Raw genomic sequence first — 133,780 nt, forward strand, 5'->3', positions numbered from 1 at the left:
ATTTTGCTATGATGGGCTTTCTCGATTATCGCTCATCAAAATGGGTCTAACAGCATGGCATGGAATCTTCCTTAGGATCTTCATCTAAGTTCTACCTGATCAAAGAGAAGATCAGCATTCAGATCTACCCTGGCAGCCCCTGTCCTGCACCAGGGCACCTGGTTGAAGGATGAGGGGCTGAAATCCCACCCTGCTCCAGCCATCAGGTGAGACCCCTGCTCTGCTCTGCCGGCTGCATCCCAGAGGAAGGTATGCTTTCCCTAACTTGCATTTTGGCCATGGGAGGCCCTGAGTTTTCCTTGATCCTCTCCCTCCCAGAGATTGCAAAGTCTAGCATTCATCTCCTCACCTCCAACGTTATAGATGTTTTAAGAGGATATGCCCATGGCGAAGGTGAATTCAGTTTGAAGATACGCTTCCTGTTCAGTGAGGAAGGAAGCATAAAAGAAGGAGGGACAGAAAGAAAGGAGAAGGATAAAAGGAATGGAGATGAGGTCACCTTCCTGCCTATTCAATTGTGGTTTCATCGTCCTTCCTTGGACACAGCTGCAAAGGGGTAAAAAATCAATTTTTTTTCTATTACTTCACGGTGAGGAAGGAGAAAACCTATTTGTAAATTGAATTAAACCCAATAATAGCATGTCTGTGTATTTGTTGAGAACTAGAAAAATTAGCTAGCGATACAACTACGTAATCCGGCAATGTAACTAGAAATCAACACTCTTCCATTTCAAAGCTTATCTGAGACATTTTTCTTCTTCTTTTTTAAAGAAACACCCATGGCTAAATGTCACTAAGACTCTTCGGCGTGCCAACACATCAACACCTCAGTAAGGACTCTGAAAAGGAAGGGACTCCAAAGCCCCATCTGGGAAGAACATACTTCCAGATTTTTGCCTTTGCTGCTTGTGCATCTCAGTCCATCAATAATGACTGGGTATGAACTAGAATGCTCTAAGAGACGGTTTCTTCCCAAGTTGCAATCTGTGGTGCTGACTGTGGAAGAAATTCCCCGTGTCTGTGTAGGCTAGATCTTGTTCACAGAGACCCTAACCCATCCCCGGAGTACCGGATCAGCAGGCTACTGCAGTGAGGGTCCTGAAACTTCATTAACAGTCTGCCCTCTAGTGGGACAACACAGTATTTCAAATAACTAGGAATAGAAAAGACTTTTTTCTTCTCTGTCAGAGGGCAAAAGAATTCAAGTTTTCCAGATAGTGCAAAGTGAGGCGTTTTTCCCTAAGACAGCTTCCAGAGCTGAATTAAGCAAGGCTCACAATGATAGGTCCCCAGGGCAGAGTTAAAGACAGGTGGTGCTGTGGTGGAGACAGAGGTCTTTCTTCTCACATCTTTGTGAGAACGCTTCAGGGTTCTTCTTGGGCAATAGCATTCCGTTCCCTGCTCTCTCATCATAAAAATAGGACCCACTCTAAGAGCAACCAGCCTATCAGGAACGTTAAAATAACAGGCTTTTCCATAATTTTTGGCAAATCATTAACACAGAGGAGCCTTTCAAAAGGGTCATGTTGAATTTTTTGTTTTTAAAGGCAGAGATGCACAATTTTTTTTTTTAAAGGCCAAGTCTTTGTGGCTGTTAATTTTAAGAAGAGAATCCATTTTATGATGGTGGCTGGATGTTGGTAAGGCAGAAGATGATCTTGAGATCTGTTGTCTGGACATTGCTTCTATCTTTTAAAAACCTTCAGAATTTGGCTTGCTTCAGTTTATCAATATGGTAGCACAGTTTCAGCGCGGGGCCCAGCTTCAGACCCAAGTATTTCATGATCATATCACTCTTCAGCAACAAGAGAGCATTGCCATCAATCTCCTGGCAGAACAGGATCAGAAAAAAGAAAATCCAGAAGGTGGTCAGAATAATAGAACAGTGGCTCTGGTTAACATGTGGTCAGGGGATGAGGCGAGGGAATATGGATTTACTCATATATATATCTCTGAGTCCCAAGGCAATATCTTCTTTAAAAAATAAATTAAAGCAAATACTATGTGTTCCTCTTCCCATAATGTCCCTGAGGTCATATGATACATCGGATCTTTCATATTCCTGCTCCCCCTACTGAAGGAACCGGACATAACTCCAGTTATGTTCCCGATATCCCCCACATGATATTTATCTCTTTATCTGCTCTAGGACCAAAGAAGCAAAAAATTTACAATGGACTTAATGTTTGTGTCCCCATCCAAATTCAAATGTTGAAATCCTACCCTCCCATATGACAGTATTTGGAGGTGGGGACTTTGGGAGGTAATTAGGTCATGAAGGTGGAGGCCTCATGAATGGGGTTAGTGTCCTTATACAACAAGATGGCAGTCTGCAACCCAGAAGAGGATTCTCACCCTGATCCCAGACTTCCAGTCTCCAGAGCTGAGAAATAACATCACTCTTGTTCATAAGCCAGCCAGTCTATGGTACTTTGTTATAGCAGCTTGACTGGATTAAGACAAAGTGTCACCTGTTAGACCCTGAAACTAGCAGTTACTTTTCCATTTCAGGTGCCGGTACGAGGCCCTGACTGCCTTCCATCACCCTAATCTCTTCTATCTTTTCTTGGTAAGCCCACTGACCTTGAGCTGATTACCAAATTGCTCATTACATTTGATGAGGGATTTCAGGTGTCTGGCCCTATCAATAATTTGAGGTGGCAGACAACTAAATAATGCACCTACTTCATCCCAGGATTCAGCACAAAGAACTACTAAGGGAATGCCAACCCCTCGTGGTCGTGGTATTGTTCCGATTTGTCTCTGAAAATGGTAACCTTCCAGAATGCGTGTAGAATTCATGAAACTTCTAAGGCTGGGTTTCCTCATTCACCTATCCTGTCATTTTCAGGTCACAAGAGACAAAGGGTAGAAAGTGTGGGTGCTCAGGTTGGGAGAAGAGGCAGTTACAGGACTCATATAACCATGCAAGGCTCACCAGCCCTTGTTCTGCGTCTATGCAGCCGGTATTGATGGAACACCTACTCTGTCACTCACTCTCTGTGTCGTTGGCAAAATGGAAGAAGAGTGGGCAGATCTCAACGATGGGCCTAATATTCTCTCTTTACCCCATCTCCTAGACTTCCACCATCCCCTACCACTCTGAAGGAGAGCCAGACTCCTCCTACCCAGATCTGTCTTAACATAACCCAGTCTATGGTCCCTGCTCTCAAGGCCCCATTGTCCAGCGATGGTAAATATATCCCTAATGAGCGCCTGGGTGGCTCAGTCAGTTAAGTGTCTGGCTCTTGGTTTTGGCTCAGGTCATGGTCCATGTGGAGTTTGAGCCCCATATCAGGCTCCATGCTGACAGTGTGGAGACTTCTTGGGATTCTCTCTCTCCCTCTCTCTCTGCCCCTCACCCACTCATGCCGTCTCTGTCTTTCTCAAAGTAAATAAATAAACTTAAATAAATACATATATATATATATATATACATATATATATATATATATATCCCTAATGAAATGTGAGTGTTGGGTTAGAGCAGAAGTCTCCCCAGATCTGAGAGTATGGTTTCTATGACAGAATCACCAAACAAAAGTGAGAGACAAGAAGGAGAATATCATGGTAAATGTGGCCAGCCAGAATAATGTTCCCTCTCTTCCCCCCTAGATGTTTACGTCCTACTCCCCTAACCTGTGAGTATGTGAGGTTACCTGGCAAGGGGGAATTAAGGCTACTGATGAGCTGGATTTAAAATGGGGGTGGGGGGGAAGGGTATCCTGGATTACTGGGTGGGAGAGACAGCATCATCGCAAGGATCCTTACAAACGGAAGAAGAAATCAGAAGACAGAACTAGAGTCGGCAGCCTGGGCAGGACTCGCCTGATGTTGTTGGACTTGAGGATGAGGGCAGAGGCCTACAGGCCAAGAAATGAGGGTGGGTCCAGATGCTGGGAAAGGCAAGGAAACCAATTCTCCCTAGAGCTTCCAGAAAGGAATGTCAGCCCTGCAGACGCCTTGATCTCAGCCCGCCAAGACCCGTCAGACTCCTGACCCACTGAACTGTAAGATAATAAATCTGCGTTGTTCTAAACTAGATGTTTGTTGTAATTGGTTCTAGCAGCAATAAAAAACTGACATAGTAAGCCTGGCAGATGAAGTATTAATTACTTTTTTTTTATTTACCATATTTATAATATTTCAGAATCTCTTAAATATATATTCTAGAATCTCCCTTCTAAGAATACCTGCTACCTGAAGGCTAACTATAAGCCAGGTGCCGTGCTGAACACCTTACATGCATTTTCTCATTGAACCCTCAAAGCAGCTTAGACTATTAGGCACGGTTACAGTTTGCCCGGCATATTGTAGGTGTGCTATAAGTGTCTGTTGAATGTGCAGACAGACGGATGGATGGGCAGGAAAACAGGCACTCCTAATAACAGCCGAAATGAGGGAACAGATGGGACAAATACCCCTTCTTAAAAACAAAACGAAGTGAGAAGCCTGTGGTTCCATCTGGCCTCCCTTGAGTGGTGGCCCAAGGCTTAGTTGAGACCAGTCCCCCTCTGCAGCCTGCAGCTCCCTGAACCTCGCCCTTCCTCCATGCTCCCTCCACCCCCGCCTCCGTCCCCCTCCCAGGCCAGGCCTACCATGTGCATGCAAGTACTCACGTGCTTTCTAAAGAGTTCCACGTGAGGCCCCAGAGCCTGCGGGTCAGCGTCTTTCACAAACCAGACCACATCCTCCACAGTCCAGGTGGAGGGGTTCCTGCTCCGGGGCCGCCTGGCATCCTGTCCGTCTGGGGAAGGGCTTGAGGCTGGACGGGTGAGCACACACAAGGAGAATATTAGACACCGGGATGATGGCCTCAGTGCCTACCTGGTGCTGCCTGCCCCCACCTGGCTCTTAGTCCAAGGCTGTGGCCTGAGTGACCTCCTGTGACAGAGAAAGGCTGGGAGAGACAGTCTGCAGCACGGGGAGGCCACTTCTGGAGGCAGACCCTCCCATCCCTGCAAACGACCTCCGCTCTCCCACGGAGTAAAGCGTTAGAAAATGGATCTCCTTCAACAGGCTGTGCTTCTGGTCCATGTTAGTTTTAAAAAAACCCTCCTGCTCAGTTCTGTCTCAGTGAGCCCTGGACCTCCTTAGCCGGGTGACCAGAGAAGGCTTGCTAAGCTGAACGTCCAAACTGGCCCCTACAGTGCTAGGAGGCCAGAAAGAATTCAGATCCTTTCTGCCTCCCCTGGTTACACCGAGACATAAAGACTAGGAGAACCGAGGTGCATTTTGGTCCTCGTTCTGAGTCTCTGCCGCCAGTGCCGGGAATCCCTCTGTGAGAGGCGCCTCTTCTCTGCATGTGCAGAAAGGAGACATCCTCTCACTGCCCCAGGCACAGAGTTCCTCCATGGCCCCCTGCTCTTCAGAGGACTTGCCCCAGTCTCCCCTACTAGCATGAGAGTTCCTTGACAGCAAAGGGTCCAATCCTGTGCCTGGTCCCGAGCTGGTCCTTGATACGTGATTATTGTATGACCTGCACCATTCCTTAAATGCATCCCCAACATGGCAGAGTAAAAGGTACAAGACAAGTAAAGGAGGAAAAAAGTAACGAATCGAATGCCTGGCCATATCTAGAGGTTGACTTTTTTCATATGTCCCAAACTAACTCCTCTTTCTCCAGCACCAGGTTCTCCTCCTATCCGTCGGGTTTCTGAAACCACAGTGATGTCTCTACTTCTACCTCTCCTTCTACTGCCCCTTATTAGCTCCCCACATTTAATTATTCTTAAGCTCTTAGGAAGATGCCTCTCACACTGGATTCTCCCTCCCACCCTGCTGCCCCTATCGGAGATCCTCTTACCCAAACCCCTGCGATGGGTTCCATGGGTATCCTTGCCCTGGGCTCTCTTCCTTCTGGGCAAAACTGTCTACTGCCTCAATGCTTTCTGTAGACCCAACCCTGTCTGTGCCCCTTGCCTATGTACTGACTCCAGAGTCCATACTCTAGCTCAAGGTCAAGGACTCTCTTATAATAACATCTTTCCTTCTGAGACAGAGGGGAAGCGCTTTTGTGCCAGAGAGACCTAGGAACAAACCCTGGAGCCACCCACTGCTACCAATTTGACCATGACTCAGCTCATTAGCTGTAAAATGGCAACACTGTCCTTTAGGAAGGGCAAGTGTCAGACTGAAATGGGATTAGGCCTAAGCCCTAGGGCTACCATGCATCAGGCACTCCACAGAGGGGAGACACCCTGCCTGCCTCCACTGCCCTCCTGCACACTCCCATCCGGGCACACTGACAGAATGTCTCCCTAGCTTCCCTTCTCCATCTTTAGCCAGGGCTTTTGGCTTTTCTCTAGAAGCACATACCCTCCCTCCTTTCCACAGAAGCTCCACCAGCCATCAAAACCCAGGCAGACCCCTTCATGGGCAGCATTTCTGTGTCCTGCCATCTGGACATCACATTCCTCTGCCTTTAACCCCCACATCTTTGTTCTCAAGACGCTTTCCACATTCCACCTTATACTGCAGTTACGCGTGTCTATAACCTCCAGTTAGATTTAAATTTCTCGAGGACAATCATTTTCATCTCCCCCCATCCCATCCCATTCATTCCACAAACATCTACTGAGCATCTCTTCTGTACCAGGTCCTGGGCAAAGTGTCTGGTGAAAAACAGGATCCTCTCATTACGGGGTTTATGATCATTGACTCCTCCACAATTCTAAGTAAATGTGTTTGCAAATATGGGCTCAGGAGGTGTAAAATGAATCAATATATTTTGTAGGAACAGTATAGATAACTCACATAAAGGACTTGAGGAGGTAATCCTTAATCCTATTTTCAGGCCCAAAGAAAGTGGAGGCTCTGAACAATGAAGCAGCCTCCCTACAGAATAATTCTATGTGAAAAGTTCAGAAGCCTTCACTTCCACTTCCCCCTTTCAGTCTCGGGGCGCAGTGGTTCTCTGCTCTCTCTTTCTGGCTCCTCTTTTTAACATGCTCGAAAAGTGCACAGCTCTCCATTAGTGCTGAGCAAAGTACAACATCACATTTCCGAGTGTGCCCTAAAACCATAATGGTTCAGTTGAGAACTGGATTTGCTTTGAGATTTTCCCTGCCTTTTCCTTGCCGGACCTGGGAGTGTCCCCTAACATGGGTTGGCACAGGGCATTTTGCCGGGAAACTATTAGTGCACCCCGGAGCCGTCTGAACGCGGATGCATGCTTGTTCGAGATGATTTCACTGCATTTAAAGACATCTGCACTCAACATGGGGACGAGGAATCACAGAAATCATATTCGCCCTCGATCCTGCTCCATCGGTGCTTCGGTGGTAATCAGGGTGATAAAAGATGCTCTGATTACAAAGGCTGCAAGCCTTTGGTGCCAAGAATGATTTTAGAGTGATCAGAGCAGAGGTCAAATCAAGTTTCCTGTATCTGACAGGAAGGAAGAATACCAGAGCAATTCATAGCATCATCCCTGGGAGCCCAAGCTCCTTGAGCAAGGTCAGGGCACAACTTTCCTAGTGGTCACAGTCAGGGGTTGAGCAAGAGGGGCGGGATCATCTTGGCTGAGGAGGCTCTCCAGGTGATGGCTGTGGAAGGAGGCGGCCCAGTTGGAGAGTGGCCCCGGTGCTTGCTGTGGGCATTTTTCACCTTTCCAGGATGAAATGGCACCAGCCGGGCCTGGCTCGGGAGCCTCTCTGAGGGGGTCTCTTAGTCATACAAGACAGAGAGCAGCAGGAAGCCTGCCACACCTTGGGAATTGCTCAAGATCCAAAGCACATAAACTGTCTCTAGAAGGAAGAGAAATGGAACTTTCCAGTGGCAGGTTTGTAAAGCCTTTGCAGTGGTCTGTACTCACAAAGATAATAAATACGCTACCCCCCCCTCCAGTGGCTGTGAAGGTGTCAGGAAGACAGATGGATCCGGCCTGACACAGCCAGGCCAGGCGGATGTGATTGGACAGCAGGAAGACATGATGGATGTGAAAAGAATCTCGTTCCTAAGGGACCAGGGCATGCAAAGTGCTCGCCAAACGCCTTTATGGGAAGGCAGGATTCTCCATGTCAGACAACTTTGTGTATGTCATGTCCCTTCACTAGAGCTGCCAGATTCGGTGAAGAGTGAAACCCAGTTGTGAATGGATGTGTAGGTGAAGGAGGTGGGGGTTGTTTCTAAAGCTGATCTCGCGTGCACCAGGAATAAATGCCTACGAATCAGTGTTTAAAGCAAGCCCGGGCATTTTCACGGCACAGGGACTTGCACGGCTGTCTTTGAATCTCTGTGTCTCATACCTGCCCACAACCACATGCATAATTTCCTTTTGCTCATTCATAATTCAAAGAAAACTTTTGAGCTAACAATAGAGTCATATGGAGGAAGGGAAGGAGCAATGAGCCGGGAGTCAAAATCCCTACCACCCACCAGCCGTGTGAGTGTCTTTGTACTTCTCAGGTGTGAAATAAGGGAGTTGGGAAGAATCTCTAAGGTTCCTCTGCCTCTGATATGGTTGTGGTTTGTCCCGCACAACACCCGGGGAGTCACCTTCTTGTGTATCAGAAAGTCTTATCAGTGTGTCCATGAGCAATGCACACTGAGTAGAGTACCAACGGCCAAGCTTGTAGCCCTTCCTGGCCCAAATCATTCTCCGTGGGCTTTAGTTTCTTCATCTTGCTGCTCAAGAGTATCGTAAGAATCAAGTATGTGGCTTTGGGCTGGAGCCTGATAAAGAACATCTTGAAGGGAAGCCCATCGGTGTCCAAAAGGGACCTCTCAGTGTCCTTCCTCAGGTTTCTCTGAGTCCCCTTGGCCCTCTCGGCATCTCTAGCGCTGGATCTGGGTTGGAGGGGATGGGGGTGAAAGCCAGGGAAGGATAGATCTGTTCTCAGCTCCTCCTAGTGACCTGGTCCCTGTAGAAGGCACCCTTCCTAGAAACAAGGCCATGAGGAGTGTGGGAGGTGCCCAGCCTAGCCCACAATCTGGGTAGCATCAGGTAGTTTAAAACAGTGTTGTGTTTCATTATTTCTATGGTAAGAATTTTCAAGACTGTATGAGGCGAGAGAGATAGGAGACAGAAGAGCACCTGACCAATCCTCAAATTTTAATCAGATTTTTCTTTTATTCTTTCAAGACCAGTTGACATGCTGCATGAGAAGAGAGGATGCCCTGAGAGACAGGAGAGACCAAAGGCCTAAAATGAGGCCACAATGGGCTGGATCCTTCTCTACCACCACAGACATGCGACCTCTGGGCAAGCAATCTGACCGCTGCCAGGAAGCTTCCAGCCACTCCTCCCCACGGTCCTTCCCTAGCCAGCTCCTGCTTCCCTGTCCAGCTGGCTCCACTGTCACTTCTCCGGGAAGCTTTTCCCACCTCCCTGGAGCAGGCTCAGTGACCCCTCCCTAGCTGATCCTCCCATAGCATCATATTTTTCCTTGGAGGGATAGTCACTGTTGTAATGAAGTTTGTGCAATATTGTTAACGTCTGCCTCTGTGGAATTGCACACTGTCAGAGAGCAGGGCCCACATGTGTCTTGCTCACAGCTCCATCCTTAGACTTGGGACGAGCCCCTGGCATAGTGTGCTCAGTAAGTATCTGCTGGCTGAGATGGAGCAAAAGCTGTCTGAGACTTAGTTGCCTTGCCTGTCAAACACCTACCATGTTGAGAGGATTAAATGGGATGATGTGAAGCATTAACCAGTAAGAATTAATCAAAAGGTAGTTACTATGCTTCCTATTATTATGATGTGTCATTCCATAATGGCCAGTAGGTTTGTCTTGCTAAAGTCCATGGCCATCAGCTTACCTCCCTGTTCAGAAATGTCTGGTTCCCACAGATGAAAGCTCAGTCTGCTCGAAGTGGACCCCAAATCTCCCAGGGTGATTTCCCTCAGCATCTCTGCTCAAACTCTCTTCTTTCCCTGGAATCAATAAGCCCTTGCCACACTTTTGCTCACGTCAACCCCTCCACATAGAGCGCTGTCCCTATTCTCATTTTCTGATTGGATGGTCTCTCTGTCCATCACCCAACACCTTACCCTATGGAAGCTTTACTTTCTTCTTTATTTTCATTCTTTCTTGATTCTGAAACTTGGACCTAATTGTGGTTGGGACTTTTACAGCATGTCCTATTTAATGCAAAAGTTAGGAAGCTTTTGTTATCTGAAAACTTTATAGCTCTTGATGCTTGCATGTTGGGTGGGAGAAGATGTTTATATGTTGGATGGGGAAGAGCTCTCAAATTTTTACCTGAGTATCAGCAAAAACCAAGGAAATGTGTCCTGTGAATACATCCCCTCAGAATCCACTGGCAGGGGCTATAGGTATGATCTATCAAGACAGCAGGGGGCAGGGGGAGTACTCACAAGAGAAGGCTGAGAAATTTGTCATGTCATCCATATCTACCCTCCTGCCTGCAGCCTCATGCAGTTCTCTGGATTCTGTGATTTTAAACCATTTTGATTAGCACCACAGGGGAAAATCATTTTTTAGGTCCCCTCCAGGGTTTATGACTTAGGTCAAACCCTCCTAAAGAGGTATGGTCTCTTCCAACCAAATACTTACACTTGGGAAGCAATTCCAGAGCAATCCTGAGCAATTCCCAGGGTGGAGGGCAAACTTAATAACCCTCCAGAGTGCCCACAGCAAGCACCCAGACTGGCAGTTAAGTGACAAATGGGTAAGGAAGCCAATGGTTTCCTCTCCTACTTTAATATACTGCCATTCGATTCAGCACAGTTTATCTCCATGGGTTCCAGATATGTTTAGCTGCACGGACTTTGAGCAAAGCATACATAGAACCCCGCTCTGCAAATGTGAAGAGGCCCTGGTTAAAGAGGGCAGGGTGTTGGGAGTCCTGTCTGCTCCCATCCCCTCTTCCCTATCCCCTAGAGCTTCGAAGGGACCCCCTGAAGCCTACTGAAAGTCTGGAAATCCCTGGGGTAATTTTGAAAGACACAGGCTTTGGAGCCAGTTAAAGTGAAATCCTGACTCAACACTTGAATGACCTTATCTTGATCTTCACTTTCTTTATCTGTACCTTGTATATAATAATATCTACTATAACAATATGTACATATTATAATAAATCATAAAATACAACTTGCAAGAAGTCATAAATAATGTATGGAAAGTGTCTGGCTCTTGGTAGGTGCTCAATAAATAGTTATTTAGTATGTGCCTCAAGCAAGCAGGCTCCTATTCTGGGGCTATGGAGGATTTTGATATGAGCAAGGGACCTCACAAAGCTGAGGGTCTGGTTCCTACTGTGGGACAGGGAAGAGAAAGTCCTAGAGATGAGAGAACAAAGTGCTACAGAAGGAATCAGAAGGAACAAACATTTCTAATTGGGAGGTGTGGCTGAGACTCTCGGTCACCTACTCAATATCTTTTTTTTTTTTGCACTTCTTCCTTTATAATGGAAATCCTGATTTCCAGCTGGGATCGTGGTTTCTTAGAACAAAATCATATTTCCCAGTTTCCTTTGCAGCTGGTAGCCATGTGACTAAGTTCTGGCCAATGAGATGGAAGCAGCAGTGGAAATCTCTCTCAGAGATGCTGGCACTGCCCTCCTACATCTTGATGCTAGAGTGGACATAGCTGGCTGGCTTTCTGGTATCTGTTTCCATTTAGCACACTGGTTAAAGGAATCTTTGGAGCATTCGAGTTAATGTGCCTACAAAGGGTGAATAATTTTCTTTTTTCTTCAGTATACTAAAGAGGCTCAATAATGAACTTCTACCATTACATTTTGCAGCTAAAATGAGGAAGCTAGGTGGGTGAGTGTGTGATTTTTGAACTTCCCAAAGCCCCAAAGCGTCCAGCTAATTATGGACAACTCTGATTTTCAGGGCATCAAAGTTCTCACTAATATTTCTAAGTAGTGAAAGAGGCAATCCGTATTCAGGGTACAGTTAGTGTTTTGCTTGGAGAGGAAGGTAACAGGCACTGGTGGGCTCCATCTCTCTGATTTTACCCAAGATCCTAAGAGGCAAAGCTCTGAGTGAGTGGGGATCTCCTGGGGGGTTAACCAGAGCTCTAACAGAGAGGGTTCTCTCAGAGTTGGTTCCCAGGGAGCGTCTGGACCACCCCTCAGGCAGACCCCCTCAGACAGCTAACTGGAGAACAAAGGGCTGGGGAGGAGGCGAAAATGAAGGACAAGAGAGTTGTTGAGGGAGTGATAGATAGGGCATCCCAGGGTGGGAGGGAAGCTACCTTGAGATCCCTTTGAAGGATCTAAGATTCCCCTCATCCAGGGGTACCAGATAGACTGGGATGGAGCAGACAATTCTTCAGGTAGTGATAGAAGTTCTTTTCATCCTTTTATTGCTCAAATCCTACACTTACGACATCGGGCCTGATACTCCACCAACTTGACCAGAAGACAGGGTAAATATCTCCTTTTTAAAAAATGGCAACACTCTTAGAATTATGAGTCAACTCAATCAGGCGATGACCTGCAATCACCCTGAGCAAATGGGAACTGGGTTGAGGAGAAGAGGTTGACAGGAAGAGACAGCTAAAAGGCAGAGGGGCACCAAGAGGAGTGTTTTGACAACCAGGGGCAACATGAGGACACTGGCATCATGGTAGGGGACACAGAGATAATGAATGTTTATTGAACTACTACATGCCGGGTGCTACAAAAACTCTGGGGATAAGCCTAGGAAATAAACGCTGCCCCTCATTTACTTTAAGATGTTGATTTGTGCCAAATCTTGTTCTCTTCTTTCGTTCTTAAAAATCAGGTAGAACAATGTCTCTCTCCTTTGGAAAATGGGCTCTGCCCACTCAAATCTTCTGCATGGCTGATGGCTTATGTGACAATGTTGGGAAGTAGTCTGCAGGGTGCCTCTACATTTGGCAAGACCCCCGTGGCTGAGGGATTCTGTACTCTGCTCCTCAGAACTGCCCTCTGCTCAAGGCGTTCCTGCCTGCCTTTCTATCTATCCTCAGCCAGGAGAGGCTTGTGTGAGATGTGGGAGGTCTTTGAGGGGAAAAATGGAGGATGTTGGATCATACAAACTAGCTCATCACTGTGGCTTCTCAGGGCTACTGGTTGAGAGATCCAAGGCTCCGAACAAAAATGTGACTTGTCAAAGAAGACGGTCAACCCATTGGGAGGCTCCAGAGGGGCAAGATGAAGACTCCCTAACTCCTCAGCCTGGGGCCTCCTCTCCTCAGCAGCTTTCAGGTGCAGAGCTGCTGGGCTGTGATTGGGTGAGAGATGTGTTCACGTGATCTGTGACAGCTAATCTTTATCGAGCTTTTACCATGTCCTCGGTCTGACACTAAATACACGTGTGAACTTATTTAATCCTCCCAACAAACCTATGAGATAGATGCTGTTGTTATCATTCTAATTTTACAGGTGAGGAAACTGAGGCGCCGAGAAACCCAGACTTGCAAAAGGTCATACAGTCAGGAAGTGGTAGGTCCATGATTCTAGCCCAGTGCATCTGGCTCCATATTCCATGGATTATCCACTATGCTTTACAGCCTTTGTTCATTAATGAAATACTGAAGCTTGAAAATGATTGAAAAAAACAATGGATACCAAGCTATCCCTAGAATGAGAGCACTTTCATGCATTGCATCCCAACAAGGTATCACAAGGTAGTATAACCAGCATTAAGGAAATGTTGTTTAACTCTGGTTCTGCCCATGTATTTGTGTCCTACAAATGTCACCCACTATGCAAGAAAAGATGCTTTATTGACATCTAGTTCTTCTTTTTCCTGGCACAGAGATGATCTACATCTCTCAGATTCCCTTAGAGTTAAGTGTGGCATAATGGCCAGTTCTTGCCAATGAAATGTGAGTGGAAATGACGTGCATCATTCTCAAGCTCTAGGGAAGAGTATGTGCCTTCCTCACTCTTTCCCTTTCTACCCAGTAGGTGTTTGGGGCATGGAGGCCATAGGGGATAGCAGGGCCACAAAATGGACAAAGTCTGAGCCCCTGAATCGGGATGCATCCACGACCTAAGAACACCCACCTTGGACTCTTGAACAAAAAAATAAAATAAATTTCTATTGCATTTGAGCCACTGTACATTTTGGAATCTACTTACTCCTACAGCCTTGCCTGTTCTTATATACTATTTTCTTTACTTATGGTCAAAAGTTGAAGTTAGCTGCCTTTAAGAACAACAAAAATTCTTGAAAGGGCTTCCAATTTTCCAGTGTTCCATATTCAGATAGCATTGTTCCCCCTGAAGCCACCCCCTTCCCCCTACATGCAGTTATCCCAGAGCAAGGGCATAGGAGGTTAAGTCATGGGGAAGCCAGAGCATGCATTACATTACCACATCTGTTTCCTTCAAGAGGGGTCCCGTTTCTCTTGGGGCTGGAGCCTGGGGGCCTCAGCCCAGGTGTCAAGGGGCCTCCAGAGGACATGGGGCTGGAGCGGGGACCACTGGCAGTGGTGGCCAAGACTCCCCCAAGGTGGCCATCTCCAGAGTTCTGTCTCTTGCAGTACAGCGAGGAAGAGGTGGGCAAGGAGCCCCTGTGGCTAAAGGTGGAGGCGGAGGGGTCCATGCTGTAGCGGTTCATGCCCACAGGGTTCGCCAGGCACTCCTCAGTGGTGACTGTTTTTACTAAGCAAGAAGGCAGGACAGAGAAGCAGAGATCAGAAAGCAAGTCCAGGGGCTACCTGACAATCTTGGCAAACATTTCCTCAGTGGCATGGGTGCCGCTACCTGTAGGAATGAGAGATGAGGAGGAATGCACCCCATATCATAATCCCAAATAGTTCACCTCTCAGCAGATTGAGACACTTGTCTCACCAACAAAGCATATCCCAAAGAACAGATGGGAGATGTGCCCCTTCCGTGTTCAGAAGAAAAAGGGATTAATTTAGTTATTGGTGATTTGGAAGTAAAATTCAAAGGTGTTTCTCCTTCCATGGTGTTGCCTCTCCAGCAGTCGCTACTAGCTTGTCTGATTCTCCCTGCACTCTTTTCTCTTGCCCACTAACACTGCTAGCCTCACTTGGCCCAGGATGCTTTGGAGAAATCAAGCAAGAGTTACAATGCCCTTGAGTTAGGAGAATCACTTTGGCCTGGGTGGTGACACAGGGGCAATGGTGCTTCCCCCTCCACCCCCCCCCCCCCAATTTTAGTCTCAATGCACAGAAGGGTACTGTCCTTCCTCCAAAGCTAACAAGCTGGGGACACAAATGCTGATCTTATTGGCCCCACGGTCCTCCCCATAACCTGCATTTGAGAGATAAAGAGCCAATCAAAAGTGCAGGGGGAGTAAAGCTGCTGAAGAGTCAGCCAACCTCATCATCAGCTCCCCTTTGCTCAAGTAAATCACAATTTTCTATACTTTTAAAGCTTGAACTCCCTGTTGAACTCTGTGAGCTATACCTATGGCCAAATGGTGTGGGGTGTTTTGTTTTATTTTTAAGGAGAAAGTTCAGGAGGATTATGGGAATAGAAAGAAAAAGAAAAATATTCTAGGAATTCCTTGTCTTTAGTCCCTCCAGTCCCAGACAAGATCACATGTGCCTGGTCCCATCAGTAATCATCTTTATACCACATATGGTCAAAACAGATCTTGACATGCACAAAGAAAATTGTTAGAGTAACAAAAACCAGTGGATCCTCCAAGGTTGGCAATGGGGTAACACATTTGAGGCCACAAGACCCAGATGTTTTCTTCATTATGGATTCCTCCCATAATGTAGATAATGAAAGATTAAGACTTGATTTTATTAGGGCAACTAGCAATTCTTATATGTTGGAAAATATATGGATCTTGTCTGGAAGTAAAAGTCATTGCATATGGGATGTCGCTAAAGCAGTGCTTAAAGCAAAATTTATAGCTGTAAATAATTACATTAAAAAGAAGAAAGATCTCAAATTAATAACCTAATCTTTCATGATAAGATGCTAGGGAAAAAAAGAGCAAACTATACCTAACTAAGCAGAAGGAAAGAAATAAAGATTAAAGCAGAAATAAGTAAAGACTAAAAAAACAACAGAGAAAATCAATGCATCCAAAGCTGGCTCTTCGAAACAATAACAAAATTGAAAAACTTTAGCTAGACTGGGCAAGGAAAAAAGAAGATTCAAATGATCAGAAACAGAAATGAAAGAGGTGACATAACTACCAATCTTACAGAAATAAATGGATCATTAAGGAATACTATGGACAATCATATGCCAATACATTAGATAGAAGAAGAATGTAGACAGAAGAAATGGACAAATTACCAAAAATGACTCAAAAAAAAAAAAAATAGACAATCTGAGTAAACCTGTAACAAGTAGACAGAATGAATCAGTAATCAAAACTACTCACAAAGAAATCCCAGGCCCAGATGGTTTCATGAGTGGATCCTACCAAGCATTTAAAGAAAAATTAAAACCAATTCTTTACAAACTCTTCCAAAAGATAGAAGAGGAATGTTATGGACTAAAGTGTGTCCTCTAAAATTCATATGTTGAAGTCCTAACTCCCAAAGTGACTACATACAAGAAGGTAGTAAAGGTTAAGTGAGGTCTTAAGGGTAGGACCTTAATTTGACAACACATGCTCACTAGCTCTCTCTCACTCTCTCTCTCTCTCTCCCTCTCCCTCTCCTCCCACCTGCCCCCCCCCCCAGCAACATACATGCACAGAGAAGAGGCCATGCGAGGACACAGCAAGACAGTGGCTGTTCACAAATCAGGAAGAGCGCTCTCAACAGAAACCACCCCTGACAGCACATTGATCTCACTCGTCTAGCCTCTAGAACTCTGAGAAAATAAATTCTATTGTTAAATCAACTAGACTGTGGTATTCTGTTGTGGCGATCAAGCAAACTAATACAAGGAAGGAATACTTCCCAACTCATTCTATAAGGCCACTATTAACCTGATACCAAATCCAGACAAAGACATTCCAAGAATAGAAAATTATAGAATAATATCTCTTATGAATATGGATACAAAAATCCTCAACAAAATGCTAGCAAATCAAATCCTATAACATATAGTATAACTTATACACTGTGACCAAGTAGGATTTATCCCAGGAAAGCAAGATTGTTTTAACAGTTAAAAATCAGTTAATGTAATATACCATATAAATAGAATAAAAAAACAAAGATAGTACAATGATCTCAATAGATTTGACAAAATCCATTGTCTTTTCCTGATAAAAACACTCAACATACTAGGAATAGAAGGGAACTTCCTCAACTGGAGAGATAGCATCTACAAAAACCCTATAGCTAACATCATAGTTAATGGTGGAAGACTAGATGCTTCTCTTCCTAAGATCAAGAAAAAGACAAGGATGCTTATTCTCACCACTTCTATTCAACATTTTACTGGAAGTTCCAGCCAACCCAATCAGGTAAGAAAAAGAAAGAAAAAGCACCTAGATGGGAAGGAAGAAATACAACTATCTCTTGTATGTAGAAAATCCTAAAGAATCCATTAAAACATTATTGGAACTACTAAACGAGTTTAGCAAGGTTGCAGGATACAAGATCAATATGCAAATACCAATTGTGTTTCAGATTAAACAATCTGAAAATGAAGTTAAGAAAACAATTCATTTATAATAACATTAAATGAATAAAATATGGGGAAATAAGTTTAATAAAAGAAGTGTAAAACTGAAAACTATAAAATACTGTTGACAGAAAGTAAAGAAGATCTAAACAAACAGGGGAAAATCCCATGTTCGTGAATCAGAAGACTGAATATTGTTAAGATGGCAATAATCCTTAAACTGACCTATAGAGTCAATGTAATTCTTGTCAATATCTCAGCTGACTTCTTTGTAGAAACTGACAAGCTGTTTCTAAAATTCATACAATTTTCGAGGGACCAAGATTAACCAAAACAATCATGAGAAAAGGACAAAATGGAGCATTCACACTTTCCAATTTCAAAATTGACTACAGAGCAATGATAGTAAAGACAGTGTGATGCTGGAATATGAGTAGGCATGTAGATCAATGGAATTGAGTTGAGAGTTCAAAAATAAACCAATGTATGTTCAACTGATTCCCCACAAGGGTGTCAAAATCATTTAGTGGGGAAAGAAAAACCTTTTCAACAAACTGGTGTTGGAACAACCGGATATCCACATGCAAAACAATGAAATTGGACCCTTACTTCATACCATATACAAAAAAATCAACTCAATATTGGCCAAAGACTTAAATGTAAGAGCAAGAATTTATAAAACTCTTAGAAGGAAACATAAGAATAAATCTTCATGACCTTGAGTTTGGCAAGGCATTATTACATTTGACACCAAAAGCGTGATCAACAAAAGAAAACAATACACAAATTGGACTTTATTAAAATTTCAAACTTCTGTGCTTTGAAAGATACCATTAAAAAAAAAGTGAAAAGATAACCCACGGAATGGGAGAAAATACTTGCCAATCATATATCTCATCAGGGACTTGTTTCCAGAGTAACTCAATAATAAAAAGACAGCCTAATTTAAAGGTGGGCAAAGGACTTGAATAGACTTTTCTCCAAAGAAGATATACAAATGGCTAATAAACACATGAAACATGTTCCCCATCATTAGCCATTGGGAAATGCAAATCAAACCCACAAAGAACTATAACTTCACACTCACTAGAATGGTTACAATAAAAAAGTCAGATAAAGACAAATGTTGATGCTGTAGAGAAAGTGGAATCCTCATACACTGTTTGTGGGAAGAGGAAAACTAACACTTATTGTGCACCCACTATGGGCCAGCACCATTCTAAGCCAGTAAGGAGTAAGGCTGCCATTATAGTCCCCTTTTTGGAATGTTCTCATTATCTGAGATACCAATCCTTTTGGTATCTTTGATTTGGTATCTGAGATACCAATCTTTTTGGTATCCTTTGATCCCTAGTGGCAGGTGCTTTGGTATATGTGAGGAAGCTACTCATAGTGTCTGGCATACAGAAGGCACTCCATAAATATTTATTGAGTACACATTTGGGTGCTGTTAGCAGTGAGGCAGCCGTTGCATAGAACATACATTACAATTCATGTAAATAAATGACAACCAATGATAAAAAAAAGATGTAACTAAAATGTTTATTTTGTTTATTAAATATTTTAAATCCAAATTAAATATGTCTACATAGTTCTGATAGTGTAAGGCAGAGAATGCGGATAATTCTCCAATCTGCACTATAGCTGGAAAATAGAGATGCAGATGAAAGATTGTTCTCCTATGACAACGTGCAGAAATGGGGAACACGGGAACATGGACTTTATTGGTTTAAAAACTGCTGACGACCATGGGTGAGATCAAAGGTAATAAAAAGTCAGTTTCTGGGCTGGGATCCAAATGAATTCATCAAAAAGTAAAACCGACTTGAGAGACCATCAAGCCATGGCCTTCTACCCAGCAAAGGATACACCAGTGATTCCAGAGGCAGCGGGTGAACAGCCATGGAGACAGGTCCGCAAGCCCCCCATGGGGGCTCTGCATCGCCTGGAGCTCCCAGGAAGCCTGGGAGCGAACAACACGTACAGGTGCACACACCAGGGTGCCGTTCAGAATTGATGAGACACAGCTGCTCAAACCTGGTTCAAACAGCCTTTTCCTCACCTTTATAAATAGGGGTGCTGACACTTACATCACGCCAAAGCATAAAGATGACTGATATAATGAAGGCCGTCATTATTTACCTACAGGACTGAAAAGGGCCTGCAGAGAGCAACCAGCCCAGCATCTCCCCAAGTGTTAGATGTGTCTCACTGGTGGGACAGGGGATGATATCAGGTGTGACTTTGGTGTGTTCGTTTCCTAAAGCTGCGGAAATTACCATAAACTTGGTGGCCTAAAACAGCAGAAAGGTATTCTCTTGTAGTTCTGAATGCTAGAAGCATGAAATCACAGTGTCGGCAGAGCCATGTTCTTTCTTAAGGCTCAAAGGTAGGATCCTTCCTTGCCTCTATCTCGTTGCTTGTGTAGCCAACAATCCTTCATGATAGACACATGGCTCTAATCCGCCTCCATTGTCACATGGCATCTTCCCTGTGCATCTGTGTCTGCGTCCAAATGTCTTAGAAAGACATCAGTCACTGGATTAGGGTCCATAATTCAGTATGACCTGGTCTGGATTACATCTGCAAAAACCTTATTTCTAAAGAAAGTCCCAGAGCACCTGGGTGGCTCAGTCTGTTAGGTGTCTGACTTCGGCTCAGGTCGTGATCTCATGGTTCATGAGTTTGAGCCCCACATTGGGCTCTGTGCTGACAGCCCAGAGCCTGGAGCCTGTTTCAGATTCTGTGTCTCCCCCCCACCCCCCCGCCCCTCTCTGACTGGCACTATCTCTCTCTCAAAAATAAATGAACATTAAAAAAAATGTTTTTAAAGAAAGTGCCATTCACAGGCACTGGAAGTTAGGACTTGAACATGTATCTTTTTGGAAGACACAACAGATGAACATTATTTTTTATAGTCATGTATTTTAGTGTACAGCAATAAAAAAATTTAATTAGCCCATTGAACTATGATTTCACTGACACAATATCATTGCTTGAGGTTACTAACAGCTAAAGTTAAAAGAAATGAACCTGTTAAAGGAATCTCTTGAGTGAACACTTCTACAGTTGTCATATGGTTGTACAAAAATTGTGAAGGTGGTGTATTAACACTGGAATGCACTGAGTTAGTTAGTCCAACCTCTCTTTTCAAGCTGGGTGGTAAATAAGGAAAATAAATGAGCCTCTTATTTAAAAGCTTCCTGCAAGAGATTTTACAATCTCCCTCAGAGTGAGGTCATTGTACGACAAATCTCATTGGCTAAAATTTCTTCCTTACATCTAACCCCAATTTCTCTTGCTTTAGTTTGCAACGCTGTGGATGGAACTAGAATGTATTATGCTAAGCAAAATAAGTCAGTCAGAGAAAGATAAATATCATATGATTTCACTCATATGTGGAATTTAAGAAACCAAACAGATGAACATGGAAGAAGGGAAGGAAAAATAAGATAAAAACAGAAAGGGAGGAAACCATGAGGGACTCTTAAATGCAGAGAACAAATGAGGGTTGCTGAAGGCATGTTGGGTGGGGGGCATGGGCTAAATGGGCGTTGGGCATTAAGGAGGTCAGTCGTTGGGATGAGCACTGGGTGTTATACGGAAGCGATGAATCACTAAATTCTATTCCTGAAATCATTATTACACTATACATTAACTAACTTGGATTTAAATAAAATTTTTAAAAATGGGGGAAAAAAGATGGCTGCCAGATCCCAGCCTTTATAACTCTCAACAATAGCCAAATTATGGAAAGAGCCTAAATGTCCATCAACTGATGAATGGATAAAGAAATTGTGGTTTATATACACAATGGAATACTACGTGGCAATGAGAAAGAATGAAATATAGCCCTTTGTGGCAACATGGATGGAACTGGAGAGTGTTATGCTAAGTGAAATAAGCCATACAGAGAAAGACAGATACCATATGTTTTCGCTCTTATGTGGATCCTGAGAAACTTAACAGGAACCCATTGGGGAGGGGAAGAAAAAAAAAAAAAAAAAGAGAGGTTAGAGTGGGAGAGAGCCAAAGCATAAGAGACTCTTAAAAAATGAGAACAAACTGAGGGCTGATGGGGGGTGGGAGGGAGGGGAGGGTGGGTGATGGGTATTGAGGAGGGCACCTTTTGGGATGAGCACCAGGTGTTGTATGGAAACCAATTTGACAATAAATTTCATATATTCAAAAAAAAAGATACTAGCCTTTATACTATTCAAAACTACAAAGTCATCAACATACAGGTAGATGAATTATAGGTATGCAGAACTTTTAGTAGCTTAAGAATTTCATAGTGTGACACATGGACTGTTACCTAAAACCACTATTTAAAGTTCCTAAGAAGAAGGACCAAACCCATACTTGAGGAGAGAAGTGCACTTCTCAAGCAGTTTGGTGGCTGACTGGTGAGTGAACACCAGATGGGGCCAGCAGTCCTGAGATTGTCAGGCACGAGTGCCCTGCGCGGTTCCAACTCCTGTACAAACTCGCAGCAAACCACAGGGCTGACGGGGTTAAGACGTTCGTGGTCTTTCTCTCCCTGATTTTTAGAAAATCACTTCTCATGTGAAATGAGCTTGTCACCCTGGCACCTCTCATTAAACAGGAGGATCCAACCCGGCCTCTGTTTAAGGCCATTTAATCTCTGTGGAGAATCTGAGCTCAGCAGAGTGAGGCAAATGAGAGGCGTCTCTTGTACTTTTCTTTATAACCTCCCTGCCTCTATCCAGGAGACAAAGGATGCCGCCTGTAAAATCACTAAAACTTTCCTCCAGAGAAAGGAACAATCTGCTCTTGTACTATCACATGAGCAAGCTTAAATAGAAAGCAAATGCACCGATGGCACAAAGAGGCTACCACATTTTCAGGGTTTAAAGTCTTAGGAATTTTCAGGAGAGCCTGGTGTTCCTTTTTCACCATTGCCAAACTGTTGGAGAACTACGTTTTCCCCCAGCCTCTGTACATGCAGCCTGCCCACCAGGGAGGCCAAAGAACACTCTAGAAGAGTTCCAACCCACTCAAGCCTCCAGGGATACCCACTTGCTTCTGAATCTGAGCTGTGTCTAAACCTCCCCTTTTGGGAAACAAACTTTAGGGTCAGGAGTGCGTGGACATCTCCCACCCCCCTCACCTCTGCAGAGGCTTCCAGGTCGCCCACCCAGTGCAACCCACTCCTGTTGCAGTCCTGGAGGGTCAGGCAAGAGCACCTAGGATGTAGAGAACATCCAAAGAGAAGCAGGAAGAGACAGAGGGACAGGAAGAAGAAAGCCGATAGAGAGCGAGAGAAAGAGAAAGTCCCAAAGCAGTGAGAGTTGCACAGAGAGGAAAAGAGGGCCCACGTGTCTAAAAGTACAGACCCTTCTGGAGTTTTAGTTCAGGCTGGTGTTGACCCTTTGTCATTTGGGACACAAGACCTAACTGCTCCCAGTTAAGTGAACTTGGACTGTTTATTTTATTAAAACACTTAAACTGGCACTTTACTTGGAGTTTCCAACCAAATGAAGCCCTGAAAAGCATCAATACCACCATCTGCAGAATATTTCTCAAATAATACCTAATCATGCCATAATAACCCCCAAATTCCAGAGTCTTAGAAACTATTCACTTTCATTACAAACAGTTGTCCCCACCCGCTCTCTCACATGTGTGTGCGCGCGCACACACACGCACACTCACCCTCCACTCCCCACCCTATTTCCCCACATCAGGCATAACTCCCCAGTTAAAGGGACAGCTGCACACAGTGATCCTTTTCTATAATCATCACCGCCACCTTCCCCCGCCCCGACCGGCAGCCACCGCCTTTCTCCAGGATCGATTGCCAGCCGGCCTGCCCCGTCCAGCAGGCCGCACAACCCTGCCCAGGCTGGCAAGAAAGTCAAACCACTGGGTCAGTGTCCAGAGCGCTCCATGTGTGAACAGCTTGGCTCGGCTGCTTGAAGAGAAGGGAGCTCCGCAGATCCCAGCTCTGAAACCCAGATCAGAAAAGGAAGCTGCACCATGGCCCCCATATGCTGCCATTGGAAAAGCTGGGGGATCACTATTACCCGGCGCTTAACCAGGTGCCACCACCTAGAGAGCACAGCCAGTGAACTCTGGAATGCAGAGAAAGACATGCAAGGAGAGAAGCCGAAAGAGGAAGGGGGCAAAAGGGAGAAGACCCCCGGAAACAGTAGCAGGTCCCCAGCAGAGCTGCACCCTGCTGAGAGCCCCAACAGGGGGCCATTGTTTCCTACCTCAGGTGCTGACGGTGTCTGCCACCAGGCAGCCTCAGCCTCACTCCTCTCCAGCACCACGGGCACCCAGCACTGCTCCGGGAGGCAGAGAGGACTTCTAAGGACTTCTAGGTGGTGGCAGAAACCAGCAGATTTCCTCTCTGCCCTCGGGCTGCCTTTCTCTGAGGCTCGAGTGGAGGTTTGCAGACTTTCTTTTCTCAGCCTCAGTCCCGCCCTTGTTCTTGCTCAGATAAGCTCATCACGTTTTCCCTCAGGGCCCTCTGTGGCCTCCTGTCCCAGCCTTCCCGGTTCAAAGGGCACCAGGCCACACCACCTACGAGGCTTAGCATTTCATTCGCTTCAATTAAATTTTCCATTAACTTGGGCTCTGGCCAGTATAGATTTTTCCCTTTAAGCTTGCCTCTAAGTTCAGATCACTCAGCCCTCAGAATCAACCTTATGACTCCCCTCTGGTCCATTTAAGCACATTTATATTTTTTCTCCCCTAATGAGATGCACAGAAACCAACCATAATTTTAATGCCTGACACCTGAACTGTAGTCCTCTCAAATGTTTCTGGTTTGCCTAAGACTTTGTGCTAAGCCTCTGGGTTGATTTCCTCCTGTGGAAATTTTGCCCAAAGGCAATTTTGCCCAACGCTAGCCATTTGGGATAATGAATGCTCTTCCAGTCTTAAGAGGAAAGCAGGTTCTATAATCACTCTCTATATGGTCTTGCACATTTGCCCTGCCTCTACCCGAAGTTCTTGTGGGAACTCCTAAGAGGTGAGGGAGGGTGATGAGAGGGGGACACCTTCCACAGTCATGTTCTTTTTCCTCAACAGCCACACACTTTCTGGTCTTTCTAGAACTTCAAGGAAATTAAAAGGGGTCCTCAATCAGGAAAACGTTGGAGTCACCAGAATAGAGGACATCTCCGAAGCTTTGGTTCTAAATGTATATCCTGACTTTTAGGAGGGCTCATGATACTTTGCATTCCTCATGCTGGTATAAAGCAAGCTGCCATGTTGTGAGATGCTCTGTGGAGAGGCCTATATGGCAAGAAACCAACAACTCATAGGAAACTGAATCCTGCCAACAGCCACACGAATAAGCTAGGAAGTGGATCCTTTCCTAGTTCGGGATGTAGGCCGGTATGAGACCCAGAGCCAGGGGACCCAGTTAAGCTGCCCCTGAACTGCTGACTCACAGAAACTGAGATAATAAATGTTATTTGAAGCCACTAACTTTTGGGGGTAATTTGTCACTAGCAATAGATAACTAATACACATGAGAAAAGGCCATTTGTTTCATTTCCCTTGACTCTGCATATCCAGGTTGGAAATTATAATTATTAATTCAGTAGCAGCTAGGATGTATCTGCTATAGAATACCTATTCAATTCTCTGCAAGGAAGTTTATGGGATTTTTTTAGCAAAGGGTTTGTATTGCTTGTGTATGAGACCCAGAAACTACCCACTAATAGGAGAGAGTTCATAAAGTTTACCTTTATATAACAACTTAATTGGAACACTCATTCATTTAACAATAAGTATTGAATACTTATCTTGTGCTTCCTCAGTATCTACAGGTCTCAGAAGAGAACCTAAGCCTTGCAATGCAAAGAGAGTCACTAAATCACTGAACATTGAAAAAAATCTATTTTAAATTCTACAAAACCCAGGCCTTTCTCGAGAGGTTGTATTTTTCCCTTTTAGTTCAATGTTTGTTGTTGTCTGTTTGTTTGTTTGTGTTTGAGATTTTATTTTTTTAAGTAATCTCTACACCCAACATGGGGCTTGAACTTACAACCCTGAGATCAAGAGTCACACACTCTACCAACTGAGCCAACCCAGCGCCCCTAAGTAAATGCTTTAAAATATGTACAGATATTATAAATTAATGAATGATATAACTAGAAACACAATAAATAACTTTTCCTACATGAACTCATATTATACCCAGGGGCAGAACTAAAGTTAGGAATCCCACTCTGGCAAATGTTCCCCCTTTCATGCTGTAGGAGCTGTGGCTGGGCTTCTCCCAGACCTGTCCATCTGAAAATACAGGAAAGGCCTTTGTATTTGCCGTAGACCTTAGGGACATTCCTCTTTTACCCTTTCCATCAAAACTTTCTCAGAGGATTCTTAACACATGAGCTTGATACTGATCCTTTGTTCTCCTCCCAAATGACCCTCTTTCCAACACTTGGCTTGAGAACAGGACAGCTCATTTTGTTCACACGATCCCTGGCTGTAGCAGGGTGAGCACAGCTCTGAGATATTCCAGTCACTGGCCTACACTGGGAGACAAGCGGCTGCAGGGGGATCTGGAGTAACACTTCTTCCTTCTTTTTTTTTTTTTCTCCACCATTCCACATATTATTTAAAATACCAGGTCAAACGATGCCAAATGTGTGGTGGAACAGACCACTGTGTGTGGGTTTTGTGAAATGAAAGAGCTCTCCCAGAGTCTGGAATGATGGGCTCTGCCTGTCCTGGGGATGTCACCTAGCAAGGGTGTACCCAGAGCACAAGGACAAGGATGAAACACTCCTTGGGGCCAAGACAGGAAATCCAGAAGGAGAAAAGAGAATTGATCTTCTTGGAGTACAGCTTCTGCCTAGATTTTGTTAAATAGGGGTTGGGGTTTGTTTTGTTCTTTTATATCTTTGGTAGACAAAATGACACAGGTGTACCACAAGCCACTTGTGAACATCCATTTTGTGCCATCAGCCGTCTGAGTCAAGAAACAGGACGTACACCCTACCGGCAAGTGTTGGGTAATAGGGCCCTACTGACAACTGGCTTGAGAGAAAAGCAAAGGGACAGGGAAAAGAAAACCTGGGCTCCATTCCCTCCCCACTGCTGCCTTTCTGTGTGGCTCTGAACAATTGGCCTGACTCTGTGGGCCTCGGTGCATCACCATTGGGGAAGCTCACTAAATGTTTGCTGACTGCCTAAATGGATGTTTCCATGTAATGGAATTCATGCCACTTGATAAACTCTATTTCCTTCTAGAAATAAACAATCTTTTGGAAAGATAGTTATTCCCTGTATACTCATTTTCTGTAGATCATATTAGATGAATTTGTACTTCAACAAGGAAGCAGATTTGATTTCTAAAGGCTGGGTACATAGGTTCAACCATAACGGAGCACATTGGGAAGGTCTGTCATTCCAGTAGTTTTCTGGTGCCTGGCTCAAAGACCACCAGCCAAGGAAGAAAACATTACGCTTCGAGAACAAATGTCCTTCCTCCTCTCCTACCCCCTACCATCTGTGTATCAAAAAAGCTACTCAACCAAAAGTAAACAGTTTGTTCCCATCATGTTAAAACTTCAAAAGGCAGGAAACCAATCACTAAATTAGATCTTGCAGGAGAGTTCAGTTATCGCATTTGCGGTTTCCAGAGATCTCCCCAACCCTTGGTGAGCAATTTGTTCTGTTGCGTTGCATAGAATTTAAGTCAGTAAATATTTGCTGCAGACCCGTTACACGTCGGGCTCCGCCGGGTACTACGCGGCCCGCCCCCAAGGCTACCCGGCAGGGAGATGAGATCTGGACCCAGATTCTTGCAGTATGGGGCAGCATTACGTGTCATTGAGGATGTATAAACAAGAGTCGGGGAGAACAGACGGACATCTTCTGGGATTCGGAGAAGCTTAAAGGGCAACAGGGACCCTGCTGCAGAAGATGGCCAGGCCACACTGAGGAATTTGCTGTCGTCATTCTTTGCTTTCTTTCAACCTTCTCACCAGTGCAGCAAACCTCCTCTTTCTCACCCAGACTGCACACCTACCACCTCACCTAACCACTCTGCCCTCCCCCCATCTCCTCTCCACCCCATGGACACCTCCACAGGACATGGGATCATCCTCAGTGACAACACTTACATAGTGTCCTAGTGCACATAGACTCATTTTACTGCAAACCTGAACTAAATTTCCCTAGGTGAGCAGAACTCTGCCAGCCCACACTTTATCACTCAGAGTGTGGTCCCCAGCCAGCAGCAGCCCCAATACCCGGCACCTGTTAGATATGCGGACTCCCAGGCCCCACGCCAGTCCTGCTGAGGCCAGAATCTGCATTTTAACAAGATGCCAGGTGGTTCGGGAGCACATTCAAGTTTGGAAAACACTGGCTTGAGTTTATTTATAATTGAGACCTTTTCTTTTCAACATTCGAAGGTACAGTAAATTTCCCTGTGATCATCACATGACTTCTGACAGAACCGCAAATGTTATCAAATCCATGTTTCTGCCTCCATTCTTGCAAAGCACCAGTGAGCTGGTCTTCCTAAAATGCACACCACATTTGGCTGTCGATTAATAGAATTGAAGGGAAATGACTGATGTTCCTGATTTCCAGCCAAGAACTCTACCTTCTGGCCTGGATTCAGGCAGCTGAGGAGGTCTGAAGTCTGGTTTGCCCCAGACACAGAAGAAAGATCACAGAAGAAAGTTTATATTCCAAAGGCCTGAGGAAGAGATTTGAAAGATGCCCTCTCTCTGTTCTAACATGAACCCCTCTGCCTTGGGATCCACCTCGGCGGGGGGGCGGAGGACCCTCACTGGGACTCCTGGGGCACCTTGACCTCATGCTGCCCAGAGCTAGCCTCTGCCACCTCCAGCTGTGACATCTTGCTCCTACTTCTCTGGGTTGCCAGAGTTACCCCTAATGGCCTAATAAGTGGGCATCTGCACTTGTCACCAATAACGGGGAGATCACTACCGCTCAAGCAGTCCCTTCTACTTCTATGACTTTTCAAAGTTCCCTACGAATATCAACCCCACCTGACTCCTAAAGGAGCTATCTTGTGAGAGTTCTACCTGGCTCTTCAGCTGCCAAGTTGTCTACCTGGGAGAGTATTCCTTAAATCCACACTTCCCAGACTTTAATGTGTCTTCAAGCCACCCGGGATCTGTTGTTAAAGAGTGTGGGAGGGCCTCTGAGCTCTTGCCTTTCTCAGGTGATGAGGATGCTTCTGACCAGAGTTTGAGAGGCAAGACCTTAGGTTTAATTAAATCTATCACCAGAACCACAGAGAACAAACCCACATGACCTGCTGCTGTATACTGGAACAGAAAATCATGTCTTCCTCCAAATCATCCTTTTTTGGGGGGGGGGGCACAAACTTTGTTTCTTTGATAGTTTCTTACGTGTCACAGCTTTGCATTTTCTTATTGTCTCATCAAGTGTCTTCTGGAAATGCTCTGAGTGTGGACAAGTGTGTGGCACCAAGCCTGATAGACCATCGCTTTAATTGAACAACATCGGGGTGGAGAACAACCTGGTTCAAATGAGCTCAAGATTGCAATATTGTTTTGGAATGATGTTGGTCCCCCAGATGGATATGGAACCTAAAGTCAACAAAGACTTCCGTCCTTTCCTTCTCACACGTGCCCCTCTTGCCACAAAAGTGGGAAAGTGAGTATAAGCCAGTTCCTCATCTGAAGCAATAATAACTTGATATGTTACCCTTTTAGGGAAATTTGAAAGGACAATCCTAAAGAGGCAATGTCTTAATCTAAAGGCAAACTCTCTAATGGTGTCATTTTAGGTTCCACGGCAGACTGGTGGAAAAGACATGTGGCAAGGGGGCTGCTTAGAGTATACTATGACGTGGCTGCTTCTTCCACTTTCCTTGAGACTCCCAGACACATGAAGCACACTGCACTTGGTTTTGCAACACCTAGGGCATGAGAAACAACTTCCACAAGGTTGGTTGATTTGGGAGCCATTCATTTTTCAAATCAGCATGCTCTAGGGAAAGGCTCATGAAGACAATTCAAGTTATTACTTCCAAAGCCAGGCCAGCTAGGAAGAAAAGGAGCTTTCAGGGAGAAATAACTGTAGCTACACTGCTCCAGGGAAAAGACTAAACCGTCCTCCAGTATGGTGAGCTTGGAAGGGGAGAGAATATGGTAGAAACCAAGGCAAGAGTTTCCTCAATAATTACTTAAGGAAGGCTAGAAGGGGGCTCCTCGGACAGGATGTTAAAATGAAACCATTTTAGTTTCAGTCTGGGCTGAGGCTGTAAGACAACAGATACCCCAAAGTAGTGTGAAGTGTACAGATCTTGAAAAAAAAATAAAAGGTGGAAAGCCAGCTTTGTACCTACAGATGACCACCTACATCACGTCTGCAAAAGAAATATAGAGGTTGAGAAACAGGTTGACTAGAAGATGAATTATGGAGACAACTGTCCAGTGTGCTCCCAAGGGCTTCAATGTGGCCATGTGAATAGCTTGATATCTGTCCCTGGAGTTGAGAGACACAATGGATTATTGTTTGATTCCCATGGGAAATCCAAAAGTCTGGCTACGTTGATCAGAGGACAAAGCAGAGGTGCCTGCAGGGTTCAGCCTGCCCAGTTTGTCTGGGTAAAGGATCATGTGTAGTGTTTGTCAGGACCATATGTGGGCCATCAGAAGAGAGATCTAAAGTCAGATCATCTTAGGACTGCAGGACTGTGTGGTGGCACAACAGGGCCTCTGCAGAAAGAAGCTAGAGATGTGTTTCCTATAGATTTGGGGGTGTGGAAGGAATTATAAGTGACCAGCCAGAGAAGAGTTGTATTTATTTGTTCATGTCATGGAAAGTGCAAGTGAGAGATGGTAGGATCACCAACATGCCCATGTAAGAGCCCACAGGATGAAGAATCAGCTTCAAACACCTGCAAATTAGGGTGTATGATGCCAACTCACTACAGGATTAGTCAAGTAAAAACTCTCCTACCCCTTACCTCACTTCTGTCCCCTACTCTGGTCATGAAGGATTCAAAATCATTATTACCTAAATATAGGAGGGGGCAAAAACACAAGGTTAAGTGTGAGGTGGAGAGAAGCCAACTGGCCTGAAGCAGATCTGAACTGGGAATGGGAAATAGTTATATCTTTGAGTGAAATTTAAATTTTGTTCTTACTCTGACCTAGATATACTAATTGTTGACTAGAGAATGCTTTGCTACCTGAAAGGAGCAAGAAAAGTCATAAGATTTGTCCAAAATTTCATCCATGGACGGGAAAGAAGTGGTCCCACAGGATACATTTAAAGGAGAATGGGAGACACGAATTATGTGGCTTTATAATTATATCCTATGGGTCATTGATTGTTCAATGTAACAGTGATTCAAGGGGTTTGCAAAGTGAAATCAGACCATTCTGCTATTCTCTTTGCAAGGTTCACTAGAAGATACATTAGCTTTAGGATATGTTCCTGAGTCAGCTAAGGCTGACAGGAGAGGCCAGATTCACACTGTAAGAACTAGAAGGAGCATTGTGCACGAGCAATACTTCCTTTAGGAAATGGAGGCCCAGAAAGAAGAAAACATTTTCCCAAGCTTGCCCACATAGAGACATCACAAACAAACAAAGCAAAACCAAAAAACAACAAGTGTATATAGTACCTGCTAACATAGACTATATTTAATTAGATACCTTTATTTGTAAAGGCCAAATTTCTTACTGATCCCAGATCTTAGAGACATTAATGTAAAATTGTAAACAAGGTTCTTGACAGTATCTGAAAAAAAATATATGCTAAGAATCTAAGTTTATCCTTCCCTGCTGTCCTCTTAGGCTTACCATATAGCCACTCTTATTATAAGCATCTTTTTTTTTTTAAGCATCTAAGCCTACCTGTGAACACATACCTGCAAATGTATTCACTTTTCATTACAAATACTGGTCACTCAATACCTCAATACTTCAAAAACTTCCTGAACCTTGTGTATTTGCCTTATCACAAGACAAGGTCTCCCATGGTTGTTGGAGCATAAGAAGGTTCAGCAAATGTTTATAGAATGACATAATGACTAGATTCCAGTTTCACTGACTATGTGTTCTTTATATATCAACAATACCGCTTCCTGAGAAAGAAAAAAGGCAACATTTCTGCTAATCCTTGGGAACCTAGAATCCAGAACCTAGAGTCATGTTTAACTTTCTGCAAATCCATAACTCAGGGCTGCTAAGCAGAGAAGGAAAACCTTCTATGGGTATCTTGAGCAGACAATGTTGTGACAGCTTTGGCAGTGTGGCCCCTGTGTGCCCTTGGTGACCTTCCCACTAGCTTTCCTATGCTGAGCTACTCTGCAACAAAAGGCACTCAGCCCCTGGCTCACTTTCCATCCTGTGACGAGAGAGAGACTCTGACTCTTAGTGAAAAACATATTTGATTCGTGGCCTGGTCAAATCCCTGCAGTAATAGACACTCTGTTTATTGACATGGGTGGGTATCTGAGGCCCCCAAGCAAGACCAACGTAATCTGTTTCCTTATCCCTAGTTTCTTCAGGATTTATTAGTTCCTTACTGTGATAGTCTTTCAACTACTCAACAATGATGCATAAGTGCCCAAGAGTCTTAATTAGAAGAGAGTGAAGAAAATCACTCATTATATGTGATGTGGTCTCATCCAGATTCTAATAACATAAGCCTAAACGCTATAGCATCAGCTCTCAGTAGCTAGAGTGATCTCTTCCCACTGCAACCTGGGTGAGGACTGTCGAGGTACCTTCCGTCTTGGCCATTCCTGACTGCTCCCTGGGATGGACGGTTGGCAGAGAGGCCGCCTGTGGGCCTCCAGCAAGAAAGCTCCCAGGAGCTCGTGGGAGGGCAGGGACACCTGGGACCACCTGCAGGCACAGGAAACACAGAAGGACAAAGCCTACCTGACTCCATTCTGCCTTCCTTCTTCTCCTGGGTTTCCTCAGAGCCACTGGAGCCCCTGGGGAAGGGCTGGTGGCTGAAGAGGTCATCACACAGAAGGCTTCGGCACAGCTTGGCGAGGAAACGGAGGACGTACCCGATGCTATTCACCACAGGCAGGCTCCGCAGGTGCTGTTTCCCATCGAAGGATGCCGACACTGAAATGCCACAGAGACAGCAACTCAGAGCGGGGCATGAGAAAGCCACAAGTCCCTGGAAGGAGGTTTTTGTTTTTTCAGTTGTGTTCTGTTTTTAACTAAGCTTTATTCAGATTTCACCTGCGTTTTCACTTCATGTCCTGCGTCTGTTCCAGGACCTCATCCAGGAGACCATGCTGGGTTTAGTTGTCACGTCTCCTTAGTCTCCTCTGGTTTGTGACTTGTTCTCAGACTTACCTTGTTTTGCATAACCTTGACAGTCTTGAAGAGTACCAGTCAGATATTTTGTAAAATGTCCCTCAATTTGGGTTTGTCTGATTTTTTTTTTCATGATGTGACTGGGGTTAAGGTTTTTGGAGAAGAAGTGAAGTGTCCCTCTCCTGTTATCAGATCAAGGGTACATGATGTTCCCACGACATCACTGGGATGTCAGCTTTTATCACTTGGCCAGATAGCGTTTGCTGCATTTCTCTACTGTATTTTCCATATTCCATTCCTTGGAAACAAGTCACAAGTTCCTGCCCACACTCAAGGGTGGTAGAAGGATTAAGCTCTACCTCTCAAAGAGGGGAGAGTCTCTGTATTATTTGGAATTCTTCTGAAAGAAAGAACCGTCCGTTGTCCTCCATTTATTCCTTCATTCCTTCATTTATTCAATCATTTACTAATATCAGTATAGACTTAATGTATTTATTTTGTACTGTGGGTTATCCAATATTATGTTATTTATTTTGTTGCTTAAATTTTGTCTTTGGGACTTTTAGTGTCCTGTGTCCCTATGACATGCCCTCATTTTTTTTTTTTTTTAGCAACTCTTTGGTTACTGATACTTTAATATGCTTCAGTTTCATCTTGCATTTTCCCTGCCCCTGCCCTAATTTCAGCCATTTCTCCAACATCCTTGGTTCCTTGTTATTGAAGAGTGATATTTAGAAACTAAGATTTGGGCACTGGATATGCTCGTTGATAGATAGGTCTAGATCTAGATAGATAGATAGATCCAAATAAACCTGAGTTCATGCTGAGGTCTTTAGCTCTAATCCAGCATCACAGAGTTTAGGGTTCTTTCTACCTTTCTCGGGGAGGACTCTTTAAAAAGAAGAATAATCTCTCCATAATGATTCTAGACCACATTCAATTTCTACAGGGTTACCAGAATTTAGAAGAAACATGTTTCTTCCAGCATACCCCTGACTGTAATCGTCCTCACAGCCCTCTCTTGCCCCATGAAGCTTGCATACCAGCTCCAGTGTGAGGAACACAGAAGGAGACCCTAGGAGGACATACTGCCCCCACCCATGTCTCCGCCATTCATTGTTAACACCAAGAGGTTTTTTACATTTTATCTCCCAAAGACTGGCACATAACAGGGGCTGGGCAGGGACAAAACCAGAGGTAGTTTTGATTTCAGAACTAACACGAAACAAAACATTTTAATTAGAAGCCAAAAGAATCCATTTTTTGTGTGTATAAGCTCTTTATAGTTTGACAAGAACATTCGTATCCATCATTCTATCCTATGAGGACAGTAGACAAGAGGTTATTATCCCAAGTTACAGATAAGGAGACTGAGAAGAGGGTGAAGAGCAGTTTTTCCAACTCATGTGGCCTCTAGGTGGCCCTTGACTGTCATGTTAATACTCCAAGTGACTCTGCTTGGGAGAGCTGGCAAAGCACTACCAACAGGCCCACGAAGGGGTTCACCCCGGCAACTCAGACACTCTGGAAATTCCCCCTTAGTGTGAGTGTCACTGTTTGCCTCCAATATTTCAGAAGAGTAAGTGTGATGGAAACTGAACCCATAGCAGGAGAGTCTGAGTCATCAGGCCTAATCCAAAAATCAAGGTGCATACATTCCCAGAGGTGCCTGGAAGGACCACCTCATCGAAGCAGTCATGGCATTTATGAGACCATGAGGCCTACCCCTCTGGGATAGCATGGCTCGGGCAGGGCATGCAATACTGCTCCCTTAGCCCTTGAGCTGGCCCAAGGCCCGCCCATGGCAGTCTGGTTCCTTCAGCCCAATGTGCCAGCATCAATGTCACCATTTTCTGTGTTGTGCCATGGGAATGTTTAGAAAGCAGTGCCCTAAGGGTGAGGTGGAAAGTGGGAGAGTCTATTTATCCTTGGGCTCCTCTCACAGCTTGCTGAGCTTCCATATTTGCCCTCAGTAACATGAAGGACCCCCTTGCTGCTCTGGCACCTCAAGGAGGCAGCATGAAGAGTCCCTGGTGCTACTGCATTCTCCAAGACACCAAGACTGAGTGCTCAGCTCTGGACTTCCTGGGAATCCCTCAGCCAAGGGAAAGTTGGCAGGGCTCTTCCCGGGCTTGTGTTGTGCCAGGCACTGCAGAACCTGCTCCCCAGTGCCAAGGCCCCTGAGGCCACAGAAGGGCTGAGCAGGAGAGCAGGGAAAATGGGCTAAGTTCTCCCAGCTTAGGGGGAGGGGCCATGAAAAACTCAGTGGGATGGAATTCGCTGAAGAGGGTGGGCACACAGTACAGGAAGAATTTTCTCTTAGCACTGTGTCTGTGTCTTGAGTCCTGGTATTCAGCAAAGAAAAGGACAAGGCTCTAAACCTCAGAGGGAGCCCAGGTTTGAGAACCTGGCTCTCAGAAAAATACCACAATGGCCAGTGGGATCTCAGAAGGCTGACAATAAGACTCTCCTCCTACCCTCTCTTGATGCAGTACTTCTTCCTCTTGTCTCTGCTTGCCTCTGCCAAAGTTTCTTAAAAGTCACTCTGGGTCAGCCACATGCACTGGACTTTGCCAAGTTCTATTTTAGTCAGTTACCAGCAAGTCAGACCCCCCTTCCTGCCCAGAGGGAGCTCCAGAAGGTGGGCAGAACCAATCACAGCTGGGGAAACTGGTTAGACAACCTCCTCACCTCCAAGCCCTGGGGATCTCAAGTTAAATAAAATGTCCCTGCTTGGGTTCTTCCTGACACAGCGATATTAGATGCCCCTCTCCCCTGACCTACTCTTGGCCAGCAGGGTCATCTGCACCACCCAGTTGCTGGAGAGTCTTTACCTATTCCCTGGTGATACAGAGGACATGGCCTTGAGGCTGGGCCAAAGAAGACACCATGCTGTACCCTTGGAGTCAAGACATTTGCAAAGGGGTGGTGCTCTGAGGCTTAAGGGCAGGTGGTAATAATGATTGTTTAGAGACTTGGGTAAGGCAGAAAGAGCCTCTACAGCCAAACATATGAAGAGGGCAGCACTCCCAACTCTGCCTCTCACCTTAGGTGACAACTGCCACTCCCTCTGGAAGCTGTTGGGGCAGGGATGAACCTGGAGGATGGTGGTAACAATGGGAAAAGGGATTGACCCTGAAGGGCTTTTACAAAAAACAACTCACCCTATAAGAGGGGCTTGAGACCATGAGCTTCCCCACTGCCCTGCATGGTGATATGTACCATGAAGAAGGAATGAGGCAGAGCAAGGAAGAATAGATAGTGACATGGGCTGATATTTTAGACCAAGTGTTCAGAAAAGGTCTCCTGGATAAGGCAGTATTTGAGTAGAACCCTGAAGGAAGTCCAGGAGCAAGTCAAGCATGGACAGCTGGGGTAAGAACATTCCAGAAAGAACAGCAGGTGCAAAGACCCTGAGGCAGGAGCATGGTTGGAGGATAACAGGGGGAACAGCAAGGAGGCCAGCAAGGCTGCAGCAGAGTGAGGACGCAAGAGAAGTGACCGGGAGATCAAAGAGGTAGCCAGGACCAGTTCACGTAGGGTCTCTGGGTCGTCATAAGGACATGGGCTTTTTCTTGGAGTGACATGAAAGCCATTGAGGGTGCAAAGCAGAGGAGGGGCACGCTATGGCTTCGATTTTTAAAGAACAAGAGTAGCTGCTGTAAGTGGTGAACCATGGCTGGCTTCTGGATATATTTTGAAGCTAGAGCAATAGGATTTACCGATGAGCTGGAAGCGGGGGGTGGGTGAGAGAAAAGTTAAAGGTGAGGATTCTTACTGAAGTCTGGAAGCATCTTCTCCTCAAGCCCAGAGAGAGGCCGTCAGCACACAAGCTAACCTAAGGCCCCTGGAGCCCAGTGGATGGAAGATAGACCCTGGCCACAGCCACTGTCCCCCAAGCCTGAATATGACCTCTTCCATCTTCAGAGAGACACCAACGTCCTTTCTCATACAATGTGCCCCCGGGCCTTACCTGATACCATCTCACCACCATAGCCTTGTTTGACCAGGGAGAAGACAAGCTTCTGCTGGTGGGCACAGTCAATGCACGCTTGCACGGCCTGCTGCAAGACTGCCGACGGCCTCTCAGGCCCGAAGTGCTCAGGGAGCTGCTGCACCTTCCTCCTCTCCAGGTATGGCCCTGCGTTGGCTTGCTTGTTGATGTAGAGGCAGACTGTGGAAACAGAGCCATGAAGCCCTCAGCATCAGGGGGATCAGGCCAGGCGGCTGCTCCTGTGTGCACGGAAGATGCCTCAGCCATGCCACCTTGGCCCTCACCTTGGGAAAAGCTGAGAAGAACAAAAGTGGGACTGATTCTTCCCAATGTAAGAAGGAAAAGGGGGAAAAGAGCCAATCACTCCCAACTGCCAGAGGCTTGCTCTCAAGAGAACCTCTTGGTTGGGAACAGACAGGTTGGTCCCCTGTGATGTACTCGAATCTGAATTGCAGACAATAATGGAGACCCATGTGAACCATGTGTATAAATGTGTTTCCATACTGAAAATGCACACACCAAAATCTTCCCTTCTCCTCCAAAGGAGCTGTTAAGCTTACATGTAATGTTTGCCAATTTTGTTGTTGTTGTTGTTAACCTTCAGTGAATCAGAAAATTAAGACACGGCTGCTTATCCAAAGACTATATATTCAGTGAAGTTTTAAAGAGAGTGCTATTTATAATCTCAGAGATTTTAAATACTCAGCTGCCCGTTTAGGGAAGCCCAACCAATGGTCCCCACACTTTTAAAGTAATATACCCCATCAGTAAACAAATTTGGAGCACATGCCCCAAAAAGTGTTTTTTTTTTTTATAGGTTATATACATTCTTGACTATTTTAATATATTGCATGCATTTTAAAACATAACCAAGAAATAGAAAAATTTTAAGTAAATATTAATAGTAGGTGTCATAGTTTCTTCCCCATGTTAACAACTCCTTGGCTGTCTCCACCCTCATCCCAGGATATGAGGAACTTACTTTGGGGGCTATTAGTGCAAAGCAGTGTTGAAAAGGGACATTAAGGGGACAACAATAGGATTTGGAAAGGATGAAACAGTAACAACAAAGGTGAAGAAAGTTTTTATTGAGCATCTACTCTATTCCAGGCACTTTGGGCACTTTATCTTGTTTGATTCTCAAGATGGGCCTGAGAGTGGGGTATGATTACTTCTTTACTAATGAAGGAACCAAAGCTTAAAGGGTTGGATCGCTGTTCTAAAGTCCAAAGTGTAATCAGTGGTACAACAGGGACTCAAGACTTTCTGATGTCAAGGCCTGTGCTCTTTCTGCTCCGCCAGGCTGCCTTCCCTTGAACTCATCCCAGATGATTAAGGATATCTAATCAATAAGGGAACTTCATGCCAGGCACTGTGCTAGATGGGCCCTATGGAGAAAATGGTGAACTAGACTCACACAGTCCCTGGCTTCCCAGAGCTTTGGGCCCAGCTGGGGAGGCAGAGCTACTCAGAGCTCCACAGGAAGCCGTGTGGGACCACGGCTTCGAGAGAGACACTAGGGAAGTGCTAGGAGGGCCCATCCTGGGGACCCTGGCAGGAGTCAGCGAAGGTTTTCTGGAGCAAGATATGCCTGAACTGAGATACAAGGGAGGAGTAGGGTGACCAGCAGGAAGGTCATTCCAGATAGAAGGAAGGCAATATGCTGAAATCTTATGGGGTGGGGGGGGGGGAGCACTTCTAGGGACTGAAAGGAGAGCAATGAACCACAGGGTTCCATCAGCCAAATTAAGTTTGATTTTTACCTAAAAGCAATGGGAGGGAATTGAATGGATTTAAGTGGGACAGGAGTAGGGATGGCTTGTGATGAGGACAGTTTATGTGTGTGTGAGAGAGAGACGCCATCCTGCTGCTGGTACTTTCATGATGGAACTCTTTGTTGATGGACACCCCATGAGAAAGACTGGACTGAGCTCTACGCTGACTGGATTGGAGCCACCAGGTGGGGTTAAGAGAGGTTAGGGTCCTTAGGGGATCTGGAAGTACAAACACAGAGATGGAAACTCTTCAAGGTGGGCAGGGTCACTCTCGGTGGAAAGTAAACCTGGCTCTGAAAATGAAACACCAGGCCACCACACCACTCTTTCTAGTCCCACCCCAAGGCAACCAGCTGAACCTGAGATGCATTGAAAACCAAGTTTCAAGTAATCCTACCTGTGAGACACTTAAACTAATATTCTCAGAGAAATCTGGTTGTCCTGCCTGCCAGCTAACACACTAAATCCTTCATCAGAGCTATCCCAGTGGCAGCTCTCCAGTTCACAAAGTAACTGCTAGATGGCTGGCTGACCATCACAGCCTTGGAGGTCATTCGGCTGACATACCTGTGAGAGCCTGTGGGGCGGCCAAGCTGGGTATGGTGGCTGCATCCTGAGGGATGGAGCTGAGGTCGGGCTCCGGTGTGCTCCGTGGAGGCGAGAGGGCTAAAGGAGTCATAAGAACCCGAGACTTGAGCTGCAAGACAGAGACCACTTAGTCAAGGAAAATCTGGAAATGCTCCCTACACTTGCCCCAAATTTTTCGTGGATGTCAATTAACCACTGCTACTCTATCATGTTTCCATGCCTTTTTACTGTGCAGCTAAGGAAGTTCAGATTCAAGTTCATGTTCAAGATTCATGTTTGGGGTCACACTCAGAGGTCAGCTCTGCACCCCACCCTTATACTGGAGTCACCCAGGAAATGATTGTGTCAGGCAGTGAGTGTGGGAACACAAGAGGTAGGAACCGTTGAAGCGTGTAAGCTCTCTGAGTGCAGGGCGCAGGGTAGAGAATTCCCAGCCTGCAAATACCTAGAATTCTGTGGTCAGGGCTTTCCCAACAGCCACCCCGAGACTGACCCTGAATCCCTCCTCAGTCTCTGCTAAGCTTTCTACTCTCAAAGATCACTCGATCCTGCTGGAAAAGAGAGCAGAAGACATTCCTCCAAGGGGCTTACATACTGCTCAGTGTTTATTTCCTGCAGTGGAGACTGTCAAGGGCGGCCCGAGTGTGGATATGACTGTATTGTCGGGTAGTGAGAAGCCGCTGCCTTGAAGGTCTCATTTGAAATCACAAATGAGGAATTGAAATTTACTGTTATGAAATAAGATGGAGATGACTGGTTGGTTGATTATGTCAATGCCAACAAGTCACTCTCTGTACCAAGATTTGACAGAAAATCTTCTAATCCTCACTCTCCACCAAAAAAATAATGAATATTTCAGTCACTTCACCTCTTCACCACTGACCTGTGTCTGTTCTCTACTATAGACCAATTAAATCAATCTCTGGGGTGAGACCAAGGCATCAGGAGTTGTAACATGTACTCAGATGATTCCAATACATAGTTAAGGTTGGGGGCCACTGCTCCACTGCCTTTCAACTTTAAGGTTCAGTCCCCTGGAGGGTCCTATTAAAATGTGGATGGATTCTGATTCAGGAAGTCTGGGGTAGGGCCTAAGGTTCTGCATTTCCCAGGCAGTTCTGATGCTGCTGGTCTGCGGACCACACTTTGAGTAGCAAGGGTGTGTATTTTGTTGTAAATATATATGCCGACCCTACCCATATCCTAACTTGCTTCCTGGACTTTTAGGATAGAATAATAATGACAGTCTTGAAAAAACAGTATTCCTACTGCTAATTATGCACTCATTCTACATTTATTCATGTATTCACTCAACAAATATGTATTGAGTGTCTATTGCAAGCCAGACACTCTTCTAGTTACTAGGGATACAACAGGGAACAAATCAGACAAACATCTTTGCCCTCATGGAACTGACATTCTGTTGGGGGTAAATAGACAACAAATGGAATAAAGTACATGATATAGTATATTAGAAGGTGATAATAGCTGGAGGTAAAAATAAAGAGAAAAAGGGAATAGAGTGTAATTGAGTTATACTTTAGATTAAAATCTTATTTATTTTTTTAAATGTTTATTTTTGAGAGAGAGAGAGTGCGCACAGGTAGGGGAGGGGCAGAGAGAGGGACAGAAAGAATACCAGGCAGGCTTTGTGCTGTGCTGACAGCGTGGGATCTTATCCCACAACAATGGGATCGTGACCTGGGCTGAAATCGAGAGTTGGATGCCCAACCAACTGAGGAAATCAGACACCCCTAGACTGAAGTTTTAAAATAGGGTGGTTAAGGCACTTCTTGGGTGACATTGCCCAAAGATTCCAGGGAGATGAGGGAGCAAGTCATACCAGTGTCCATGGGAAGAATATTCCAGTGAGTGAGAATATCAAGTGCAAAGGTCCCAAAACAAAAGCATGCCTGGAGGGTTTGTGCAACATAGGGAAGCAATAGTGAGACTGGAAAGGTGAAACCACAGGGCTTTGCAGGACACTGTAAGTTCTTTGACTTACTCTGAGCTCCTTTTTATTTTATTATTTTATTTTATTTTATTTTATTTCATTTTATTATTGTGCTTTATTGTATTTTATTGTATTTCATTTTATTGTATTTTATTGTATTTTTTGAGACACAGAGAGAAAGCATGTATGCACGTGAGCTGGGGAGGGGCAGAGGCAGAGAGAGAATCCGAAGCAGGCTCTGTGCTCAGTGCATAGCCCAACATGGGCTCAGTCTCACAACTGCAAGATCATGACCTGAGCCAAAATCGAGAATCGGACACTTAATAGGCTGAGCCATCCAGGTGCCACTACCCTGAGCTCTTTAAAGCAGAGAAACTACAGGATCTAAACTAACATTTTAACAATTTGACTACTGTTTTGAGGAGAGATAAAAGGGACAAAAGCGGGAGGCCACTAATCCAGAGTAGATGAGAGATGACGGTAGATTGGATTAGGTTAATAGCAGTGGAGGAGATGAGAAGTAGACAGACTCTGCATAGATTTTCAAGGTAGAACCAGCAGGACTTACTGACACACTGACTGTGGTGTGTGTGAGAGAGAAAGGAGTCAAAGATGACTCCAAGGTTTGGGCTAGCAAGGCTGTAGATAGAATAACAGGTTTGGGGGATGGGGGGACAGACTAGGGAAGACCAGAGGCTGGTTTTGGACGTGTCAAGTTTATGATGCATACATGCCAGTAGAGATGTTAAGTAGGCAGGTGCATGTACTAGAGTATGGAATTCTGGGGGAAAGTCTAAAGGGAGATTTAATTTGAGAATCATCAATATAGAGTTGACATTTAAGGCCATGATAATGAGTGAGATCATCAGAGAATAACATGGAAGGAGTGTATAGATGGAGAAGAGAAAAATCTAAGCACTGAGCCTTGCAAAACTGCAATATGAAAAGTCTTGGAAAGATGAGGAGGAACCAGCAAGACAAACCAGGAAAGGGGCGCCTGGGTGGTTCAGTTGGTTAAGCAGCCAACTTCAACTCAGGTCACGATAATCTCATGGTCTGTGAGTTCAAGCCCTGCATCAGGCTCTGTGCTGATAGCTCAGAGCCTGGAGCCTGCTTCAGATTCTGTGTCTCCCTCTCTCTCTGCCCCTCCTCTGCTTATGTTCTCTTTCTCTCTGTCTCTCAAAAAATGAACATAAACGTTAAAAATTTTTTAATTTTTTAAATGTTTTACTTATTTTGAGAGAGAGAAAGAGAGAATGAGTGGGTGAGGGGCAGAGAGAGAGGGAGACACAGAATCTAAAGAAGCCTCCAGGCTCTGAGCTGTCAGCACAGAGCCCGACACGGGGTTTGAACTCACGAACCACGAGATCATGACTTGAGCTGAAGTCAGATGCTTAACCAGCTGAGCTACCCAGGCACCCCCCAAAAAATTAAAAAACAAACAAACAAACAAACAAACAGGAAAGACATCCAGTGGGGCGGAAAGACAATTGGGAGAGTATGGCCTTGTGGGAGCCAAATGTAAAAAGTGTTTCACAAAGGAGAGGGTGATCAGTCATGTCAAAAGCTCTGATCCGACAAGGAAGACTAGAAGTGGCCCTTAGATGTGCAACTTCTCAGCAAGAGAGGTGGTTGTACAGTGGGTGGGATGAGAACCTGATTAGAATTAGCTCAAGAAATAATGGGAGGAGAAGCATTGGGATCAGGAGGTAAAGTCAACTCTTTCAAGGAGGCCTGTCTGAAAGGGGAGCCGAAAATTAGCAGTAGCAAGAAAGAAAAGTCAGATCAAATGGTTCACATCCATTAGGATAGCTACTATCAAAAACAAATGAAAATAAAAGATAAAAAGTAGTGGCAAGGATGTGTAGAAATCAGAACACTTGGTGGTAATGTAAAATGGAGCAGTATAGTAGTTCCTCAAGAAATTTAAAATAGAATTACCCAGCAATTCAATTTCTGGGTCTATATCCAAAAGAATTGAAAACCAGGAGGTATTTGATACTCATGCTCATAGCAGCGCTATTCACAACAGTCCACGAGGAAGCAACTATAAATGTCCGTTGACAGATGAATGGGTAAACAACAGGTCGTACATCCACACAAGGGGATATTATTCAGCCTTGAAAGGGAAGAAAATTTTGGCACATGCTACAATATGCATGAGACTTGAGGAAATTTGCTAAGTGAAATAAGCCAGTCACAAAAGACAAATATTGCATGTTTCCACTTATATAAGATGCCTAGAATAGTCCAATGCATTGAAACAGAAAGTAGAATAGTGCTTTCGAGGGGCTGGAGGGAGGAGGGAATGGGGAGTTGTTGTTTAGCAGGTACAGTGTTTTGGTTTTGCAAGGTGAAGTTCTGGAAATTGAATGCACAACAATGTGAATACACTGAACACTAGAACTGTACATTTAGAAATGGTTGTGATGAGGGGCGCCTGGGTGGCTCAGTCGGTTGAGTGTCCGACTTCGGCTCAGGTCATGATCTCACGATTCGTGGGTTTGAGCCCCACATCGGGCTCTGAGCTGTCAGAGTCTGGAGCCTGTTGGGGATTCTGTCTCCCCCTCTCTCTGCCCCTCCCCCGCTGGCACTCTGTCTCTGTCTCTCTCTCTCAAAAATAAATAAACATTAAAAATTTTAAAAAAAAGAAATGGTTATGAGGGTAAATTTTATGCTGTGTGTCTTTTACCACAATTAAAATGTTTTTAAAAATCTTTTAAGGTTTTTGGTATTTGAGATGGGAGAAACATGTATTAAGACTGATGGAAATAATCCAGTCGAGAGGGAAGAAAGGATGATACGAGGGCGTGCGTGCAGAGCTACTAGCTTCAGGACTCTGAGTAGGTGAGAGGGGATGAGACTTAGTGAATGGAGGCGGGTGCGTGGGAGGGGGATGGCAAGGCCTGAGAGAGAAACACGGACCTTTCATCTATTTTATTGCAAGGCAGAATATAACGGCCTCGATCTGGGGTGGGTGGATGTGGAGGTGGGAGCTTACAAAAGGTCTCTTCTGATGGCTACTAGTTTCTCAGTGAGGCTGGAAGCTTGAGTGTGAGGACAGAGGAGAGCGTGTTAATGAACTAGGAGGGTAGGAGAAGTGGGGGCACAGGGTGTGGCTGCTGAGCAACGTGGAAGGCACAGTGGGATGTGTGGACATGAATTTAAGTTCATTAAAATGAACTTAAAAGGAGACCAGTCAAAAGTGAGCACACTGGCTACACGGGGCTGTATGGGTGCAGCATCTGGGGCTCTTGCGAGAGACACTGTGTTCATCAGAAGCTACAATTAACAACAGAGACTTCACCTTATTCTGCATTTAGCATTTGAAAAATTAAAGGGCCCATCACGTAGCAATACACTGCTAAATACTATAAAAACAATCTGAAAGAAACCTTAGTGGTGGGAGGGAGCAGACCAGAAACCTGCCGTGACTGACTTCAGCATGGTTCCCTCACCTACTAAGTGGGACAGGGTTACAGTTACGCTGCCTGTTCTCCCAGATTATGCACGAAGTGTCCCTTTGACAGTCTTTCGAGGAATGATATACTGCCCTGCATGCCTTGTGATGGAGAGGCTGGTGGTGGCAGTGCCCAAGGACTGTGGATAGCAGACTCTGGAAGGGCCTGGTTACATCCTCCTTTACAGGCTGAAAGCCCTCCAACCAACATACAGATAATGATGTTGGTGGGGAAAAGGCAAGATTTGGCAGGTTGTCGTTTTTTCGCCTGTGGTCTTTAAGTAAATCACACAAAGATCCTCATGATCCTTCCCTAGAAAGATGATGATAGTGTCGATGGTGACGATGGTGAGGACGGTGAGGACAGGGAGGACGGAGAGGATGGGGAGGATGGTGATGGTGGTGAAGAAAGTGATGGCAGCTAAGACTTGGGTTGCCAGACACTGTTTACTGTTCATGTAAGCACCATGACTTGCTGTGTTAATATTTATTACAAAAGGATCTGTTCATTGAACCCACCTCCAATGAAGTAATACAATTATAGCTGGTTGTTACCTCTGTCTGTCATTTCTGCCCAGATAAAGCAATTCAAGAAATTAGAAAAAGTCAGGTGGTTGCAGGGCCAACTTTCTGAATTCATCCAACATCTAAAACAACAGTGGGACTTTTGAATAAAGAAGAAAAACTCATGCAACTGTGGGTGGTAAACGACTTTTAAAAAATTCTTCTTGATAAAAGAATAAATCATCAGTAGGGATACCTTTGAGTTAGCATTCTGAAATTTCTATCTCATTGTCTAACATAAAGGGGGAAAAAAAACATTCCTAAATGGGAGTCACATATGATTTTAGAGGGCTCCTAAGATAGAAATGAGCTCAGTGACTAGGAATGTCCTTTGGTGTGATGTGGGGCCTATTCTGCCAGTGCCTCTCCCATGTGGAATGGGGAGCTACCTGTTGCCCAATGTATCCAAGCTTTCCTCTGGAAGGGCATTTGTCTTTGCCATTGCTAGTTGTTGCTGTTGTTGTTTTGTTGTGTTTTGCTATGTTTGGGGTTTTTTTTAATGTTTATTTATTTATTTAGAGACAGAGACAGTGAGAAAGCATGAGCAGGGGAGGGGCAGAGAGAGGGAGGGAGAGAATCCCAAAGAAGCTCTACACTGTCAGCGCAGAGCCCGACCTGGGGCTCAATCTCACCAACTGTGAGATCATCGCCTGAACTGAAATCAAGTGTCAGAGGCTTAACTGACTGAGCCACCCAGGCACCACTGCTGTGTTTTGTTTTTTAGGTGGACAAAACAAAACACCATGGTCCTATTTTGGTTTCTAATACCATTCTTCAATAAAAGGAACAAAGGCTCCTTGGAGAAATGGCTGATTCTAGGACAAGGGCAAGAAATACACAAGATGAGCCTGTGGCATCTTGTCCCAGAAAATAAAGTAACACACACACACACACAAACACACAATGATGAGGGCAGGTCATAGGAACATGTGAGTCAATCAAAAGAGCTTGTAATGTCCAAATCTAGAACAATATGAGCAATAAATAAAGAATGGGTAATGGATTATAATTCAAAGTATACAGTAAATATCCATGACTCCATACTGACATAAATGAATAATTGACTAGAGAGACACATGGAGGAGACAAACCTCCTATGCATTAATATTCCAAACGGTTTGTGGAGTGTAACTTCTCACTCCTTAAGTGTGGGCTGCACATAGTGACTTCCTTCCAAAGAGGACAGTATGGAAATGAGGAAAAGTAATTTTACAGTGGAGAAACCTGTCAAACACCACCTCAGGCAGGTGATCAAGTCACCATCCACAGTGATAAGCCATGTTGATACTATGCACCCTCCACATGGCACGATGGGAATAGCACCTTACCTCTGGAATCTTCTTCCCAGAGACACATGACCCCAGTCTAATCATTAGGAAAACATCAGACAAACCCGTTACAGAACACTTTACAAAACACTTGACCAATACTCCTAAAAACTGCCAATGTCATCAAAAACAAGGAATGTCTGAGAAACTTTTACAGCCCAGAGGAACCTAAGGAGACATGACAACAAGATGTTAATGTGACATCCTGGATAGGTCCTGGGACAGAAGAGAGGAAAACTAATGAATCTGAATAAAATATGGACCTTATTTAATAATGATGTATTATTATTGGTTTACTACTTGTGACAAGTGTATCACAGTAATATAAAATGTTAACAACAGAAGAAACTAGGTGTGGGGTACATGAGAATCTCTGTTTTATCATTGCAACTCTCCTGTAAATCTAAAGGTATTCCAAAAATATGGTTTATTTGTAAAGTATTAAAAGCAGGATCTGGCAGAATAAACTGGGTAAAATGGAGAGGAAGAAGGGAGGAGAAGCCTCTTTCTTGGATGCATAAGACTGGAGGAAGATTAGGTGCCCAGGATGCTGTGCTCTGACATATTGGAGCTAATCCTTGACCTTCAAAGCCAACAACCCTGTACGGAGGCTGGCAAAGTTGGCACCTTTACCTGAAATTCAAAACCTCAATCAAACGGGTGTGGTGACTCCTCACCCAGGGCATGGTTTCCAGTGGCTGCCAGAGGGGCTGTGCTTTGCTGGGGTAGAGTATCGTGGTGGGTGAAGCAGAAGAGTAAGGAGTTGGCCCCTGCCAGCTGGCGATTCCACCAAAGAGGGCTGGGGAATATGGAATATGGGGGCAGCTCATCTTTCTTTTCCATTTACAGATCCAAAATAAGGGCCTGGAGAGCTTCTTGCTCCAGCTGTCTTTCAGGGAAGACCTTCTCTAAGACATTTACTAGGGAATCACTGGAAAGAGTTGGGGGAGGGGAGGGTTTGTTTGCAAACTGAGATGTGTGGCCAGGGGATGCTAACGGAGGAAGGGTCGTTTGATGTAAAAATTGCAGTATTTTTCTAGAACTATGCAAACGTGGCAGAAACAAAAGTACCAAATAAATAACATTTCATAGATTAACAGCAAGAAGTTGGTAATCTGAGGACAGAGAGTGTGGTTAGGGGACTGCCTGCACATCAGCAGAGATGAACCAACAAAGCAAAATTTAAAAACAAGTTCAGGGTGGCCGTGGGCACCTACATTGGAATCTGTGCTCGAAGTCCAGCTCAGCCACACACCAACCCTGTCTTAAGTCTTGTCAGTTAGGATTTTGGAGCCTGTCCTTCCTCACTTGTGTGAGGATATCAATACCTCCTCACAGGGACGTGACAAGATTTAGACGTAAACATTTAGCATAGGGCTAATGCAAAGTAGAACTTCATAAAGGTTTGTTATTATCATTGCTGATGGTATGGAGAGAGGGCATGACAAGAAGGAGAGCGCCCACATTTCCTCACCCACATAGTGGACACTGAGAACTGGCATGATTTCGGTCATCAACTACACATTGCTGATGCCCTGCAGGAGAACAGCCAGAGCACAGGGCTCAGAGTTAGGTCTGGGATTCGAATCTTGGGTCTGCCACCAGTTCACATGGGACTCTGAGCAACTCATTCAGTGCTTCCCGGCTTCATCTTCCAAAGCCATTAGATTGGGTCGATTGTTGGTTTCTAAGTTCTCTTCTAATCCATAATGCGTATATACCCTGCATTAGACTTCTTCTGAAAACATCATAGAATTTGAGACAAAAACCAGTGTCAGTGCCATGTTTTGAATGTTGAATAGAAGAAATGTGGCATCCTAAATTTCTTTGTAATTCTATTTCTGAAAATATAGAAAACTGGGTTATTTGGAGCGCCTGGGTGGCTCAGTCGGATGGGCATCGGATGCTGGCTCGGATCATGATCTCACGGTTGGTGGGTTTGAGCCCCACGTCGGGCTCTGTGCTGACAGCTCGGAGCCTGGAGCCTGCTTCAGATTCTGTGTCTCCCCCTTTCTCTTCTCCTCCCCTGTTCGTACTCTCTCTCCCTCAAAAATAAATAAACATTTAAAAAATATGGTTAAAAAAAATAAAACTAGGTTATTTGGATCAACTGAAAACAACCACAAGTAATGGATAAAATATAAGGTTAATGAAAGTACAGAGGGGCTGATAATATATAAAGAATTATCAGGCCAATATATAAGTGAAATCTAGGCCTCAGGAATTGCTATGGAGCTCAGGGCTCACCCAAAGGGCTACAACCTCAGGATAAAGACGAGCCAGATGTAAATTTGCCCCACCTTACCCCCACCCCTACCTGACAATGAGGGGAGTGTGCAGAATCTCTGAAAAGATACTACCACAAGCCGAATAGTAATTCAATAGAAAACAGAGTGTTAACTTTCAATGAGTAGAAAAAAATTTAAATACCTAAAAAAAAATCCAAAAGAAGGCAGGAAAGATGAGTAAAAGGAGCACAGAATGAATGAGATAAATAGAACACACAAAATAAAATATACATTTAAACCCAAACTTATCAGTAATTTCTTTAAACATAAATGGACTAAATGCCTAGTTAAAAGGCAAAGATTATTATACTGGATGTTAGGGGTTGAAACGTGTCTCCCAAAATGATGTTGAAGCCCTAACTCCCAGGACCTGTGAATGTGACCTTATTTGGAAATGGGGTCTTTGCTGATGATCAGTTAAAATGAAGTCATTAAGGTAGGCCCTAATCCAATATGATTGTATCCTTATAAAAGGGGAAATTTGGACAGAAACAGTCAAGTACAGAGGGAAGACAATGTGAAGATGCAGGAAGAAGGCCTTCTATGAGCCAAGGTGTAGACTGGTCTTGGATTTCTACCCTCCAGAACTGTGAGACACTAAATTTCTATTGTTTAAGCCACACAGTTTGTTGTACTTTGTTACAGTGGCCCTAGGAAACCAATATACCATATTAAAAAAAAAAAAAAAATCTTGTCCCCCCTCCCTTCCTTCCCCTCTACAGCCCTACTTGAGAATAACTTTGTTCATGTCCCTGCCGTAGCTTTTCTTGGGGGCACATTCCTCCTTTAGACTCACCCTCTTTCTCCACATAAAACTCCCCCAGGGTTCTGATGAGATGCTGTGGGAGTAGAGTTAGGGAAAACTCAATACCTCACTGTGCTTAACCTCAGACTTTAGTCTAAAAACTTGCTTGTTAGAAATGCAAATCAGTTCCAACAACAAGAAGGTTGTAGCCAATGACCTAATCCCATTCCTAGGAGTCAGCCTGTTTCTGGGTCTACCCATACATTCTTCTCCCTGCACTTGAAGGAGAGATTGAACACCTAAGGGATGGAGCGGCCAGTATCCCTTGGCCTGGAGGCCTGCTTTGGCAACATGCCCTTCAGTTAAATCTGAGATCCTAGCTAAGCTATCTTTGAGCTTCTCTAAGAAAATAAAAGTACCCCAATACAATAAACTGCCTACATCACAGTGAAGAAAGAAAGGGATGCTTGAAGGTGGGAGGGAAATGGGCTGGCTCTCTTGGGCCTTTCAGAAGTACAAACATGGTGGAGATAGGGTGAGGATGCTGGAGCTTTCTCCCACCATCTCTGTGCTGGGTTCAGATTCTTCTCTGGACCCAGGCAGCCACTGAAACTGGTGAAGAGCAGAGGTGAGAGGCCTGGGTGGCTGCTGCTTTGCCGAGGGCAGGGAAGAATGGCTTAATTTCCTCCCGACCGAGGGAAGCTGAGAGAGGAGATGATGAACCTGGTACTCCATGGGTACCAGGAGAGAGAAAAGCGAGAGGGAAAAGAAAATTTCCCTTTCTTTTTCAAAGAAAAGGGAAAACAAACAAACAAACACTTGATAAAGGGAAATTCAGAAGAATGCATCTATCTGTGAGAATTATTTAATGGGATGCTGTCTCTACGCCCTCTGACCCCAACAATCTTTGATAGAGACCACACATTTCAAGGAATGCTTGGTGTGGTTGGGTTTCTTACAGAAACTGGTGAGGAGGCCAAGTTCTCTGCATCAGCAGGAGTGGGGTCGGCCCTGCAGATGAGAGAGGAAACATGGCACGTCCAGTGACAGGCATCATGTGCATAGAGGAGCTCAGAGCAGTGGGAGGCTGGAGCCGGCTTGTACACAAAGGATGACTTATATTTTCAGGAATATTGCAAGTTGTTAAACACGGTGATTATTAAACATTAAAGTATATATGCTTCCAGAGAATTAATTTAAAATACATTCAAAACAAGGTAATAGATACTCAAAACTCATCACTGTCTAATGTGATGTCTATTTTATTATCAATACCGACACCATGTCCTTAGATGTCATCTTGGCGCCTTGAACCTGGGCATGTTGGGAACATCTCCACCTTGGAAATTGGCGAATGCTATGGATTAGGGCTGACTTTACTACTTTGTTGACTTACAGACTTAAGAGAGTGATGGAGAAAACGGTAAAAACACAAACTAAACTTAAAAGTGTGCCTTCTCATGAAAAGATGTTCAACGTCGCTCCTTATCAGGGAAATACAAATCAAAACCACACTCAGATACCACCTCACGCCAGTCAGAGTGGCCAAAATGAAGAAATCAGGAGACTATAGATGCTGGAGAGGATGTGGAGAAACAGGAACCCTCTTGCACTGTTGGTGGGAATGCAAATTGGTGCAGCCGCTCTGGAAAGCAGTGTGGAGGTTCCTCAGAAAATTAAAAATAGACCTACCCTATGACCCAGCAATAGCACTGCTAGGAATTTATCCAAGGGATACAGGAGTACTGATGCACAGGGGCACTTGTACCCCAATGTTTATAGCAGCACTCTCAACAATAGCCAAATTATGGAAAGAGCCTAAATGTCCATCAACTGATGAATGGATAAAGAAATTGTGGTTTATATACACAATGGAATACTACGTGGCAATGAGAAAAAATGAAATATGGCCTTTTGTAGCAACGTGGATGGAACTGGAGAGTGTGATGCTAAGTGAAATAAGCCATACAGAGAAAGACAGATACCATATGGTTTCACTCTTATGTGGATCCTGAGAAACTTAACAGAAACCCATGGGGGAGGGGAAGGAAAAAAAAAAAGAGGTTAGAGTGGGAGAGAGCCAAAGCATAAGAGACTGTTAAAAACTGAGAACAAACTGAGGGTTGATGGGGGATGGGAGGGAGGGCAGGGTGGGTGATGGGTATTGAGGAGGGCACCTTTTGGGATGAGCACTGGGTGTTGTATGGAAACCAATTTGACAGTAAATTTCATATATTAAAAAAGAAAAAAAAATAAACACTCATTTATAAAACTAAAAAAAAAAAAAGTGTGCCTTCTTTGTAGCTGTGACACCGTGAATAGCACAAAAAACTGAACTATTTTTTTTGACAAACTATCATCCGTCCACGATAAATTCGTGAAGAAGTTTATCCCATTCTCAACAAAAGAGCAGAATTCCAATATACAACTTCACTGTTGACATTTCCCTTCTTAACATAATTGGAAACATCGACTGGCATTCATGCCCGAGTTACACTCAGAACACTGCGGGGAATCATAAACCAGCACACGAGGGCCTCACACCCACCATTGCACCTCACGCCCACCATTGCACCTCAACCTTGGCCCTTGCTCCAGCCCTGGCGTTGGGGCTGGAGGGTAATAGAAAGCCACAGGAGAGATAGTCCCTACCCTAGGTGCTGTTTTTTGTGCTTGTGTAATCATTTTCCTCCATGGGGCACAGGTGGGGCACCAAGCCCACCATCAGCAAGGGGAGGCCTTGAAGACAGGGACAGGAAGGGTTATTTGGTATCTATTCTTCCCTTGCATACTACCATGCTACATTTGGTGTTCCAAAATATGACTCTAAGACAATATAAGATCTGGACAATCAAAGAATCATCAAAGCCATTTTGACAGTTTTTGTGAAAACACATTTTAGAAAGAGACTTTAAACAAGTGTTGAAACAAACAAAACACTTTCTGCTTAAGTTTGAACATTTTCTTACTTGAGAGTTTTGTGAATTTGACTTCCTTGTTACACAATGCCAAGAACACATACTCTTTTGGGGGTTGGGAGGTGGGAAGAAAAGGATGACAATAAAAAAGAGGGAATAAAACATAATGTTGTGAGGAACGTGGGTGCCTCAGTCGATTAAGCGTCTGACTCTTGATTTCAGTTCAGGTCCTGATCCCAGGGTCTTGTGTTTGAGCCTCGTGTGCGGAGGCTGCCTGGGATTCTCTCTCTCTACCTCTATCTCTGTGCCTCCCCGACTCGTGCATGTGTGCTCTCTCTCTTTCTCTCAAAAAAAAAAAAAAAAAAAAAAAAACATAATGTTGCATTTCCTTATGTTTATTAGAAAATCACTCTCTTTATAGAGTAAATTTTCTAGGTAACAGAAGACTGTTCTGTAAGTACTTAGCAGAGGCTGCTGGTTATTCCAAATATCCACGCTCCTTTCTTTCTTTATTAATTCAATCTCTGAATTTTAGCCAGCCACCTGATCACCCCATACTGCTTTGCCCCACCTCCCTTGGAGTTAAGTGAGGCCAAGTGACTAGGTTCTGGCCAGCAGCATGCAAGTGTAAGGCGTGTGTGCAGCCTTGAATGTTGAGTCCTTAAAGGGGAAAGACATGCCTCCACTAGCTCTGCCTCCATCTGGCTGGCTAGACTAGCAGGAAAGAGGGAACTGGAGGAGCTATTTTATAGCGTGAGGTAGGGACTTTGTGTTAAGAGGAGCAGAGTGACAACAGAGCAGGAGCCTGGGTCCCCAACACCATGGAGGCATCATGTCACTTTCAGATGGGCTTCCCAGATTTTTAACATAAGAAAGAAGTTAGCTTCCTCTTCTTTAGGCCACTGTTGCTTCCCCTTTGTCACAGCAGCTGGATTTATATTCTCAATGATACAATTACCAACATTTCAGAACATGTTAACCATTTGTTTTTAAGATTTTACAGAGTATCTTCTTTCTAAACATGTTACACGTTTCTAAACTCATTAAACAGAGCAGACAGGACATAATTTGGAAAGAGTAAATGGGAAAGCATAATTACTATTCTGAACAATAATGCAAAGAGATTGCCAAGGTCTAGAGGACTTCTGGCCCAACAGTAAGCAGCCTCAGGCTGTGGGACTTGGTTCACTCATACCTAATTCCTGCAGTTTTTCTAGCTCCCTCACTATCAGGGTTCAAATAAGAAAATGTACACAAAGTGCTTTGGTCCAGAGCCTCAAACACAGAAGTGCTGAATAAATGTTATATACGACTATTCTTGCTATTAGTATTAATTATGATGATGGTGATGATGATGATGATGATGTGTAGGGGACAAACAGCTATTTTTAAAACCCAGCACTTTCTTCTTCCTGTTTAAATCATAATCCCAATCATAAAGACACAGAAGCTGGAAATCCCACTGTTAGGTGACATTACAATCAGCTGCCAGTACAGAATAGAAGCTAGGGCTCTTTCTTGATGCAGACTCTCTTTATCTCTTTAAAAAGACCTTAATAGTCTTTTTAGTCACGAAATATGAGGAAAATCTATCTGTTGACCTTGGGTTGTCTCTGAACTAAACCAATAGCAGATGCTTCAAACTGAGATGTAAATTCTGTTTGATAATGAAGAAGGCTGTTTTCATGGCAGTCGGCGTAGGGCCTTTCAGAGAAAATATGATGTTAAGAGGTTTTTGCTTTCTTCGACTGGGGTGAGAAGGAGGCAGTAAGGCCATAAAATGATGCTTTCCTGGCAGTGAGCATGCCCCAGAAATGTGGCTGCAGGCCTGGGCCAAGAGGCATGGGCAGATGGGCCCTGGGAGGAGGCATGACCTATGAACTCTGGAGCACTCACATCTGACTACCCGTTGAATTCTTCCTTTTCTGCCTGCAATTCACTCATATTATTCTCAAGACTCAGAGAAAGGGTTAAACATCACAGCCTGTGTCAGCTGTGCTTGGATCTTAAAGGGAGAGGCTTGTGCCCATTCTTGGACCAGACAGAGTTTCCACCTGTGCTGGGCACAGAGGTGATCGAGAGTGCAGTTTGGGAGAGCGCCAGGCAAGAGGTGACAAATGTCAACCAGCATAGATCTGTGATGCAGTCAGCACAACAGGCATCCTCAAGACTCAGGAACCTTCCAAAGGCTCAAACACGGATTACTTCGTTATGACAGTATTGTTAGGATGAATATGCCATAATGATGTTTTTATTGAAATGACAAAATTGTTCTTCACTACTTTATAATATTGATAATGTTATTGTATTTGTTATTGTTCTGTATTATTAATAAAACATCATTTAATTATAACAATAATTATTATTATACTTTCAGTACCCAGCTGTGTGGGTACTCTTCTTCCCCAAAATATCTTCTCCTTCAAATCTAAGACTATTAAATCGCTATAATAGAGCTTGTAAGAAATGCATCTACAATAAAGGTAAATAGACTCTGAAGGAGGGCTTGGAAGCATTTTCTTAACAATTAAATACAGGATCTTTAAGGATACACCAAGTAATATCTTACTTCGCTTGCTCAGGGCTTCTTTTTTAACAACTTCTGGCTCCCCAACTCTGTCTCAGATAGTTAAAATTGCCAAATTAGTGGCCATTTGGTAAATGGAACAACACTGTACAGTTTCCTCAGTGGCTTCTCCACAATTAAAACCTTTTCATTAATGGTAAAAGGGGGCTTCTGGATCTAAGAAATTGTCAAAAAGAAAAAAAAACTGGAGAGACTTAATTGGTTGCCAAATTTATTTTGCGAAGTAAGGACATTTTTTAAATTACCAAATCCTGACAACATACAACAATTAAATAAAAGAAAACAAACTCTAACACCAAAAGAGTAAGAAGCAGATATTTCAGAATAAAGGATGATCCTTTGGGTGGAATCATTTTAGCTCTACGAAGATTTGCACACGGTTCTTATTTTTCTCATGTCACCACGAGGGAGTCAGCACTCCGGCAGACTAGCACCTGGTTTGGAGGTGTTCTTGAACACTTGGGGAGCTGTCTGGGAGCTGCTGGCCTGAAATAATTCCCACACAGTTCCCCAAATACATGGAAGATGGACTCAAGGAAGAGCTGTGGCCCGTTGCCCCTAGCCAAGTAGCCCTGTGAGGCATGGACATGAGATCTGCCTGCCATGTGCAGGGCCTACATTGTCAGCTAACCATTCCAAAAGCTTTCTTCCTGCCTTGATGTGTCTCTGAGTGTTAGGAGCCCTGAAAACTGCCCCTTTTAGGAGACAGGAAAATTGCCAAGTCGGGCTCATTCCATGGACTGAATTCCCATTTTTCCTGGCCCTAGAAATGCTGTGTCTGTTGGTAATTTTCATTCTTGGGTCACAGCTCCCAGGGGAGTAGGAGAAAGGCCAAATAGGAGAGAGAAGTTTTCAGTGTGTTTCTTCAGATCCTGGACTTGCTCCCTGGCTCTATTCACAGAAGGGCTGCCCTGCTCCGTCCTTCCAGATTCAATACCCAGACCTCAGCAATGGCGCAGGTAGCTGAGCTGGGAAGGCCTGCCCTATGCCGGCTTCAGAGAAACAATGCTGAAGCTGAAGTGCCCATGAGAAAGAGGAGGCTCTCTTTGTTAGAAAAGTAACCAGTGACAGAAGAGTTTACTTCATGAGGTGGCTGAGTAAAAGCTTCTTTTACTAAAACCCATGACCCCCAAACAACTTTGAGTCACCTTCCCCCTACCTCCTGTTTTTATTTTCCAGCAGTTGGAAGAACTGCGGAGAACCAAAGGGATAAAGGTTGAATTCATCACCGATTCTTCCGGAAGCTTTGTCTTTCTGCTGACCTGAAATAATTTCCATACATTTTCCTAAATATATGGGAGTTAATTGCCAATTTGCATTTTGGTTTGAGTATTCAGATCTCAAGATGGAAACATAAGCTCTTTATTTCAAGAAAAAATAAAGGAAGGAAAACTTCTGAAGCTCATTTTCTAATGCCCAAAAGTCTTGTGGAGAATGAACTCAATAGTCTTTCTTCTCTAGTAGCCTCTTCAAAAACATCTTGGAGGAGAAGCTCTCCCTCCTCTGGTTCAGATTGCTTTATGTGATTGCAATTACATCAGAGAATTTCTTTTCCACCCCCTGCCACTCTGAATTGTTAATTCTTCCAAGGGTCACGGGATTTTAATTCTGCCTGATACGCCTCCTTGAAGCCAAACTTGACGTCAGCACTTTTTATAAGCAGGAAACTATGAATTAACACCCTGAATTTTCATGATGAGTCCCCCTTGTTTAGGCTCTGTTTGGGAAAATTCTTCTATGTCCTCTGACACTAGGCTGCACGCATTATTAATTTAAGTGTTTCAGGAACATCATCTGCTTTTACTAAAATAAATGACGAATGAGTTCTGGAAAGTGTCTTTGAGCGCCGCCCTAGTAGGCACAGTGAGGGGAAAATTCAGTGTCTGAAACACTAATTTAAATGCAAGTCTTAAAATGTGTGTTTAGCTATGACCCTAAAATCTGCTCGCCTTACAACTTTCCCCATCTGGTGCAATTTGCTTTCTCCACTTGTACAAATGCACACGACGGGGACAGCATGCAATGTGGGCCCCGCTGAAACAATGAGGCCCTGTCTGTCACAGACTTCATTGAGAGAAACTTACTTCTCATCTTGTCGTTACCCAGCTCCCAGCCTTTCCTCACATTCTGCGGTGGGGCTCTGCCCAAGCACCCATGCCCCAGCCCAATGTCACCGTGGAGAAAGGAGATGATGGAGCCGTACCTTGTACCCAGGCTTCCGCCCTCTTTTCTTTGGGATCTTCGCTGCTGGCAAAGAACCAGCTGAAGCAGAATAAAGGTTATGCACTGCCATCTTCATAGGTGTTGAGTGCAGCGGGGGTCGGCCTCGCTTTCTCCCCGGGATCCTCTGAGACTGCATGTCTGCTGGTGCCAGTCTTACAGAAGGAAGTGACAAATCGCTCACAGGCAGAAGAGGTGCTAAGAATTAGTCCAGACACAAAGCAAAACAAAAACAGAAGGGTTTGTTTGGTTTGCAAGGCAAACATGTATCCCATTTGGTGTTTTTGGCCATGCCTATCCTTTATTGGAGGGGAAGACCAAATACAAAACAGCCAGGCACCACTAGGAGTTTTTACAGTGCTGTTGGAGTTCTGGGATCATTTCAAGGAGAGCAAATTTCCACAGGGCTATAACAAAGCAGGGAAGATGCTGTCTAGGTGGAGAGGACAATAGATTCCCAGCTCCAAATGCAACCAATAGTGCTGCCAGCAACGAGACGACTTTATCAATGTGTGTCTCAGTTTCCCCACTTCGTTCAACCTTGAAGTGATTCGACAATAGTATTAGATAAATACAACTATTCCCTCACATTCGCTCCTGCCCCTTTGGTTGGGTTATAAATTGTTATGACCTTTATTTTTCCCATGGAAGGGATGTAACGGTACAAATCAATTGTATTAAAGTTATGTCCCTCGGTCAAAATGCGGATAGGGATTTACCTACAGAGATGTTCATTTTAGCATGTTTTAGAATTGCAAAAATAGAATGGATGGAGCCCAAATAACAAGCAATAGGGGAATAGTTACCATTATCTACAGAACAAAACAATCACCTGGTTAAAAGTCTTTAACCATATTATTTCAACAACATGAGATTGAATGAAAAAGCGTCTCATAAATTGTGCTTAAAAATGATCTCCACTATGCAAAAATGTATGTGGTAAAAAAGTGAAAGGAAATGACATAAGTGGCAGAGACTATAGAACTGTTGGTAATTGTTCGCTATGGACACATCCTTTCCCCCAAACAGATACCCCACATGCTATAATATTCATAGCATTAAAAATACTGATGACACGGGTCCCTGGGTGGCTTAGTCAGTCAAGCGTCTGACTTCAGCTCAGGTTATGACCTCACAGTTCATGAATTCGAGCCCCACATCAGGCTGACAACTCGGAGCCTGCTTCGGATTCTCTCTCTCCTTCTCTCTGTCCCTCTTCTACCTCTCAAAATAAATAAAACTTAAAAAAAATATACTAATGATAAGCTCTGTCAGGTAGAGTTGACTAAATCTTGCAGCAAGAGGTAGTTGATCAACTCCAACCCAGGGAGCTCAGCAGTATCATGAGCTCAAGGGTCAGATTTCCTTGAATGTTAAGAAATGTAACAAGTCGGACAGAAAGAACTCTACACTCTAACTCAGGGATGATGTTAGGTGACAAAACTCATTTCTGAGGCTTAATGGTAGCCAACAGTTGGAAATGAGAAGCTTTTGCTCAAGAGGCCACAGGAAAAATTCGGAAAGATGATGGAAGTGGTCCCTACCCCCCAGGTCTGGGCAGCCACTGTAGGAACCAGATTGCTTTGCTCCGGAAGGAAAATATCAAATAGTGGATATTTGATATCCTAAAACATGACGGGAAATTTGGGGCATCTTTTACAAATGTCAGTTCAGTTTGTTAATTCTCTGAATATTAACGGTATCCACTCAATAATATTGATTGCTCTTGGAAATATCATACCTAGCACATAGAATTTTAAAGCATAAATTTGTTTATTGTTAGGTATTTCAGGTAGATAGACAAGCTGTTGAGGATGTCGATTTTTCTTGTTTTTGTGTAAGAAAAACACCATGTCTCATTGATTCTAAAATGCACACTTTTTTACAAAATAACATCTCTGAAATCACAATGCACCCTAAAGCATTGCAAGCACATCAAATTCTGTATGGAGCAATTTTTCTTTCTTGGTACATGAAATAATGAGGTGTGATATTATCAAGGGCATCTTACAGTCAATGAATCATAATCAATGAAGATAAACCCATCAATATGTGAACAAAGGGAATCATTCCATTTCTAGACTTACTGTCAACATCCCCCAGTGCCAACAAATACCCCAAACACTCGTTTTCAAAAAAGCGGCTTCCCAAAACATTGAAAACCCACCAAAATTTATTCAGTAAGATCTTTGCTGTGTGGAACTTGATCTGAGTCCCATTTTGAGCTATCATGATCAAGTGTCTGCTTCTCCATTTTTAGTTTACAGATTTTGGAAATGGGATTTCTTTTTCTAGTCTAGGACAGGTTTTTCTACCTTTCTACTTTGCCTCTAGGGACAAGGTCAGCGATGTATCTAACATTAAGATCAAAAGTCAATAAGAGAAAACCCAGGTCCAGAGAAGGCATTGAATCTCTTTCCTCCTGTTTTTGAAGGCTCAGTTGGCTGCGTTCCTTCCCTGGTGAATTGTGATCCTCTGCTAACTTAGATACTCCCTCACAAAAGTCTTCTTGTTGAATAGGTTTTGAAGAGTGAAGGACCGGTGATTAATTAGCATATTATCCTAAAAATTTGTATCCCTCAAAATTATGCTGAACTATCCCCAAATTTCTCACTATGTTAGAAAAAAATAGAAAAAAAATTTAGAAAATTTTAGAAAAAAATTTCCTACAAAAAAGTCATCTTTTTAAACAAATTTTTTAATGTTTATTTAGTTTTGAGAGAGAGAGAGAGAGAGACAGAGTGTGAGTGGGGGAGGGGCAGAGAGAGAGGGAGACACAGAATCCAAAGCAGGCTCCAGGTTCTGAGCTGTCAGCACAGAGCCCAATGTGGGGCTTGAACTCATGGACTGTGAGATCATGACCTGAGCCAAAGTCAGACACTTAACCGACTGAGCCACCCAGGCACCTCAAAAAAAGCCATCTTTTAAACTGAGCTTTTCTGTTGTTCTAATTCTCTTCCTCTACTGTGAGGAAAAAACAGGACTTGTGCGACTTTCCACTTCCTTACTGGAAGTGCATCTATCTTAGGGTATGAAGGAGCTTTCCTGAAAACTAAATCTGATTAATGAATTTCATGCTAGCGGAGCAACAATGAACTATTATTTTTTTGTTTTTTTAATGTTTTTATTTTATTTTATTTTTTCAAGAGAAAGACAGACAGAGCGTGAATGGGGCAGGGGCAGAGAGAGAGGGAGACACCGAATCCGAAGCAGGCTCCAGGCTCTGAGCTTTCGGCACAGAGCCAGACATTGGGCTCGAACTCACGAGCGGCAAGATCACAACCTGAGCCTGAGCTGAAGTCAGACATTTAACCGGCTGAGCCACTCAAGTGCCCCAACAGTGAACTATTATTGGTGGCACACGAGGCACTACAGTAATTGGGGAAATACTTGGAGATGGTTCATCCACTGATCAAGAAGATACTATTTTTCAATTCCTTCTCACAAATCAATATTTTAATATGCGAGTAAATGCAATTTTAAGTAACAAGATTTTTAAAAACTGAAGAGGTTATTTTAATTATGTGGGGTTCTCTGAAAGTCTCCTTGGAATAATTATAAAGAGTTAGGGGAAAACACAAAGTGGTATTTTAATAACAGACTCAGACACTTTGGAAATGATGGTGACAATAGTTCAGGGTCTCCAAAAATGTCCTTTTCCAAAACTAAGACATGAACCAAAAAAAAAAAAAAAAAAGAAAAAGAAAAATAACAAATACTGAATACTTAATACTGAAAACAAGGAAGGGTCCCAATCTTGGAATGCAGGGGAAACAAGGAAGATGGGATTTTTTTTTTTTTTAGGGAGAACATAACTATGGAAGATAGACAATGACCATTTATCAGATGTTTAATGAAAAGATCGAAACTAATAGAAAAGGGGGCGCCTGGGTACCTCAGTTGGTTGAACCTCCAACTCCTGATTTCAGCTCAGATCATGATCTCACAGCTGGTGAGATTGAGCCCCACGATGGGCTCTGCCCTGACAGCACAGAGCCTGCTTGGGATTCTCTCTCTCTTTCTCTGCACCTCCACTGCTCACATTCTCTGCCTCTCTCAAAATAAATACATAAACATTAGCAAAAAACTAACAGAAAAGGAAAATACTCAAACATATATTAAGAGGCTGTCTTCCATAATGAGGAGGCTCTCTGTGTCTGAAGAAAAGTTCTTTAAGAATAAAGAACAGCAACAAATCCTAATGAAAATAATACACTCTTAGCTTTCTATGGCACCCTGAGCCAGAAAAACAATGGAATTACCATAGTGACTTTTTTTTCCCCGGGTGTTTATAGTTGCTAAAATTCCTCCCACCACAGGGCCTTTGCATATGTAGTTCCCTTTGCCTGGAATGCTCTTTCTTCTTCTTCAGTTTACTCCTCTCATTTTTATCAGTTAGGTCACAGAAGGTTATTCTGACCTCTCATTTGATTTCCTGAGCTTAGAGTTTCTCAGCTGTGACACAAACCCACAGCATGTACATCATCACCATGGAACTTGGACAAGGGAAACAGGTGGGAACATGAAGACAAACCACCTGCTGTGCCTCTGGACTGGGAGCCATTTTTCTTCTACCATATCCATGACATTGTGGTAGGCTGACCTGTTTGCTTGCAGAGGATAAAAATCTCAGACCCTTCATAGTACTTCATGAAATTCAATAAGTAGGACTTACATGAAGAAAGTAATATTTTTTAAAAAAAAAAATCCTACTTATGCCTTAAAATAAGATTTAAAAATGGTTATTCTGTTATTGGACAGATGGGTATTTCTGAAGTATAATTTTCACCTAAATCATCCTATAAGTGCAATCACATTAAAAATCCAAACAGACTTTAAGAAAAGAAGGACAAAACAAAGGCCACTGGAGACTTGCCCTCCTGGTTTCTAAAGTATATTATAAAACTATAACAATGGCAGCAGTAAGGTACAGGGCTAAGCAATCAGATTGATGGAAAAGCTAGGCCAGAAATTAAACATACGTTAAGTTTCCATTTGTTTGAAACTTAAGATCATTTATCATATCAGTGCAGGAAATCTCAACAAATGAGCTATGGAAAACAGACACTTAGAAATAAAGAAAATTTGGGGCACCTGAGTGACTCAGTCGGTTAAGCGTCCGACTTTGGCTCAGGTCATGATCTCACGGTTCATGAGTTCGGGTCCCATGTCAGGCTTTGTGCTGACAGCTCGGAACCTGGAGCCTGCTTCGAATTCTGTCTCTCTCTCTCTCTCTCTCTCTGCCCCTCCCCTGCTCATGCTCTGTCTGTCTGTCTCTCTCTCTCAAAAATAAATGAACATTTAAAAAAATTTAAAGAAATAAAGAAAAATTTAACTATTATTTGAGCGAAATTAATTCTAGAGATAACTAAAACTAAAATAGACCTCAAAAAAAGAAACAAGAAGTACTGAAGACAATGAAGGTCAACAATTTTAATACTCTTGGAATGGAGGCAGACTTTCTAACTATGTGAAAAATTCAGGAAGCAGTTTGGAAATGTAAAGACTAATAGACATGACTACATAAAACTCAAATGCTTTATACAGCAAAAGCAAATTATGCAGAAGGAAAAATGAAAATCTGAAAAAACTGTTTGCTACATATGGGACCAACAAAAGCTTAATACAAAAAACTCCTTCAAATTATAAAAATAAAAATAAATACTGCGATAGAAAAATGGGCAAAGGACTCAGATGATTCAGAGAGAAGAAGGAAGGAAGGAGGAAATGAAGAAAAGAAATGGTCAATTATCAAAAGAAAGGCTTCTAAACTTTACTGGCAACCTCCCCCAAAAGTACAATGAGATATCACATATTGCTGATCAGATTGATAAATATGAATAAATCAATCAATAGTTCATGCTGGTGAGGAGTAGAGGAACGAGGATTCCCATTTACTGTTGGTAGGGGTGGAAATTGGCTAACCTTTCTGTAGGACAATTTGAAAATCTCTTAACTTTCAGATGCACGCTTCCTAATCCAGCCATATTACTCCTAAGGATTTGTCCAAAGAAGAGCATCTGAGAAGAACACAAAGATATATGGCCAAGGGTATTCTTTGCACATTGTTTATAATAGTGAAAAACTGAAAGCAATCAAAATGTCTCTCAAAACCAGTTAAGTAAATTATTTCCCATTTATAAAGTGGATATTTTGTGAATATAATATTTCACATTCATAAATTATAAATGTAAATGTGTGTATACATATAAAATTGCATTGAAGACTACAAAATAGCATATGTGCTATGATTCTATTCATATCTTTGTATATATATAATAGAGATAAGTCTGCATGTGTTAAGCATGAAAAGAGGTCTTGGAAAGATTATCATCAAAAGACTGGTAGTTGTCTCTGGGCAGACAGATATTGAAAGATGTTTTTGCTGTCTTTGTACCATTCTGCATTGTTGGAATATTTTAAACCCTAGGCAGAAAAACACCATAAATAGAAAAATAAACAATGAGTGAATAATTCCCCTTGTCTGGAAAGTTGGGTTTTTTGTTATTGTTGTTTTGGGGTTTTTTTTTTTTTTTGGAAATTTGTGCATCTTCAAATGGCCTTTTGTTTTCTTGTTTTCTAATGGTTTTGGCACTTGAGCTACAGAACTTCACTGACCACTGCTCTAACATCCTAAACAAACTGTGACAAAATTAAAAAAAAAAAAAAAAGGACCTCATCACCAAAAATAATGGAGAAGGTTATTTCGGAGCTAATAAGAGTGTCTAAACAGACGGCAGACAGGAAGAGAGAACCAGCTCTCAAGAGCAGCAGTGCACTCCCTGGTCCCTCCTTGATACCCTGCAAGCCCTGCCACTGAGGCCCCAGGTGGCAGTTGGGTCACTGCCCTCCCCCAACAACTTCCCTCATCTCCAAAGACCTTAAAAGACCTCAAATGCTGCCGAAGACAACCTCTCCACCAACACATAGTCTGATACAACCAAATATGTACATCACTTGAGAACTCTCAAAATCTTGCAGGTGTTATATGGTACCTCTGAATTTCTCTGCTTTCAATCGCAGACTTCAGCAAATACAGGCTGCCTTGGTTCAGGTCGGATTTGGGAGCCATCTTGGAGCAAAGAGTTTTAATAAACATAAAAGATTCTGTCCCTAGAGCAGCCTAATCATCAGGTCTATAAATCTTCTAGTTATACCCTATAAGCGGTTGTCAACTCCTGGCTTGACATATTAAATGAAGTGATTTACTGCTGCTTTCCTAGATCTCCCTCTTCTTATCAAAACAAGGCTTAGCTGGAATTATTACAATTGAACCAAGAGGAACTAAGATCTGGTCTGTGAATTTGGGGAGGACATTTGACCTGTTAGCCTTGCAAATCTAATACATACAAACCAAAGTCCTGGCTAATGGTGCTTCATCAAGGTAAAGAACCAAGAGTTACCAAGTCGAAAGCAGACACCAATAGCATGGGACCACTGAGTCACCTAACTCAATCCTGAGGCATGTATTCATGTATTCACTCATTCATTCACTCATTTATTTATTAATTCCTCCAACAAATACCTGTTAAATATGTAGTGAGTGTAAAATACTGTGTTAGGCACTTGGATTACGGATGACAATAAATAAAACACATCTCCTAAGATACTCACGATGGACAACAGGTAAATAAAGATATATATAAATATACATAAATATAAATAAATAAGTAATATGTGAGATGGACGGTATTACAGAGGTTTCATGTAAAATGCTATAGGAACAGCAGGAAGAAATAAATCAGTTCTTTTAACAGAGTTGGAAGGAATGGTGGCAGGAGAAACACAAAAAGGTAACATCAGAGCTAGGGTTTTCCCAGGCAGCATAAGCTAAATGCAATAGAGCAGGTGTGTGCAGGGTTGCTGGGTAGCACATGGACAAGGGTGGGCCAGCCAGACTGGAAGCCGGATCAACGGCTTTCTGTTGCTTCTAAAAGCTTTGAGAAGAGGCAGTTAGAAAGATGTCTAGGGAGGAGCCAAGATGGCGGAACAGCATGGGAGTTTTTTGTGTGTCTCGCATCCATGAAATACAGCCTGACCAACACTAAACCATCCTACACACCTAGAAAACTGATTGGAGGATTAACACAACAATCTGCACAATCTGAGCCACAGAATTCAGCAGGTACGCGGCATGGAGAGGTGAACTTGGGGAGCAAGAAGGCACAGGAAGGGAGGTGCTTTTGCGAGCAGAGAGAGGACAGAGACTGGGGTGTGGGGGGGTGGGAATACAGGAAAAGCACCCATCCCCAAAAGCAGCTGGAGAGAAAGTGGAAAATTGGAAACAGCCACAGGGACTAAACTAAAAAGGGAGAAAGGAGAGGGTTTAAATTCCATTAAGACTGTAAACAAGGGGAGCGCAAAGTCTGCAACTCCGCAGCTCGATACCTGGCGGTGCTCTGGTGGGAAGAGTGAATCCCCAGGAACAGAGTGGGGGACAGGAGGTTCTTGGGCCACACGGGGGAAAGCAGTCCCACTGCTGGAAAGACATTTGGTAGAGACTTTTGAAGCCACCTGGTCCCAGCAGACCCCAGAAAATGGCCACATATGCTGGTGCAGGAACAAGGTCATTAAGGGTGAAGTCTGGTGCCAGATGTGTGTTGTGATTTTCCATAATCCCTGAAATACTGCTGCTACACTATTTCACGAACTTTTTTTGGGGCAGGCTGGCACTTGACCGCAGTCTCTGGGCATCAGCAGCAGCAGGGTCCAGCAAGCATTCCTGGGTGCAGCCGGTATTCGGCCATTGCTCATTCGGCCATTGCCCAGTGAGACCCTCCTGCAGAGGGGCGGAACGGGTCAAAGTCGCAGTCCTTTGGAAGTAAAGGGTTGGGGAAAACAGCTGCAGCTGAGACAAAACTCGGGCGAGAGGTACTGCCTGGGGCCTGGTCACAGAGAGTGAAAAAGTAGGGAGTGGACAAAAGCTGAAGACAGAGGACAGGTGCGCGATTGCTGATCCAGGCGAACAGACTGGGCAGCTGGGTGACGCCATTTTTACCGCTCCTGCGCATGCACATACGCACCTACGAGCACCGCAACAATCCACCCCAGCAGGCTGACAGCGCCATCTAGTGGAGAGAAGAGCCATTACACTGAGCCCCGCCCACATGGGCCAACTTCACTCTTCAAGAACCCAAGTCTCACCGCCAGCTTAGTTTATGGACTATAAAGTGCTACATAGACTGACTTCTAGGGGAAAATGAAGTAACTTCAGTCCTACTTCAATCTGTTAGCAGGCCCATCTATTCTTTTCTTTCTTTTTTTTTCCTCTTTTACACTTCTTTCCTTTTTCTTGAATACAGAAAGAGAAAACATTCATTTTTATTTTCAATTTTTATTAAAAATATGTTCCTTTAATTTTTATTACTACATTTTTTACTTTTGTGTAAATTTTTTCAAATTCTATTTTACTTCCGTCATTTTATTTTAGGCTACTTCAGTGTATTCACCTTTTCAAATTTTCAAACGATTTCCTTTTTTTCTCTTTTTTCTCTTTTTTCTCATTTTTGTTTCTTTTTCTTGAATACAGAAAAAGAAAAAAATTCATATTTATTTTTAATTTTTATTAAAAATATTTTTCTTTAATTTTTCCTACTATATTCTTTACTTTTATGTATATTTTTTCAAATTCTATTTTATTCCCATCATCTCATTTTAGTCTACTTCAGTGTGTTCATTTTTTCAAATTCTCAAACGGTTTCCTTTTTTTTCTTGCTCCCCCCTTTTTTTTCTCTAATCTGTCAAATGATTTTCAACACCCAGACCAAAACACCTAGGATCTAGCATCATTTATTCGATTTTTGTGAGTGTGTGTGTTTTTAATTTTTTAGTTTTCATTTTTTTTAATTTTAATTTTCTACCTCATTAATTCCTTTTCTCCCTTCAAAATGACAAAACGAAGGAATTCACCCTAAAAAAAAGAGCACGAAGAAACGACAGCCAGGGATTTAACCAACACAGATACAAGCAAGATGTCTGAACCAGAATTTAGAATTACAATAATAAGAATACTAGCTGGAGTCGAAAATAGATTAGAATCCCCTTCTGCGGAGACAAAAGAAGTAAAAAACAGCCAGAATGAAATTAAAAATGCTATAACTGAGATGCAATCATGGATGGATGCAGTGGCAACAAGGATGGATGAGGCAGAACAGAGAATCAGCGATATACAGGACAAACTTATAGAGAATAATGAAGCAGAAAAAAAGAGGGAGGTTAAGGCAAAAGAGCACGATTTAAGAATTAGAGAAATCAATGACTCATTAAAAAGAAACATCAGAATCATAGGGATCCCAGAAGAGGAAGAGAGACAAATAGGGGTAGAGGGGTTATGTGAGCAAATCATAGCGGAAAACTTTCCTAACGTGGCGAAAGACACAGACATCAAAATCCAGGAAGCACAGAGGACCCGCATTAGATTCAACAAAAACTGACCATCAACAAGGCATATCGTAGTCAAATTCACAAAATACTCAGGCAAGGAGAGAATCATGAAAGCGCAAGGGAAAAAAAGTCCCTAACCTACAAGGGAAGACAGATCAGATTTGCAGCAGACCTATCCACAGAAATCTGGCAGGCCAGAAAGGAGTGGCAGGATATATTCAGTGTGCTGAATCCGAAAAATATGCAGCTAAGAATTCTTTATCCAGCAAGGCTGTCATTCAAAATAGAAGGAGAGATAAAGTTTCCCAGACAAAGAAAAATTAAAGGAGTTTATGACCACTAACCAACCCTGCAAGAAATTTTAAGGGGGACTCTCTGAGGGGAGAAAATATGAAAAAATATATATATAAATAAATAAATACCAAAAGCATCAAAGATTACAAAGGACCAGAGAACACCACCAGAAACTCCAACTCTACAAGCATCATAATGGTAATAAATTTGTATCTTTCAGTACTCACTCTAAATGTCAACGGACTCAATGTTCCAATCAAAAGACATAGGATAACAGAATGGATAAGAAAACAAGATCCATCTATATGCTGTTTACAAGAGACCCACTTTAGACCTAAAGATACCTTCAGATTGAAAATAAAGGGATGGAGAACCATCTATCATGCTAATGGACAACAAAAGAAAGCCGGAGTAGCCATACTTACATCAGACAATCTAGACTTTAAAATAAAGACTGTATCAAGAGATGGAGAAGGGTGTTACATCATAATCAAGGGGTCTATCCACCAAGAAGACCGACATAACAATTGTAATCCTTTATGTGCCAAATGTGAGAGCACCCAAATAGATAAATCAACTGATCACAAACATAAAGAAACTCATCGATAGTAATACCATAATAGTTGGGGACTTCAACACCCCACTCAAAGCAATGGACAGATCATCTAATCAAAAAATCAACAAGGAAACAATGGCTTTTAATGATACACTGGACCAGATGGACTTAACAGATATATTCAGAACATTTCATCCTAAAGCAGCAGAATATACATTTTTCTCCAGTGCACATGGAACATTCTCCAGAATAGACCATATACTGGGACACAAATCAGCCCTAAGTAAGTACAAAAAGATCGAGACCATAGTGTGCATATTTTCAGACCACAATGCTATGAAACTCGAAATCAACCACAAGAAAAAATTTGGAAAGGTAACAAATACTTGGAGACTGAAGAACATCTTACTAAAGAATGAATGGGCTAACCAAGCAGTTAAAGAGTAAATTAAAAGTATATGGAAGTCAATGAAAATGATAACACCACAACCCAAAACCTCTGGGATGCAGCAAAGGCAAGTATATAGCAATCCAGGCCTTCCTAAAGAAGGAAGAAAGATCTCAGATACACAACCTAACATTACGCCTTAAGGAGCTGGAAAAAGAACAGCAAATAAAACCCAAAAACAGCAGAATACAGGGAATAATAAAGATTAGAGCAGAAATTAATGCTATCGAAACCAAAAAAACCATAGAACAGATCAATGAAACCAGAAGCTGGTCCTTTGAAAGAATTAACAAAATTGATAAACCCCTAGCCAGTTTGATCAAAAAGAAAAAGGAAAGGACTCAAATAAATAAAATCAAGAATGAAAGAGGAGAGATCACAACCAACACAGCAGAAATAAAAACAATAATAAGAGAATATTATAAGCAATTATATGCCAATAAAATGGGCAATCTGGAAGAAATGGACAAATTCCTAGAAACATATACCCTACCAAAAATGAAACAGGAAGAAATAGAAAATTTGAACAGACCCGTAACCAGTAAGGAAATCGAATTAGTAAGCAAAAATCTGCCAAAAAACAAGAGTCCAGGTCCAGATGGCTTTCCAGGGGAATTCTGCCAAACATTTAAGGAAGAGTTAACACCTATTCTCTTGAAGGTGTTCCAAAAAATACAAATGGAAGGAAAACTTCCAAACTCTTTCTATGAAGTCAGCATTACCTTGATTCCAAAACCTGACTAGACCCCACTAAAAAGGAGAACTATAGACCAATTTCCCTGATGAACATGGATGCAAAAATCCTCAACAAGATATTAGCCAACTGGCTCCAACAATACATTAAAAAAATTATTCACCATGACCAACTGGGATTTATACCTAGGATGCAGGGCTGGATCAATATCTGCAAAACAACGTGATTCACCACATCAATAAAAGAAAGGACAAGAACCATATGATCCTTTCAATAGATGCAGAGAAAGCATTTGACAAAATACAGCATCCTTTCTTGATAAAAACCCTCAAGAAAGTAGGGATAGAAGGAGCATACCTTGAGATCATAAAAGCTATATATGAACAACCCAACGTTAATATCATCCTCAATGGGGAAAAACTGAGAGCTTCCCCCCTAAGGTCAGGAACAAGGCAGGGATGTCCACTCTCACCACTGTTATTCAACATAGTATTGGAAGTCTTAGCCTCTGCAGTCAGACAACACAAAGAAATAAAAGGCATCCAAATCGGCCAGGAGGAGGTCAAACTTTCACTCTTCGCAGATAACATGATACTCTATATGGAAAACCCAAATGATTCCACCAAAAAACTGCTAGAACTGATTCATGAATTCAGCAAAGTTTCAGGATAATCAATGCACAGAAATCAGTTGCATTCCTATACACCAACACTGAAGCAACAGAAAGAGAAATCAAGGAATCAATCCCACTTACAGTTGCACCAAAAACCATAGAATACCTAGGAATAAATCTAACCAAAGAGGTGAAAAATCTATATGCTGAAAACTATAGAGAGCTTATGAAAGAAATTGAAGAAGACACAAAAAAATGGAAAAAGATTCCATGCTCCTGGATAGGAAGAACAAATATTGTTAAAATGTCAATACTACCCAAAGCAATCTACATATTCAATGCAATGCCTATCAAAATAACACCAGCATTCTTCACAGAGCTAGAACAAATAATCCTAAAATTTGTATGGAACCAGAAAAGATACCGAATAGCCAAAGCGATCTTGAAAAAGAAAACCAAAGCAGGAGGCATCACAATCCCAGACTTCAAGCTATACTACAGAGTTGTGATCATCAAGACAGTATGGTACTGGCACAAACAACAGACACTCAGATCAATGGAACAGAATAGAGAACCCAGAAATGGACCCACAAACATATGGCCAACTAATCTTTGACAGAGCAGGAAAGAATATCCAATGGAATAAAGACAGTCTCTTCAGCAAGTGGTGCTGGGAAAACTGGACAGCAACATGCAGAAGAATGAACCTGGACTGCTTTCTTACACCATATACAAAAATAAACGCAAAATGGATGAAAGACCTAAATGTATGACAGGAAGCCATCAAAATCCTCGAGGAGAAAGCAGGCAAAACCTCTTCAATCTTGGCCACAGCAACTTCTTACTCAACATGTCTCCAGAGGCAAGGGAAACAAAAGCAAAAATGAACTACTGGGACCTCATCAAAATAAAAAGCTTCTGCACAGTGAAGGAAACAATCAGCAAAACTAAAAGGCAACTGACAGAATGGGAGAAGATATTTGCAAATGACATATCAGATAAAGGGTTAGTATCCAAAATCTATAAAGAAGTTATCAAACTCAACACCCAAAAAACAGATAATCCAGTGAAGAAACGGGCAAAAGACATGAATAGACACTTCTCCAAAGAAGACATCCAGATGGCCAACCGACACATGAAAAAATGCTCAGCATCACTCATCATCAGGGAAATACAAAGCAAAACCACAATGAGATACCACCTTACACCTGTCAGAATGGCTAACATTAACAACTCAAGCAACAACAGATGTTGGCGAGGATGTGGAGAAAGAGGATCTCTTTTGCATTGTTGGTGGGAATGCAAGCTGGTGCAGCCACTCTGGAAAACAGTATGAAGGTTCCTCAAAAAACTAAAAATAGAAATACCCTATGACCCAGAAATTGCACTACTAGGCATTTATCCAAGGGATACAGGTGTGCTGTTTCGAAGGGACACATGCACCCCTGTGTTTATAGCAATACTATCAACAATAGCCAAAGTATGGAAAGAGCCCAAATGTCCACCGATGGATGAATGGATACAGAAGATGTGGTATATATATATATATATATATATATATATATATATATATATATATACAACGAAGTATTACGTGGCAATCAAAAAGAATGAAATCTTGCCATTTGCAACTATGTGGGTGGAACTGGAGGGTCTTATGCTAAGTGAAATTAGTCAGAGAAAGACAAAAATCATATAACTTCACTCATATGAGGACTTTAAGAGACAAAATAGATGAACATAAGGGAAGGAAACAAAAATAATATAAAACCAGGGAGGGGGACAAAACAGAAGAGACTCATAAATATGGAGAACAAACTGAGGGTTACTGGAGGGGTTGTGGGAGGGGGGATGGGCTAAATGGGAAAGGGGCACTAAGGAATCTACTCCTGAAATCACTGTTGCACTATATGCTAACTAATTTGGATGTAAATTAAAAACAATTAAAATTAAAATTAAAAAAAGAAAGAAGCAGAAAAATGAAAAAAAGAAAAGAAAGATGTCTAAACTCCTAGCGGACTCTAAATTATTTCTTTCTGTTAACCATATGGCATGCGTTCCTATCCTTGGTGTGATGCTCTCTCTGTCATTTCAAAAGTACAACTATAATCTTGTTTTCTTTCATTCTGAGGCACCATATTGAATTCACCAATAAGCTGGTACCTCTAGTGTCATTCTTGGACCAGCAGCCTCGTACACACCCTCAGATCCATGGCTTCCCAGGCTGCCTAGGTCCTGTATGTGAGGTGGTTTCCAGTGATAAGGATGTGCCTTGGCATCTCTCTAAAATGCACCCATTCTCCAAGGTGGCCCATACTCTCCTGCTTCAGACTTTCCCTCTCCACTCACTGACCCTCCCTTCTCTCAACGCCTTCGCCCCCCCATTGCCTGCACCTCCGGTTGCAGTAAGCACCAATGGAATGATGGCTCATGTCGTTTTCTCATTGTTTCATGCACATAAATGACTTGTGCATTCCTCGAGGCCAGGGGCCATGTTTCATACGTCACTCTGCTCTTCACAGCAGCCGGTGCAATCCTGCACCCACAGAGTGCACCTGGCACTGGAGGCAGCACCATTCATCGTGGAGTCTACCATCTCACCTAAGCTAACAGCCCACAGCTGGGGTTACAGGTGTGCTTTCATCTCTGTAAATTTTGACTAGAAATATATCAACATAATGGAACACGTTGATGGTCAATGAAACCTTCATACCATAAGAAGAGGGACAGTAAAACAATCTGTGAAACGGAGAAAGAGAACTTAATACACGTTTTCCCCAATTCCGACGCAAAAATTGGGCCAACAAAAGCCAGAGCCAACATTCATGGGTACTCACCCCCGGCACTCACATTTTGCTTCCTGATACTAGTCTCCACTTTAAATAAAACCAAGACTCCTTAAAGATAGCATGTGCCATATCGTGGGGACAGAGAAAGGTTAGGAATAGCTTGAAACATCTTATTGTTACCACCAGCACAAGGATGATTTTAAGAATATCAGGGGTGTTGCTAGAGGGCAAAGAAGAAAGTTGTAACCATGTATGAATCAATAACAGCAACTACAACAGCAATGGTAATATAATAAATTGAAATAATGGTTCGTGAAAAGCTAGGAGTTCTTTCCGATACTTAGAAACCTAAGCTAAAGTGTACCAAACTTTGGCTGCAATCAATAGAAGAGTGAATAGAATAAAATATAATTAATTTTTGTTGATTTTTTTAAATATGGGAGAGTGTATCTCTAGGTACTTTATTCCATTAATTATGTACCCATATGCCGTTGTCTCTACCAGTCTTAATAGGAAAGGTACAAAGAAACTGTAAATAAGACAACTTGTCCTGGAAAAATAGGAACTGATCCAGGAACGAAAAGGACCAGTTAGTTCCAGTTGTCCCACATAACAACCAGGTAGAAAGCAGGTTCAACAGAATGTTCAAAGGTGATGAATCTGTTAAAAGTCTTGAGGGTAGTTGTCATGTGCAGACTTGTTCCCTCAACCCCCTGAAAAGAGGCTCCTAGAGGTGCCTAGCACATAGAAGGAGACTTCAGGACAGCGATGTCTCCTCCACAGGTAGGGCTCCCAACTCTGCTGTTGGGTCAGGTGCAGGGGCGGGGTGGTTCCTGCCTCCTGCAAGCAGCCATCTGCTGTGAGGGCAGACTTGAAAAGTCTGTCATATCTACTCCACCCTTGGCTGAACTTAGAAAAGCCCCTCCCTCCCACACACTGGAACCTTTACTGCACCCAGTAAGGGTGCAGCAGCCAGGGTGATAGAGAGCCAAGGTTCATATATACAAGGGGAGGGAGGAAAGGTACCTAAAGCAAGAGTAGAGAATATGCACAGTGAAGTGGGAAGACCGCCATTCCAATCTGTAAGATTTGGAGAAACTTTAGAACATTTGAACATGAGAGACAGGCAGACCAGAGCAATGAATAATTCATTGGCAGAATTGCTGCTCAGCTGTAGCCTAAATCTACCTCTTTTCTGGGACCTGCCAGTCCCCTCAGCCAGCACAAGAAGAAAACAAGAAGAAAAGAGAAGCTGCTTTTAACACCAGCACCACAATTGAGGTCCACGGGCCTGGAGCAGCTCCTCAGGTGAGCCTCAGAGAGCAAGGGAAAGCAGGTGCCACGCCTGGGACGGACTAGATGCCACCTCCTTGTTGCAGGTGCCCATCTCTTTTCTCTAATCAAGTCCCCCACACAGACAGGCCTTCCTCCACTTCAGGTGACCTCCCTAGAGAAGACAGCGCTCTGGAGATTCCAGGAGTTGGCCCTTGGCCCGTCATCCTCAGCTGGCTGCTGGCTGGATTTGCCCAATGCGAGGTGCCGGTCTGAGTTCGAAGGCTGGCGGTTGGCATGGATGAAGCCAAGGAATCTGGCTTTGCTTCACTAAGTCTCTGCCAGGAACTTCTCCCCAGTGGCTTTAGCTCTGGCTAGGTTACCTGGTCTGCCTTCTGCAACACCACTTCCTCCCTCTCCCCCTCCAGCCTAGGGATGGTTGCAACCACCAGGACTGGGGCTGATTTTCCAGTCTCCTGTTTTGGCTCTTCATCACCGTGTGACCATTTCCCTGGATTAAATACCCAGTGTCTTAAGTACTAAAGAGATTTCCTAGTTAGACCCCAACAGACGTACATGGAAAAGGATGGCATCTGCCTGCTCTGTAAGTAAGGTCAATTAATGACCAGGCAGAATGGGCGCTTTGTAAGAAAGCCTCCTTTGGGAATTCCCTATCTTTTCCGCTATCCCAAAGGACGGAGTCTGTCTACCTATGGCCACACGTGGGGCCATGCCTACATACAAACCCATGGGTTGTGAGAAGAAACTAGGGGGGAGGGGAGCGATAGGATGTTCTCTGCCATTGCTGTGGTCAGCAGAATCATGGCTACGTAAAATGAGAGCAAATGACCTTCAGGATAAATGTTTACATTTACACAGTAGCATGTATGGCATGTTATTACATGGTGGGTGAGGAAGACACATAAATATATACACACTTATGCATGCATATACACTTCTACATGCTTGAAATATCTCTGGAAATGCTTAAAGGTGGTAGCAGTTGTCTCTTGGAAGTGGGAGGTGTGGGAGGGCTGGAATCTAGGGACTGGAGAGGGAAAGGGACTTTTCTCTGCACACTGTTTTCCACCTGCTGTATTTTGTGTGTATTCAAAAATATAAAAACAGGGGCGCCTGGGTGGCTCAGTTGGTTGAGCGTCCAACTTCAGCTCAGGTCATGAACTCACAGCTCGTGAGTTCAAGCCCTGCGTCAGGCTCTGTGCTGACAGCTCAGAGCCTGGAGCCTGCTTCCGACTCTGTGTCTCCCTCTCTCTCTGCTCCTCCCCTGCTCATACTCTGTCTCTCTCTCAAAAATAAATAAAGATTAAAAAAAATTTTTTTTATATAAAAACAAACGAATGAAAATCTACGACCTCTTCCAGAGAGTGGCTCTGCCATCTGTAGGCACTGACCAGCCAGGGCCAGCCACACCAGCACATAGGAGGTTAGATGGGCCAGGTGCTCTGAACCCTGGAAGGGCTATACAGCACAAGTAACATGTGACACGTGGGTGCTACACTCATCACGTGCCAGGGTTGTGAGCATTTATTTGCACTGGAACACCAGGACACCAAATAACTGCAAAGACGTGATTGATCAGATCAACAACCACTTCAGTGAGAGTTCATAGTACATACGACATAGAATTAGGTGCTAGTGGAAACGACTGTGGACTTACAAGGTCAGCCTCCAGTCCTAGCTCAGCTCCTAATCAGCTGAGCGATGGGGACAGGTCACTCAACCTCTGGGCCTCTGCCCCTTGTCTACACAGGTTTAGATCTCTAAACTCCCTGTTGAGTAAAACTGGCAGAGTCAATCAGTAAAGAGGCAACAAGCCCTTGTCCAGTTCAGTTTCTTACTTACATAGACAGAAAAGCAAGAGGAGTGCCAGCTCCCCCGTGTCCCTTGTCTCACAGGACGACACAGAAACAAAAGGGGCCAGATGACTGCAGTATGAAAGGTGTAGCCAAGGAGCGGGCTCAGAGTCTGTAGCTGTACTCTGAAGGAGAGCCAAGCAAAAGCCCCACAGCTCATCGGCACCCAGGAGGCAATGAGAAACTGTCCAACAACAGCCTCCTGGGCAGTTAGGGACCAGGAAGCGGCTCCATGCTCCAAGAGGGATTCTGCCTGGATTCACGAGGATTCTGCCAGGACTTAGATCGTGTGTGGTCACGCCTTGCCTGAGTGGCCTATGTGGAGATGTGCGAAGTCTCCAAGGTGCCATGATGGAGCCATGGCACCCCCGCTTTGAGAGGTCCCCTCCCGCTTTGAGAGGTCCACCACTTACTAGGGGAGAAGAGATACATGTACAATATCGGGCAGGAGCACAGCTCTGAAGCAACGCATATCCTCAGGATGAGGACGAAGAGCCCAGAACGTTCGGAGAAAAGAGGTCCTGTGGGGCTGAGGTTCTTGGGGGTCACAGGATGATGAAGGGAAAGCCAGAGCTTGGGGCCTGCCAGCTCCTCTCCACCCCCCTCGCCAGGTCTTTGCAGCGGGCACTCCCTGAGGGATCTGTGCACCCTCCCCCTTTGCTACTGACCTTAGGGGACATGCAAGCCAAAGGGCTCCCCTGTGTGCAGCCCCTGCAGTTTATCCCCATCGCCTGGCTCATTCCAGAAGGCTTTCAGGGGCTTGAGCGGAATAATAAAAGTGGCCTGCTTCCAATCTGAATGAAAGGTAGAAGAGAACTCATGGTAAGTCAATCACAAAGGTTCTCCTCGGCCACCTCTACTTTGGGGCCTCCAGTCACGGTTTTTCTCTAAGGCTGGCGTCAGGGAAGGGGTGTTGGCTGACCTTTGCTCAGCTTTTCAAGAGAGCTCTATCGCTAGCCTCTCTTCAAAAAGCATCAGCTTCTGCCTGGAATGAGAAGACGTTCCCCTTGCTAGATGAAAAGGAATCACCTTCAAAGACTAGTGTGACTCTCAAGGAGGTGGTTTCCCAAAGGGTCCTCCCCTACCCCTCTGCCTGGACAGAAAGTTTCTATTCTGTCTCCCCCTCTGTGGCTGTGACTGAACAATTTCGACCACAGCACCCCCAACATGACATTCCACTTATTTGTGACTTTGTCCATCTCTCCCAATATACTTGAGCTACTTGAAGGAAATGCTATGTCTTGATCAATGTATTCTGGCTATTTCCGTGTCTGGCACATCTTAGGGATTTGACAAATGTTTATCGAATGAATGAATGAATGAGTGGCAACCCAAGCCCTCTTCTCTGACTTCTCTCACTCCCCAGCACTGAGGCAGCAGGATCCAGCCCAAGGCGCTTGGCTCCACCAGGCTCGGCCCGTGGGTGATAACCGCTTTCTAACGAGGCCACGCCAGCAAGACATAGTGTGCCACATGCTGCCAAGATGGGCCTTCATCTATTTCACCTCTATTATCTTCCCCCAAAACTCTGTGACATAAGCGTTATTGCCCTTGGTTTACGGATGAGGCTCTGAAGCCCAAGGAGCTCGCGTGAGATTGCCCATCCGTGAGCAGAACTCAGATTCCACCCCAAGGCTCCTTGCACAAATCCCTACCACTGCCTGCCAGGGTCAGCCCCGGAGAGCAGGTAAGGAGCCGGCAATGGGGCTGGTTAGGGGGACAGGAGGGAAACCTGACCCTCCAAGCCACATCGCCATGTCTTCCATAAAGAAATGGCACCGATACTACACGAATGGCTAGGTGGCTAAGACAACCCAGCCACCTGCTGAGCCCACGATGACTGGAGGGAGAGAAGAGCACATGTGTTTAATCAGCACCTACGACGTACAGACTGACCCCAGTTTTTTAAATGTTTATTTATTTGTTTTCAGAGGGTGGCAAGGGGCAGACAGAGAGAGGGAGAGAGGGAGAGGGCTCTGTGCAGAGAGCGCACAACCTGATGTGGGGCTCGATCTCACAAACCGTGAGATCATGACCTGAGCCCAAATCGAGAGTCGGAGGCTCAACCGACTGAGTCACCCAGGCGCCCCTAGACCAACCCGCATGTTTGTCAAGGCTTGTTAAAGGGTAGCTGTGGGCAGCAATAGGACAGCACTGGCTGGAAGACACTTGTCTCTGCTAGGAGCTGGAGCCAGCGGCTTCCTGTCAGTGGCAGAACTCACACCCAACAGTGTAAGGAAAGGCACTTTTTAGGGCAGCTACAAGTATTTCTTTCTTTTTTCGCAAACCACTACTTCCTGTTTTGTTCTCTCTTTGCACTTCACATTGAGTTTTGAGAAAGCACTCGTGGTTTGGTGTTCTGGTTGTTTCTAGTTCGGTCTTTATCTACAAGGCAAACTCTCTTTTCAAAATGATTTTCTGTAATATAAACCAACTGTAGGCCTAGGTTCCTTTCAAATAGTTTGCTAAGAAACATTCTTAAAGCTTTAACAATAAAACAATAAGATTCAAATAGCACAAATCACAACTCTCCAAGTCAATGCCTCGTGGTGGGAATCCATTCACCAGTCTTGGGGATTTGTGAATTCCCCAAGGCTTCTTGAGGCAGTAACCTTTCCGTGGCAGACATTTTCCCGCAAATTTCCCGGCACAAAGTTGTTCACACTGAAGGGTAGCAATGGGTAACAATAATATCTTCCTTATGATGCTCTCCACAAAACATTAAGTGTCTAAGACACATTGTTAGCGCTATGTAATGAATGTAGCAACTTGACTTTGCCTTCAAAGAACTCACTGTCTAAGAAAGTTGCACACTTTGGACCCATGTATGTAAGATAAGTCCTCAGCAGAAAACAAATATGGAAACAACCCAGGACCCGACACCCCCACCTCTTGTGCAAGTCAAAGAGAGAGAGATGCCTTTTAGAGATGAAAGACAGCAAACACAGATAACCTGAAACTGATTTTATTCCTCAGTGTTTGGTAAATGAGAGCTTTGCTTCCTCAATGGACAGGAGCACGTTTCTGTGGTTGAGGGGTCACGGAGGCAAGCAGGTGATCCAGGGCCAGTAAGTAGGGATCAGGAGAGTCAGCTTCGAATCACAGAAGGAAGGAAGCAGAGTGGCAGCGTGACTCTCGGGCATCAGTGTCCTGGTCACACAGCCAGGCTCCCATGAAGATCCGATGAGAAAACGACCATGAGAACCCCTCATAATCTGCAAAGCCCTGTGCGACATAAATTACTGCTGTTGCCAGACAAGTAATTCTTTTCTTGGGTTCCCTCTGCAAAGAAGAGGTTGCCAATAAGAACTCTATTTCCCGACCAACCTGTTTGCGGGGTCCCCAAAGACAGCACACAACGAAAGCGTTCGTTTTTATCTAGCGCGCTGAAAAAGGACACCCAAATGTGTCTGGAGAACACCACACTCCTCACCTCTTCCCACAGGGCATCGTAGAGCGCTGTCTCCCATCTAGATTATACCCGCTTCCTGGTGTGAGGCCGCTGCTGACACTGTGGCATTGGGAGGTTCTACAGCTCTCTAGAAAGCCATGAGGCGGAGAGGTGGGGTGGATCACCACACCACCTGCACATGTAGTCGTCACAGGCTGATTCACTCTCCCCACTTATTTCACAAAGAAAAACCCCAGGGTCTTCAAATATTAGGAGTGCGAACTATCAGCACGTCTGTGAAGAGAAGGGAGGGCTGGAACAAGGGAACTTTCCCCAGATGGTTTTTCTTTAACTTAAAGGGAGGAAAACAAAATGCGGTCTCCTAATTTGCTTCTGACCACCCAGGATCACAAAGACTTCTCAATTGTCCTGTTAAGTGTGGTCACAGCATCATCCCATCCCGGGCATGGTAAGCAGGTCACTGCTTCTCTGACCAGCGTCCCCCAAAGGCTACACTTATACAGACTGGTGGCCCCATGGGCTTCCTGGAACTACAAGACCAGGGTCAAAAAGCAACTTCTTGGGTCCTCAGAAAGGAAACGCTGGCCAGAAATGGACTCTTCCCACCTGTCTCATCCCTTGCATCATCTGACAAATATTTTCAGGGCACCTACTGTGTGCCAGGCTCTGTGCAGAGACCATAGGGGACATGGAGATGAGCCCAGGAAGATCCCGTTCCCAGACACTCTCAGGAGGAGGGAAGGAAAGCAGAGCATACAGGTCGCCAGGTGTCCTTGACTTCCAGCCTTTCCTCATTTACAAACTGCCCCCCCACACACAGACACAGGCCTGTGCACACACCTGTGACCCCTTCCAGGGGGGGTCCCACTGGCATGTGGTACGGCTGAATCCTCCACGCCTGTGCTGTTAGCACACAGCTTCTCAGTCTCAGTCTCCCAGGATGGCTCTGAGCCCAGTGACACTCGCAGGTCACTCAAGCAGGTGAAGCGGTCACAGCACACCGTCCAGACAAGGTGGTAGGCAGTGACCACAAAGACAGATCGCTGTGGGCCAGGCCTGCCAGCCCGTGGCAAAACAGCCAAGTTTATCTCTCAGGTCTTCCCTGAGCAAGCCCTTCTCCCCACAGAGCACCCCAGCCTTGGGACACAGCCCCTCGTCAGCTGTTTCCCTCACACTTGCATCCCCTTGGCTCCCTCCAGCGCAGTCTCTGGTAGACACGGTTGTGCACAGGGTCCTGCTGAAGGACCAACAAAGCAACCAATAGCAGATGAATGAATAAATGAACTAATAAAGCAGATATGCATGCATATGTTACTTTGTTGAATTCTCACTGCAAGTTTTTAAGGCGAGTGTTGCTAGGTACCCCCATTATACAGACAAAGAGTCTGTCAAATCTACACTGTTGATGACTCAGAAAAGCTCCGTGTCTTGTCAGAGGTCACACAGCTAATGCGCAGTCCGGCCTGTCTCCGCAGGCACCTGGGATGGCCTGGTTATTAACAGGATGCTGAGCCCCAAGGAGTGTCCTCTCCCAAGGCTTTTCTTTCTGGCCCGGAGATACTGCCTTTTGAAAGCTGACTCCTGCAGACTAGAAGCCTTGCACACAGCCCGAGACAAGTCAGTGAGGTTATTACCACCATATCTGGGCTGGGCGAAAGCTTCTGGGACCTCTTGTGGCCTTGCACACAGTGAATCCTCAGCAAATATGATTTGATTGACTCATAAAAGGAAAGGGAGGGAAGAGTGCATTATAACAATGCAATTGTGGTCTTCCACTTCTTGGTTGCTAAAGGAAAGGTCAAAAAAGGAAAAAGAGAACCACTCTTTTGTCTTGCTCCTCTCCAGTGGCTTAGCAGTCAGCAAACAGGGGCTTCCTGGATAACTTTCCAAATCCTCTCCCCTTCTCAAAGGTCTCCTGAGGCCATATAACAACAGTTAAATCAATTCTTAATTAGCGTTCAAAGTTTACCTTTTGAAAAATCCGCATCTATATGAATATTTATTGAACGCTTACAAGGTGCAACGCATTTGTGTCAGGCCCTGGAGACACAAAGGGGCATCAGGACACGATGCAAACAGAAAAACGCTTGCAGCCGGCAGCATGCCTAATCTAGGACAAGCCTTTCATACTGGCAGAAAGAAGGCAGGAAGAAAAGTCTCAGCAGAAGTCAAAACACAGAAGGAGCTGACAGTCACAAAAAGCACTAAAGAATACAGGGATGTGTCGTTTGTTGGGTTAATTTTTATTTTTCAGACTAGGCAGAACAAGGACAGAATTAGCCTACTGCTCAAAATAGACTGGGGAGTACTCAAGTGGCAGTGACATGCCAGAAACTATTTGTTTCTATCGGTTTAGGACAGAAAAGCAAAGGATCTCAAACTGGAAGCAGTGGAACACAGCACAGAGAGGGGAGGCAGGGATATTGATAAACTGCTGATCACTCCAATGAGCTCAAATCTCTTCCGGCTCAGACAAAACATCCCCTTGGGTGCTGCAGGAGTTTACAAAGAGGGTCTCAGAGCTGTGGTTGGAAATTTTCAAGAATCATAGATGGGAGAGCAGGACTGAAAGAGCGGAGGGGCATAGTGCATCCCACATTTCAAAACAGGTTGGATTCTGGATGTGGAAATTAGTAAGCTCTTATAAAAGAAAGTGGCAATCACTAATATTGGAACATTGGCTTTCTAAGAGCAAATCCCCTCGAAGTTTAAGGCTTCACCTAGCTAGATGTACTTGTGAAAGGGGGTAGAAATTAGGTTGGAAATCAGAGGAATGCTATAACCATGGCCTGTGTTGGTTGCCACAGGTATTTGGCAAAATTTCCCAAGAATATCTCATGGATCAGTTAGTTAACAGGATAATGCTTTTGGGTACAATCATAACTAAAGATATACCACCCAGGCCCCAAGTTGCATGATTAATGGTAACACCAACCTACTGGTTGTCTCTAATGGTACACCACAGCCTCCAGTTATATTCTCCCTGGTGACATGGATGAAGATTTAGAAGACAGACCTATCAAATAAGCAGATGACACACGTCTAGGAGGGACACTGATGCCACAGGTTACAGAATTAAGGTTCAAAATGTTTTACTCAGATGGACCAACTCAAGCAAATGAAAGCTTAAAAGGATAAAATAGCTACTATCTTGCTCACAGATATACCAGGAGAGACCTGACAGGAAAGGTTTCCTGTGGGGAAAAGATCTAGGAATTTTAGTTAATAACAAGTCTTATTTAGGCTATGGGGTGGCCCATTTTATCAAAAACCTCATAGCAATATAAATTGCATAGTGTCCAGATCAAGGGAAACAATACCCCTGTCGTCTGCAGAACAGCCGGAGTTTTACACCTGTTTCTGGGACGAGAATTAAAAGAAATATTGCATCCAAAAGGGGAGAGATTGGGGCATATGGAGACTTCCCTTTGTGGAGCAGAAGTAACTAAGGACGTTTAGCCTGGAGGAGAGACAGATTATCCCGTGTGGCATTGCAAGGCAGAAGCAGGATACCGTATGCAGCCTCATCCACGGTGCCGGAGATCCCCATCTCCTGGGTACTGCATTCTCACCCTGAGCCAAGAATCCCCATCTCCTGGGTACTGCATTCTCACCCTGAGCCAAGAATCCCCATCTCCTGGGTACTGCATTCTCACCCTGAGCCAAGAATCCCCATCTCCTGGGTACTGCATTCTCACCCTGAGCCAAGAATTTAAATTGTTTATCAAAGGGATGATAACTCAGAACTCAAGAACTGAATGAGATACTATGTTACAGCCAGTGACTATTTACTTATTCTGCAGACCAGGAAGCGCCTGCATGCACATGAAACAGAGCAAGTAAGTGGGAAGCCTACTGGGCAAACAAGCACAACCCAAGCCGAATAACTGCAAGAGAAAACACTTGGATTGCTCCTGGCTGCTCCTAGGATTGTGTTTTTCTCCTTGGGAATCAGAATCCCGTTCTTTCTGCTTTCGGCTCTTCTGGCACTTATTTATAGGTTGCATTGCACCTCTCTATCTGGGACAAATTCCAAATCCTAAGAAGCCCAATGAAGTAAGGACATTAGAGCCTATTAAAATAAGAAGGTTGGCGTAGGAAAAGAGGAATATTTTATCCATCTCAAACATCAATCCCTTTTTACTATGGTCTTCTTATCAGTCTCTTGTTGTGCTATATTTCATAGTAGATTTTCAAGAAATATCTTTGCTATGGGACCTGAAGAGTAGAGGTAGTCAATCAAGATCGAACCAAAATGTGATCATAGCAGAGTGGTTGCACAAAGAGGGTGCTCAGTAGATGCTTATTGAGTTGGTTTGCGTGGGATTGGATTGAATTGAACAGATTTAAATTGAAGCGCTCAGGATGAGGCATTTAATAAGCCTTCATCTAATTGAGCTGGATGGCAAAGTAAATCATGGTAAATCCACATCCTACAATATGGTGCAGTCTTCAGAAAGACTAATTCCCTGGTCCCAGAGCAGGCCAAAGGGGCACATTCAGGCTTCTCTCTGTGTGCTCATAGGGAAATGTCTTCAGGATTTATTGTTCCATTAGAAAACAACAATACAGGGGCCCCTGGGTGGCTCAGTCTGTTAGGTGTCTGACTTTGGCTCAGGTCATGATCTCACGGTTCATGAGTTCAAGCCCCACATTGGGCCCTGTGCTGACAGCTCAGAGCCTGGAGCCTGTTTCCGATTCTGTCTCCCTCTCTCTCTCTGCCCCTCCCCTGCTGTGTGCGCTCTCTCTCTCTCTCAGATAAATATTTTTTAAAAATTAAAAAAAAAAAGAAAACAACTCTACAAGTAGCCAAAGGGCATGTACACTTATCTCAGTTGTTTATTATCTGAATATATACCAGAAAAAGAAAAAAAAAAAAGGCACACATTTTTCAGAGCGTACTTTGTTTGGTTTACTGATTAAAATCTACTTGAGTACATCAGATTGTTGAATACTTAACACTTTATGCTTTGATAACTTACTGAGTAGTGTATTAGCCTCCTAGTGCTACTGTAACAAATCACCACAAATGTGGTGGATTAAAACAACAAAAATTTATTCTCTCACAAGCGAAGAGTCTAGAAGTCTGAGATCAAAGTTTCAAGCAAGGTTGATTCCTTCTTGGGGCCATGAAGGAGAATCTGAGAATCTGTTTCATGCATCTTTCTATTCTGGTGGTTCTGGTGGTTGACAGAAATCCTTGCCATTCCTGGCTAGTAGTCCAACATCACCCCAAACTCCTCCTCCATTGTCACCTGGCCTTTATCCCTCTTCGGTGTCTTTGTATCTCCACATGGCCTCCTTATAATGACAGTAGTCATTGGACTTAGGGCCCACCCTAATCCATTATGACTTCATGTTAACTAGTTACATCTACAAAGATCGTATTTCCAAATAAAGACACATTCTGGGGTTCCAGATGGACACTATTCATCCAGTACAAGAGGTATACAGCAACCTTTCAATTAGGGGAAATACTGCCTTTTATCTTATCAGCTCTGGTGGTGTGTTAAGTCAGATATGATTTTCTGTAGAAGTCTTTGCTATCATTGAAAGGCATTTTTTGTCCTACATCCTCTGGGAAGATGAAAATCTGATAGCCCTTCTTGTAATATTACTATATTTTTTTTATTCCCGGGCTGATTTGTGCAAATGAAGCTTTCCATTTAAATTTATATTTTCCAAATTAAAAACATTTGTTTTAATTGAAGTATAATTTATACACAGTGAAATGCACAGGTCTTACGGATACAGCTAAATGAGTTTTGATAAACATATATATGCTAATGTAACCCCCACCCTAATCACAATAGAGATTATTTTCATCACCCTAGAAAGTTCCTTTACGCCTCCTTCCAGTCAACACCCCTCCTTCAAAGGCAACCACTGTTCTGATTGCTATCACCATACATTAGTTTTCTCTGTTCTTGAACTTCGCAAACTGGAATCATGCAATTTGTGCTCTTTTGCAGCTGGCTTTATTAGTTCATAAACCTATTTTTACATATACCGTAAGTTTATTTTTACAGCTAAGTAGTATCCCACCAGATGACTATACCACAGTCTGTTAATCCATTTACCTGTTGATAGCCTTTTGGAGTGTTTCCAATTTTCAGCAATTTTGAATCAATCTGCTAAGAACATTCATGTACAAGTCTTTTGCAGACATATGTTTTCATTTTCTGGAGTAAACCCCTGGAAGTGGGATTGTTGGGTCACACGCTAGGTTTCGGTTTAACTTTATAAGGAAATGCTGAGCAATTTCCCAGGGATGCTGGCGCGGTCGTTCATTTTCGCCATTCCAACCTGGTAGAATTTAATTTGCATTTCCTAGATGAGTAAAGACATTGAACGCCTCTTTATGTGTATATTGGCCATTCATGTATCTTCTGTTTAAAGTGCCTGTTCAAGTCCTTTCCCTGAATATTATTAATATTTATTATGTTTGCCTTTTTTTTAGTATTGAACTGTAGAAGTTCTTAATGTGTTTTGGATACAATTCCTTTGTCAAATATATATATACTACAAAACACTGTGTGGCTTGCCTATTCATTCTCTAAATAGTGTCTTCTAACAAGCAGAAGGGTGTTTCTGTTTTTTTGTTTTTTATGAAGTCCAATACAGCAAATTTTTGTTTTATGATTTTCGGTTTTTGTGTCCTCTCCAAGATTTTTTTTTCTCACCCCTGCTTATAGTTTAAAGTCTATGATTTATTTCAAATTAATTACTGTGTTTGGTGTGAGATACAGGTCAGGATTCCTTCTTCCCACATATAGATATTCAGTCCCCCAACACAATTTGTTGAAAAGACTTTTCTCTCTCCATTGAATTGCTTTCGTGACTTTTTCAAAATCAACCATGTGAATTTTAGTTTACTTCTGGACTATTTATTCTATTTCATTGACATATGTGTCTATCTTTATGTTAATACCAACTCTTATGGTTACTATAACTTTATAGTAAAATTAGGTAATGTGAGTCCTCTTGCTTTCCCTTTTTCATGATTACTTCATAATTTTCATTTGAGTTTCCATGTAAGTGCCAAAAACCCGCTGACAGCCAATTTGGGGAGAATTGAAATTTGAGTCTTACAGTCCATACGCATAGTACATTTCTCTGTCTACTTATGACTTTGGTTTCTTTCAGAAATGTTTTGTAGTTTTTGGTGTAGATATCATGCACACATTTTGTTAAATTTATTACTAAGTGTATTTTGTTTTTTGATGCTATTGGAATGGCATTTTTTCTTTATTTTCCAATTGTTGCTTTTATATAGAAATACATTGACTTTGTCTCCTGCTACTAAACTACTTCTAAATGACCGGATCTAGTGAGACATTTTGTACACATCTTCAGATTTTCTATATACACAAACTGATCTGTGAATTAAAAATTGCATTTTTTTCTTTCCAATGTTTTTACCTTTCAATTTTTCTTAATTTCTGTTTCTTGCATTGCTATAGTGGCTTGAACCTCTGGGACAATGATGAACATAAATGATGAAAGAGAACATCCTGGCTTGGTCCTGTTCTTAGGGGAAAATTTTCCGATAAGTATGGTATTTATCTTTAGGCATATACAAGATGCCCTTTATCAGGTTGAGAAAATCTCTTCTATTTTTAGTTTCCTAACAGTTGTTGTTTTGTTTTATTTTGTTGTCATGAATGGACATTGAATTTTGTAAAATTCTTTGTCTCCATCTATTGAGATGATCAAATAATTCCTATCTTTTATTCTGTTTTGAGGAATATTGGTTTCTAATGTTCTTTTCTTATATACCTTTGTCAAGGTTGGAGACAGGATTATGATGGATGACTTCAAAAAACAAAATGGAAGTGTTCTCTTCTATTTTCTCAAAGAACTTGTGTGAGACTGGTATTATTTCTGAATTAAATATTTGATAGAATTCACCAAGAAAGTCATCTAAGTATGAAGTTCTATTAGTGGGAAGGTTTTTAGTTATAAATTCAATTTATTTAAAACATAGAGAACTATTTTGGTTTTCTATTTCATCTTGCAACAGATTTGATACAGTTGTATTTTTCAAAGAATTTGTTGAATCTATTAGCATAAATTGTTCATAAAACTTCCTTATTATCATTTTAATATTTTAATATCTGTAGAGATGTCCTCTCTCCATTCCTCTACTGATAATTTGCATTTTTCTTTCTTTTTCTTAATCAATCTTGCTAGACAGTATCAATTTTATTAATCTTTCAAAGGATCAACTTTTGGTTTTACTATTTTTATTAATCTTTTTAAAGGATCAACTTTTGGTTTTGCTAATATTTCTCTACTCTGTTTTTTGGTCCACTGATTTTTGCTTTTGACTTGACTGCTTCCTTCATTCTACTTACTGTGGGTTTAATTTGCTCTTCTTTTTCTAGCTTCTTAAGGTGGAAGTTTAAGTAATTGATTTTAGACCTTTTTTCTTTTTCTAATATGATTGTTTAAAACCATAATTCCTGGGGCATCTGGGTGGCTCAGTAGGTTAAGCTTCTAACTCCAGCTCAGGTCATGATCTCACGGTTTGTGAGTTCAAGCCCCACATCAGGCTCTCTGCTGTCAGCACAGAGACATATCCGGCTTCATATCCTCTGTCTCCCTCTCTCTCTGCCCCTCCCCGCTCATGCCCTCCCTCTCTCTCAAAACTAAATAAACATGAAAAAAACAATTAAAAAAAAACCCATAAATTCCTCTCCAAGCCCTCCATTAGCCATATCCAACAAGTTTGAGTATGTTAGGTTTTTTTCTTTTAAAAAAAAAAAAATTTTTTTTTTTACATTTATTTATTTTTGAGAGACAGAGAGAGACAGAGTGTGAGCAGGGGAGGGGCAGAGAGAGAGGGAGACACAGAATCTGAAGCAGGCTCCAGGCTCCGAGCTGTCAGCACAGAGCCGGACGCAGGGCTCGAACCCATGAACCACGAGATCATGACCTGAGCCGAAGAAGTCGAACGCTTAACTGACTGAGCCACCCAGGCGCCCCTTTTCTTTTCATTTTCCATCAGTTTAAATATTTTCTAATTTCCCTTATAATCTTTTCTTTAATTCAAGGGTTATTTGGTAGCTTGTTTTTAATTTTCACATATTTGAAATTTTCCCGATATGTTTCTGTTATTGACTTTTAAAACATTCTGTATGTTCTCATTTCTGTGAAATGTATTGGGACTTGTTTCATATACCAGCTTTTGGTCTATCTTGGTGAATGTTCCACGTGTATTTGAAAAGAATGAGTATCCTGCAGTTGTACAATATAGTGTTCTATAAATATTAGGTTAAGCTGGTTGATAGTGCTGTTTAAATTCTGTATATTCTTATAAATTTTTGTCTTAGTTGTTCTAGCAATTACTGAAAGGGTGATATTAAAATTGTAAATCTAATTGTAAATCTAATTGTAAATTGTAAATCTAATTGTATCTAATTGTAAATCTGCCTAACTATAAAATTGTGAATTTGTCTATTTGCCCCTTTAGTTCTTTTTTTTTTTTTAAGTAGGCTTCATACCCAGCAAAACATGGGGCTTGAACTCATGACCCTGAGCTCAGGACCTGAGCTGAGATCAAGAGTCAGATGCTTAACTGATTGAGCCACCTGAGGGCCCTGGTCCCTTTAGTTCTGATGGCTTTTGCTACATGTATTTTGAACTTTGTTATTATGGTGCAAATACATTTAAGTTTTTTTTAAGAGAGGTTTTTTTGTTTGTTTATTTTGAGAGAGAGAGAGAGAAAGAGAGACAACATGCATGCACGTGAGCAAGCAGGGGGAGTGACAGAGAGAGAGGGAGTGAGAATCCCAAGCAGGCTCCATGCTGTTAGTGCAGAGCCCTGTGTGGGGCTCGACCTCACAAACTGTAAGATCATGACCTGAGCCGAAATCAAGAGTTGGACACTCAACCGACTGAGCCTCCCAGGGGCCCCTCACTTACTATTTTAATACCTTCTTGATGATTTGACTCTTTTATCATTATGAGTGCCCTTCTTTATTTCTGATAGAATTGCCCGTCTTTAAGTCTTTGTATGATATTAATATAGTCACTCCGTCTTTCTCACGGTTAATGTTTACATGGTTTCTCTTTCATTGATCTTTTACTTGTAACCTATTTTCGATTTTTACGTTGAAAACGTGTCTCTTGTAGCCAGCACAGTTAAGTTTTTGGTTGTTGTTACGCAGTCTGTCAATTACTGTCTTTAAATTAAAGTGGTTGGTCCATTTGTATTTCATATAATTATTGAAAGAGTTAACTTTGAGCCTACCATTTGGCTATTTGTGTACTACTTGTCTACTTGTAGTACTTGTATACTACTTTTATACTACTTGTGTACTACTTTTATTTCTCTTTTCTTGCCTTCTTTTATATTAATTGAGTCATTTTTTAGAGTTCCACTCCATCCCTGCTTTTGGCTTCTTGGCTATATATCATTGCTTTCTTTCCTAGTTGGTTCAAGTTCATTTATCCATTGTTCTTCAGTCACTATTCTGCTATGAAGCCCATCCAGTGATTTATTTTTTTTTTATGTCTTGTATTTTATTTTTCAGTTCTAGGATTTCAACTTCCACTTGTTTTTATTTTTAGAGTTTCCTTTGCTCTTCTGCAATATCCATCTCTTTTCCTTAAATTATTTACTATATTTGTAATAATTAGTTGGAAGTACTTACCTGATAATTCCAATGCCTGGGCCACCTGTAGACATGTTCCTATTGTCTGAATTTTTCTGGATCATGACTAACATTTCTCTGTTTCTTTACATGTGTCTCTTTTTAAAAACTGTACTCCAGGAATTGTGTATAGAAAAACAGTGGCAAATGGAACACACTTGCTCAGAGTTGAATTGACTTGATGTTGGGCTGCTACTTTGTTCAGATCGGGTTTACCTCTGATTTGCCCAACTCCTAACCAGTGTCCTCTATTCTCTGTTTACTTTTGAATTCAACTCTTACAGGGCCCCCAGAGTCCAAAACCCAGGAGAATGTCTGAAACTGCATGATTTTTCTCTGCCTGTGAGCCCCTCCCCCAGTGGTGCTGTCTTAGCAAAATTCAGAAAGGAAGAGATGAATTTGTGGTCTTTTTGTGTATTTTTTACGTATGTAATTTGTGCCACTTAATGTATGGCTTCAGCAACAAACCCATCTTTCTTTGCCCTATTCTGTGACCCTGGGGTGATTCTACAGACTGCACTTCTCCCTTGCCAGCTGGCTTGATGCTAGACCCTGTCAACAGAGGGCATTGGAAAGACATTGCAAACCTGAAAGAGAAGGAAGGGACGTTTTCTTCCTGCCGTGTTTTGTTTTTCTACCTGGGGGCAAATGGATCAGCGTGCAGGGGCCCTGGCAGTGTTTCCTAGAGAGGGAGGATGGTCCTAGCTTCAGCAGCAGGCAATCTCCAATGTGTGTCAACACACCGTTTCCACAGAGGTCTGAATCTCAGCCTTGCAGGGGCCCCTTCCTCTGAGTCTAAGTTCCTTCATCACTTAGTTTCTGTCAGCTTTAGTACTACTTTCTGCAGTTACTACTTTAGAGTTCTCCTTTACCTCTTTCAGTAGTTAAGCATGTTTTATGTAGTTAGCAATTCTTTACGTGAAATCTTCCTTTTTCAACTTCCTCGTGTGGTTAATGTCTTCTGACTGAACCCGAGGGTCCTTCAGATTCCAATCCCTCCAACCAGCACACGCGGTATATAAAGCCCTGCTGGCTTCTCCTTGTCAGTTCTCTGTCTTTCGCAGGTCTACTCCTCCATTCCAGACCAAAGTCACACTTGCACTGGTCCCCAGACAGCGCTATCTCTGCACACAGTATTCCCAACTCCTGCAATCCCTTCCCTACTTTCCTTACTCACACTCGTCCTTCCAGATGGGCATCTTCAACGGGGAAAAAAAAAACCCACTCCTACATCTACCTACATCCGCCCATTCCCCAGGAAGCTAGCCTGCTACAAAATTAAGTCCTGGCAGAATAGTTTTTTGCTATCCTTGGGAAGGGCTCATTTCTCTCTGGAATATATTTCATCAAGACTTTTTTGCATCTATCACTTTTTGCTAGTCCCATTGAAAAGTATTGTTGCTTCCCATTACCAAAAGTTTTTCAAATCCTTCTATCTCCTAACTAGAAGCAGAAACCTCTAGGTATTCTTTTACATGCAAAGAACATTTCTAGAAGGACACACTGTTACAGTGCTAAGAATTGAGAAATGTGGGAAGGGAGTGAGCACATAAGAGAGAGTGATTCTTACTTTTTACTGTGGTCTTCATTAATTCATTTATTTAGTCTATAACTATTTACTGAGCACTTACTACGTGCCACTATTTCAGGCACTAAGCATATAGTAGAAACAACAAAAAGTCATGGAACTTGCATTCTCTCATAGAACTTACGTTCTAGTAGGGAGAGGCAGGCAACAAATAAATATGTAATAAGCCAGGTGATGATAAATGTAGTAAGACCAAATTAGGTTAAGGGAGCTAAAGCATAATGGCAGTGACAGTGCTATTTTATACTGATGGTCTGGGAAGAGCTCTCTCTTTAAATAATATTTGAACAGTGACCTTTAGGAGCTTGGAGAGTAAGCAGTGGGGATATGCAGGTGAAGGGCATTCCTGGCAGAGAAGAAAGCAAGTACAAGGGCCCTGTGGTGGGTGTGTTAGAAGACAGTAAGGATATGGGTCACAGCATGACTGAGGGGAGGAGGGAGATGAGCTAAGGCAGAGAATAGAGGTCCAGAGCATGAAGTACCTTATAGGCCACTTGTGGTCACTTATGACGGCGGCTTCCTAGGTTCTGTACTAATTTACTAATTTTCATTTTAAAACATGAATATGTGTGTGTGGCAACTGGGTGTCTCAGTCAGTTGGGCATCCAACTTCAGCTCAGGTCATGATCTCACAGCTCTGAGTTCGAGCTCCACATTGGGCTCTGTGCTGACAGCTTGGAGCCTGGAGCCTGCTTGGGATTCTGTGTCTCCCCCTCTCTCTGCTCCTCCCCTGTTCACACACTCTCTCTCTCAAAAATAAACATTAAAAAAAATTTTTTTAAACATGAATATGTGTGCGTACAACTTGCATAACTTGAAAAAATAGTTTTAAAATAAATAAATAACCCCACAGCCTGCTACAAAATTAAGTCCTGGCAGAATGTCCATAGTTGTCTGAGGCCAGGCCCCATGGGAAGGCAAGATGGGGTCCCAGGCTCCACTTCTCAATGTTAATTTCAACCTTTCAGAATCAGGATCCCAAAGGGGAGTCCAGAAGAGATAGGCGACAATGTGGACCAGAGGCAAATTGCTTTTGTTGAACATTCCAAATAGACTTAATATTTGGCATAATATAATAAATATAAATATATAAAAGCAAATAATAATTATATTGCTATAATTATTATAATAATGATTGCTATTCTTAGAATAATATTTGGAATCAAATCACAATACTTTACACAATGCCTATACACAAACATATGCACATACACATTCATTTAATTTTTTAAAAATTGGCTAGCTCTCTAAACTGCTAGCAGAAGATATTATCCAATTGTCCCTTTTGTCCCCCCTTATCCCTTCAAGGGCAAACTGTGGCAAAACTGGAGTTCTTGAAGCAGCCAAGAGCTGAGCTGAACATACAGGGCTTTTCTGGGAGGAGACCTGAGGTGAGAGAGCGAGCACCAGCCCTCTGAGCTAGTTTGGGTAAGGCGGGCATGGCTGGGAATCAAGCTCATCTCTCCCGCTCCATCCCATTTATAAATTCTCCCTACTCGCTCCCACATGCCTTGCTTCCTGCTTGCACATGCCTGCCCATTGCTGGGTAGGACTGATCACAAATTCTTCCTAATCTTGAGTTGAACTCTGCCTCCCAGAAACCTCTCTTCCCAGGCCCCTCCTCTGCCTTCTGGATGGGGAAGTCCATTCTTCCCTTCATATGGAGGAATAAGTGTTTATGTTTCTAGAAAAGGATCACGACAAAGCTCATACTTTTGGCCTGCCTTTCTCATCTCACCTCTTTCTGATCCAGACCCAGGACAGGCTCTCACTGATCTACAAGACAGCACTGCCAGCCTCCTAGAATCCCTTCCCAGGGCGTCTCTGCCCTGGCACACCCTTCCACACAGCTCAGAGGGCATTTCCTCAGGAGACTCCCCACCTTGCCCAGCAGAGAGGGCCCCTCCCTGCCTGCATTCCCATGGCACTCTGTAGGCACACCTATGGCTCACCCTCCAATGCACAGAATTTTGTGTGACCTGCCTGGCTCTCTACTCTATAGCCCAGTCAGATGGAGAGCTTCTCTCAGGCAGGAACCACCAGAACGTTCACAGGGGTACACATATAGCTGATGTTGAATCAATATATATTGAGTAGAGTAATTAATTAATTAACTAATCTAGAATCCCACATTACCTTTTTGCGAGTCTTAAAGATGAAGAAGAAAGAAAAGAAAAGAAAAAGTCTAGGCATGTTTTCCCAACTCAGAGAACTATATTAGGAATTTTTTGGAACAAAAAACCATCCCTACCCACACCTCCTCAATTCCCCAAGGACAGAGACCCCTGTCCTTCCTTAAACAGCTTGTAGAGGAGAAAGAGAACAGAATTCATTGAGTGGCACCTGTCACATGCCAAGCCCTGACAAGGTGCCTTTCACTGATCACTTTATTAAGTTCTCAGAATCCCCTCATGAGGGCGGCCTCACTGTTCCCAGTTCACACAGATGAGGATCTTGCTGTGTAACCTGCCCAGGGTCTGTGACACCACAGACAAGAACACGGAGATGTGCGCTTGACCCTAAAGCGCTCCTTTCCACAGCCCAGCATGTCTCTGGAGGGAAAAACCGAAGGAAGGAACAGAAATGATTAAGAGAAATAATGGAGAAGTGAGGTATTCGGAGACCATGTGTATAAAAGAGAAAAAGAGGGGCGCCTGGTTGGCTCGGTCAGTCGAGCGTCTGACTTTGGCTCAGGTCATGATCTCGCAGTTCATGAGTTTGACCCCACATCGGGCTCGCTCGCTGCTCTCAGCACAGAGCCCACTTCAGATCCTCTGTCTCCCTCTCGCTGTCTCTCCCCAACTTGTGCGCTCTCTCTCTCTCTCTCTGTCTGTCTCTCTCTCTCCCTCAAAAATAAATATTTAAAAAGAGAGACAGAAAAAGAATGGAGGAGGATGTAAGTCAAATAGAGGTTTCTCCTTCCTCTCCTTCTTCTTCCCCTTCTTCTCCTCCCTCCTCCCCTTCCTCTTCCTCCTCGTTCTTTCAATCTATCTTTTTAACAGAACAGACCTAAATATGTTGCAGGCAAAGCAGAACAAGACAGAGGGGTCAGCTGAGTGTTTGAGAGAAAGAACTGAGTAAACCCAGTCTTGGAGAAGATGTCTGGGTCGGAGTTGGGGCATGGGTAGATGGCTTAGCCTGGAAAAGGGAGAGGGATCTTGCTTTCTCTGATTCAACTGGAAGGACAGGAGGAAGGCAGACTAACATTTTTAAGTGACAGCTAGAGTGAGGGATTTGCACGTCAGCTCAGGGTGTCCTCACAATCAGCTGGTGCTGTAAGTGTTAGTGCCTATGTTACGGGTGAGGAGGCAATGGGTGTCTTGCACGGAAGAGAGCGGTCAGCAGGTGGGAGGAGGGAGGGAGGAAAGGAGGGCTGAGGGTTGTAGGAAAGGCGTGGAATCCTGTTGTAGGTACTGCCATAAAACAGTTGCTGTGTGGCCCTTTACAGAAAATGTGTGCTGACCCCTCTAGTACCCCATCAGCTCCGTGAAGACTAGGACCTTGTCTTACTCCTTTTTACACTGCAGGAAAGTTCCTAAAATACACAGATGTCCATAGATATTAAGAAAATATGAATTAACAATAAAACATCAGATACCACCTTTTTCAACAGCGTGCTATTCTCACTAATTATAGGAAGGCTGGGCTGGTGGCCTTTTTAAAGCAGTATATCCTGCCATTTTTACACCCTCATTTTTCAAAAAAGATGACGGATGGAGGCACTGCAAGAATATGTAATACAGCACCTGAAACTCTGACACTGGACTGATTTTATGGGACCTGATGTTTCCGTTAGACGTAAGCTGCCAACGTCCACCTGAAAACCCCAATTATGCCCAGACCCAGCCAAAGCCACATTTCCAACTTGACTATGTTCTTCTAAAACTATAAATTTTCCAACTCAGCTCAGTGAAGAGTGACATAAAGTTTCACATATGTGGTGAGCTGTTTTATAGGCCCTCAGATCTAAGAGCACATGGCAGCTATACTGTTGGCAATGAGACCTGATGAGAAATCAGCCTGGTTCTGAAATATAATATTCCTAATTATAATAGGAACAATGGCATTGGAATGGGCAGACATTATCTCCAGGGAGCACCAGGACTGGTGGGGGGAATCAGAAAGCACAAGGATTCATATGTGGAAGGCCACAGCTATTTGAGAGATGACCATCCATATTCCCATCAGCCTCAGAAATGTCTAAGGATGTGCTCCCTTTTTTCCTTTCCTCGTCAAATAAAATAAGATTTATCACAGGGCCAAGTGATAACACCTTCTCTACTTTTCCAAGGCAGCTCTTAACTTAGAGGGCCCCTTCTCAACTCGAGAAGGAAGGACAGTCAAATGAGATTTTGTTCCTAATAGACAATGAACAGACTCAGTTCACAACCACGTGCGAAATGACATAATCATATTAGCTTCAATTTATTGCATACTCCCTGTGGGTCAGGCAATATGTAAAGTATTGGACACAGCTCATGTGCCCCTCATAGCAACCTGTGATACAGGTGCTAATGTCTGCATTTTCACAGTAAGAAGGCCGAGGCTCGGAGAGCTGAAACGAGGCAATTTAACCTCTGAGGCCATGGCAGGGCTGGGAGTCCCAGCCTAGGCCGCCTGGACACCACTGCTAGACCACCAAGCCTTGTGTGTGAGGTGGCAGCTTTCCTCAGAGTCTCCCCTAAGTGAGAAGAAAACACAATCACACACCCGCATGCACACACACACACACCAGTGAAACCCCAACCTAAGGACGCAGGGAATTGAAGTACAGACCTGAATGGCTCTCTAAGAGTAAATACAAGGGCTGGAGGAGGGCAAGGAGGCTTTCTGGAGGAGGTGATCCTTGGAGGACGGGAGACCCACTTCTGGCCCTTGTGGGCCTGACTTTGTCTACATGGCCAGAGTAAGTTATTCCATGTGTCTTGTCCCTCAGAGGAGCTCAATAATTATTTGTCAAGTTGACTAACAAATGTAAGTAGTGCCACGAATTGGTTTCTACTTCACTAACACGGCGAGACTCATTAACCACAGCATGACTGGGTGGTTCTGCTCCTTAATGGTGGCCTCTGGTGGGCCCATTGCTCTGCACCTTGCCTTTCTGGCCTGAGCACTGGGGTCTCCAAAGCTGGCACTCACTTCCCTGAACTGTAACAAGAGTGGTTGGCTTTTGGTATTAAGTCCCCATCCTAGCTTGGCAGTGGGCCCTTTCCCTCCAATTAGTCCGACCATCTCCCACTGAAGCTCTCCGCTCCGCCAGCCCCAAGGATGAAGGTGAAAGAGATGTGGAAGGGGGTGCAGTATCGATAGACCCTGCCATTTCCAAGGCCACATAACTGACCGGAAGACAGCTGCCATGTCTTCCTTGTGTTTCTTGGCTCTTTGCCCATGTAGTGCCAGTAGCTGGGCAGAGCTTTGAGCTCCTCCTTATAAAAATCAACCAGCTTGGGGCGCCTGGGTGGCTCAGTCGGTTGGGCATCCGACTTCGGCTCAGGTCATGATCTCATAGTCCGTGAGTTCGAGCCCCGCGTCGGGCTCTGTGCTGACCGCTCAGAGCCTGGAGCCTGTTTCAGATTCTGTGTCTCCCTCTCTCTCTGACCCTCCCCTGTTCATGCTCTGTCTCTCTCTATCTCAAAAATAAATAAACATAAAAAAAAACAAAACAGCCAGCTTGTCTGATGGCAAAGAGGGGACTCCTTCCATTCTGGGTGGGGCTCAGATGCTCCTGTGCAGTGAATATGCCTCAGCAACGGGAGATGGAGAGGAGGGAAATTTAAATGAGTCTTAGGGGATTGGAAAATTATTTGGTGAAACGTTCCTAAGCTTTTTCTGCTTAATACCCATAAATTTCAGGGGTCATGTACGCTAACAGCTTTTGATTTATGATGTTCTTATTCTCGAATTGTATTTAAGCCAAATTATGAAAAGGTAGCAACAGTAAAAAGAGCCTTTTAAAAATGCTTTGGGGTCCATCATGGGGTCAAGCCATTTCTGTCGATCTTTGCCACCACTTTGTTAAAACAAGGGCTGTGGGTGCTGACAGCCGAGTAAGCTAATTGGTGTTGGCCGCCAGCCCACCAGGAATCCTCCTCTTCTTAGAAACTTTTTCCTCCCTTCCCCAGCCCCTGCCACCAGTAAGACCTTTTAATGGCTGCTGAGGGCAAGCAGGGAAAGCACGCCTTGGGTAAACTTTGTGGGGCCAGGTCTCACTCAGCTGCCATAGCACACAGATATTCCCAAGGCCTCTAATTAAAATGCCTACAGTCCACCAATTCGCTCCTGTTTCATTGCCCAGGGGTTGCAAAGCTCCCTGCTAATGCTGAACACAAATTAACAAAATGCCGTGTCAGCCTTTCTTGTCCCATTACAATGTTATTGTCATATTTATTAGCACAAATCCCTGTAGGACACGGGTGGAATATCTAAAAAGTGAGTTAAGCACTCTCCGTGGCTGGATGGGGAAAATGCTTTGGCATTTCGCTGCGGCACGCGTCAACTTTGCGATCCCGGCTCACAGCCACTCTCCTCGGAAGACAAGCCAGCTGTGTTCTCGTTCTGGATGGGGACGTTCTCTAGACCTGTAATTATCTTCCACTCCTGCTACCGTAAAATGACTAGGTTGTGGCCACCGCTTTTATTGCAAAGAACAGTGCTCTATTCGTTTACCAAAATTGAACAACCTAGAGCATTACCACGAATTAATTACAGACCGAGGGAAAAACTACACACAAACTGCACCCATCACGGTGCTCTAAATCACGTTAGCCTAATCGCTTGATATGCAGAATTAAGTTTACTTTTGCACATCTCCCTCCATTGATTCCTTCCCCTCCCACTTTGTGTCTATCTGGCTGCCTGCTTCTGCACTCGTCCGTGGGAGATACATTTTACCCCAAGGAATAGCAAGGTCAAAATAGGAAGAAAACAAAACACCTCTTTGGAAGGTTTGGCAAGGAAGCAAAGGTATGTACTGTTACAATTTTGTTCTTGGCAACAGCAGAGACATACATCCTGATACCTTCCTTTTTTCTCCTTGCCCACTAGAAAAATATTCTCAAGTCATGGCGCAGGAGAAAGCGTAAGAATCTAAATATTATATAAAAAGGCACAGAGGAAGTCTGCGTGGAGAATCCGGGTCAGGGGAGTGATGTGTAAGCAGTGTCTTGATGGACACATAGAATTTCATCACCTGGAGAAGTGAGGGAAGAGAATTCCAGGACTCAGGAACAGAAAGTGAAAAAACACAGAGGCTTCAAGTATATATGGGGAAGGACAAAGGGCTCATATAGGCTTTTTCATTTCTATTTTTGTTTGTGTTTTACAAAAGGTATAATGCATTCATGTATGGAGATGTGCGCTCAAGGAATTATTTATAATGGGGAACATGGTGCAAACATTTGGCAACCAATGATACAAACAAGGGACTCTATTGAGATATCTAAACAATTAAGGAACTTGAGCAGATAGGTGTCTTACAAAGATAACTTTGTGCATTACATGAGGTGGGGGAAGGGTGGGGGGCTGCAGGCAGAGAGGTGGAGCTGAAGGTCACGGCTATGATCCAGGTGGAGGGTGCTAGTGAGGACCTGAGCAAGGGCAGCAGAGGGTGGAGGGAAAAAAGGGGGAACCACAGGAAACTCTTTTCGGGAAGTCATATCAATTAGGACTTCCAGTTGGAAGGCTTCGGGTAAGCGAAGTTTGGGATTCTGAAACTGTTATCTTGGAGGGGAAGCTTTTGTGAAGGTAGAATAAAGAAGAAGATGTGGGGCAAATGAGAAATCCAGCTTTGGAAACATTGAGTTTAGGGTGCCTGTGGAACATGTGGGTAGAGATGGCCATTAAAACAGTTGAAATTCCAACCTGGAAACCAGGGAGCTAGCCAAGCAAGCCTTTGGGTACATAACCCCCTCACATAATGACTCATCTCCCTTTCTGTCCATATATCCTTCAGTCCCTCTAGCAAACACAAGAAGCACCTCTCTGTGGTAGACCCCATGCTCATGTCGTCAGAAGGCAAGAGCAGTTAACAAGCTGAGGCCATTTATTTTTTTTTCTTTTTTTTTTTTTAAATTTGAGAGAAAGAGAAAGAGGAGCACATGCAAGTCGGGGGAGAGGGGCAGAGGAGGAGAGAGAGAGAGAATATTAAGCACGTTGTGCATGGAGCCCAATGAGGGGCTCAATCCCACAACCCTGGGATCATGACCTGAGCCAAAATCAAGAGTTGGACCCTCAATGGACTGAGCCACCAAGGAGCCCAGCAGAGCCTATTTCTTGGCTGATAAGGCTGAGCCCTTGCACTAACTACTTGGTCATTGGCCTCCGTCCTGGACTTACACAATAATCGTGATGCCATCACTATTGTCAGGTGAGGAACACAAAGCCAAGGGCAATCATTCTCACTCCTCTCACTGCAGCCTTCCCCACACTGCCTGCCACATCAGCACCCAGAATCCACTGGAAATCTTCCACTGGCATTGGTATATGGATAAAGAAAGCTGCCAACAAAGCCCTGGGAAAACCATTGGTCCCTATGCAAGGCAGCTCTCCTGGTACTTTCTCTTGATGCCTAAGACACCAACCAAAACTGTGACGGGTCATAGTCAAACTCAATTCACACCATCAAATATGAGTGAGGACAGTGTTTGAGCTATATGGGTTTTTTTTAAGTTTATTTATTTATTTTGAGAGAAAGAGAGAGAAGGGGAGGGGCAGAGAGAGAGAGGGAGAGACAGAGAGAATCCCAAATAGGTTCCATACTGCCAGCATGGAGCCCGACTCCAGGCCCGAACCCACAAACTATGAGATCATGACCTGAGCCCAAACCAGGTCGGATGCTCAACCAACTGAGCCACCCAGGTGCCCCCTTGAGTTATATGTTATAAGCAAATATTTTCAAGCTTCTCCATGCTCCAGCATCACATATTGCTCATCCTCAAATCAGGGATTTTAGGGCAACATTTTGGGCCAGTTGGCAATGACTGTGGCCAAGGATTCAAGAATGCAAGATTTTTGTCCCAACCCAGCTACCGTCATTGATCCTGAAGCAAGACATTTAACTTACAGCACCTCACTCTCCTTGCAACAAAGCTTGTTAACTACTTCATGCACATGCAATGCTCTGAACATCAGTTTTAAAATTCAATAATTATTATTCATTTTCAACAAGTTAATCTCTCAAGAATTAGAGGAAAATTCCAGATTGAAGAGTTCATGAAGATCTAAAGGGATGAAAGTAAGATTAATAATTGTTACTCAAATAGAATCTGTCTTCTCAAGACTCTGCCTCCCAACTAGTGCACAAAGCATATTAGGATGTCTGCTGCCCACTAGGGGCGTCTTCTGTCCCACTGGGAGAGGTAGAATGCACAGGGGGGGCTATCAGCAGGCACAAGTTCTGGGATGCTAGCCTACCTCTATCAGTACAACCCTCCTTGTTGAGTTTCAGCAATGTTATGGACTTCGGGAACTTACACTACTGAGGCAGGAGGAGACAGGGAGAGATTCCAGTTGTCATTTAAAAATGATTTGGAGACATCAAAACACCTCCTCTGCCCTGAGGGCAGTGGCAGAACTGTGGTGAAGTACATCCCTCGGCGATCTGGAGTGGGCATAGCAGAAATGTAACTGACCTCACTTTCAAAAAATGGAGGTATTTGCTAAATCATAAGAGACCATTATGAGGCACATTTACCATCGATAATTTACAGGGCAATAGATGAAAATTGTCAGATGAAATCTTAAGATAAGCATTGTTATGCACTAAATTGCATAATTCATCAGCATCCCACAGCTGGCCTCCATGTTTACTGTCAGTGCCTGGGGTTTCCCACAGTTCTACAGCTGCAGAGTTCCCAAAATTCATATGTTGAAGGCTTAATCCCCAATGTGACTATATTTGGAGAGGGCCTGTGAGGAGGAGATGAAGTTTAAATGAGGTCATGAAGTTTAAATGAGGGACCCCCAACAGGACTGGGGTTCTTACAAGAAGGAGATACACCAGGGGTGCAAGCACACGGAGGAAAGACCGTTGAAGACACGGCAAGTAGGTAAGCATTCACCAGCCAAAGAGAGCGGCCTTAGGAAAAACCAAACAGCTAACACCTTGAACTTCTACTTCTAGACTCCAGAATGATGAGAAAATAAATTTCTGCTGTTTAAGCCACCCAGCATCTGGTATTTTATTATGACAGTCCTGGAAAACTAATGCAGACGCTATGAATATGTTTTCTTCCTTACCATGGGAAACAGATCACCTCTGTTTTCATCCTATACATACATATCAAAATAAATACACTTTGTTTTCGTGAACTTGCTTGTTTTCTTTCACTGCATTTTGTGCTTCTTGCTCCCAATATGATTTCTGAATCAACCCACCCCTACTTGTCTCTCTAGTCCTACCATGACTCGTCATTATAGCGAGGAAGACTCCATCCCTCTCTCAGACAGCTAAAGATAGGCGAGGGCAATAACTGGTTGCATAGATTTGCAGCCCTTTGTGTAAGCTGAGGGCTGCCCAGAATGTTACAATCAAAAGGCATCCACCTAAAGAAAAACATGTGTCTTCTTCCATCTTCCACCTAGACGCCCATCACTGATGTTCTGTTCTGCAATGACACTTGAAGCCAAAGAAGCCAGAGATAAAACTGTTGACCTCAAGATTTTTATCCTGCTTCCGGGGGCAGTTTGGACACAAATCCACAGAGAGTGGGCAGTGGGTAAGTGAAATTGATGGTGACACATAGCATCATCTAAACAAGTATGGTCCAGAGAGGGACATGAAAATATCCGGCTGCCTTCATGGCCAGGACACATAGACATATCATAGCTCCTATGATGCCATACTGAATACATCACATTTGAGCTCCTTGTCACCACTATGCCAGACTTAACATGAAATAGTGAGGCAGGGTATCAATGGGCCTCACTTTCACAGCAGACATTCTCTCACTAGAGGCCTGAGCTTGCTGTGACATACGATCCTGTATGGGAGCCAGCAGGGTGCCTGAACTGTAGCTGTAGAACTGTGGGCAGCCCAAGGAACTGACAGTAAATATGGTGGCCAGCCGTGGGATGCTGGGAAACGACCACTCCTGAGAGGGCAGCTAAAAATCTAAAGGATAGCTCAAACTTCCCCAGAATTAGAGTCACCAATAGGGACATTCTCTAAAAACTGCTCTGAAAACCAAAGGATAACTTCAGGAGACATTATGGAAAGGACTCAGAGGATCATGTCCCTAAGGATAAATGAGCAATACCACCTGGGATTTTAGCTTCAAACCCTTGGACTAGAGACATGGACAGCCTAAGGCTCAAGGCAGTGCTTACCAAACTTCAGATCCCTTAGGTACAACATTTGCAAAATGTGTTATGTCTGAATACCTGCTATGATGGCTAATTTTATGCATCAATTTGAGTAGACTGTGGTTTACTCAGATATTTGGTCAAACATTATCCTCAGTGTATCTGTGAAGGTGTTTTTGGATGAGCTTAACATTTGAATCTGTAGACTAAGTAAAGCAGATTTGCCCTTCCTAATGCAGGTGGGCCTTGTCCAATCAGTTGAAAACCTGAGTAGTTTAAAAAAGCTGAGTAAGAGGGAACTGCCTGATGGCCTTTGACCTGGGACATTAGTTTTTTCTTGCCTTTGGAGTCAAACTGAAACATTAGTTCCTCTTGGGTCTCAAGTGTGCCAGCTTTTAGACTGGAATGATACCATTGGTTCTCCTGGGTCTCCAACTTGCTCACTACAGATGTTAGGACTTCTCAGCCTACATAATCATGTGAACCAACTCCTCACAATAAATTTCCATCTATCTATCTATCTACCCAGCTATCTATCTATCTATCTACCTACGTAACTACTATTGGTCCTGTTTCTTTGGAGAACCCCGACTAATACACCTGAGATACCCTATTTACCTAATACTTACTGAATCTTTAAATGGCCTATTTGAATAAATACATTTTTAACTGCAACTTTATGTCATATTCACAAATTCAAATCAAGTATTTGTCATTAAAGACATAAATATATATACTAACTGTAAAATTAAATATGCACTTATTAAAATAACAGTTCCCCTGAAAACACTTACTTCTGATGGTAACTGTATATGAAGCAAAACTTCTTCTCTTATTTCAATTCCTAGCAAATGGATATCAACTATATTTTATAGTGAATCTTAGCTTCCTTTTGAAGTAGAAAATCCTTCACTCTTAAGCATCAAAAATAATCCACAATACCCAATACAACAGAAAGAATGCCATTAACGTGTTTTGGTTATCAGTTGCTACATTTAAAACTATCACAGAATGTGTGGCTTATTATGTCCCACCCATTTTGTGGATCAGGAATTCAGGAAAGGCTAGATTGGACAGTTTGCCTGTGATCTGTGGAGCATCAGCTGGGGAGGCTGAGATGGAAGGATTCACTTCCAAAGTGGTTTCTTCATCCACACATCCAGTAGCTCCATTTCCTGCCTCTTCCTCTGCCCCGTGCCTCCCCCCACCCCCCCACCACCCATCCTCATGTCTTTTTTTGTCCAGGACCTTCCACAGAGCTTTGGCTCCTAATAGCATGGCAGCCTTGGGACAATCTTCCTCTTATTTGCTGGCTCAGGGCTCCAAGGGTGAGCATTCTGAGTCCCAGGTGGAACTGGAAGACTTGTGATGTCAGTCCTGGAACATTATCTCGGCCACATCCTATGAGTCAAGCAAGTCACTTAGAACAGCCCAGAGTCAAGGAAAGGGGAATTAGACCCCACAGCTTCATGGAAGGAATGTCAAAGAATCTGTAGCCATGTTTAGTCCTCTACCCCATTCTTATGTTCTCGACAAGGAAAAAGTTCTCAGACATGGGATTTCCACATCACAGATCAAAGTGTATACTATATATCCAGAGCTTATACAGGAGCCAGGCACATGAGAGCAAAGGCATGGGTTTGGCTTTGAAATTGGTTATAGAACCTCCTGGATGACCTTGAGACACTTAAACTCGCTGCTTAAGTTCACTGAATCTTAGGGTTTGGTCTGTGAAGTGGAATAATGATATATTCCAGGACGGTTGTGTGGATAACTAGTACAAAGTCTGCATCATCATGGTCCCTCATTAACTGTTAATGCTTTCAAGCAAACCCAGAGAATAGTGAGGGCTTTCCAAAGGTGTTTTTAAAATACTCTATTTATTACGATAAAACCTATGCATAATCTGAAAGAGAACGAAACATGATAGAAAACGTCTTCTCAAGCTTAAAGGTACAGTTTTTTAGAGGAAATCCACTACAAATCTTCTCAGAATGTTAAAGTTACCCCCAAATTCCTGCCACAATATTTGAGATGTCTCTACTTAGCAATCATGTAAGGAACTGACAAAACAGAACCATCTTTTTTTTTTCAAATGTTTATTTATTTTAGAGAGAAGTGGGGGCAGAGAGAGAGGGAGACACGAATCGGAAACAGGCTCCAGGCTCTGAGCTGTCAGCACAGAGCCCAGCGTGGGGGGACTCAAGCCCACGAACCGTGAGATCATGACCTGAGCCAAAGTTTGGCACTTAACCAACTGAGCCACCCAGGCACGCCCAGCACCATCTTTTTAAAACTATAATTAAGCAGGCATTTGGGGAGGTAAGAGAAAGTGGAGTTCATGGCAGGTTGGCATACTCTGATCCACAGATGCTCAGTGGTGGTGAAAACACCGCCTGTAGAGGGGCATTTTGGGAATGTGCTGGATGTGGTTTTACCTGGCCCAATACTGGGAGCAGGGTGAGCATTACTGCATGTCGGGGGCAGAGACCAGGGACACTGGACACACAGAGCTATCCCCCATGATGAAGCGCGGTCTCGCCGTATGGTCACATGAGTGAAAATCTTGTTTTTGTGAACCTGGAGTGAACTTCATTTTATGTATAAACACATTTCTACTTAGCTATAATATATACTTTACTTTCCAGGAATGTAAATAATACCTAAAGCAAATGCATAAATACAAAATTCTATTTTGTTCAGAATTCCAAGAGTTGTTTGCTGTTTGGGAAAATCATGTCACCAGCAGCAGGACCAGCTTGTGCTGCCTGAGTCGCCAAGAGCATTATTTTAGACTGCACTGGAGGTAGCAGATGTCAAGCACCTGACCCCTTCATGTGGTGTCCAGAACAGGGCGCCCGCACCGGAAGTAATCATTAATTACTTTGTTTTTATTCCTCTTTATATTTCAGTTATGACATGACACTGGTTTTTCTTAGACTGTGGGTGTGGGTGGGCTGTGTTATCTGGGAACTTCACTTTGGGGTTGCAAACAGGGGCTTAAAAATATTCGTAATAAAAATGAGGGTTGAGTCTAACAGGACTGAAAGCCTACTGCTTTAAAAGAAGTTTGCTGTGGATCAAAAATGCCTTTCCAAGTGGAAACACCAGGGAATCATTTCCTTTCTGGAACCTGCTGGACCTGGGAGCAGCCCAGCCGGGTTGAGCAGAAGCAGCTGGCTCTGACGCATGAAAGAGCTCTTTCTCCTCAGCCCTCACAGGTGAAAAGACAAGGACACCCCATTGGCTTTTCAAAACTGAAGAAAAGACTCAGCAGACTTCATATGGCCATGTGAGCCTCCACAAGTTATTTAACGTAAGCCTCAATTTCCCTACCTGTGTAATGGAGATAAGAATAGCTCTCGTATTGGGGCGCCTGGGTAGCTCAGTCGGTTAAGCATCCAACTTTTGATCTCAGCTCAGGCTGCACAGTTCGTGAGATTGAGCCCCGCAGTGGGCTCTGTGCTGACCTCACGGAGCCTGTTTGGGATTCTCTCTCTCTCCCTCTCTCTCTCTGCTCCTCCCTTGCTTTCTCTCTCTCTATCTTTCTCTCTCTCTCAAAATAACAAGTACACTTAAAAAGAGCCTTCGTATTAAGCACCCATGTGGTTTAAGTCCGATAAATAAGATAAAGCATGTTTAGTGCTTCTCTCAGCATCCCTGAACATATGATGCTCAATAAATGAGAACATGTATTTATTACCACTCGGATAGCACTTTACACATACTTTTCCATATACTGTTTCCTTTGAACTTGATATACATTATCCCGTACAACCTTCCCAACGACTTCTGAAATATTATATCCTATGATCTAATAAAGTTGGGGTGACACCAAAGTGTGTGTATGCTCTTTCCACAACACTGTGCTGTCTCCACCCATGCTGACATTACCATTCCTTGAATCACTCATTCCACAAATATTTATTGGGCACTTGCCACATTCAAAGCACTGGGCCTCAGCAGTAGTGACAAGAAATATCACCCCCTCGGAAGTAAGGGGGGCCCAGGGTTGCCACCATACCTACCCTGGGTCACATCATTAAACTGGCTTTGCCCAGTTTATAGCCATTTATAGCCATTAAACTGGCTTTGCCCACTCAGAATCCGTGCTGCTCCATTTATATTTATTCTATACAGCTCTGAAGACAAAAGTACCCCCTTAGAGGAGGAAGTTACTGCAAGAGGAAGCTAGGGGAAGTTCTGGAGGGGAAAATGCCCTTGCTAACAATTAAAGTTTCCAACAATGGAAGAGGGGGCAGCCTCTTGAGAATAGAGGCTGTGCTGTCTGTAACTTTAGCAGACACTAGGGAAGAGTCTGAGGCTTGACCCTGGGAGGAAGGCTTTTACAATCCATTCAATCTAAGAAGCTAGGAATCACTTCAAGACCACTTCTCAGAGTATAGGTTTTTGCCTTTAACTTGTCCCTTCAAATGTCAGATGTTTTTCCCTCGAGTTCATTATTTCAGTCATATTTTAACCTTCCAGTTTACACAGCGGGGTGAACTGGTATGAAAATGGTCTGGAACCATGGGGGAAAGGAAGGGGGGAAAGCTAGTTTCAAACAGAGAGGGAGGCAAACCATAAGAGACTCTTAAATACAAAGAACAAACTGAGGGTTGATGGGGGCAGTGGGAGTAGGGGAGGGGAAAATGGATGATGGGCACTGAGGACGGCACTTGTTGGGATGAGCACTGGGTGTTGTATGGAAGCAATGAATCACAGGAATCTACCCCCAAGACCAAGAGCACCCTGTACACACTGTATGTTATCCAACTCAACAATACAGTATATAAAATAAACAAATAATTAATTAATTTAAAAAGAAGAATAAAAAAGAAAATGCTCTGGAACTTAAGTGATTCCATGGTCCCAATGTAAATTCTCCTTATCCTGTCCTAAATCTGTATTCCCAGGGAAGAGAAACCCCCCTGGAAACTGATAATCTACCAAGTACACAAGCAGAATACAGGAAATCTTGGCCAAAGGAGGCCTTGGCTTTGCTTAACTTTGTCCAGGAAGCTGTGTAACCCACACTATCCACTGTTAGAAATCTACAAGGACAAGCCAGGTCCTTGGTCCCATGGATTTTTTTTTCTTCAGGCATGAAAATGTTAAATATAGTCATAAAAACAGTGACCTAACCTGTGCCCAGAAATATATTTTTTAAATGATTTTATTTCCAGTTTATTCCACATTACTCTGGTCTCAAGCCAATTAGTAGAAACTCAGTACTTGACCTTAGCAGAGATTTGGGCTGAAACACGTGTGAGACAAACTTTTCTGAATGCCCTTTTTCCTTACCCTGCTAATGGAGAATTTTAGTCCCTTTATTTGTGACTGGGGTTCATGACAAACGACTTCTAACTCAAAGGGAAGGCAACAGAAATAAAAGACCAGTCCTCTATACCATCATAGGTCATCGGCTTCCACACATTGTCACACACATCACACCCAACTTGACTTTATAACTTCAGCTCCCTGGAGAGAGTTTATACTCACCTGGTCTCATTAAGGCAATGCACAAAATTGTACAGCCTTCCCACTGTGGGACCAATTAACCATTTCCATATCAGGCACCAACATAACCACACCATTCAGTTTGCCCTCATTATTTATGTCAAGTACTTAATTATGTTACAAACACTCAAAACAAGTGCCGTATTTTCATACTGTGGGTGGTGATTTCAGACATTAGAACCAATTGAGGGTCCCCCCACTGCACTGTTTCTATACTTCCTAATGTGTGCACCAAAATATAAAGTGATCTACAGCTTTCCACTTGAAGCATTGTTACAAGCAAGCTCTTAAAGGGATACGATCAAATATGCTTGAACATCTCATGGCATCTGAAAGGGAGAATTCCCAATATAAGGGGAAATGCACAGGTGACCATGTAGTGTACTGACCTCCAAATCTCATGGCAAACTCCCTCAGCACAGGCAAACAATGGCAACAGCATGAACAAATGGCACACATTTCTCAAGACTGAAAAATGACAGAATCTATTCCCAGAGTGGCATTCTTTACCAATCAATAAGCCCAGTGCCTCACATGACATTTTTGAGTTATTCTCTTTGGGATGAACAGCATATTTTATAGCTAATTGTTAGATTAAGCCTTGATATCACCATAATTTCCCAATAGTGAGGGTACTAAGTCCTAAGGAACTATGAAGAAAAGTGGTCAGCCTCTTTTTTAAAAGGCCATAAAGAATGAGAATAATTCCTATTGGCTTATAATAGTTTAGAAATGGTTAGTTTAGAAATGTAATAGTTTAGAAGTGGCCCAAAGGAATTGTTTGTTGCACGACCTCCAAATCCTGTCTCTAAAACGGAAAGCATGAATGCCCCAAAGTTGGCTTTCACCTTGTGGTTTTCTCTCCAGATCTTCCTTTCCTTGTTCATAGTTGCCTGTCAAATAGGATTAGAATCGTGACGCCAGCCCCAGGCCAGCTCAAAGGCTGCATCCGGGGCAGACCCTCAGATATGGCCACTGCGATGTTAACCTCGGTCTGGTGACAAGGCTCAGGCCCAGCTCTGGACACCAGGGCAAAACAGACTCCTTGGTATTCGGTCCTGGTTTTCTCATCAGAACGATGATGTCCCAGGATGACTTGTGGACAAATGTGAAAGGGAAAAGAGGAAACCTTTCTTTCAATCCAAAAGGAAATGACCCAGCAGGACTATAAGCTGACAACCATATGCTAACTGTTGGCCATTATTGAGTCCCTTCTGAACTGCAGCAGGGGAGGGAAATAAGAGGGAGAGGGATGGTTAAGTACTCATTGGATGGGGCATGGAATAGGGTCTCTCCTTTGGGTTTTATCCCAGTACCTCTTTGTTAAGAGCCATTTTCCGATGGCTGGACCAGGACCCATTGAGGGTAATTCTTTGCTCTGCCGGCCCAGTGTTTGTTCCCAAGTTTAGTACCCATCCTCATGAAAGGCTGTGTGTTTCTTTAGGATTAATTTCAAGCCATATACTTCTGTTTTGAAAGAATGATGGCTTTTGCTCTGTAATGAGAGAGCAAAAGAGCAAAGACTTTTGTTACCAAATATTCAGCTCCCAAAAGTTGAGTCACTATCACGGGGCTAACCAGACAACGTCACCACCTTGCAAAGCATAGCATTGACACTATTTTTCCCTGGCACATCAATTTTCTCATAACAGCCAACTCCACTCTGTTTCTAAATTGTACGCCTTATAGAGAAAGGAAGGCCACCACTCCTCAGCCATGCCCCTTCCCCAAAGGGCTGGCATAGCCTGTCTGCAGGACTATGCAATCATTCTTGAAAATCAGCAAAGCTGGGACCACGTCCCATTTATCTGACCCATAAATGCAGCTGCTGAAAAGAGATGCACGTTTGCCTCCCTCACAAATCAAAATCCAGGTAGAACATGCCTGAGTTGGTGGGAGAATAAAGAGAGGTTCACCTGTCTATGCCGCCAGATTCTATAAAACACAACTGGCCAAATAGTAACAAGAGCAATCGCAGGGAAGCCCACCTACAATTGGATCTCAGAATATATTCCCGTTACTCCAGGGTGTCACACAGACTCAGTGGAATGATTTTTCAGCTTAATACAAAAGGAGAACTGCCACTGGGTAATAAATTCCTCTCTGTCCTAAAATAATAGTCCACCAGGTGATCATTGCAAGAAGCAAGAGGTGTTTTATCTCCTCCGTGGCGGCAAAGTGCCTCTTCTGATGCTGACTGATTCCCACATGCACAAACCCTGCTTGCCGCTCACCTCCGTCCCACCTTCCTGAGGACAAGGATGCTCCTGGCTGTATCAGCACTGCCAGCTGAACCGGCAGCAAACTTTATCACCAGTACCTCATCTCAGCCAGGCTCTCAGCTCCAAGAAGCAAGAGTCCACCAATGCTAACATTCAAAGAACCCAGAGGAAAGGGAGAGAGGTCTGACTTCCAGAGGAGTGATGTGCAGTCGTTACCACTTGCCGTCCAGCCACTGTGGCCGAATGGCAGCATCCCTCATCAGGCTGTCCTTAAACATCACCCACTGGTGACTAGCTGGAGTGTGTCTGTGTGTGTGTTGGTTGGGGGGGCAGGGGGTTCATTGTGGAGCCGGATGCTCTGAAATGCCCAGTGCTCCTGTACCTCTTCAGATACTAACATACGTAGGTCAGAATTAGCCAAATTTCAAACGGCCACGAGCATATCCCGAATGGCCCTCTGTCTGTACCTCCTCTCCTCCAAGTCCCAATCTAAATCTCGGCGCCTGACAAACCGCGGGGTGAGAGCCTGCAGAAACACTAGGGAAGAACCCTTGCCGGAACTGAAACCGAGATGAATACAACAATGAAAAAACACTTAGGACCTCGTGGGCTTGCAGGCAGAGCACTCGAACCCAGTATGTGCGAACCAACAAATGCAGGATTGGCCACAGCGATTTATAGCAGAGATGCTAGCAGAGATTTATAGGAGAAGCGAGAGTGTGGCGTTCTTGCAAATGCCGAGGTTTGGGGGAGAAAGGTGGAAACGGACAATGAAAAAAGAAAAAGCGACGGATTCCAATGCAACCCAAACATTTGGAGCCAACCTTGCAATCAGAAATTTTACCATGATTTCGGTGATCCTGATGGTCTTTGAACCACGCTGGAAAATGTCACAAGCGATGTTTGAATTAAAATCCAGTAGATTTGCCAAAAGACCAATTGTTTAAAATTGGCAGCATTCCAGAGAACTTACTAGGCTGCATACTGCCCGGGCTGAGAGAATTGCTAATTCTAGAGAAAGTTAATTATCACCTTATTGATAAAGGGGTAATTTTTAAAGCTTATGGTGTGGCTTTTGTGACTCATTAATTAAAATTTAGAGTAATTTACTAGACACAGCGGTGGCTTCTATTACATTATATAGGTATCAAACCATTTGGTTTTTGGTTTTTTTTTTCCTCCCAGGGGCTGTTAAGAAGCCCCCTCATCTCTCCTCACCTGCCTTCCAAAGCACCAACAACAACCACAACAACAAAAACATTAAAAACGTGTAAATCTCAAACCAGCCTTTTGGGAGATCGCTGGATTCAGATGCCCAAGGAGGCACTTAAAGCTCCCTCCTAGATAGGTCCAATGTGCCCACCAAAATGAACAGACACGTGTGCTCCCACCCAAAGAGACCGCTTTTACAAACTTCATCTCCAAAATGTTAGACGGAATGTTATGCCCTTCGGTAGTTAAATGGGAAGAGAGTCACTCCTCCTCTCCTCGCTCTTCTCTCCACCTCACCATCCCCGAGTAAAAAAGCATAAGGCTCGGAGGCAGAGGACAGCACAGACCAAAACGGGAGGTGCTTGGAATCTGAAGCCCCCAGCCCCACCGGACTCGGGGCAGCGTCGCTTCCCGCTTCCTGCAGGACGCGTGGACTGCGGGGGGCACGCCCCGGCCACCTGGCTGGCGTCAGTGTGATGCCCAGGCTTCCAGGGGGACACGCCGGCGAGGAACGACGCCCCGCGGAGCTCAGCCGCCCCCTACCCCCACCGGCCGGAGCGAGTTCCGAGTTTCCGCCCGCCCCACCTCTGCCTGGACCCAACGGTGTCAGAAGGGCGAGCGTATGTGGGTGCGGTGTGTGTCCTCCGGGCGCCCCAAACTGTCAGCAGATCTGCAACACCCTCGGAAATGGAACTCCCCCAACGTACGAAGGGGTATTCCTCTCTGAGCATTCCTTCTTTTCATTCCAGGGAACTTCAGTAATGTTGCCTTAAATTTGTTGGAAGTGTTTGCGATCCAGAATTGAGATTAAAAAATAAATAAATCCACCACGTTATGAGAGAGGTCTAACGCAGTCTGCTTGTGATTTTCACATCGTTTAAAGTTGCAAGAAATTTTAAATTCGATCTTTGTGCTTTGAGGCACCGACTGAATTTTTTACAATAAGCAAATATTACTTAACGTTGAGAAAGTCATTACTTTTTTGAATTTCCAGCGTAAAGGTTCTTGCAGCAGGACCACAGCCCCGTGGGGTGTCCCAGCGCGGACTTGATTTCTAGCAGCTGGTCTGCTGGCCTTACCTGCTGCTGGAGAGCCCTGGCACCCCAGCCCCCCAGAAACCAAGAACCAGAAAGTGAAACTGTTTCTGCTGGTTTCACTTGCCTTGAAAACATACCACCAAAAGCAAATAAAGGACCGAAAGCGATTTACTCTTGTTTCTCTTATTGTTTTACATTCTTTCTATTATCGTTCATTTACTTTTTTTTTTTTTTTTGCAGCCAAATAAAAGTAATTTTGGAGGCACGAAGAAATTGAAACACGTTACACACAGAAGGACTGGTTTTTGTGGGATTTGCACGTGTGATTCTATAAAGCAAGCCGACTGATAAACTTCCCAAAATATTAGAGACTGTCCACATACACAATTTAAAGAGCTAAGGAAAACATAGTTACATTTTCAAAAATATCTGTCACAAGGTAAAGATTCTGGTGCCACCAAACAACTCCCCTAAAATTGAAGTTCCTACATTAATGTTTTATTTGAGTTTAGATGATCACTACTGTCCTTCTAGGTAATCTTCACCCAGGTGCTGTTGCTCAAATAACCACCCCCCCCAACTCATTTTTTCAGGCTCGTTCTACCAAGCAACACAAAAATGCTCCACACAACTATTGTACCCCTAGATCGTTTACTTTACCACACTATAAATTCCTTCTTAGTTATTTTTATGCTTTCACTTCAAATATTCTGTGTTTTTTTAAGTCTTGAGAATAAAAGCAACTATGCCTCTCACTCTTCAAAAATGGTTCCTCTGGTTGAAAAGAAAGGAAAATGCAAGAGTGTACAACGTCTCGATTCTGAAAAGCCTGGATCACTTTCTCAAGTACCACAGGGTCTGAGACCAACCCAAAGCCACTTTCTCAGAAAGCTAGTGATTGTCTAACCCTCTTGAGTACTGTCATATAATCCAGAGACAACACCATGAGTCACCTCTCCATTATTATATTATAGGTAGTAGAAAGGGCTTTGACTTAGCACCTCAACTATCGCTCAAATGACTTACAGCCGACACCACCCTCATCCACTGTCCTGTTCTGGTCGGCAAGCAAGCTGCAGAGGTACCTTCATGCTGCCCGGTTCCAGTTACACAACACCCCACCTGGGAAGAAGGTAGCTCTGTATTTGAACTTGGGAAAACTGATCCTGACATTCCATAGCCACCTGGTTTTTTCCCCAAAACTAACCAGTACCAGCAACTAGCAGTAAATAGTATTCTCATCTGTCTTGATAAATTAAGAAAAAAAAAACAGTACAAAGACATGTAAAATATTCCATCTGGGATATAAATAATAAAATTCAATTTTAAAAAGTACTCTTGCATGTTCACAACACATCCATTTTAATAATTAGATTTTAGTAAATACGTTTATCCCAAGACATAAAACACTTTTTAAATTAAAACAAAACAAAAGCAAAGCAAAATCATCATGCAAAAAACCCACAAAAAACCCAAAAAAACCCCACAGGTATTTGAGTTCACATTCGGGGGAGAAAAAACAACTTTCTATATATTTAAATGCAGTTAAAGAGTAGTGAATGTGTACGTACCCCAAATTTATAAACTATATAATTCTATCCTGCATCTTCCTCTCTAAGATCTGGTTAAGAAATCAAACATTTTTGTTTTGAGTAGGAGGAACTGAAGTTTACCTGCTGGCCTCAGTGGTTTTAGGACAGGGCACTCGTGCATTGCCGTAGAGGTAGGCATGCAACCCAGATAAACTGAACCAGATAACCTGTCGTGATGACAGTAGAGAGAGAAGGAATCCTGTGTCAACGGCACACCCTCCGATTGTGCATCTCCCTTACCTACGGCTTGTTCACCAGAGCCCTGATCAGGTTCTTTACCAGGCCGGGAATGTTGACTCAGAAGACAGATGACTTTCGGTACATGCAAACCGAGTATTACAAAAGCTAATCTTCCACCCGTGTGTTAGTAGCTCACAGTTCGTCTCCAGCAGCCCTGCTCTCCGGCTGCAAACATCTCATTAGACTAATGCATTCAGCACAGGCAGAAAACTCGATTTACCATAGCTACAGCAATGAATTTCCATTACGATGACAGCTTCAACCACATCATGTCCGGAAAACCAGCCAACCACTGGCTTTTAAAGAACACACACATTTTACATGCAGAAAACGAGGCGTGTGTGTGTATGTGTGTGTGTGTGTGTGTGTGCGTGTGTTTCGTGTTTCCTTCCTCTTAGCAGCCCAACTAAGAGAAATGTGCAGTGTAGCTTTTTGCCGACATGAGCTGCAGGGTAATGACACTTCTGCTTCTTTGGTAGTTACGTCCTTGTAATAACCTGAATTATGTCACAATTGTCAGAATGGGTGTTTCCAACATTTCGGTTTTCATTACCCCTCCTCTGTTGCCATAGAAACCAGACTGTAACATCATCTCTTTGTCCCGTTCCTGCAGCAGTGTGGGCCAGCACCGGGCTTGTAAGATACTGGAGAGCAAGAGGAGTGGATGTTTGACTTTAGACAAATAAAACGATAACAACAAAAACATTCTAATAACATCACTGTTCAGGAGAGCCTGTGTGTTTGCCAGAATGTTGCCTACTCAGGCCAACACACCACGGTCATACATATTGACTCTACAACTGCATACAACACACGTAGTCAGGGGACGGAGCCCAGACTTGGGCTCCAGATCTGTGTGTGTAAGTGCAGAGTGTTTCTACACTCGTGGTCAGGCCTGCATGGGATAGAACGGTCCTCATGCAAGAAAAAGGCTACGACTATTCACCCTCCATGTCTCATTGTGTTCTCTGTGGCAAATCAATTTATACTGGTAAAGGCACTTTTTCTCCTGTTTTTTTTGGAAACGGGAGCAAGACTCCCCTTTGCCCAGTTCTTTCAGCCCATTCTGGAGTATTATTCCAAAGTATGTCCTACAAGGCAAAACATCCATTCAACAAATATGTGGCCACCCATAGGCTTACTCCTGGGGATGCGCAATAAGCAAATTTAGCAAATGTTTAGGACTAAACATGAACCAGAGCCAATTAAAGCCTAGACCGCAACTTGGACAGTTACCGAGAGAGACAAAAAAGAAATTACAAGTTGAGGTTTGTCTGAATGCATATGCAGAGTGACATTAGAAAGAAATAAGAAGCCACTCTCCTCAAATTACGAACGCATGAAAAAATTAAATTTTTTTTGAAGTCAAAGCATTGTACTTATTGAGCAAGAAATAAATTCGCCACTTTAGTTCATTTAATCATCTAATCTTGTTTTTTCATTTTGTGTGGGACAAGGCAAGTTTGGTAGGTTTTCATTTTGGTCATTTAATATAAATTTATTTCATTAAAGGAGGAGGAGGAAGAGAAGGAGGAAAGAAAACAGGACCCAATGGATGATTTCAACTGCCAGCATGTCTGTCACAGTGGTTGTGTGTATCATGCCCATGACCTCAAACACAATCCCACAGTATGCTCAGCAAAGGACCTCAAGCGGTCTGGGATGCAAGACCAGTGTTCACTTTAAAATGTTTCTTCAGATAAATAAAATCGGTCTTATTAAATGATCACAAATATTTCTCAAATACTGTGAAAGAAAGAAAGAAAGAAAGAAAGAAAGAAAGAAAGAAAGAAAGAGGAAGGAAGGGAGGGAGGGAGGGAGGGAATGAAGGAGGGAGGGAGGGAAGGAAGGAAGGAAGGAAGGAAGGAAGGAGCTTTGCAGAATCTGCCCAAAAGAAAGGAGTTTCCGCTTTTCCTATTCAGCTCTGTGTGAGTCTGTGATTCTGAGCCTCGAAGTCCATGCTTCCTCACCTCCTCCCAGATGTGCTATTGTGACCTGTCCTTAAGCCGAGCGTGTCTGGGATGCAGACATGGGCATCGCAGGTCAACTGCATAGTGAGACTTCAAATTGAAGTTAACTAAAGATGGCTTACTTAAGAAATGATCAATAGATAGATCGATTGATCCATCGGTCAACAGATGGATATCCACTGGAATTTCTTTTTTTTATGCACCAGGACTTTAGGGGTTAAGAAATTAAATCCATGTTTTTAAAAGTTCTAAACGTTTTTTGTTCCAAGAAAAAATTAAGTTAAACACGTAAAAGAAAAGAAATTTGGTGGGCTGGCTGCGTACGAACTGAGGGATATGTTAAACAGAAAAGGGGCCTTTCCCAGCTAACATCCCTCTCAGTCTTGTACACCCCTGGGCTGCGATCAGGATGCTTAGGTTGTGCCACGTTGTTAATTTTCTTTGGCTCTGTGGTTACATTTCTGTCTCAGACCACAGGCAGCACGCTCCACTCTTTCCACACAAATGCTACTGGGTTGGTGGTTAGCAAGAGGCGGCCAGAGGGAGCAGGTTAATTTGGGGGCATCCCAAATGCAAACCTACTCAGAGTAGTATCCATTCGAAGAGTAATCCCTGTCAGTGGCTGGTAAAGAGCTATGGTTCCAACAAGCAGCAGGTGTCGAGAGCTGTGTCCTGGGCAGTGGAGTCAGTGCTACTGCGAAAACAACCTATATTATCATAGTAATAGCTAACATTTACTAATGAAATACTAAGTCAGAGCCCTTTTCAAGCGTTATCTCACTTATAACAACCCTATGAAGTAAGTACTATGAGAACTATCCCCATTTTACAGTTAAGGAAACTGAAACAGGATGCTAATAAGTTGCCCCCAAGGTACCACAGCTCAGAAATGCTGGATACAGGATTGACCCAGCCAGTGTGTGCCCAAAGACACACAATTAATCATTTGGCCACATGGCCTCCTGGCACTGCCCCTTCATCCAGCTCTGTCAGTAACCCAAAGACATTGGTCAAATCACTGTCCTTAAATAGCACGGGAGGTGGGGGTAGGGGATGAGATTGTCTTTGTGGTCCCTTATGGTTCTGACATTCTACAGTCCAATGAACTGCTTTATCTGCAGGGCTGGAACAGACCAATGCTTTGGGTTGGAGGAGAACTCAGTCGTAGTCGTGGCTACGGCCGTGACTGCTAAGGAACAAAATGCACCCTCTCTCTCAACAGAATAAGACCTGGTGAACCCGTGCTTTGGAATGCCAGTTTGGGATGGAGGTGGTGGGAGACAGCATGGAGAAAGAAAGCTTTAAAGGCTGAGATTCCATTCCTGAAGTAGCAAAGGGAGACCCGTCTCCCATACTCCAGCGGCCACAAGACTTTGCTTCCCACCATTCAACACAGACATGTCCTTAAGTGTTGGAAAGTTTGAGAAGTTTCAGGGTTATGGAAGTTATGAGGGTTATGTCACCATTTTGCCAAAGTGGAAATTGAGGCAGCAAGTGATTAACCTGACTAGTCAGACAAGAGTGGCAGAACAGAAAGTGGATGCCAGACCCCTTGGCTCCTCCAACCTGAGTCTTCTTCGACCCAAAGCCCTGCCTTCCATGGGGCCAGATTTTCGTTTAAACAAGGCACCAGGGATCTTTGGAAATTAAAAACAAAACTGTTCTTTTTAGTGAAGGTAAACAGGAAGCAACCTCAATGTTCAATAAAAAGAGATTACTTAATGGGGCGTCTGACTGGCTCAGTCCGTAAAGCATGTGATTCTTGCCCTCAGGGTTGTGAGTTTGAGCCCCGTGTGGGGTGTAGAGATTACTTAAAAATAAAATTTTAAGAGAGAGAGAAAGAGTTTACTTAAGTAAGTGTATCATGTGTCTACACCATATATTATACAAAGTACTACCAAAAAAGATGTCATAGAAAACCATGTAATGACGTGAAGAAATGCTCTCAATATGAAGTTGCTAAAAAAAATTACAGGTTACAAAATAATATGTAGAACCTTGTTTTGAAAAACTAATTTGCAGAATGCTGGAGATATGTTAATAGTAATGATCTCTTGACGATAAGATTATGAGTATTGTGTATCTTTGTAATCTTTCTTTTATATTTTCTACAAAGGAGGACCTACTTTTTGGTCACAATAAAAAGTTATGTGAATTAACTGGTAACAGAATTTTTCCTATCACATCTACAAACATATTTGCTGATAATTCTCATAAATCTTAAATTTCAAATTTTCCTTTTTAACCAATGAAATAAAAATAAAACATCTTAGGTCACATTCAGCCATGGCCTTAGCCCGTGCTTCAAGCGCAGAGTCTGCCCTCAACTCACTCAAGCTGTCTTTGCTGTCCTCCCCTCTGGGCTTCACCACCTCCTAACACCTTCAAGCCACACTGGGTACTCAGCACACCCACAATAAAATCAGAGACAGACTCCCTACCCTTCCCCACCCAAGGGGTCCCTCAATCTGTGAGGTCCTCGCCAAGCTGGTAATAGTCTTGTTCAACTAAAGCCACGTGCTAAAGACACCAGAGGTTGGGAGGGGGTGGGGGACGTGATGGAATAAAGTGAAAATCACTCCTGTCCAAGGAAAGAGTGACTCATTCAAGTTCTCCTGGGCCTAAAACATGGTTCCTTTCAGGTGGGGCCTCCTCTCTTTGTGGCTCTGGGCCTGTGGCCCTGGCTGATATTCAGAGACTGACTTAGTGGAAATATTTGTCTCAAGGTCTGGCAGTTTGGGTAGTAGCAAGCGCAGAGACCCTCATCCCAGGGCCAGTGTCTGCAAACAGGGGTGGTATGGTGAGGGCATGTGTTGACAGCCGGGAGAGCTGAGGGGGACAACAGCAGAGGCTTTTTCTTTGGTCACTAGGCCGTAAATTTCAAGATGGCAGGGAACCAGTCTTGCACTCCACTGTATCCACAGCACATAACACATGTCTGGTCTACAGTAGGAAGTCAACAAATAATTATTGCTGATGAATAAAAGAAACTAGGGGTTAAAGATGGTGACCTAATCTTAAGCAATATTAGTATAAGCTTTTAGACACTATTCCTTTTCCCCGGTAAAAGTGATTGACTTTGGATGTCTGTCATCAAAAATAAAAAATAAAAAACAAAAATTCCTAACCTGTTAAAATTGAAAGGATGGTTTATATTTCCAATCTTCTTCCTCCTTTATACTTTTAAAATTTTATCTCCTGCAGATCACTTCTGCTTTGAGGCATTTCGTTTGAAATGAGCCAACTTTTATTCAACATTCATACATGTGATCTCCAAGCACTTTTGGCTATTTGCTAGGTTTCCCTTTCCTCCTAAAATATTTTCCCCTAGTTAAATATGAGAAACCAACTTGTAGTGCTGAGAAACTCCTAGGTTTGGAGAAAGTGAGCCCAGACAGATCTATATGTGCACTCTAAAGAGACAGAAAAAGGGCACCTGGGTGGCTCAGTTGCTTAAGCATCCAACTTTGGCTCAGTTCATGATCTCACATTCGTGGGTTTGATCCCTGTATTGGGTTCTGTGCTGGCAGCTCAGAGCCTGGAGCCTGCTTCCCATTCTGTGTCTCCCTCTCTCTCTGCCCCTCCCCCACTCATGCTCTGTCTCTGTCTCTCTCAAAAAATAAACATTAAAAAGAATAGAAAAAAAAGACTTCAAACAAAGTAAAGAGTATAGGCTGATAACTGATACTGCTGATAACAGTTACTGCTTCTGGGCCCAATTTCTATAGAAAGATGTGTGTGTGTGTGTGTGTGTGTGTGTGTGTGTGTGTGTGTGTACACACATATAAAGTAGAAAGGACATAGCAGGGGGTCCAGCCAAGAGAGACTACTTTTTTTTTTTAATTTCATTTAGATAATAGCCTCTTGGGGTTGCCTGCACTTTCAGGTTCTAAAATAAAGTCATCGATCACCCACAGCTCTGCCTGCCTTTATTTGAGGGAATATCTCCAAGATAAGCCTCTTAGTTACTAAAATTTGAACCTGAATGCAGATGATACAGTCTGAATTTTCTCACTCTCTTTAATAAAAATAAATCTGGTTGGTGAATAAAAAGCAACTGCTGATGAATTCCTCTTAAGGATAACCAACTTTAGTGTGGACCACATCTTTCATAAGCCCACTTGGGGCAGAAGCTGAAATCAGAAAACTGGGTCTGGACCCAGAAGAAGGAAGAGGGAAGTAAGACTGCAAGTAACAGTAAGAGCAACTCAAACTGGCTTAAAAATAAAGATCAGTCATTGGCAGAGTGTCCAGTGAGCTTTAGGTGAGGCTTATCCAACAATTCAGTGATATCACCAAAGAAATGGTCTGAATCATCCTATGTCTGGTCTCCCTCATGGTCACAATATGGCTGCCGGTTGCTTTCAGGCTGCCATACTTTCCTATTGACATCCAACACAAGGGAGAGCCTCTTCAGGTACCATCCACAGAAGAGCTAAGAAGTTTCTTTCCTAGAGTCTGCTGCCAACATCTCTCTCATCTCATTGCCTGGAAGTGGACTATGCCCCATCCTGGAACCAACCAGTGCCACCAGGATACGCTGATTGGCTTAAGTCCACCTTTGGAAGGAGAGGAGTTCTGCTTTCCTCCAGGAAGAGGAGCTGCCAGGGGAGGGGTGGATGCCTGAATAATTGCCATACTCTTAGCAAAAAGGAAGAGAAATGGATGCTAAAAGACCAAAATCAGCAAGAAGCTACTGACTTGTAAAAGGTGGGGAGGGGAGATCTAGAAGAAAAAAAGTGTGAGGGGGTAGGGAGATGGTAGGATGTTGTGCATTATGACTGAGACCCACATCCCATAGTGCTCGCAGACACTGATCTTTAGGAAAGACCGCAGAAATCATGAAGTGCTTGATGTGGTTGAATTTCTTGTAGAAACTGGTGAAGACACTGAGTTTTGCATCGTGGGTTGATGCAGGTGAAACCAAGACAGCTCATGAGAAGCCTAGGGGCAAGACCAAAGGGATTTAGAAACTGTCAAGCCTAGGGGAGTAAGTAGCCACACCAGGAGGACTCTGAACTTTCCCAGGGTGTGAAAATCAGGAATTTAAAGGGCAGAAAGGCAGCCAGCTGACAAAGGGGCTAGAGTCACATAAGTTGAGTGTGTACTTAGCTGTATTGTGTCCTTTAATAAAGGGGAGAGATCTTCTGGAGAGGAAGACTTGACTGGAATTGGTACTCTCCAGGTGAGTTATTTAAGAGAATATTGGGATCGCTTTAATCTGGCTGTGCAGTTTGTCCCCCAGCTGTGTGTGCATGTACATTTGTGTGTGTGTTCGGGGGGGTGGGGGAGAGTGTATGTGTGTGGTGTTTTGTGGGAGTTAACAGCCAGGACCTACCTTCAGGGAATTGTGGGAGGGTCAGTTCTGAACTTTTGAACCATGAAAGGCTACAGGCAAGCCTTGGGAAAATGGCCAAGGGGGAACTGAAGGAGCTGGTGAGCAGGCACCACACATCTTGGGGCACAAGGGGCACTGTGGGGACTCAGGGATTGCCTGCTTTTGGTAGCAACAGGACATGACAGCACCATCTAAAAATGGGCCCTTTGGGGCGCCTGGGTGGCTCAGTCGGTTGAGCGTCCGACTTCAGCTCAGGTCACGATCTCACGGTTCGTGAGTTCGAGCCCCGCGTCGGGCTCTGGGCTGATGGCTCAGAGCCTGGAGCCTGCTTCCGATTCTGTGTCTCCCTCTCTCTCTGCCCCTCCCCTATTCATGCTCTGTCTCTCTCTGTCTCAAAAATAAATAAACATTAAAAAAAATTTTTTTAAATAAATAAATAAATAAATAAATAAATAAATAAATAAAATAAATAAAAATGGGCCCTTTACTGACCTTCCAGTGACCAAGACCACAAATGACCTCTTTGGACTAAGAACAAATCTCTCTGTAGAGAGATGTCCCATTTTCCCAGATTGTAGGAAGAGGTACAGCCCATATATGAACACTAAAGGAGATAGAAATAGCAAAAAGTAAAAATGAAAAGAAAAATTAACAAGAAATATACAAGTTTTATTTGAAGTTCAGTGGCTCAGAGCAGAGATTCTGGCTTGACGATGTCTGTGACCGTGGTCAAGAAACTCAAATACCAGGGGTGGTAAAAGAAACATGATGTCAGGTCTGGCTCAGCCTTAATTCTTCCCCAGTGTCCTCTAAGGCTTGGTTCAGGAGTGTTTGAAGATGGACAAATCATCACAGGGTAGTTGGTAGGAGTGATTCATTCCAGAATAACTGTGAAAAGAAATTCCAGAATGATGGATGCCAATAGACCTAGTGAATTGGCCATCCTAGAGGAATGTCTCCAAAGGAAAAAATAAAACTAGGAGGTAAGGTAATGTTAGAACATAATGAAAGCATTACAGTGCTGATGGACAATTTGGGGATAAATTTATGGAAGTTGCTTGGAAAATCAAGTGAACAAATAAAAAGAGAGTGAGAATTATTAACTCTAAGAGAGAGAAAACCATAGTACACCATAGCTCAATTCTAAATAATATATGCATTTTCAAAATAATATTATCACTAAGTATTGATTTCATTAAAAATTATGCTATAACTTTATTGGGAGGATGAGGGGAGGAAAAGGTGAGATGAGGTTTCCAACAAAATCCACATCTTCCAAAGTAAGAAATCAATAGATTATATCTAAAACAAAAAATAATCAAGAAATGGCAATCTATGCAGGGTAATTACAAATTCAGAGGCAAACATCAGAAACAACAGCTAAAACCAAGGTTGTCATTACAGAGTGGAGATGGGGGACAAAAAACAATTATTTTTTATATAAATCTTATAGAATTATTTCCCTTTTTAATCTTTCTCAATAGATACAAACATATATACATACATGATTTTGATTGTAAAAAGCATTAAATAAAAAATTTTAAGCATGCTTATTAAAATAAAAAACAAAAAAAAACAAAAAAAAGCATTGATCCTCTACCTCTGAGAGTGGAAGAGTTCACAAAAACTAGGAGCATGGTATTTTCTCACCTAAGGAGAGTTGTCATTTTTAAAACATTTAATAAAACTCAATCACAAGTTAAAATAAAAATTTCAAACAAAATTTCTAAACATTTAAACCTGATTTTATGGCTTTTTAACTCACAATAAAAATGCCATGTCAGTACATTCTTTTTGAAGATACTTGACCATTGCTCTCTAGTCAAATTTTTTCTCTTGGAGACATCCACTGAACAGTGTAGCACCTAGAACAGCACCTGCCAGATGGCAGGCACTCCATAATGTTTGTTAAGTGATAAATGAATGCATAAGAAATACTAATTTGTTACACACCTGTGAACATCTAGTATCCTAGCTCGAACTCTGAATGAGTGGGAGAGAGTGTCTTGAGAGCAGAGGCTGTGTCAGATTTACCACTGGGTTCTGATCTGAGACAAATAACATGAGCCACCAAATGCTAAGGACACACTTTATCATAAGCAGGGATTTTATAACAAACATGGCACTTTTTGAGCTATCTAGCATATCACATGCTCACGAAGTCTTGACTTCTGAATGTCTTTCTCCTAACTTATAGGTGAAATGACAGAGAACCTTTACTCATTCATTCATTTAATAAATATGTAATGAATGCCTTCCACGTGTCAGGCACTATTCTAGGCTCAGCTTAAGAAAAAGACCAAGAAGCCAAGATGGCAGAACAGCATGAAAGTTTTTTTGCATCGCACGTTCATGAAATACAGCCAGATCAACACTAAACCATCCTGCACACCTAGAAAATTGATTTGAGGATTAACACGACAATCTTCACAACCTGAACCACAGAACTCAGCAGGTACGTCGCACAGATAGGTGAACTCGAGGAGAGAAGCCGCTGAGGGCAGGGAGCTGTTTTGGCTTGTGGAGAAAGGATGGAGACAAGAGGAGAGTACGGGAAAAGCACCCCCCCAAAAAGCAGTTGGAGAGAAAGTGGAAAAGTAGAAACAGCCACAGGGACTGAACTAAAAAGGGAGAAAGGAGAAAGGAGAGGGTTTAAATTCCATTAAGACTCTATAAACAGGGGAAGCACAGAGTCTGAAACTCCACAGCTTGATACCTGGCGGTGCTCTGGTGGAGAGGGTGAATCCCCAGGAGCAGATTGAGGTCTGGGGGATCCTCAGGCCACCAAAGGAGAGGCTGTTCCCCTGCTGGGAAGACATTTGGTAGAGAGTGTGCAGCCACCCCAGAGCCAGGCAAAGGTCCCAGCAGACCCCAGAGAACAACCACATTCGCTGGTGCTGGTACAAGGATGTTACAGGGGAAGACTGGCACCAGATGTGTGTTGTGGTTTTCCATAATCCCTGAAACACTGCTGCTACACGATTGCGTGAACGTTTTCTGGGGCGGGCTGGCACCCAGCTGCAGTCCCTGGGCATTGGCAGCAGCGCGGTCTCCTGAATGTTCCTGGGTGCGGCCAGCACCCAGCCATTGCTCAGTGAGACCCTCCCCCAGAAGGTCTGAGCGGGTCAAAGCCACAGTCCCTCAGAAGCGAGGGGTTGGGAAACACAGCCACATCTGAGATAAAACTCTGGCAACCTGATGGCTTGGTCACAGACAGTGTAAAAGCAGGAAGTGGATGGAAGCCAGAGACAAAGGACAGTGTGCTATTGCTGCTTGGGGAGAATAGAGTTCCAATACTAGAGACTGGGTAGCTGGGTGATGCCATTTTCACCCCTGCTGCGCATGTGCATACACACCTACAGGCACCACAACAATCCACCCCAGCAAGCTAAGCAAAGCCATCTAGTGGAGAATGGAGCTGTTACATGAAGCCCTGCCCAGCAGGGCCAACCTCACTCTTCAGGAACACCCTGGGGCATCTCCACCTGCTTAGTTTATGGACTTTAAAGTGTTTCGTAGTTTGACTTCTCGGGGAAAACGATGTAATTTCAATCATATTTCAGTCTGTTCACTGGTCCATCTATTCAATTTTCTTTTCTTTTCATTTCCTTTCTTTTTCTTGAATATAGAAAGAGAAAACATGTATTATCAATTTTTATTAAAAATAATTTTCTTTAATTTTTTCTACTATATTTTTTACTTTTTTGTAAGTTTTTCAAATTCTTCTTTACTTCCATAATTTCATTTTATTCTATTTCATTGTATTCATCTTTTCAAATTTTCAAATGTTTCCCCCTTTTCCCCCCTTTTTTCTCTAATCTATCAAGCTCCTTTCAACAACTAAACCAAAACACACCTAAGATCTAGCATCATTTGATTTTGTGTGAGTGTGTGTGTGTTATTTTTAATTTTTTAATTTTTTTTACCTTATTAATAATTCCTTTTCTTCCTCAAAATACCAAAATGAAGGAATTCACCCCAAAAGAAAGAGCAGGAAGAACCAACAGCCAGGGACTTAATCAACACAGATACAAGCAAGATGTCTGAACCAGAATTTAGAATCACAGTAATAAGAATACTAGCTGGGGTTGAAAATGAATTAGAACCCCTTTCTGTGGAAATAAAAGAAGTAAAAGCTAGTCAGGATGAGATAAAAAATGTTATAACTGAGCTGAAATCTCAAATGCGTGCCACAGCGGCAAGGATGAATGAGGCAGAGCAGCAAATCAGTCATATAGAGGACAAACTTATGGAGTATAATGAAGCAGAAAAAAAGGGGGAGACTAAGACAAAAGAGCACGATTTAAGAATTAGAGAAATCAGTCACTCATTAAAAAGGAATGACATCAGAATCATAGGGGTCCCAGAAGATGAAGAGAGAGAAAAAGGGGTAGAAGGGTAATGTGAGCAAATCATAGCGAAAACCTTCTTAACCTGGGGAAAGACACAGACATCAAAATCCAGGAAGCACAGAGGACTCCCATTAGATTCAACAAAAACCGACCATCGACCAAGCCACAGAAACTTGGCAGGCCAGAAAGGAGTGGCAGGGTATATTCAATGTGCTGAATCAGAAAAATATGCAGCCAAGAATTCTTTATCCAGCAAGGCTGTCATTCAAAATAGAGGGAGAGATTAAAAATTTCCCAGACAAACAAAAATTAAAGGAGTTTGTGACCACTAACCAGCCCTGCAAGAAATTTTAAGGGGGAATCTCTAAGGGGAGAAAAGACAGAAGAAAAAAAAAAAAAGCCAAAAGCAACAAAGACTAGAAAGGACCAGAGAACACCACCAGAAACTCCAACTCTACAAGAAACATAATGGCAATAAATTCATATCTTTCAGTACTCACTCTAAATGTCAACGGACTAAATGCTCCAAACAAAAGACACAGGGTAACAGAATGGATAGAAAACAAGATCTGTCTATATGCTATTTACAAGAGACCCACTTTAGACCTAAAGACACCTTCAGATTGAAAGTAAGGGGATGGAGAACCATATATCATGCTAATGGTCAACAAAAGAAAGTAGCCATACTTATATCAGACAATCTAAATTTTAAAATGAAGACTGTAACAAGAGATGAAGAAGGGCCTTATATCATAATTAAGGGGTCTATACACCAAGAAGACCTAACAATTGTAAACATTTGTGCACCAAATGTGGCAGCAGCCAAATATATAAATCAATTAATCACAAACATAAAGAAACTCATTGAAAATAATACCATAATAGTAGGGGACTTCAACACCCCACTTACATCAAGGGGCAGATCATCTAAACAGAAAATCAGAAAGGACACAATGGCTTTGAATGACACACTGGACCAGATGGACTTAACAGATATATTCAGAACATTTCATCCTAAAGCAGCAGACTATACATTCTTCTCCAGTGCACATGAAACATTCTCCAGAATAGATCACACACTGGGACACAAATCAGCCCTCAACAAGTACAAAAGGATTGAGACCGTACCGTGCATATTTTCAGACCACAATGCTATGAAACTCTAAATCAACCTCAAGAAAAAATTTGGAAAGATAACAAACACTTGGAGACTGAAGAACATCCTACTAAAGAATGAATGGGCTAACCAAGAAGTTAAAGAGGAAATTAAAAAGTTCATGGAAGCCAATGAAAATAATAACACCACAACCCAAAACTTCTGGGATGCAGCAAAGGCAGTCATAAGAGGGAAGTATATAGCAATCCAGGCCTTCCTAAAGAAGGAAGAAAGGTCTCAGATACAGAACCTAACCTTACACCTTAAAGAACTGGAAAAAGAACAGCAAATAAAATCCCAAACCAGCAGAAGACAGGAAATAATAAAGATTAGGGCAGAAATCAATGCTATCAACCCCCCCCCCCCCGCAAACAAACAAACAAACAAACAGTAGAACATATCAATGAAACCAGAAGCTGGTTCTTTGAACAAATTAACAAAATTGATAAACCACTAGCCAGTTTGATCAAAAAATAAAAAGGAAAGGATGCAAATTTAAAAAAATCAAGAATAAAAAAGGAGACATCACAACCAACACACCAGAAAGAAAAACAATAATAAGAGAATATTAAGAGCAATTATATACCAATAAAATGGGTAATCTGGAAGAAATGGACAAATTCCTAGAAACATATAAACTACCCACATTGAAACAGGAAGAAATAGAAAATTTGAACGGACCCACACCCAGTAAAAAAGGCGAATTAGTAATCAAAAATCTCCCAAAAAACAAGAGTCCAGGGCCAGATAACTTTCCAGGAGAATTCTATCAAACATTTAAGGAAGAGTTAACACCTATTCTCTTGAAGCTTTTCCAAGGGATACGGATGTGTTTTTTTGAAGGGGCACATGCACCCCAATGTTTATAGCAGCACTATCAACAAAAACCAAAGTATGGAAAGAGCCCGAATGTGTCCATCAATGGATGAATGGATAAAGAAGAGGTATATATATATTATATGTGTGTGTGTGTGTGTGTGTGTGTGTGTGTGTGTATATATATATATGTGTGTGTGTGTGTATATACACACACACACACACACACACACACACACAAAATAAGAGTATTACTCGGCAATCAAAAAGAATGAAATCTTGCCATTTGCAACTATGTGGATGGAACTAGAAGGTATTATGCTAAACAAAATTAGTCAGAGAAAGACAAATATCATATGACTTCACTCATATGAGGACTTTAAGATACAAAACAGATGAATATAAGGGAAGGGAAGCAAAAATAATATGAAAACAGGGAGGGGGACAAAACAGAAGAGACTCTTAAATATGGAGAACAAACAGAGGGTTACTGGAGGGATTGTGGGAGGGTGGATGAGCTAAATGGGAAAGGGGCAGTAAGGAATCTACTCCTGAAGTCATTGTTGCACTATATGCTAACTAACTTGTATGTAAATTTTTTAAAAAATAATTAAATTAAATTTAAAAAAAAAAGAAAAAGACCAAAATGTCTACCCTCAAGGAGCTTACTCTCTATGGTAGAGAGACAGACAATATGCAAGATAAATAAGTAAAATAGGTCCATGTAAATGGCGATGAGTGCTAAGAAGAAACATTTGAGCAAGGAAGGGGGATAGAGAGTGACAGGGTTATGGTGAGAAGGAAGGGAATTGTGGCTAAAAGGAAAGGAGCAAGAAGAGTCTGCTGGAGGTGAAGATGTGTTAAGACCTGAAAGCAGTGAGGGAGGCAGAGCCCAGTGAGACTCAACTCCTCTACACAATGCATAGTGGAAAGACAGTGAGCAGGGGTATCAGTTCTGGGGGACCCTCACCCACTGTATGATGGTAGACTAGCCTGACGTGGGGGCTCCATCTCACAAACTATGAGATCATGAACTGAGCAGAAATTAAGAGTCAGCCGCTTAACCAACAGAGCCACCCAAGAACCTCCCAGATGTTAGCTTTTAAAATGACATAGGGGCATCTGGGTGGCTCAGTCGGATGAGCCTCCAGCTTCTGCTCAGGTCATGATCTCATGGTTCATGAGTTTGAGCGCCATATTGGGCTCTCTGCTATCAGCATGGAGCCTGCTTCAGATCCTCTGTCCCTGCGCCCCCCCCCCCCACCGCCCCTCCCTTGCTGGTGCTCTCTCTCTCAAAAATAAAACATCTAAAAAATAAATAAAATGACATAGATAGCTTACAATATTAAAAAAAAACATTTTATAGCATCTAGTTTTCAGAGGTCCTGGGTGGGACAGAGCTAACACCCAGAGCCTGATCTGAGTAATTCTATAAATTCTTCCTCCTCCACACATCTCTGTTTGCATCCACTAATGTACATAGCGACATAGGACTCTTCTAGGGGGTGAGGGGTGGTAGGAAGGCTTTCCCTTCTTTTCAGTTTCATTAATTTAGGCTCTTAATTATTTCCTTTCTTCTGCTTGTTTTGGGTTTCATTGCTTTTCTTTTTCTAGTTTCTTAGAGTAGAAGCTTAGATTATTGATTGGAGACATTGCTTCTTACCCAATGTAAACATTTTAGTGCTATGCACTTTCCTCTCAGCATTACTTTAGTTGAAACCCAGAGATGAGATATAATGAATTGTCATTTTTATTTTGTTGAAAGTATTTTTTTAAAGAGAGGAAGTGCACACACTCGTGAGCAGGGGGGAGGGGTAGAGGGAGAGAGAGAAAGAATCCCAAGCAGGCTCTATCTCAGCTGGATGTGAGGCTTGAACTCATGAACTGTGAGATCATGACCTGAGCCGAATTAAGAGTCAGACACTTAACCAACTGAGCCACCTAGGCACTCCCAAAGTATTTTTAAATTTGTCTTGAGGCTTATTTTCTTTGTCCATGAATGACATAAAAGTATATTGTTTAATTTCTGATTATTTGGGGATTTTCCAGATATCTTACACTTACTTATTTCTAGTTTAATTCCATTGTGCTCCAAGAACATCTTTTTGAGAGTTTCTTTCTGCCTTCTTTCCTCCCTCCCCTCTTCCTTCTTTTCTTCCTTCCTTTTTTTCCTTCCTTCTTTCCTTCCTTCCTCCCTCCCTTCCTTCCTTCCTTCCTTCCATCTTCCTGCCTGCCCTTTGCTCCTGGGCCCAGCAGGAGCGCTCCACATGCTCTCTGGCCGACCCCATGACTCTTGCCCACAGGCTGCACCTCCAGGAGCCAAGAAGAGATTTCCATTTTTAAAAGTTTGTTAAGGTTTTCTTTATGGGTCAGTATATGGTCTATCTTGTGCCTGTCCTGTGTGCAACTGAAAAGAATATGTACTGTGCCGTTGTTGAGTACAGTATTCTATAAGTGCCACTGAGGTCACGTTGGTTAATGATATTATTCAGATCCTCTATGTCTTCTTTGCCTCCTTTTTCTATGCATCACTGAAGTCTCCATCTCTAAGTAGATTTGCCTTTTTCTCCTTTGAGTTCTAGCAGTTGTTGCTGTGTGTGTTTTTTTAAGCACTGTTGTTAGCTATGTACACATTTAGGATTATTAAGTCTTTTTGGAGGATTAATTTCTTTATCACTATATAATACCACTATTTATCCTTGAAAATATTCCTTATTTTGAAGTTTACCTTTTCAAATATTAATACAATACAGCTACTCCAGCTTTCTTTAGTGATTGGATGGCGTCTATTTTTTCATCCTTTTACCCATAATGAGGCTATGTTTTCATATTTAAGGTGAGACAATATCAAGTGGTCTAACATATATGCATTTGGAATACCAGAGGGAGAAGAGAGAGAGAATGAGGCAGAAGAAATATGGGAAGAACTAATGGCTGAGAATTTCTCAAAATTCATGACAGACCACAAACCACAAATCCAGGAAGCTCAGAAACATCAAGCAGAAAACACAAAAACAAACAAAAACATCACGCCTAGGCATATAATTTTTAACCTGCTGAAAATAAAATATAAAAAGGAAGTCTTGAAGGCAGTCAGGGGAAAAAGGCAGATTATATTCCCTAAGGCAGGAGACTCAAGGGTAGTCAGAAACACCATGGTAGTGCCTTTAAGAAGATCTTCAATGCAAAATCTGAAAGAAAGAAAGAAAGAAAGAAAGAAAGAAAGAAAGAAAGAAAGAAAGAAAGAAAAGAAAGAAAGAAGAAAGAAAGAGAAAGAAAGAAAGAAAGAAAGAAAGAAAGAAAGAAAGAAAGGAAGGAAGGAAGGAAGGAAGGAAGGAAAAGAAAGAAATCTGGAGTTCACTTCTCCAAAGTTATGGCAACCTAATTTGCAGCAACCTTAAAACTTTCAATAGCATGCCCTTTGACCACCAGATATTCCAAAGTACAGAGAAGTGCCTTATTCAAAGCAAACCAGGAAAACAACTCCCTCTACACCAGTACTCACTGACTCCTTCATCAACCCGCCTGCTCTGCCTGCACACCCTGCTAGTGACGTCTGTGCTGTTGTCCCCACAGGCCCTGAAGAGGGTGACTGCAGAAGAGAGTACACTCGTAGGCACACTCGACATTGGGAAAGAAGGAGACTGAACATATTACCAGGTGTGGATGACCCAGCTAAACTTCCTAAAACAGCCTGGGAGTGAGAAGGGGTGAGAAGGGGACTTAACCACATTCTGCTTTCACAGACATTAGGGAGACCACTGATATGGAGATTGGCAGGGATAATACCGGGCTGCTGGCGATGTCCTCTCGGCCAGTTTTGGCACCTGTACCCTGGTTTCCTGCCCCTGAGGGAGAGAAAAAGAAACCCAAAGCAACGACAACAGCAAAAATCAAAAAAGACAGAGAAAATCACAACAAGAGCAAACCAAATAGGGGAAACTATCAAGGACACAGCATGAGAATGAAATGAGTATGTATTTACTCCAGAAAAACTAGAGGTAGGATGGCAGACAGAGGAAAATTGAAAACTAAAATATAAACCATGACACAGAATAATTAAATGATGGGAAACAGATGTGAGTGTGTGTGAGGAGAAGAGGAAATGAAGAGACAGAAAGAAAACCCAAGTTGGCTATGAGAGGGCGAGCGGCTCTCGCGGCACGGGGTTGACTCACGAATGCGGGATGGGACATGTGTCCTAGACAGAGGGTGCCAAGGAAGGAAGGCAGAAGAAAGGGTGCTGGTGCCCAAGGCCACAGGTGAGCAAATGAAGTAGGCTTGTACTGGCAGTCTTCTTCCCCTAAATGCACTGAGAAAAAATTGTTAACGGGCTCACAACGCATCAAGCAGCTGATGATTAAAATGATTTGCAGGGTGCTGATTAGCAACCCCAAGCCTCAAACGTCCTTAGAGGTGAGCAGAAGGGTGTTAAGCCCCCAGTTGCTCCTGTAGTTCTCAGCTGGATCAAGGCTTCCTCACTCTGCTACCTTTATTTTTAAGGACAGAATCTAATTCGTTTTCCAAACAACTACCTCCAAAGCACCAAATTGCACTGGCAGTCACAGCAGGGGGACTCCCTCCCTGCAGTCAATTCTCCATACCATATGCTCACATGCCAAATTTCACACCTTCAACACTATATATTTTGGAGAGACTAAGAAATCATATCCCTAACATAGTGATTCAAAGGATCTCACTTTGGCAAAAAGGACCATCTGAAATTAGGCTCGTTGGGGTAGGGGTGGGGATGGGTCCAAAAATCTGTCCTAACACAGCAGGTCATGATGCCCCCACCTACCAAGTTAGTGTTGTTGGAGCCTGAACACTCTCCCATGGGGGAGATCACATGTGGGAGATCACATGTGCTATTAGCCTCTTTTCACACTGGACTTAGCAGCTACTGGAAAGATGATGGTTCTCTGGAAATGACAGAATGATTGACTGGAGTCTTTCTTCTCCATGGATCAGTGGAGGGAATGGGATTTTTCTTACTTGCTTGCATGATTTCCTATTACCAAATGGAATATTAAAATCTTATAACAATGATAAGGTGACCACAATCTGAGTCTGAAACTCCCGTGACTGTGCTCCCATAGAAAGAAATAGGCACGGGTATTATTTTGAATCCTCAGATTTCAATTGTGTGTGACAGAACATTAGAGTTTTATTGTCCGAGTAAGGGGATACAGTGTGGGAAGGCAGGGTTTTATGAGACCCAAATTACTACGAACATTTACCACACGTGTTATTAAATTTTTACCTCAAATCCTCCAAAT

General features: G+C 43.3%; 1 protein-coding gene across 9 annotated transcripts; it reads right to left on the reverse strand.

Moving 5' to 3' along the window:
• Positions 1-554: 554 nt before the first annotated feature.
• SCML4 (Scm polycomb group protein like 4) lies at positions 555-115,113 on the reverse strand. Of its 9 annotated transcripts, XM_042939487.1 has the most exons (10): positions 84,482-86,710; positions 82,435-82,515; positions 79,521-79,772; positions 57,148-57,362; positions 39,080-39,209; positions 36,717-36,917; positions 32,351-32,545; positions 14,262-14,552; positions 4,620-4,765; positions 555-1,828 (listed from the first exon to the last, which is right to left on the reverse strand). In XM_042939487.1, the coding sequence occupies exons 3-10, from the start codon at positions 79,555-79,557 to the stop codon at positions 1,703-1,705; spliced, it is 1,341 nt and encodes a 446-aa protein (XP_042795421.1). In that variant the 5' UTR covers positions 79,558-79,772; positions 82,435-82,515; positions 84,482-86,710; the 3' UTR covers positions 555-1,702. The 9 variants fall into 9 exon arrangements, with proteins under 9 accessions (XP_042795421.1, XP_042795425.1, XP_042795422.1 ...); XM_042939491.1 differs by lacking the exon at positions 79,521-79,772; XM_042939488.1 differs by lacking the exons at positions 79,521-79,772; positions 82,435-82,515; positions 84,482-86,710 and adding an exon at positions 115,090-115,113.
• Positions 115,114-133,780: the final 18,667 nt, after the last annotated feature.

This window comes from Panthera leo, chromosome B2, assembly GCF_018350215.1.
Source record: "Panthera leo isolate Ple1 chromosome B2, P.leo_Ple1_pat1.1, whole genome shotgun sequence".
NCBI classification, from domain to species: domain Eukaryota; kingdom Metazoa; phylum Chordata; class Mammalia; order Carnivora; family Felidae; genus Panthera; species Panthera leo.

What these genes read in the sequence shown, in the direction of transcription:
- SCML4 (XM_042939487.1), bottom strand. Translation starts at nt 79,557, where the DNA reads ATGGGAGACAGCGCTCTACGATGCCCTGTGGGAAGAG. An exon ending in ACGATGCCCTGTGGGAAGAG is followed by an intron (nt 57,363 to 79,520) that starts GTGAGGAGTGTG and finishes ACTAATTCTTAG; the next exon opens with CACCTCTTCTGCCTGTGAGC. An exon ending in GGAAGGCAGAATGGAGTCAG is followed by an intron (nt 14,553 to 32,350) that starts GTAGGCTTTGTC and finishes CTTCTTGCTTAG; the next exon opens with TAAAAACAGTCACCACTGAG.